A 144,179-nucleotide genomic window follows, 5' to 3' on the forward strand; every position below is an offset into this window, starting at 1 on the left:
ATTTTTGGTGGATTAGGACTCGACTTGTTTTTCTGTAATGAGCCCGAGCCGGTCCGGGTTTATGTATTTTCATTAGTGGAACAATTCATTTGGATTGTTTGGAACAGTCCGGCTTCCACCTATTAACGAAGCTCTCAACTAAAAAGAGGTGAAAAGACTATACCAACTCTGTCAAAAAAGATAAAGAATGAACCAAAATATAGTTGTGGGCAATAATAAATTAAACATAAATCCCATAAAAACCACCGCAGGTCAGTAACTTCATATACACTCTAAAAGAAGTCAATCTAACAGGTGGTATTACCTATAGGAATAGTTTGTTTTAGACAACACACAATAGCCTCTAAGCACTACATTTTTGTAAGTTAATTAAGACCAACAATAACATCGATAACAACAAAGTTAAGCCCAATAAAGGTTGCCAGGGACAACACCTAGCCTTTCCTTAATAGCACTTGATTCACTAAATTGTCTAAGTTGGTCCATGAAGAGCCATGTGGATCAGTTGCCTTTTCTGCTAGTTTCTTCAACTCCATGGCCTTGTTTTTCATTTTCTTACCCTTCTCTCCCACAAGCATCTCTTTGACAATCTTCTCGACATCGTCTCTCTTGGCATCCTTACTGATCTCCATGCCAATGCCCCATTCACTACAAGTATAGAAACAATTTGTTCGTTGTTCGCCGAATAAGGGACAACAGAGCATAGGCACTCCAGCAGACAGACTCTCAATGGTTGAATTCCACCCACTGTGTGTTAAAAACCCTCCAACTGATGGATGGTTAAGGACTTGCTCCTGTGGGCACCAACTTGTTATTAGACCTCTTTCCATAGTTTCAGCCACAAACTCGTGTGGAAAAATCGCCGATTCACCAGCTACCAAATCAGGTCTTATTACCCAAAAGAATGGAAGCTTGCTATTTGCAAGTCCCCAACCAAACTCAATAAGATGTTGTGCCGTGACAACCGCTAAACTGCCAAAATTCACATAAACAACAGAGTTTGGCGCCTTGGCGTTTAACCATTCGAGGCACTCTGTTTCTTCTTTCCGCAGACTATAACCCATAGGCTCCAAAGGGTCTTCTGGTATCTGATTGAGAAGCAACTGGAGAGGGCCAACAGCGTAAACATGTGGAAGCATAGATGACAAAGCATCCAAAACATCTGGCTCCAACGCATCAAAAGTATGAACAACAACTGCTGAAGCTTTATGAACTCCAACAGCTGCTTCCAAGGTGAAGTTAAACTTGATGTCATTGGGATTAGTAGTTTGAAAGGAAGCCGGAAGATCCCTTAAACGTATAGCTTTTACTCCTGGAATCCAATCTATGACCTTATCCAGAAAACCATTTGTGAAATAACTCTCATCTGCAACGCAACACTTAAATAAGTCTACGAAATTTCATTATTTGTTTAGGAACAACCAGTTCACCATAAAATCAAACAGTTGCTTCATTAGCATTTATATATCTGACCTTTGAGTGGTGCAAGTCCTTTTTCCACCAAAGTAGGGTATTGCTTACAGCCCATGAATCCGACCGCAGCCGAAGTGAAGAACACTGCGATAGGGAGTCCAAGTTCCTCAGCAGCTGTGATGGCAAAAGGCATGAAACCATCTGAAACAATGGAAGTCACTGGAGGACCAACACTGTTGTTGGAACTCGCCGCTTCATTGAGTTTCAAGAGGAGGTTACGAAATGGAGCCAAGAAATTTTTTCTCATGGAATCACATAGCGAAGGGATGTTTTGGGTTGTTGCATCAGCCTCTGAATCTGGAAGGCCATCTGGAATTGTTTGAAACCGAAAATCGGGGAAGTCATCAACAGAATTTGGTCCTAAAGATTTAAGAAAGCGCCTGTGGTTGAACTCCGTATTGACAAAAGTTACATGAAAACCTCTGTAGTGTAGGAGCTTTGCTAACTTGAGCATAGCCTTTATATGGCTTTGTAATGGAAGGGGAATGCATACAGCATGAGGCTTATTACAGACTACAATATTGGAACTCATTTCTTAGATTGTGTGGTTTTAACTCACACTGAAGTAGCACAAGTTTATATGTCTAACAACATTGTTGTGCAAGTCCGGCCGCCTTCTGACAGAGTTGTAGAAAGAGCCAAGGGTATGGAAATAAATAATGGGTGGCGTCAACGGAGTTTTGTCAAATATGTTAAGTCATCTTTGACTAAATGAGTTAAATATATTTTCGTTCAGAATTATAATCTTAAAAAAATAATTCAACTAAACAAAAATTTTAAGGTTGAGACTCAAAAATTATTTTTGAGTTAAAATAATTAAATTTAAGTTGAATATCAACCATGCCAACCACAACAATTTTCTTAATACAAAGGACATTTTCCCAATTACTGGACTACGATTTCTTTACCATGTTATTCAAGTAATAAGTAGGTCCACTTTGTCAACTCTCTCACCAAATTTTTATGTACTATAACTAGTATATGCCCACATGTGTTTGTTTGTTTGTTTTATTTTGTTTTTTTAATTGAAGGAAAGAGGAAGAGAGTGAGAGAGAACCGGGGAGAGAGGGAGAGAGATTTATTTTTTTATTTTTTTTATTTTGTAAATTAGAGATGATAAAATCACCTCTATGTGAGGTTTAAACAAAAACAACAAATTTTTTAGTTTTATGAAATTATGTTATTCTTCTTAACTTTATTGTTGTGATAAAAGACGAAATGTCTTTGTTGATAAAGAAAGTTTCATTAATATGTAGTTTATAATAGCTGGTTTCATGTTAAGAACATGCAAGCCATTTGCACATTGATAGGAGCATATTTATACGACTTAGTTAGCTTGTTTTCTTGCATTTAATTAGCTAAACTATGTTAATTATAGTGTTTAAAGTTATTTTCGTGCAATTTCAGGTTTTAGTGTCAAAGTATGCAAAAAGAAGCAATTTGGAGCATTCTAGAGCATTTTTGGGCCAAGATTGGATAGTGCAAGCATGGTGGCATGAGGATGGACGAATTTGAAAGGCTTGAATTCAGTTAGGGAGTTGCAAGGGGGCCTAAAAACCTGATTTCTAGAAGGCTACATTTCAGCCACATGCACTCCCATCCTTTAATCCATTGCAGCCACATGCACTCCTATCCTTTAATCCATTGCAGCCACATGCACTTCCATCCTTTCATCATTGCACCACAAATCAGCCACATGCACTTTGCCTTTTCATCATTGCACCACTGATTAATCATTGCACCACAAATCAGCCACATGCACTTTGCCTTTCATCATTGCACCACAAATCAGCCACATGCACTCCCATGCTCTCCCATTAATTATTTCAAGTCCATATCTGATTTCCCTAGGGTTCTAAGTGCCTATATATACTCATATTAACCCCTAGATCAGAGCACCACCTCTCATACACATTCATTCACGCCAGAAATTCATTCCCTCTCTCTAACACAGCCATACTTCACCATTCTTCATATTTTCTGCCCAAAAACACTCCTTGCCTTCCCCTACATCCATCCCTACCCTAAACACATCATTCTACATCTTCTATTCCTACCCATAAATTTAAAGAAAAATTAATGAAAATGGCTTGAAAACTTTGAGTTTTAACCATAAGGACAAAATAAAGGGTAAAGTGAATAGTACCAGGATTGACTTTTAGTGTAAAAATGTGATTTTTCTTTAAAATAACAATATCAAAAGCTTTTCGTTAAAGTTCCCTAAATTTAATTTATACTAGTATATACCTGCACACGAAGTGTGTGTGTGAAACTTTTTACTTTTATTTTTAAAATTGAAGAAGAGATGAAGAGAGTGAGAGAGAACGTGAGAGTGGAGAGAGAAGTTAAAAAAAAAAAAATTAGAAATGATAAAATCACCTGTGGGTGTAGGTGAGGTTTAACCAAAAAATAATAAAATTTGTTTTGTTAAAATTACGAACCTGTCCTTAGCTTTTTTGTTGTAATAGAAGATAAAAATGTCTTTTTACCTTCTTTTGATTGACAAAAAGAGTTTCATTAATATGTAGTATAGATTAGTCACTAATTGGAAACGATAATTAATAAATATGTTATTAAAACATGCATATTACTATTTCTTTGTCCTTATTTGGAGGGTAAAATATTCCCAAAAATGTTAATATAATTAAAATAGCTTGCGTGCTAGTAGTATGTGGAAGTGAAACTGTTGAATAAGAAAGTAAGTGAGAAGGTTGTTAACATTATTCTGGAGTTCTAGAAATAATTTCTATAAAGGGATATTGTCTTTCAATCTTTATATATTAACGGAATAAATGTTAAAAATATCAACCATTCAAACTACTAATGTGTATAATTTCATAGGCTTTTGTTAATCGTTTATGTAGCATGGGTAGAGCTTACATTTTGTATTTGAGGATACTAATGTGTGAAAATTAGAATGTTTTATCGCCTTATTGGAAATTAGAACCACACTTCAAAGTGCATAGACAATTTAGTAATACTACGTAAATTAATTTTTTAGACTAAATTTATGAATATTATAATGTGTCACAATTAGAAAAGAAACATGTTAATCAATACTTAAGTAATAATTTAATTATTAATAATCATGTCATATAGTAGCCTTTGCAATTAGTTCTACTGCTAAAAAAAATGGAGTTTTAACGAAAAACCTACAGTGATGTTCACTTTAACGAAAAATCACATTTTTACACCAAAAAGTCAATCATGATACTATTTACTTTACTCTTTATTTTGTCCTTATCATTAAAATTCAAAGTTTTTAAGCTCTTTTCATTAGCTTTTCTTAAAAAAAACGTGAAGATTGCATCCTATTAAACGGATGACGTGAAACTAGGCGTTGTTTTCCCTTCTCGCCGACTGGGTCCATTGGGCCGCGGTCCACCGAGAAATTCTTTTATAGCCGTTAGTACGAAAGAGCTACCTTACATTTAAACCGACGGCTCAGATTCACTCAATTCAAACTTCGATGCAATCAAAACACTACCCTCACAAATCCCTCCGATCCTATAAACAAACGGTCCCTTTCTCTCTCTCTAACTCTCTGAGATCTTCGTCTAAAATTCACAACCCTCTCTCTCTAGAACTCGCATTCTTGCTGTGATTCGATTCCATGGAAGGTACTCTCCTGAGTGTCCTCTCTCCCCAATTATTTCTTGTTTTTGATTTAATTTCTTGTTAAATCGTCGAGCGAGTGGTAATTCAGATCAAGAGGTGGAAATGTTCCCCAAAACTGCAAAAACTTCGTTCCAAATCATGACTCCAAGCCCTCTTCGACCTCTGAAGCAGGTTCTTTTTGTTTTATTTTATTCAATTTGCCCACTTTTTAATTTTTTGAATTACAAGAAAGTGTTGAATTTGAGGTTCGGATTCGATTATTACTGCTTCTTATAGTTTTAATTTTGTTTCCGGTCCAAGAAAATGTAGAATCGGGAAATTTTCTGACTCAATTTCATCCCTCTTTTCCTTGAGTTAAAACTTAAAACCCGATTACAACACGGTTGGACAGTGACGTAAGCGACAAGGTGGGTAATTTCTGAAATTCTTGGTTTTTTAATCTTTTATTTTCTTAAAGGAAATTGGGAAACTTTTCAACTAAACTGTTACATTGTGAATTTCAATTGAGTAGTTGAAGTCAGGCTCTGATTATATCATTATTTTCAGAATGTACTCCAGATATTGCTACCAAACCCGTCGAGTGAGATTCTGATTGTATTATTGGTGAGAGTATCACGTCGAACGGAACTCAACAAGGTTCTCCATGTCAGATGGTCCTTCCAGTTTTCCAGATGATCTCAACTGGCGTATCAGGTATATAAACCACGAATTTCTGTTCGTTTATTTTGTTTCATTTCCCCAATTCAATTTATGACTTTGATTACTTCGCCTTCGTGTTCCTGTAATGTCTTACAGGATAGATTTAAGGACCGGGAATCTTCAGGTGTTGAGATTGTGCTGGTATTATCACAACCCCATGGCGGTTGGACGGGACAAAGTGGTTATATGTGCAGGTAGACCTTCACCCCATCCGCTCTAAGTTTCATTCAAAGTGGTTCCGCTTCTGAAGTACAGAATTAATGCTTTCTGTGGTTATACATTTTCAGGCTGCTTTTCTAGAGCCAAGCAAATTTATAATCCTCTCTCCACACTCCACAGCTGCTGTGTTATGCGGGCAGAAGCAGATGACTGAGGTATCCTTACTGTTCTCGTTCACATTTCTCTGTTTGCTTTTGTTACATTTGTTATCGTTATATTTCAAGTATGCGTGTGCTTGTTTATTTGACTGTTCATATGAGATCATGTGGCTACTGGTAATGAAAACTTATATTCAGCTGAATATCGATGTACAAGTTTGGTTATGGCTGGACCAGCTGAATCGCTTTTGTCATTTTGCATGTTCAAAGTCAAACATGGGATTGAAGATGGATATTGTTCTGTGAACATATAACTTTGAAATCGGACAAGAACCTATTCTTGAGTCTTGATCTGCGCCAGATAAGGTGCTATCACTGCCTTGTTTACTAGTTTAACTCACAGTTTAGGTGTAAATAATTTGTTGCAACATCACCTAATGTAGTCGTCACCCCAGGGCCGATTTTATTTAGCCTCTAGGGTTCCTCACCAATAAGAATTTTGCTCTAGAGTTCAAACTTCTAAGTGTAGGTAGCAAATATATCTGAAAATGCTGCACGCTTTAATGATCTTGGGCCAAGCCATTTTACTTGAGGAAGTAAAGTTGTAAGGCGCATGTAGGTGGGAAGGTTTCTGTAGTAGATGATGTTGAGGTCACTTTCTATCTATGGACGTACATATCTATTTTTGTGTGAAAATGGTGACATATTCATAAATGCATGATAAGTGTAAACAAAGAAAACGAAATATGAGTTTGCTCTCAATCTAAATTTATATCATCTTATTTGACTACCAAAATTCGGGTAATTCTTTAATCCAGCATTGTGTTTTGTTACAATCACTTTGAGGAAGAAAGTGATTGGAAGCATTGTATATTCGTTCTGTTTTGAATCTTTTGAAAAATTCACTAAACGTTTTTGGTTTTGTTCTCATGCTTTAGGATTTGAAGAGAGAGCATATACTGCCATGTCTAATGAAGTCAAGCTCACTACGAATTTCTTTCCGGACCCTGCAATTCTAAACACCATTCAGCTGCTAAGTGAGCCTTTTGTTTTAATCACTCACAATTATTTCCTAACTTTCCTTCTCTATTTGATTGTAATTTGTTGTTTCTGGATATCCAAATGCAGAAGCTTCATTGGAATTGCCTTGGTATGCCTTCTGAAAACTCATTTTATAACTACTGCTTGCTGTGACTGTGCTTAGAAACGTGCATAAGAGTTAACTGCTAGATAAACAAGAGTAGGAATGATTTAGAGACTTAGCAATTCAATGATAGGCTAGGAACCCCATAAGTGTCTACTTCGACTGTCCTCTATGGGAAACTCGATAGCATTGAACTACTTAAATTATCTGCAATATGATAGTCTTAGAACTGCTGTGGTTGATGTGAATGAATGAATTGCTGCTGGATGCAGGATCCAGTTTTTATTTATTTGCCTTGCATGTCTTAGATGAAATAGGGCCGCCTTGTATGTCCTGATTGCAACCTACAAAAGCCCAAAGTTTTTCAATCAATAACCTGTTTTTATCAACTCAGTTTTTCACAATAGAAGTTTCTCCAAGCAAAAAATTTGATTTGAAAAGATAGGACTTTTATCCAACAAAACAAATGCTTTTTTGAATTAAAAATAGACTTAGGCAAACAAGAATTTTATTGCAAACAAGATTTTTTTTCATTAGTGTTAGAAAATTCGGCTACCTCCCAATAAAGCTTTAGTTAATTTCTATAACTAGAAGTCTAATGGTCAACTCGCTTGTTTCTTCAGAATCATTGACTTGTGTGTGACATCGTACGTAGGGTGACTCCAAATATGGTTTCAACTTGTGATCATTCACCTTGAATGTGGTACCACTTTACTCATTAATAATGTCAACAACCCTATAAGGATAAACCTTAGTAACCTAGTGTTGGCCGTTCCTGTCGGACTTCAACTTCTCTGGAAACAACTTCAACCTTGAATTAAACAATAACATTTTTTTAACTTGGTTGAAACTCTTTTCTAAATTTGATTGTCATGAAACCCCTTAGTTTTCTCCTTGTAGATATTTGCACTTTTATATTCTTCATTATGAATTTTGTCTAACTTGTTGAGTTGCAATTTACACCTATCACCAACAGAATCATAGGCAAAATTTAGCTATTTGATAGCCCAATACGCCTTATGCTCTAGCTCCGTAGGTAGATCATGTTTACCCATATATGAGCTGAAAGGGAGACATCCCAATCAGAGTTTTATACGTTGTTCTGTATGCCTAGAGAGCATCTTTTAATTTTAGATTCCAATCCTTGCAAGTGGTGTTGATTGTTTTCTCTAGGATCCGCCTTATCTCTCTGTTGGAGTCTTCAACCTGCCTAGATGTCTAAGGATGATATGCAGTGGCTACACAATGGGTGATCCCATGTTTTGCAAGGAGTGCAGCAAAAGGCTTATTTAAGAAATGCTTACATTCACCGTTGATTATAGCACTTGGAAAACACAAAAAAATCATACCTTGGAGGAAATTCAAGACCACTAACCCTTGCTATAGGTGTTGTAATTGCCTCGACTCACTTAGAAATGTATTCCACAGCCACAAGAATGTATTGGTTCTTATGGGACAATCACTGCCCCAAACATCAAATAATTCAACAACCAGAATACTTTATTTCGACATCTTATTCTGCTTAGACGCACACTCGTGGACAGGAATCACAAACTTGAAAAGTGAAGACCAAAACAACCCAATTTGCAAAATCTTAGTTCTTGTCCTCTTCGTGTGACATCCCACATCGCCCAGGGGAGTGATCCTTATATGTATATTCTCATCCCTACCTAGTACTAGGCCTTTTGGGAGCTCATTGGCTTCGGGTTCCATGAGAACTCCGAAGTTAAGCGAGTAGTGCGCGAGAGCATTCCCAGAATGGGTGACCCATTTGGAAGTTCTCGTGTGAGTTCCCAAAAGCAAAACCGTGAGGGCATGGTCGGGGCCCAAAGCGGACAATATCGTGCTACGGTGGTGGGGCGGGCTCGAGAAGTGGTCCCTTCTGGGCGGGGATGTGACATTTGGTATCAGAGCTTAACCCTGGCCGTGGTGTGCCTATGAGGACGTCGGGCCCCTAAGGGGGGTGGATTGTGACATCCCGTATTGCCCAAGGGAGTGATCATTATATGTATATTCCCATCCCTACCTAGCACAAGGCCTTTTAGGAGCTCACTAGCTTCGAGTTCCGTATGAACTCCAAAGTTAAGCGAGAAGGGGGCTAGAGCAATCCTATTATGGGTGACCCACTGGGAAGTTGCACGTGAGTTCCCAAAAACAAAGCCGTGAGGGAATGGTAAGCCCAAAGCGGACAATATCGTGCTACGCTGGTGGAGCTGGCTTGGGAATTGGTCCCGCCCGGGCCGGGATGTGACACTTTGGCCCAAAGTGTACTCCACATGCATATTGATGGGCAAACTTAAAAACATTTTCCAGCTCCTCTTTTGGAACACACCGTCGAATGGTCTGATATAATTATTGCATTAACGTTGGGCGCATTTAGGCCAATGGCCTAGGCTTGGAAAGACCTAAGAGCCCAAGGCTTAAAGGGTTCATAGAAGGCCACCTTGAACACTCGAGCCGCCTGATACAAAAAAAAAAAAAGTTGCCATCAATTGCATGGAACACGTGAGAAAACTAACAGCTTTATGGCAAAAGTCTCTAAGGGCAGAACTACTTAAGTGCCATGATAGGAGCATATTTATGCACCTTAGTTTAGCTTGTTCTTGTGCATTTAAAGTGTTTTTCCTTAGTAAAGTAGTATTTTAAGCTAGTTTTATGTATTTTCAGGTTTTAAGGGCAAAGTATGCAAAAGGATGCATTTTGGAGCCTTTTGGAGCAAATTAGAGCTTGGAATGGACATCATATGCTTGGAGCCAAGAGGATGGACGAAATTGAAGACTTGAAGATGATGTTTCCTACTTGAGCAAGGTTTCCTAGTTGAAGGAGGAAAGCCCCTAATGGAAATGGGTTCCCTAGTTGAATTAGGATTCCTAGAAGAATGAAGATTCCTACTCAAACAAGGTTTCCTACTTGAAGTAGGAAAGTCAAAATCCAAATGGTTTCAAGAGAAGCAACAAAGAAGTTTTCCAAGTCCAAGAAGGAAAAGGAGTCCAAGATGAAGAAGGAATGATGAAGACAAGGTTTCCTAATCCTAATAGGCAAAGTTTCCAAGTACAATGAGGAGTCCTTATCCATTTAGGGCACCTTATCCATTTAGGACACCCTATCCTATCCTTGCCACGTTTTATCCAATTCCCCTTAGTTTTAGGCTTTCTAGAAGCCCTAAACATTATCCCTAAGAAGGTGCTGCACCCTTATCTCTTTTTCCCTACAAATTTGGCACTTAAAGCATGATTTTAGGAACCTTATCTTATCTCCTACAAAGGTGGCGCCCAAACCCTTCTAGAAATCTGATTTCCCTTGCCTTGCAAGGCATTCTAGAAACCTTATCACCTTATCCCATACCTGCCGCACCTAGGAAGCATTATCCCTCTCTATTTCTGATTTCTAAGCCTATTTCCTAGTTGATTTGGGTTATTCAAGTCCATATCTGATTACCCTAGGGTTTTAAGTGCCTATATATATTCATATTAACCCCTAGATCAGAGGACGACCTCTCATACACATTCATTCATTCCATAAATTCGTCAAAACATCTCCACACACTTGCCGCAGCCACCAAACACCCCTTTCCTTAGTTTTAGGCCTTAGCCGCACCATCCCCTTCCCCTAAACACTACTACATCCCTCCATAACCATCCATCCATACACCTAAGGCCCTAAAACCTGTCCCTAGACCCTTGCCGCACCAAGGAGGAGGAGAAGGAAGCTCGGAAGTTCATGCAATTCAAGTTCGCGTCGCTGGAATTTCTAGGTGTTTCTTTTCCTTTGATTTCAATGTTTAAATTCAATTCTCTTTGTTTTGTGCGTATGAGGAACTAAACCCCCCCTTGGCTAGGGGGGGATTCGAAACACATGTTTATGCTTGCAATATGATTTGATTACTTCTAATTGCGTTTCATAAGTTGTGAATTCAATTTACTTATCTATGTGAATTACATTGATTTGTGTGTGTTGGTTGAGAGTGCACGCTTAATTTTCATGCATAAATTGGATGCTAGGATATAAGGAAATTTCACCTAATCGTTATGGAATTATATTCACAAGTAGTAAAGGTTGATGATCTCAATCGCGTTAAGTAAATTCTTGGCATAAGTTTCATGCAATCATAGTAACAAGTGCTTCGTCAATGCTTATGGTTTTCATAGAACTTAATGATTCTTGCTTGTATCTCTATTATGCAATCATGTAGGGGACTTGTGGGGAATGTTTTGGGTTGTCGTATGCAATCATCCAATTCAATAACGTTAGGAAAATCTGAGGGTTAATTAGTGCAATTCACGGTTAATCTGGGGCGTTGAGAATTCATGGTTTATTGAAAAGCAATTAGAAATCGTTTTGTGTGCAAGTATAACATGTGTGGAGATGAACCCCTTAGCTAGCCTCCATCTCATTCATTAAATCCAAATTCGTTTTAAAATCTGTTCGTTTTACAAAGTTTTAAGTTTTGTTTTCAAATTCGTCAAAATCAAAATCCCCCTTTACTTAGAGTGTCAAATTAGTTAGAAATCAATTTAGTTTGTGTTTTTAAGTGTCTTAGGTCAAGTTAAAACCAATTTTCGTCCAAAGTTGTGTCTAGTGTTCAAAACTGCCCAGATTGTGTTTTTAAGGCAGTTTTGAGTGTTTTGGGGCTGTTTTGAGTCTTTTGGTTTGTTTTTGTGTTTTAAAGTTTAGTTTTGCATTCTTTGAGTCTAGTATAGTGTTTTATATTGTGTTTCTACGTTTTTGAGTCAAATCCAAGTGATTAACAATCCCTCCTAATCCCCGGTCCAGAACGATCCCTACTTACATTCTTCACTACAATTGATAAAAAGAGGGTTTAATTTGTGTGCGTATAAATCTCGCATCAAATTTTGGCGCCGTTGCCGGGGATTAGCAACTTTGCTAATCCCTTGGATTGTTTATTTTCGTTTGTTTTATTTTAGATCAGATTCTTATGTTATTTTGTTTCTTGTTTTAGGTACTTGTTTATGACTCGGAGTTCTAATCCGGTTCACGAACATATTTTAGACTTTGACGACGATTTTGAGCGTGAGTTGAGACGTAAGAGGAAGAACCCGGAACCTAGTGAATCAAGTGCAAGTTCCGAGTCCGTTTCTGAATTTGAAGAAGAAGTGGAAGACATGGCAGCGGACAACCGAACAATCAAGGAGCTTTCCGCTTCGGGATTGGCCAATGCCGCACCCTTGTGCATTCAATACCCAAGGGCGGCTCAAGACAAGACTGCCGAGTTCGAATTGAAGTCAAGCCTGTTACATCACATTCCAAAGTACCATGGGCTATCCATGGAAGATCCGAACAAGCACTTGAAGGAGTTTGAAGTCGTTTGCTCAAGCATGACTCCGGTGAACGTGGATGAGAGCATCTTGAAGATGAAGGCCTTTCCCTTTTCTCTCCAAGAGAAAGCGAAAGATTGGTTGTACGAATTGGCACCCGGAACGGTCACATCATGGGAGAGCATGAAACGGGCTTTCTTGGAGAAGTTTTTCCCAACTTCTCGAGTCATCCTCCTACGAAAAAGGATAAGTGGAATCCAACAAGATGAAGGTGAATCCTTTCCTACTTATTATGAACGTTTTAAATCTCTTGTTGCTTCATGTCCACAGCATCAAATGAAGGAGGAACTACTTCTACAATACTTCTACGAGGGACTTCTACCTATTGAACGTCAAATGCTAGATGCCTCAGCGGGAGGAGCCTTGGTGGACAAGACCCCCACTGCTGCAAAGACTTTGATTGCTAATCGAGCATTGAACGCTCAACAATACGAAGGCGTTGGACAGAGGAGTACCCCACGGCAACACCAAGTTAATGAGGTAAGTGCCATAACCGAACTTCAAAATCAAATGGCTAACCTTACTACGTTGCTTTCTCAGGTGGTGGAAGGTCCAAAAGTCAAAACCGTAGCTTCTTGTGGCGTATGCTCCATGCAAGGACACCCTACGGACACGTGCCCACAATTGATCGAGAATGGAGGGTGGGAGACACTCAATGCCGTGGGATATGGCAACCAATACCAATCACGTGGTGATCCGTTTTCTAATACTTACAATCCCGGTTGGCGTGATCATCCGAATTTCAAATGGCGAGACCCCCAACAAGGTCAACAACAAAGCGGATTTAGGCAACAACCCCCGGGTTTCTATCAAAAGCCGTTGGCACCACCACAAGCCCAAGCACAACCTGCCCAAAGCAATGTAGGTAATTCAAGTGATAATGATAAGATTTTTCAATTACTTACTACTTTGACGCAGGAAGTCCAAAATCAAAACAAAGAGAGGCAAATGCAAGAGAAGAGGGTGGACAACTTAGAGAAACAAGTGGGACAAATTGCCGAGTTTATGGGGCAATTTCGTGAGCAAGGAAAGTTGCCAAGTTCAACGGTGGTCAATCCGAAAGGCGGATTCGAATCTGCAAAAGCGATGCATTTGCGAAGTGGAAAGCAAGTCGGATCTGACCTCAACCCATCCAAATCACGTTCCAATGAGGAGGACGAGTTGAGAATTGAAGAGGAGGAGCAAAGGCCACTCACGGCCAAGGTGGAACCAAATGGGCCGCATGTTCCAAGTGACCCCAAGTTGTCCAATTCATCCAATAAAGGTAAAAACGTGTCAAATTCGGTTCATACTAATGATTTTCCTGCGAATGTTCCTTTTCCTAGTAGGTTTAAGCAAACAAAGAAAGAAGAAGCGGAAAAGGACATTTTGGAGACGTTTCGGAAAGTTCAAGTCAATATCCCCCTTTTGGATGCAATCAAGCAAGTCCCGAGGTACGCCAAATTCTTGAAGGAACTTTGCACCAATAGGAGGAGGATTTCGACCAAGGAGGTGGTCAAAGTAGGTGAAAACGTCTCAGCCATCTTACAACGCAAGCTGCCCCCAAAATGCAAAGATCCGGGTAGTTTTACAATTCCGTGTGTTATTGGTAATTCTAGGTTTGAATCTGCCATGTTAGACCTAGGTGCATCTATAAATGTCATGCCATATTCAATTTATGCATCTATGAACCTAGGAGCGTTGAAAAACGATGGTGTGATTATACAATTAGCCGATAGATCTAATGCCTATCCAAAGGGAGTTTTGGAAGATGTGTTAGTGCAGGTTAATCATTTGATCTTCCCGGCGGACTTCTACATACTTGAGATGGATGAATCAGACCATGCCCCTTCATTGCCCATCCTCCTCGGAAGGCCATTCATGAAAACTGCTCGGACAAAGATTGACGTCTATAATGGCACGTTGACGATGGAATTTGATGGGGAAGTTATTAATTTTAATCTTTCTGATTCTATGAAGTACCCTAGTGAGAATCATTCATGTTTTGCTATTGATGTAATTGACTCTTTGTCGCAGGACTATTTTGACAAATTGAACAACGATGCACTTGAATTGGTCATTGCACAAGGCATGGACAAGCAAAACATGGAAGCCACAACCATGGGAACCCACGGCATGCATGATCATTCTTTTGCCGTGCCCCCTAATGATGAGGTCATTGAGATGGTGGCTGCCCTCGAGTCATTGCCAACACAATCGGGTAAGTATTCGGACCCTATTTTAAGTTCAGTTTCGGCTAATAAAATGCTTCCCTCAGTTGTGCAGCCACCTACACTTGAACTTAAGCCATTGCCTAGTCATTTGAAGTACGTTTTCTTGGGCGAGGATGACACGTTGCCCGTCATTATTTCATCCTCACTCACGGCACAAGAAGAGAGCAAATTGGTGCGAGTGCTTAAGGAGTACAAAACGGCAATTGGATGGACCTTGGCCGACATCAAGGGAATTAGCCCCACTACATGCATGCATCGCATACTTCTAGAGGAGGGGTCTAAAACGTCCCGAGAGGCTCAACGCCGTCTCAACCCTCCGATGATGGAAGTTGTGAAGAAGGAGGTAATCAAGCTCTTGGATTGTGGAGTAATCTATCCAATCTCGGATAGTAAGTGGGTCTCACCTGTTCAATGCGTTCCGAAGAAATCTGGGGTGACTGTGGTTGCAAATGCCGAAAATGAACTTGTTCCTCAACGCATTCAAACCGGTTGGAGGGTGTGCATCGATTATAGAAAGCTAAACGCCGCAACAAGGAAGGATCACTTCCCATTGCCATTCATCGACCAAATGCTTGAGAGGTTAGCCGGTTATGCTTTCTATTGTTTTCTCGATGGTTATTCTGGTTATAATCAAATTGTCATAACACCCGAAGATCAAGAAAAAACTACTTTTACATGCCCCTTCGGTACTTTTGCATATCGTCGCATGCCTTTTGGTTTATGTAATGCACCTGCTACATTTCAACGATGCATGATGAGCATATTTTCTGATTATGTTGAGAAAATCATTGAAGTGTTTATGGATGATTTTAGCGTGTTTGGTGATTCTTTTGATGGTTGTTTGCATAATCTTAGTTTAATCTTAAAACGTTGCGTTGAAACTAACCTTGTTCTTAATTGGGAAAAATGTCATTTCATGGTTAAACAAGGCATAGTTTTAGGTCATATAGTCTCTGAAAACGGTATTGAGGTTGATAAGTCGAAAATAGATCTTGTACGTCACTTACCCTCTCCAACTTCGGTTAGAGAGGTTCGTTCTTTTCTTGGCCATGCAGGTTTCTATCGTAGGTTTATCAAGGATTTCTCGAAGGTTGCACAACCTCTTTGCCGTCTCCTACAAAAAGACGTGACGTTTGAATTCACCAAGGAATGCACGGCATCATTCAACCAACTCAAGGAGTTGTTGACCACGGCACCCATTATTGTTCCCCCGGATTGGAGCCTCCCGTTCGAGCTTATGTGTGATGCGTCCGATTATGCTTTAGGGGCTGTTTTGGGACAAAGAAAGGACAAGAGGCCGCATGTCATCTATTATGCCTCACGGACGTTGAACGATGCCCAGTTGAACTACTCCACTACGGAAAAAGAACTTCTTGCCGTTGTCTTTGCTTTAGATAAATTTCGATCATATCTAATTGGTACTAAAGTAATTGTTTTCACTGATCATGCAGCTCTGAAGTACTTGTTCACTAAAAAGGAGGCCAAGCCACGACTAATTCGGTGGATGTTGCTACTTCAAGAGTTCGACATAGAGATTCGGGACAAGAAGGGAAGTGAAAACGTGGTGGCTGATCACCTAAGCCGAATGGTGCACAATGAAGAGGCCCTACCCATTGCCGAGACATTCCCCGATGAACAATTGCTGTCCATTAAGGTTAGTGCACCTTGGTATGCCGATATTGTTAATTTTTTGGTGTCAAAACGAATTCCAAGTGAGTTCACTAGACACCAACGTGATAAACTTAGGCATGATGCACGGTTTTATGTGTGGGATGATCCATACTTATGGAAATTTTGTCCTGATCAGATTATACGTCGTTGTGTGCATGATTCTGAATGTCATTCAATTTTGAGTTTTTGTCATACATATGCATGTGGAGGGCACTTTGGCACACAACGCACGGCCCTCAAAGTGTTACAATGTGGATTTTATTGGCCTAGTGTTTTTAAGGATGCTAGAACATTTTGCTTAACATGTGATAAATGTCAAAGAATAGGTGGTATTAGTGCAAGGGACCAAATGCCGCAGGTTTCTATCCTAAATGTTGAAATTTTTGATGTTTGGGGTATTGACTTTATGGGTCCCTTTCCATCATCATATGGTTTTACGTATATTTTGCTTGCGGTTGATTATGTGTCGAAGTGGGTGGAAGCAAAAGCCACCCGGACTAATGATTCTAAAGTGGTTGCAGATTTTATTAGAACTAACATTTTTGCAAGGTTTGGCATGCCACGAGTGATCATTAGTGATGGAGGGTCACACTTTTGCAATCGGACCATTGAAGCGTTATTGAGGAAATACCATGTCACCCATAAGGTTTCTACACCTTACCATCCTCAAACAAATGGCCAAGCTGAGGTTTCCAACCGAGAGATCAAGCAAATACTTGAGAAGACCGTTGGGCCAACAAGGAAGGATTGGAGCTTACGGTTAGATGATGCACTTTGGGCGTATCGTACGGCGTACAAAACCCCCATTGGGATGTCCCCCTTTCGACTTGTCTATGGCAAGGCGTGCCATCTTCCCGTTGAATTGGAGCACAAAGCACTTTGGGCCGTCAAGAAGTTTAACATGAACCTCGACGAAGCGGGAAGTCAAAGGAGATTGCAATTAAATGAGCTTGATGAGATAAGGCACGAGGCGTACGATAATGCAAGCATTTACAAGCAAAAGACCAAAGCTTTCCATGACAACATGATCCGTGGGAAATCATTCTCAATTGGGCAGAAAGTGCTATTGTTCAATTCCCGTTTACGTTTGTTTCCCGGTAAGTTACGTTCTAAGTGGATTGGACCATTTGTTATTACTAATGTTTTTGTTCATGGTGCAGTCCAAATCCAAAGCTTGAAAACAGGACACGAATTCAAGGTGAACGGGCATCGTTTGAAGCCCTATTATGACACCTTTGTGGAGCATGCCGTGGAAGAGCTTCCCTTGCATGCCGTGGGCCCTAGCAAGGAGTGAAGGAGATCTTCGTCCGGCTGTACGACGTTAAAGCAAGCGCTACTTGGGAGGCAACCCATGCATTCAACAAAGGAAGACCGAGAAAGCACTCCAATTCCAGATTTGCGTTCCTAAACTCTTCTCTTTGTTGTTGATTTTGTTTCTGCCATGTTAGGTTGTTAGATGTTGTTTTGTTTGTTTGTTTGTTATTTGTGTGAGTCTATGCTTGAAACATTGAGGACAATGTTTGATTTAAGTGTGGGGGGGTAACCAAAGTGTTTTGATGCAAATTCGTAGGGTTTTGTCACCCATAATTTCAAATGTTGTTTCTTGCTGTTTTTAGGTGTTTTTAGGCTGTTTTAGAGTGTTTTAGAGTGTGTTGACTTAAAAATCCGAAAAACCCATAAAAATTGAAAAAATTGTTTTGAAAACCCAAAAAGAGTTGTTTTTGTGTGTCTTAGGGTACCTTCCAACACAATGATGAGGATTCGGTTTGTAATTGCATGACTGTTAAAGAGAATGATTAACATGGATGGAAGTTTGATTTACTCTTTGTTTATGCTTAGTTGTGGTTATAACTTATGGCTTCACATGTAATCAAAAAGAAAAAAATAGTTTTTGTAACATGCTTGAAGGAAGGAACTCAAACAAATGCTACAACCTTGTGAGACTTGAGCCTAAACGTTTATTTGGAGAGTTCAAATCTGTGCATTCTTGTTTTCTAAAGTCGTTGCATGATCTCATTATTCTTTGCTTGGTTACTACTTAGAAGGCGTTTCATCATTTAGTTCCAAATACTAGAACTCATGCCAATTTCATTCAAAACATGTTATTGAATTGCATAACACATATTCAAGATGAAGTTAGTAGTTACCACCATAGCCAAAAAGCCATCAGTCCATGCATGTGTTTTTGTAGGTTTAAACCCCTTTGAGCCTTATTTAGCCTATTTTCATTGTTAGCCACATTATCCTCACCTAGCTTAGATTAGGACTTTCCATACCTTTGTTCTTAAAGGATAGTAAAGCACGACGTAGGGTGAACTCCTTTGGTCAATATATGGCAGGAAACGAGTGTGGGGGAAGATGATAGGGCACGGAAAAAGAAAGAAAAGAAAAGAAAAAAAAGAAGAAAAGAAGAGAAATTCGTAGAAAAATCAAAAGAAAATAGAAAAGTGTTGAAAAGAAAGAAAAAGAGTTGAAAAATAAGTGAGAATGAACTCACAAGTGTTGGTTGTTGAAGGAAGGGTCCAAAAGAGTGAATTTGACCCTAAATGTTGCATGAATCTTCCCTTGTGTGTACTAATTGATTTCGGCCATTTGAAGAGAGTTTAAGTGTCAAATTCATTACTTTGCTTACTATTGCTTTAAAGAACTTTTGTTTATCCTTTACCCTTCTTTGTTAGCCAATACCCCAAGCCCCGTTACAACCCTTGACTTTAATCTTGAGTGTTATGTGTTTCAATTTGTGGAGTTTAAAATTGGTACGAGCATATGGTGTCACTGGTTCTCGCATCTAAGTAGTAGCATTCCATTCATGAGATCATATTGATAAACATGCTATTTAACTCCGAAAAGTGCTTTCTTTGTCATACATATATGTGAGCATTCGTTTTCATATTTACATCTATCTTCTCACATATAACTAGTATAGGGTGTGTAGTCAGAAAATCTGTGTGAAAATATTGAGTGTGAAAATTGAGTGCATATCTAGTAAGGAATTGAGGAAATTCTCTAAGGCATGTTACTACATTCAAAATCATGTTTTAATTGGTTATTTGTGAACTAATGAGTAGTGACTATGATTAAGTAAATGCTTAAGCGTAAAGATGGCTAAAATCTGTGGGAATAATGATTTTTAACATGTCATGTGCATTGGAAATCCCTGAGGCGATTGTTGGAAGGTGTAGGTTGTGTTTTACTCGTTTTACTTCGTTTACTTACTTTGTTTCATTTTGTTTTGCTCGAGGACTAGCAAAAGCTAAGTGTGGGGGAATTTGATAGGAGCATATTTATGCACCTTAGTTTAGCTTGTTCTTGTGCATTTAAAGTGTTTTTCCTTAGTAAAGTAGTATTTTAAGCTAGTTTTATGTATTTTCAGGTTTTAAGGGCAAAGTATGCAAAAGGATGCATTTTGGAGCCTTTTGGAGCAAATTAGAGCTTGGAATGGACATCATATGCTTGGAGCCAAGAGGATGGACGAAATTGAAGACTTGAAGATGATGTTTCCTACTTGAGCAAGGTTTCCTAGTTGAAGGAGGAAAGCCCCTAATGGAAATGGGTTCCCTAGTTGAATTAGGATTCCTAGAAGAATGAAGATTCCTACTCAAACAAGGTTTCCTACTTGAAGTAGGAAAGTCAAAATCCAAATGGTTTCAAGAGAAGCAACAAAGAAGTTTTCCAAGTCCAAGAAGGAAAAGGAGTCCAAGATGAAGAAGGAATGATGAAGACAAGGTTTCCTAATCCTAATAGGCAAAGTTTCCAAGTACAATGAGGAGTCCTTATCCATTTAGGGCACCTTATCCATTTAGGACACCCTATCCTATCCTTGCCACGTTTTATCCAATTCCCCTTAGTTTTAGGCTTTCTAGAAGCCCTAAACATTATCCCTAAGAAGGTGCTGCACCCTTATCTCTTTTTCCCTACAAATTTGGCACTTAAAGCATGATTTTAGGAACCTTATCTTATCTCCTACAAAGGTGGCGCCCAAACCCTTCTAGAAATCTGATTTCCCTTGCCTTGCAAGGCATTCTAGAAACCTTATCACCTTATCCCATACCTGCCGCACCTAGGAAGCATTATCCCTCTCTATTTCTGATTTCTAAGCCTATTTCCTAGTTGATTTGGGTTATTCAAGTCCATATCTGATTACCCTAGGGTTTTAAGTGCCTATATATATTCATATTAACCCCTAGATCAGAGGACGACCTCTCATACACATTCATTCATTCCATAAATTCGTCAAAACATCTCCACACACTTGCCGCAGCCACCAAACACCCCTTTCCTTAGTTTTAGGCCTTAGCCGCACCATCCCCTTCCCCTAAACACTACTACATCCCTCCATAACCATCCATCCATACACCTAAGGCCCTAAAACCTGTCCCTAGACCCTTGCCGCACCAAGGAGGAGGAGAAGGAAGCTCGGAAGTTCATGCAATTCAAGTTCGCGTCGCTGGAATTTCTAGGTGTTTCTTTTCCTTTGATTTCAATGTTTAAATTCAATTCTCTTTGTTTTGTGCGTATGAGGAACTAAACCCCCCCTTGGCTAGGGGGGGATTCGAAACACATGTTTATGCTTGCAATATGATTTGATTACTTCTAATTGCGTTTCATAAGTTGTGAATTCAATTTACTTATCTATGTGAATTACATTGATTTGTGTGTGTTGGTTGAGAGTGCACGCTTAATTTTCATGCATAAATTGGATGCTAGGATATAAGGAAATTTCACCTAATCGTTATGGAATTATATTCACAAGTAGTAAAGGTTGATGATCTCAATCGCGTTAAGTAAATTCTTGGCATAAGTTTCATGCAATCATAGTAACAAGTGCTTCGTCAATGCTTATGGTTTTCATAGAACTTAATGATTCTTGCTTGTATCTCTATTATGCAATCATGTAGGGGACTTGTGGGGAATGTTTTGGGTTGTCGTATGCAATCATCCAATTCAATAACGTTAGGAAAATCTGAGGGTTAATTAGTGCAATTCACGGTTAATCTGGGGCGTTGAGAATTCATGGTTTATTGAAAAGCAATTAGAAATCGTTTTGTGTGCAAGTATAACATGTGTGGAGATGAACCCCTTAGCTAGCCTCCATCTCATTCATTAAATCCAAATTCGTTTTAAAATCTGTTCGTTTTACAAAGTTTTAAGTTTTGTTTTCAAATTCGTCCAAATCAAATCCCCCTTTACTTAGAGTGTCAAATTAGTTAGAAATCAATTTAGTTTGTGTTTTTAAGTGTCTTAGGTCAAGTTAAAACCAATTTTCGTCCAAAGTTGTGTCTAGTGTTCAAAACTGCCCAGATTGTGTGTTTTAAGGCAGTTTTGAGTGTTTTGGGGCTGTTTTGAGTCTTTTGGTTTGTTTTTGTGTTTTAAAGTTTAGTTTTGCATTCTTTGAGTCTAGTATAGTGTTTTATATTGTGTTTCTACGTTTTTGAGTCAAATCCAAGTGATTAACAATCCCTCCTAATCCCCGGTCCAGAACGATCCCTACTTACATTCTTCACTACAATTGATAAAAAGAGGGTTTAATTTGTGTGCGTATAAATCTCGCATCATGCCATTTGGACTATGCAGGGGCAGTGTAACCAAGGTCCAAGTGGGAAGCTCGGCTCACCTACCCTGGTTACAAAAACGTCATTTCATTGACGATAGCTTAGCCGTGGAAAGACGTTAGTGAGTTCGTACAACTTGTTGGCGCATTAAATGTCAATTTGAGAAGCTCCAAGATTAAGAAGCCTATATAAAGATATTATGACCTCATCCAATATCGGGGTTAGACGAGTAGGAGTCGAGCGTTATTTAGTCTTAAAGTGACATTATGTGCAATACAATGGATGTAACCAAATTTTGAGGAGCGAATCGCTTATATCTTCAAGTCTATTTCGTTTCATTCCATATCTTAAGCCCACCACGAGAGATTTAATTAAGTTTATTAACCTTACAATTTTGAGTGTTCAATCCTTTCTTTAGAAGAACAATTGTCAATCCAAAATTTCAATACTTATAGATAATGGACTGCAGTTCACCAGCTCTAAAGTTACGGACTGGTACAAGGAATTCGGCATTTGCCACCTCACTTTTACTTTGCAATACACACAAGGCAACGAGCAAGTTGAAGCTTTGTCACTGTCTTTGGGAAACACATACGATTTGGTTGTGTTTTCTACCTATCTATATTTGCTCCATAGTTTGTATACCACCAAGCAAGATGACCAGCAGTCTAGAGCCAACACGTCGAAGAAGAAGACGAGAAGAGATGACCAGGCTTGCCTCCTATGAGGAAAAGATGAATGACATACTTGCTGGTGTCGGAGAGATAAATGGGGTGGGGAACCTTCTCCACACGCAAAACACCTTACTTCAGAAAAAGCATGACGACCTCATAGAACAAATCAACAAAACTAACAAGAAAATCGACAACACATTTAAGGGAAAAGCTCATCCTTTCCCTAGGATGTCAACAAGAAGCTCAGAGAATAGGAGGACGCTTGGGACAAAGGGGCGTAAGTCGTCGAGCAAGAGCTGGGAGGCTCGACGGGAACTTCGATTGGCCCCCTCGATCTAAGAAACATCCTAAGAGAAGTTATGGGTAAAGAATTAAAAGCGTGTGGGATGCTTGGAGATATTAAACAATCGCTCAAACCAAAGAGCCTTGATTATTCTAAAGATAAAGAGTCACTTCCATTCTCCAATGACCTATCGACAAGCCGACGAGCAAGAACACTTGAGTGCTTAAGATGCGAAGCTACGAAGGGCTTACTGATGTGTATGACCATCTCAATGGGTTCATATATGCTACCAAGGGTTGAGAAAACAACACTACCAAATGCAGGCTATTTTTTACTATCATCAGGGGAGATGCTGCTAGGCTTGGGTTAAGCAAATAGCCCTATAGTCCATACAAATTTCTCGAGATTGAGATAAGTTTTCCTAGACACCTATATGATCATCTTAAGAGGCAGTACACACGGACTGACCTTGCCTTCGTGAAACAGGGTCTGGATGAATTCCTGAGCAATTATATATCCAAATTCAACAAAAAGTATACCAGATGCATAACATGTGATAAAGGTAATTTTTACGTTTATTTGACTCGGAATTCCTCCCTCCCCAGACCTTTAAGGATTTGCTCCATAAGCCAACTAGTTATTCCCGAGCCAAACAACTAAACAAGATGAGGATCTAGAGGCAGCAAGCACTAGAACCTAGAGGTAAGCAGGTTGAGAAAACAGAGAAAAGATGGTAGAATATCATAACGAAAAATGGTATAGAGACCCACAACCAGTCGTTAAGGCTACTCAAAGGAAAATGAGTGAGTTTTTTTGGAAGAACGATTGCCTTGAAAGAAGTTGCATTTTTATCATATACTAGTTAAATGGTGTAGAGGCATCACGTTGGTCGAGCCGTATCAAAGCGGTAGGAACATCAAAACTACTGATTGTAAATAGAGTCCTTACCTGAACTCTCTATGGGTGTAAATGGTTCGACATGGAGAGTTTGTTTCTACTTAGTATAAAAAGAGAAAGAAGTTTGTTGAAAAAACAAACGTTCCATATTGCTCCCCCTTACACTAAAAAGCTTGCACACACACATCTGCCTGACCACTAATTTCTTAGAAATTTAAACCAATCATCATTGTCATGACTAAGAATAATCCACGTCCTATAAAACACCCAAACCACTTAAAGGATAAAGGAAAACACACTTCATAAAAATATTTAAAATGACCCCTAAAAGGCCTTGTTCAACAAAAAGAAAAATTTATTACAAACTTAAAGTTTTTCGTTTTGCCACAAAACTCTTAAAAATTAAAAGCACAAAAATTATGTTGAGGGGATTAGTCTGCTTAAGTCGACTGCAGTTGTGATTGTTAGGCCAACAACCAAAGAGTCTACGGCTGGTCTGGACTGATTGACTGCTGCTACAGAGTCAACGGCCAAAGAAACTGTGACTGCTAAGTATGGAGTTATTAGGCCACTTGATTGGCAACAACACCCAACTGGTGAGACCGAAGAATAAGACTTCGCTCGGTAGGAGGGTCACTAGAGGGCTCAACTACTCACTTGGTGACACGCTCCGAGACTTTGGGAGTGGCAAACTCGATGATGGTTTCTTTAACTCTTATCTTTTTTCCTCCTCGTCTTGCTCAGAGTTATCATCTTCATCCTCGACATCCAAATCATAGTCATAATGATGGTTTCTCCACCTTATTGTAAAACTCCACATAGCCTTAGAAGTGAAGTTTGATTTACGCTATTTGCCAGGCGACGATTGAAGATAACTTTCTGTATCTCGATTGCCTGAAGTGTCTTTGTGGCAACTTCGATCACCTGCTTCCCCAGGTGCTCATTCCTTTACTCTAGCCAAGAACTCTTTTTTTACTGTTTTGATGGTCCTCCAAGTTATCAAGTCCAAGGGCTAGCTGTAGAAGCTAGTCTCCATAAGCGAACTTTCGGACCTTGAAGAAGTTCTAACCATCTGTCAAAGAAAAAAGAAAGAATGGATCTTGTAGGATCTCTAAGAAATTCTTTAATTTTGGTTGACTATTTTGCTTACGGACATGCTGCACTAGGACGAATTCGACCTTTCTTTTTCCTTTGGTTTTAGGGACATGAGCATCCACCATACCAATTGTCGTTGAGGGTAATGGATTGACGTCGACCGCCATATGTTTCTCCGGGAATTTTAACTTACCCTTCTCGATCCAATTTTGAATCGTGTCCCAGAACACAACGCAATTATTGGTAGCATGCTTGTTTGAATTATGGTACTTGCAATATATTTTGCCCTTCAATTCTTCGGCCTTAGAGATGTTGGAGGTCGAAGTTTGATGATCTTTGCTACCAACAACTGGTCAAAAATTGCATCGGCTTTGGTGATATCGAAAGTGTAAACTTTCGATGCTTTACTCATCTCCTCGGCGACCAAGCAGGTCTTGGCATCTTTGGGACTTACTTGAGCTAATAACTTGCAAACGTATGGTTTATTTATCACTATTTCAACAACATCCACACTGGCATACTGGGGGTCCTCGCTTTCGGCCAATGCGTAGCTGACTGTGGGATTCTTGTATAGTGTTCCCCGGGATGGGGGCTTTGATATTTTTTCCTCTCGGAGCAAATAATCATACTGCTCAACGTGTTGAGCAAGTTCGTACATATCTCGAATATGTTCCCCCAAAAATTTCTTTTTGTATTCCACGTACCTTGTTAAGTATTCCATCGATGATTCGTCTGAAGCTTGAGCCGTCCTAACCAGCGATGAAATAGACTTTTCCATCCCTGGGTGATAGAATTGTTCATGGAATTTCTGGACCAATTTTTCCCAACTCTAGACAGAGTTTGGTGGGAGATTAATGTACGAAGCAAAAAGTTGACCCTGTCAGTGAAAAGTTGAATAGATGTAGTTTATGGAAGTCATTATTGATGTCCCCACATTGCACCATGAACCGAGCCACATGTTCTAAAGAGGATAAGGGCGATTCTCCGGCAAACAGACTGAAGTCGGGGATCTTGAAGCTTTTAGGGTATTCGAACTTTTCCACATAAGCCGGGTACGGGTGGATGAATTTTGAGAACTTCGGCCCTTTTTTTTAAGGCCGGGTCGATCATTCTTTGGACCTCGGTCATATTGACGGATGCTGCTTCTACTCCTTGGTCAGCTCCGTTAGATCTACTGCTTGATCTGCGTCTTTTCTCTAAGTCAATTGGTTGTAGCCGAGTGGATCCTTTCTCGGCTTATAAGGGAACATTCGTAAAAGAAGGCTGCCGAGTCTGGTCTGTGTATTGCGTCTAGTAAATCATTCATTTTCTGGCCAATCGAGTGCTTGACCTATCGATATTGTTCATCAAGTCGTCTTCGAAGAAACAACCTAGTTGGCGGATCAGAACCCTCCCCACCATCTTCGTCGCAATCTTCCACTATTCCTTCAACAAAAATGCCTGCCGTTTGGTTGGGAATTTCTAGGTTGCGAGGTTTTCCGCCGAGACAAATTTCCTTCTCTCGGCGTGTCGCACTTGTATCCTCAGGTGGTGCAACAATGATCGGATTTTGTACCTGAGACAAATCTTGCCCAGGGCCTTGCACTGGTAAGTCAGTTGTTGACTTTCCCATGATTGTTTTCTTCTTTACGGACCGTGTCGAAATAGTCATGAACTTTGAAGGTCTAGCACAATGTCCCACAAAAATTACAAAGCCTACGTGGCGCACAAGCCAAGTAACTAATAAGCTAACTACGTCATTCGGTTGAATGCGGGGCGTGCCAACTCGATGGTCGAGCTTGGCCGATGAGTAAAATTTGTTAATGTTGCGTTAAGCACGTTGCTGACTTCTTTATCTTGCTACTGCGGCTGAGGAAGGAACAAATCTTGGTCTTTGGATTCTCGAGCCTAAAGACAAGGTTGCTAGTTCTGCTAAGTTCACAAATCGTCGATGCCAGATTCGGTCACAGTGATTATATTCGTAAGAGTATAAGCACGTCAAATCGACACTAGACTGTGCGGACACAAGTATTCAAAGATGATGTATGTCTTGATGGTGAATGTGGTTCGGCCGTCAGAATGCTGAATTCTGAAACTCACTTGTATGGTGAATGGTGAATGTATTACCTATCATAAAATCACTCGGCGTCCAGTACGCCGAATGTCGTAACTCGTAACATCTTACTTCGCCGAAAAGGCTAACAAGATGACCTTTGCCAATAAGGATTCGAAAACTTTTCTCGATCGAGACTTGGATAGGTCACTAGTCGGCCTCAACGCAGTGCTGTTTATCCAAATTGAAGGTGCTCCTCGGTCGGCTGATTCTATGGCAACAGTGCTGTTTATCCAAACGGAAGATGTGTCGGCGGGAAAAAGAAAATAAAAAATCTCAAGATGTTTGAGAGATTTTGCGCAGGGCAGTTGTGTGTTGAATTGGAGGTCATTGAATTGTTGCATAATGTCTTGTATTTATATTACTGAATCCTTCTTAAGATCAAGTCAAAATCATATCTGGATTGGGACTTCTTATTCTGTTCCAACTCTGCTTCGACAAATCCTACCCTCATTAGGACTTTGTACTCACCCTTTTTTGAGGCTTTATTCATTGTTAGTCGAGAATTCTAATTGCCCTAGGACTTCCACAACCCCTTCACTTATCCGAACTATTCCTTCTTGTGATAAGACTCGACCATCCTTACTGAATGACCCGGGGTCACCAAGCAGCCCATAGTATATTTGAAACAGCTTTGGGCCGAGCATGAACCTAAACTCGGCCCACCAATATTATTTTGGGCCTAAACAGATTCTGTTAGTGATAAACGTAAATTGCAATTCAACAAGCTAGACAAAATTCGTAATGAGGCATGTTGAAAGTGCTCCGATCTACAAGGAGAAAACTAAGGGGTTTCATGACAATCAAATTTATAAGAGTTTCAACCATGGCAAAAAGTGGTGTTGTTTAATTCAAGGTTTAAGTTGTTTCCAGAGTAAGTTGACCATCGGACTTCTACTACGTCTAACTATAGACATTAACTTGAAAAAATCCAACAAAAATACATTTTGCTTTCAGTTTTGCTTTCTTTCAATAATACTAGTTGAAAATCCTTGCTTGCAATAAAATTCTTGTTTGCCTAAGTGTGTTTTTAATTCGAAAAAGCATTTGTTTTGTTGGATAAAATTCTTATCTTTTCAAAGCAAATTTTTGCTTGGAGAAACTTCTATTGTGAAAAACTATGGTGATAAAAACAGGTTAACAAGTTATTGATTGGAAAACTTCGGCCTTTTGCAGGTTGCAATCAGGTCATACAAGGCAGAATGGATTGACGTCCTTTGTTTTTAGGGAGATGATCATCCACCATACCAATTGTTGTGAGGGGAATGGATTGACGTCGACTGCCATATGTTTCTCCGGGAATTTTAACTTACCCTTCTCGATCCAATTTGAATCGCGTCCCAGAACACAATGCAATTATTGGTAGCGTGCTTGTTTGAATTATGGTACTTGCAATATGTTTTGCCCTTCAATTTTTTGGCCTTAAGGTATTCAAACTTTTCCATATAAGCCAGGTACGGGTGGATGAATTTTGAGAACTTCGGCCCTTTTTTTAAGGCCGAGTCGATCATTCTTTGGACCTTGGTCATATTGACGGATACTGCTTCTACTCCCTGGTTAGGTCCGTTAGATCTACTGCTTGATCCACCTCTTTTCTCTAAGTCAATTGGTTGTAGCCGAGCGGATCCTTTCTCGACTTATAATGGAACATTCGTAAAAGAAGGCTGCCGAGGTTGGTCGACGTGGCCATCTTCGAAGCTGGTCTGTGTATTGCGTCTAGTAAATCATTCATTTTCTGGCCAATCGACTGCTCGACCTGTCGATATTGTTCATCAAGTCGTCTTCGAAGAAATGACCTAGTTGGCGGATCAGAACCCTTCCCACCATCTTCGTCACAATCTTCCACTATTCCTTCAATGAAAATGCCTACCGTTTGGTTGGGAATTTCTGGGTTGCGAGGCTGTCTGCCGAGACAAATTTCCTTCTCTTGGCGTGTTGCACTTGTATCCTCGGGTGGCGCAACAATGATCGGATTTTGTACCTGAGACAAATCTTGCCCAGGGCCTTGCATTAGTAAGTCAGTTGTTGACTATCCCATGATTGTTTTCTTCTTTACGGACCATGTCTCAATAGTCATGAACTCCGAAGGTCTAGCACAATGTCCCACTGGGTGTGCCAAAATTTGACCCTAAAAATTACAAAGCCTACGTAGCGCATAGATCAAGTAACTAATAAGCTAACTACGTCATTCGGTTGAATGCGGGGCGTGCCAACTTGACGGCCGAGCTTGGTCGAGAAGTAAAATTTGTTGATGTTGCGTTAAGCGCGTTGCTGACTTCTTTATCTTACGACTACGGCCGAGGAAGGAACAAATCTCGACCTTTGGATTCTCGAGCCTAAAGACAAGGCTGCTAGTTCTGCTAAGTTCATAAATCGTCGATGTCGGATTCGATCATAGTGATTATATTGGTAAGAGCATAAAAACGTCGAATCGACACCAGACTGTACGGACACAAGTATTCAAAGGTGATGTATGTCTTGATGGTGAATGTGGTTCGGCCGTCAGAATGTTGAACTCTGAAACTCATTGGTGAGTATCCAGTCATAAAATCACTCGGCGTCCAGTAGGCCGAATGTCGTAACTCGTAACACCTTACTTCGCCGAGAAGGCTAATAAGATGACCTCTGCCAATAAGGATTCGAAAACCCTTCTTGACCGAGACTTGGATAGGTAACCAGTCGGCCTCGACGCAGTGTTGTTTATCCAAATTGAAGGTGCTCCTCGGTCGGCTGATTCTATGGCAACAATGCTGTTTATCCAAATTGAAGGTGTTCATCGGTTACCTTCACAGTGCTGTTTATCCAAATTGAAGATGTTTCGGCGGGAAAAAGAAAATAAAAAATCTCAAGATGTTTGAGAGGTTTTGCACTGGGCAGTTGTGTGTTGAATTGGAGGTCATTCAATTGTTGCATAATGTCTTGTATTTATAATACCGAATCTTTCTTGAGATCGAGTCAAAATCATATTTGGATTGGGACTTCTTATTCCGTTCCAACTCTGCTTCGACAAATCCTACCCCCATTAGGACTTTGTGAGGGCTTATTCATTGTTGGTCGAGAGTCGTAATTGCCCTAAGACTTCCACATCCCCTTCGCTTATCCAAACTATTCCTTCTTGTGATACGACTCAACCATCCTTGCTGAATGACCCAGGGTCACCAAGCAGCCCATAGTATATTTGAAACAGCTTTGGGCCAAAACAAATTCTGCTAGTGATAAGCGTAAATTGCAATTCAACAAGCTAGACAAAATTCGTAATGAGGCATATTGAAAGTGCTCCGATCTACAAGGAGAAAACTGAGGGGTTTCATGACAATCAAATTTATAAAAGAGTTTCAACCAGGGCAAAAAGTGTTGTTGTTTAATTCAAGGTTTAAGTTGTTTCCAGAGAAGTTGAAATCCGGCTGGAACGAGCAACGTTGGGTTACTAAGAGGCTTATCCTCATGGGGTTATTGACATTATTAATGAGTAAAGTGGCAACACATTCAAAGTGAATGATCACAAGCTGAAACCATACTTGGGAGTCATCATACGATGTTGCACACGAGTCAATGACTCTGAATAAACTAGTGAGTTGACCATCAGACTTCTACTACGTCTAACTATTGATAGGAGCATATTTATGCACCTTAGTTTAGCTTGTTCTTGTGCATTTATAGTGTTTTTCCTTAGTAATAGTCTTTTAAGCTAGTAATGGACATCATATGCTTGGAGCAAATTAGAGCTTGGAATGGACATCATATGCTTGGAGCCAAGAGGATGGACAAAAATGAAGATTTGAAGAATGAAGATTCCTACTCAAACAAGGTTTCCTACTTGAAGTAGGAAAGTCAAAATCCAAATGGTTTCAAGAGAAGCAACAAAGAAGTTTTCCAAGTCCAAGAAGGAAAAGGAGTCCAAGATGAAGAAGGAATGATGAAGACAAGGTTTCCTAATCCTAATAGGCAAAGTTTCCAAGTACAATGAGGAGTCCTTATCCATTTAGGGCACCTTATCCATTTAGGACACCATATCCTATCCTTGCCGTGGGTTTTATCTAATTCCCCTTAGTTTTAGGGCTTTCTAGAAGCCCTAAACATTATCCCTAAGCTTTGCCGCACCCTTATCCCTTTTTCCCTACAAATTTGGCACTTAAAGCATGATTTTAGGAACCTTATCTTATCTCCTACAAAGGTGGCGCCCAAACCCTTCTAGAAATCTGATTTCCCTTGCCTTGCAAGGCATTCTAGAAACCTTATCACCTTATCCCATACCTGCCGCACCTAGGAAGCATTATCCCTCTCTATTTCTGATTTCTAAGCCTATTTCCTAGTTGATTTGGGTTATTCAAGTCCATATCTGATTACCCTAGGGTTTTTAGTGCCTATATATACTCATGTTAACCCCTAGATCAGATCACCACCTCTCATACACCTTCATTCACTCCATAAATTCGTCCAAACCTCTCCACACCCTTGCCGCAGCCACCAAACAGCTTTCTCCCTAGTTTTAGACCTTTGCCGCACCATCCCCTTCCCCTAAACACTACTACATCCCTCCATAACCATACATCCATACACCTAAGGCCCTAAAACCTGTCCCTAGACCCTTGCCACACCAAGGAGGAGGAGAAGGAAGCTCGGAAGTTCCTGCAATTCAAGTTCACGTCGCTGGAATTTCTAGGTGTTTCTTTTCCTTTGAATTCAATGTTTAATTTCAATTCTCTTTGTTTTGTGCGTATGAGGAACTAAACCCCTCTTGGCTAGGGGGGATTTGAAACACATGTTTATGCTTGCAATATGACTTGATTACTTCTAATTGCGTTTCATAAGTTGTGAATTCAATTTACTTATCTATGTGAATTACATTGATTTGTGTGTGTTGGTTGAGAGTGCACGCTTAATTATCATGCATAAATTGGATGCTAGGATATAAGGAAATTTCACCTAATCGTTATGGAATTATATTCACAAGTAGTAAAGGTTGATGATCTCAATCGCGTTAAGTAAATTCTTGGCATAAGTTTCATGCAATCATAGTAACAAGTGCTTCGTTTGTCGTATGCAATCATCCAATTCAATAACGTTAGGAAAATCTGAGGGTTAATTAGTGCAATTCACGGTTAATCTGGGGCGTTGAGAATTCATGGTTTATTGAAAAGCAATTAGAAATCGTTTTGTGTGCAAGTATAACATGTGTGGAGATGAACCCCTTAGCTAGCTTCCCATCCATTCATTAAATCCAAATTCGTTTAAAATCTGTTCGTTTTACAAAGTTTTAAGTTTTGTTTTCAAATTCGTCAAAATCAAAATCCCCCTTTACTTAGAGTGTCAAATTAGTTAGAAATCAAGTTAGTTTGTGTTTTTAAGTGTCTTAGGTCAAGTTAAAACCAATTTTCGTTTAAAGTTGTGTCTAGTGTTCAAAACTGCCCAGATTGTGTTTTTAAGGCAGTTTTGAGTGTTTTGGTGCTGTTTTGAGTCTTTTGGGTTGTTTTGGTGTTTTAAAGTTTAGTTTTGCATTCTTTGAGTCTAGTAAAGTGTTTTATATTGTGTTTCTACGTTTTTGAGTCAATTCCAAGTGATTAACAATCCCTCCTAATCCCCGGTCCAGAACGATCCCTACTTACATTCTTCACTACAATTGATAAAAAGAGGGTTTAATTTGTGTGCGTATAATTCTCACATCAACTATAGACATTAACTTGAAAAAATCCAACAAAAATACATTTTGTTGCTTTCTTTCAATAATTCTAGTTAAAATCCTTGCTTGCAATAAAATTCTTGTTTGCCTAAGTGTGTTTTTAATTCGAAAAAGCATTTGTTTTGTTGGATAAAATTCTTATCTTTTCAAAGCAAATTTTTGCTTGGAGAAACTTCTATTGTGAAAAACTGTGTTGATAAAAACAGGTTAACAGGTTATTGATTGGAAAACTTCGGCCTTTTGCAGGTTGCAATCAGGTCATACAAGGCGGCCCTCTTTCATCCAAGACGTGCAAGGCAAATAAAGAAAAAATGCGGCCCTATTTCATCTAAGATGTGCAAGGCAAATAAAGAAAAACTGGATCCTGCATCCAGCAACAATTCATTCATTCACATCAACCACAGGAGTTCTAAGACTATCATATTGCAAAAAATTTAAGCAGTTCAATGCAATCAAATTTCACGCAGAGGATAGTCAAAGCAGACAAGCAGCTATGGGTTCCTAGCCTATCATTGAATTGCTAAGTCTCTAAGATCATTCATAATCATGTTTATCTAGCAGTTAACTCCTATGCATGTTTCTAAGCATAGTCACAACAAGCAGCAGTTATAAAGTGAGTATTCAGAAGGCATACCAGGGCAATTCCGATGAAGCTTCTGCATTTGTATATCCAGAAACAACAAATTACAATTAAAAAGAGAAGGAAAGTTAGAAAATAATTGTGAGTAATTAAAACAAAAGGCTCACTTAGCAGCTGAATGGTGTTTAGAACTGCAGGGTCCGGAAAGGAATTTGTAATGAGCTTGACTTCTCTTCAAATCCTAAAGCATGAGAACAAAACCAAAAACGTTTAGTGAATTTGTCGAAATATTCAAAACAGAAAGAAAATACAAATGCTTCCAATCACCATTCTGAGCTTTTCCTCAAAGCGACGTTAACAAAACACAATGCTGGATTAAAGAATTACCTGAATTTTGATAGTCAAATCAGATGATATAAAGTTAGATTGTGGACAAGCACGACGCTCATATTTCTTTTTCTTTGTTTACACGTATCATGCAAGTATATGAATATGTCACTTTTTTCACACAAAAACAGGGTGTCATGTACGTCCATAAATAGACAATGACCTCAACATCATCTAATGAAGAAACATTCCCTCCAACATGCGCCTTGCAGCTTTGCTTCCTTAAGAAAAATGGCTTGGTCCAAGACCATTAAAGCGTGCGGCATTTTCGGATATATTTACTACTGTAAACATGAAAAATTCTCAACATTCATTTCACCGAAATTTTGATGTCTACAACTACTTACACTTAGAATAACCGTAGAGCAAAATTCTTATTGATGAGGAACCCTAGAGGCCAAAAAAATGGGCCCGGGGTGAAGACGATATTAGGTGATGTTGCAACAAATTATTTACACCTAAACTGTGAGTTAAACTAGTAAACAAGGCAGTGGTATGGCGCAGATCAAGACTCAAGAAAAGGTATTTGTCCAATTTCAAAGTTATATATTCAAAGAATAATATCCATCTTCAATCCCATGTTCGACTTTGAACATGCAAAATTACAAAAGGGATTCGGCCATAACCAAACTTGTACATCGACATTCAGCTGAATATAAGTTTTCATTACCAGTCGCCACATGATCTCATACGAACCGGATAGTCAAATAAACAAGTACACGCATACTTGAAATATAACGACAAATGTAACAAAAGCAAACTGAGAAATGTGAACGAGAACAGTAAGGATACCTCAGTCATCTGCTTCTGCCCGCATAACACAGCAGCTGTGGAGTGTGGAGAGAGGATTATAAATTTGCTTGGCTCTGGAAAAAGCAGCCTGAAAATGTATAACCACAGAAAGCATTAATTCTGTACTTCAGAAGCGGAACCACTTTGAATGAAACTTAGAGCGGATGGGGTGAAGGTCTACCTGCACATATAACCACTTTGTCCTGTCCAACCGCCATGGGGTTGTGATAATACCGGCACAATCTCAACACCTGAAGACTCCCAGTCCTTAAATCTATCCTGTAAGACATTACAGGAACACGAAGGCGAAGTAATCAAAGTCATAAATTGAATTGGGGAAATGAAAACAAAATAAACAAACAGAAATTCGTGGTTTATACATACCTGATACGCCAGTTGAGATCATCTGGAAAACTGGAAGGACCGTCTGACATGGAGAACCTTGTTGAGTTCCGTTCGGCGTGCTACTCTCACCAATAATATAATCAGAATCTCACTCGACGGGTTTGGTAGCAATATCTGGAGTACATTCTGAAAATAATAACATAATCAGAGCCTGACTTCAACTACTCACTTGAAATTCACAATGTAACAGTTTAGTTGAAAAGTTTCCCAGTTTCTTTCAGAAAATTAAAGATTAAAAAACTAAGAATTTCTGAAATTACCCACCTTTGCTCACGTCACCGTCCAACTGTATTGTAATCGGGTTTTAAGTTTTAACTCAAGAAAAAGAGGGTTGAAATTGAATCAGAAAATTTCCCGATTCTACATTTTCTTGGACGGGAAAACAAAATTAAAACTAGAAGAAGCAGTAATAATCGAATCCGAACCTCAAATTCAACACTTTCTTGTAATTCAAAAAATTAAAAAGTGGGGAAATTGAATAAAATAAAACAAAAAGAACCTGCTTCAGAGGTCGAAGAGGGCTTGGAGTCCTGACTCGCAACGAAGTCTTTCCAGTTTTTGGGGAACATTTCCACCGCTTGATCTGAATTAAAGCGGAAAAATTCGCTATTATTACGCCGCTCGCTCAACGATTTAACAAGAAATTAAATCAAAAACAAGAAATAATTGGGGAGAGAGAGAGAGAGAGGACAGTCAGGAGAGTACCTTCCATGGAATCGAGTCACTGCAAGAATGCGAGTTCTAGAGAGAGAGAGGGTTGTGAGTTTTAGGCGAAGATCTCTGAGAGCTAGAGAGAGAGGAGACCGTTTGTTTATAGGACCGGAGGGATTTGTGAGGATAGTGTTTTGATTGCATTGAAGTTTGAATTGAGTGAATCTGAGCCGTCGGTCTAAATGTAAGGGAGCTCTTTCTTTCTAACGGCTATAAAAAAATTTCTCGGTGGACCGCTTCGAAAATTGCCCAATAGGCCCAGTCGGTGGGAACGCAAAGCGACGCTTAATTTCACGTCGTTCGTTTTGATAATTTCTATCCACACATTTTATTTTATTTCTCACACACGTTTTGATAATTTCTGTCCGTTGATCTTCTTCAATTAATCCAATCCGACGTTCGAAAATTCAAAAGGTGTGTGAGAAGTAAAATGGGTGTGTGGATCTCACACCCCTAGAACTAATTGCAAAGGGTAATTTAGGAAGATCAGCTTTTAAACTAAATTTTTGTAATCATAGGACGTGATTATTGATAATTAAGTTATTACTTATGTATTGATTAACGTGTTTATTTTTTAATGGTCACACATTATATAATTTGTAAATTTAGGCTAAAAAATTGGTATTATTCAATTGCATATACAATTTGTAGTGTTGTTTTACTTTCCAATAAGGCGATAAAACGTTCTAATTTTCTCACAATATTAGTATCCTCAAATAAAAAACGTAAGCTCCACACATGCTACATAAACGATTCACGAAAGCCTACGAAATTATACACATTAGTAGTTTGAATGGTCAATATTTTTAACACTTTTTTGATTAATACATAAAGATTGAAAGGTCATATCCATTTAGGGAAATTATTTCCAGAACTTCAAGAGAATGTTAATAACCTTCTTACTTACTTTCATATTCAACATTTTCACTTTTACTTATGTCAAGTTTATTCTACTAGCACGCAATAAGGGGTTAATTATTTTCTTATTGACAAATATTTTAACATAATTAAAATAGAGCTTTGAATGCCACTAGAGCACACTTGACATTAAAAGAAATGAGAGAGTTGAACTGAAAAAATAAGTGAGAAGATTATTAGCATTTCTAAACTTTAGTAGTGCATTTTATAATTATTTCTAAAATGTATAAAATGTATAAATTCGCTTTGATTGATTTTCTTCTTAATTTCTATAAAGATCTTCACTCAATACTCAAGTCAATCACAAAAGCAATAAAAATAATATTTATCTAATATAAAATAAAATCTCTCCAACTTTTGTACAAGTAATGATGGTGTCAGTGGCGAGTTCATTGATGGCTTCCTCCACATCCCCATATTGCTTGTTTCACTTCTGCTCCCTTTCTTCTGTTTCACTTATGCTCCATTTCTTCTGTTTCACTTCTACTCCCTTTCTTCTTCTTCAGTATCCAACTCCTCATTCTTCACACATTTGCCCTTATCTTGTTCTCACTCTATGTTCAATGGCTACACTGCAATTTCACTCACCAAGTCTTCTTCAAGAATTCCTGCCAAGTTTAATAAGTTCCAAGGTCTGATTCCCTTGGGAATTCTTGAAGATGCCAGACCACCACCATCTCTAGAAGCCCTTGAAGAAGATGACAGGTGAATTTCTCTACAAGCGATATTTTACTTTAAACTAAGATGACAGGAAATTCCGGACAGTACTTCGTCGATCTCTGCATCGGCACTCCTCCACATCGCCTCTTTCTCGTTTTCGATACCGACAGCGATCTCGTTTGGCTCACCTGCTCCGCTTGCATCGATTGCTCCAACCGTGAACCTAGGAAAAGGACCCCTCTTGTTTTCCTAGCAACTGAGTCGCTTGTTCAGGAACAAATTCTCGTAATGCCTCATGGAATACACCCTGTCCCCGTCATCGAAAAGTTATCTTCGAATCAGAGGCAGCTCTTCGGACGCCGTTGTTTCGAATTCGACACCAAACTTCGATCTTTGTGTCAACGTGTTGGGGGTGTGCGAGGCCAGGTCTGCCCAGGTTGAGTTTTAAACTCGTTGGGAACTCAATGTTTTGAATCCCTTCGTTTTTATTTTTATTTTTTAATATCCACGTGTGTTGTCCATCCCGTATTTTATGGAATGAAGGGGTATTTCTGTATTTTTACTTTGTTTGGGTTTTATTTGTTTAAAATATTGCTTTGTGATGTTAAATGGTGTTCCCAAGGGGCCCAACCCCTGATTTTGGTCCCCCGGCCCCTTTTTTTCTTTCTTTCCCTCCTCATTTTCCCGTGCACTGTATCTTTTCTCTCTCTCTCTCACACCCTTCACCTTTGTCGACTCTCTCCGTTCCTCTCCGACGCATTCCCACACACACACCCACACTTACATACTCATACACAACCACCACCCCCTAGACCATCCTTTTCTCCCTCACCCCTCTCCCGATCACTCTCCCTCTCTTCTTGGCCTGCATTGGAGCACAATCAGTATGCTTGCACCTCATCGGAAAGTTTTCAACAGTGCAACTAAGGTAAGCCTCCTAAGATCCCTTTAGATCATGTTTTAGGTTAGTTTAGGGTGGTTTTGAGAACCTTGGTAACATTTGAACGTAGGAACAACTCGAGGAAGCATTCTTATATTTTCCGGCGAACCCCGTAAGTTGTAGGCCATTTTCCGGTCAACTTCGGCCACCATACACCTTGAAATTGGTACGAATCTCTTCCTTGTTCCTTGGGCTTCATTTTGGTATATTGCATGACCTATTTTGGTTACGTTTTGGGGTTGAATTGAGCTTGGAAAGCTCCGGCTTTCCTCGTCCTTGAAATCGGCCTGGAAACGGGCCAGGCTTAACCTAGAGACATTAACCCGACCTAATCCTTGGGCCAAGCTACCTGGCCCAATCTTGAGTCCAGCCCTTAAAGCCAAGTCCAAAACCTTTGTGGAACCCAACCCAAAACTAAAGTAAGCAACCCAAAACCTAGGCCTTTGGGCCATTGAACTCAGGCCCAAACCACGGGCCTTTAGCCCAACCCATTTCAGACCAAATGAAATATTCTCGTGCTGACTTTTTGTTAACTTTTTCGAAATTTACCCGGGACCCTTTTAAGAGTAATTCGACGTCTTGAATCTGTTTTTTATGTCCGTTTTCCCAAATTCAATCGTTTGAATAGAGTTTTGTTAATTGGACCCTTTATGTGCTTAGGTGTATTTATTGTGGCATTTCCGTCTTCGCTAGTTTGCGTGGCTCTTCGGTGGCGAAGTATCTGTGAGTGGACCCCTTCTAAAATGCATGTTTTAATAGTAGAAATGCATACATGAAAAGCATGATTTAATGGTTATGTTTTATGAGTAAATTAAATTTACATTTTATGATTATCATACTTTACTGAGAATATTTTGGAATACCATATTTTATCGAACTTACACTCTTTGTAGTATACATGATGGATGACTATATACTATATAGAGGTTTTGAGGTATATGATATATGTTTTATGGAAAGATTATATTCAATGGTTTTGTGCATATCTAGTGGTCACTGTTCTACCTACGGGCGATGATACTTATATTGCCTTTGGGCGGGCATGTGTAGGGCATTGTTCTGTGTGTATAGGAGATGATACTTATATTGCCTTCGGGCGGGCATGTGTAGGGCACTATTTTGTGCTTACGGAAGAAGGCACTTATATTGGCTTCGTCCAGGCATTGGTAGATCTCTTTAGCCGGAAGATACTTATATATGATACCACTAGTTAGCACACTATACAATATATGTTTCGTGAAAGGTTTTATGGCATGCTAGGGTTTTTAGAAAAACCTATTACATATTATGCTACTGAGTTTTCATAAAACTTTGGGGGTTAGTATGTTGATAACTGTTTTAGTATTATATATATATATATATCAATTTGGTTCACGTATGTTTGTTTCAGGATTTAAAATCGAGGCGTACAATCCGAGCGTCAAGGCACTTCCACATCGGCATCTTTGAGTCCTCTTGGTGTAGGACCCATTCTTCTATTCATTCAATTTTATATTCTTCCCTTTAGTGTTCTAGTTAGATTGTATGCTCTGAACACATTCCTCATTTGCATAATCATTGTATTTAAATTTATAAGTATTGTTTATAATTATTATTTCTCATGCATCCTAATATGGCTTCGTCACCTTTGAGTGTCGGCCAGCACGTACCTACCCTGATGTTCGGGGAATATCAGGGTCGGGTGTGTCAACGTGGGCCCTAGGTTGACACATGATGCCTAGTCATTGTCCACATGGAAGGCACGTTACAAGTTAACTGCTGTTTTAATAGAAAACTTAACAAATGCATGAAACTGTCTAAGAATTATCATTTTGGGTACTAGACTAGGATGAAAAAAGCTTGATGTATGAAATGTTGAAAACCTAGAAATTTTAGGGTAGTATTAACTAAGATTTACCCTAGTTTTTAATTTTTATTTTTAATGTCCACGTGGCACCCAATTATTGTCCACGTGGGTGCCACGTCATTAGTTAATAGAGGTTATGACGAAAAACTTAACGGATGTATGAAAGTATTCCAGAATTATGACTTTAGGTACCAAACTGGAATGAAAAAAAACTTGTACTTAACTCCTTGTTTGAATGTAGTTGACTACTCATATCTATTCGAGCTTGATGTGTTTTTTTTTTTTTTTTAATTGATAATTTGAGTGGTATTATGACTTGAAATGAGAAACATACAACACTTTTCTTTTTGAATGAGTGAAATGCTATTTACGATTCACGACTATTAACTGTCAGATTTGTTGGTGAGAGCTAGTAAATCGTTGCTACGATCTTCAAGGAACTTTGACCAAAATTTGAAGGTAGTTGAATGAAAGGCTGGTGGAAGTGCATAGCTTTGGGAGAAACAAAAGAATGAAGAAAGCTAAGCAATCTCACGAAATTTGATTTGTCTATAACATATATTTTTTAGTTTAATTTTTAATTTTTAATAATTTTTTAGTAAGGACGTATGTGTGTTCATTCAGACATTCCCAATTTTTATATATAGTTCGAGAAGTACCTTGTCGGCACAATGCTTTCTGCAAAGACAAACTCAAGGGGTTGTTCTTGTATTTACCTCCTTTTTCCAAGAATCTCCACTTCGAAACTCCCGCCAGCACCTGGAAGCAACACTACCACGGCGGACGGCCTCAATAGCCCCCGGCAGCTGAAGCAACCACAAGTCCCCTCTGATAGTGAACTCCATCAACGAGTACCTCTCACTGACTACAACGACATTATTATCGAGATCCTCTCAAGGCTCCCAGTCAAATCTTTACTCCAATTTCGGTGTGTATGCAAGTCATGGTGCGCTTTAATCTCCGATTCTCATTTGATACGAAGCACGTCAGCCACGCTGTACTCACATGCATCAACAACACCAGAAACTTCACCCTCCTTATCTGGTCCACGTGTATCCACTCCATTGTCCACGTCGCATTGGCGGATCAAGAGAGTGATGCTCATGTTCATGTCACAGGTAAAGAGCCTGATTTTCCAGTGAGGATCCCGGATATTGTTCTTACACGAATTGTGGGTTCCTGCAACGGCTTGATATGCCTAAATGTAAACTGCAACATAATTATCATATGGAACCCTTGTACTAGGCAATCCAAGGTATACCAAAACCTCTTTATTCAGGTTTCGGTTCGCTGTTTTATGGATTTGGTTATGATCCCACCGCGGATGATTACAAGGTAGTCCAAGGATCGTCTAAAACTACATGTGGTTCTAAAGAAGTCGTGATTCAAGTTTTCTCACTCAAATCTGATTCATGGAGGAAGAGTGCTGACGATGATCACATCAATTACTTTCAGTTGAACAGGCAGGGTTGCTTTTTAAACGGAGCTCTACATTGGGTAGAAGTTAATATGTTTGCTTCGCAAATTCTGTCTTTCGATTTAGCAGATGAGAAATTTAAGCATATGATGCCATTGCCCTACCTCGGCAACAAAAACTATGTCTTTGTGGGAGTTGGTGTTAGTAAAAATTGTCTATTTGTGTATTCTTACCCAATGGAGACGGATCTTCGGATATGGGTGATGAAGGAGTACGGAGTCGCAAAATCTTGGACTAAAGTGGTAAAAATTCCTTCGGATCAGATCCTACCTGAAGAGTGCAAGGAATCTTTCAAGCCTCTATGCATTTTAGAGAATGGTGAAGTTTTGTTGGACTACAAGCGAAACGTTTAGAAACATTGTTATCGGGATTCAGTCAGAAGTCACCGTTTACATGGAAACGTTAGTCTCGCCAGTTACCGGCAGGGGAACGGTCATCTGAATCAGATCCCCTCGCAATTGTTTCCTTCACATTTTAAGCATTGTAATGTAATATATGTTTGGTTTAATCTTCTACTTCCATACTGTTGATGGATTTTGTAATATTAAGTGTTTTCGACATGTGTATTTTGTCAAATTTTTCTTCCCTTGCATGATTGCCAAATATATTCCTTTGCACTATTAGTTGATTAATAATCATATGTTTGATTGCAAACAATTGTTTATTTCTAGATATAAAATGAAGCTTTCGGAACAATGCATGTGTACAACACTTAGTATTACGGGTAAGTGTTATTTTCATTCATTTATAATTAAGAGGTTTAGGTTCAAATTTTGTGAATGTTGAATCTGATACCAATTTATTTCTTTACCCCTTATCATAAATCTATCGTTATATCATTAGTGGTCTCTACATATGTCTAAATATGAGTTTAACCATTATTTACCATTTTCATTTTCCCCAAATTATTTTTTGACAAACAATATATAATGTACATTAAACTACAAAGAGAGAGATTTAAACACGGAACCTCAGGTGCAATGACAAATGCTTTAACCAGCTAAGCTACAAACCACTTACAAGTAGGATTGGCCATGGGCCACGTTTATTTTTGGTGGATCCGAACTCAAATTTTTTTATTAAATGAGTCCGAGCTAATCTGGTTTTATATATTTTTATTAGTGGAATTGGCTCATTTGGATTGTTGGATAGGGTCCGGCTCTTACCTATTAAAAATACCCTTTATCAACCAAAAAGAAGTGAAAAGACCAAATTAACACTACCAACAAAACTAAAAAAATAACCAAAATAAAAGTTGTGTGCAATATAAATAAAGAGTAATGCAAGGGAGACTAAAATTATAGACAAAATTTTGAAAACTAAATGACATGGAAGTTGATTGGATTATGACTTAAGAATTGATTAACATTCTCATTCTTATTGATGACGCATCATTTAGTTCGCAATTTTGTCTACAAATTTAGTCTTCACAACATCACCCATAAATTAAACTGAAGTCCCCTAAAAACCTCCCTAAGTCGATCTAAAATTTCCAGGAAACCAAACAAAAAACTAAAAGGTGGTATTGCCTATGAGGCAAGGGTCTGTATGGTCTGTTTAAGACAATACACAATAGCCTCTAAGCACTACATTTTTGTAAGTTAATTAAGACCAACAATAACATCGACAACAACAAAGTTAAGGCCAATAAAGGTTGCCAGGGACAACACCTAGCCTTTCCTTAATAGCACTTGATTCACGGACAACACCTAGCCTTTCCTTAATAGCACTTGATTCACTAAATTGTCTAAGTTGGTCCATGAAGAGCCATGTGGATCAGTTGCCTTTTCTGCTAGTTTCTTCAACTCCATGGCCTTGTTTTTCATTTTCTTACCCTTCTCTCCCACAAGCATCTCTTTGACAATCTTCTCGACATCGTCTCTCTTGGCATCCTTACTGATCTCCATGCCAATGCCCCATTCACTACAAGTATAGAAACAATTTGTTCGTTGTTCGCCGAATAAGGGACAACAGAGCATAGGCACTCCAGCAGACAGACTCTCAATGGTTGAATTCCACCCACTGTGTGTTAAAAACCCTCCAACTGATGGATGGTTAAGGACTTGCTCCTGTGGGCACCAACTTGTTATTAGACCTCTTTCCATAGTTTCAGCCACAAACTCGTGTGGAAAAATCGCCGATTCACCAGCTACCAAATCAGGTCTTATTACCCAAAAGAATGGAAGCTTGCTATTTGCAAGTCCCCAACCAAACTCAATAAGATGTTGCGGTGTGACAACCGCTAAACTGCCAAAATTCACATAAACAACATATTTGGTGCCTTGGCGTTTAACCATTTGAAGCACTCCGTTTCTTCTTTCCACGGATTACCCATAGCCTCCAAAGGGTCTTCTGGTACCTGATTGAGAAGCAACTGGAGATGAACAACAGCGTAAAAATGTGGAAGTATAGATGACAAAGCATCCAAAACATCTGGCTCCAATGCATCAAAAGTATGAACAACAACTGCTGAAGCTCTATGAACTGCAACAGCTGCTTCCAACATGAAGTTAAACTTGATGTCATTGGGATTAGTAGTTTGAAAGGCGATGGGAAGATCCCCTAAATGGATAGCTTTTACTCCTGGAATCCAATCTAAGACCTTACCCAGAAAACTATTTGTGAAGTAACTCTCATCTGCAATGCAACACATAAATATGTCAACAAAAAATTCATTATTTGTTTAGGCACAACCAATTCATCATAAAAATCAAACAGTTGCTTCATTAGCATTTATGTATTTGACCTTTGAGAGGTGCAAGTCCTTTTCCCACCAAAGTGGGGTATTGCTTACAGCCCAAGAATCCGACTGCAGACAAAGTAAAGAACACTGCGATAGGGAGTCCAAGTTCTTCAGCAGCTGTGATAGCAAAAGGCATGAAACCATCTGAAACAATGGAAGTCACTGGAGGACTAACACTACTGTAGGAAATCACCGCGTCATTGAGTTTTAAGAGGAGGTTGCGAAATGGAGCCAAGAAGTTTTTTCTCATGGAATCACATAGCAAAGAGAGGTTTAGGGATGTTGCATCAGTCTCTGAATCTGGAAGGCCATCTGGAATTGTTTCAAACTGACAATCGGGGAAGCCATCAAGGGAGTTTGGTCCTAAAGATTTAAGAAAGCACCTGTGGTTGAACTCCGTATTGACAAAAGTTACATGAAAACCTCTTTAGTGTAGGAGCTTTGCTAACTTGAGCATAGCCTTTATATGGCTTTGAAATGGAAGGGAAATGCATACAGCATGAGGCTTATTACAGACTATAATATTGGAATTCATATCTTAGATTCTGTGGTTTGAACTCACACTAATGCAGCACAAGTTTATAGGTCTAACAACATTTCTGTGCAAGATCCGGCTGCCATCTGACAATGAGTTGTAGAAAGAGACAAGGGTATAGAAATAAGTAATGGGACGGCTTCGGCAGGGTTTTGTTCCTTTTTCTACTTTCGTATAGGTTGAAATGGAACCTTTGCACAATAGCCTTGAATAACTCAATTTTATTTGCTCTCAAAGACCAACACATCAACAACAAAATTATGTTGTCCTCAATACTTGACCATGTCTCTTAATTGTCCTAAATGTCAAGATTTTAGAGTCACGTTAGCTGCTCACTACTAATTACACTGATATTGTCCCCACTTAACCACCTGCACAACGCGACATGTGTTAGGTCTTATCACAAAAGTCTCGGTGCTATTAGTAGTGAATCCATTTATTTATAAGTAGTCATATATTACGTCAAATTTTTTATGCATAATTGCATTCTTCAACGCTAGAACTCGATGAAGTAATTTCAGTCTGATACATGAAGTACCAAAGCTTGGAATCAAAATGATATGACCATAAAACCGAAAAGATAGGAAAATATTGAAATTAAATTGCAGGCCGGCCATTCTAAAAGTTTCAGAGAGCACCACAATTCGTGGTTTCTGGCATGGCCGCCAGTTTAAAATTGGTTCAGCAGGTCTAAACCCTAAAAACTAGAATCTTGAAGGATTTTACCATATTCCAACAGGTTTAGCTATTCTTTGTTAGACTGCCAGCCTATGTATTGGTGTCGACTAGTCCCTACTTTAATTTTGATTATTTTGCTAACACGTTTGTAACCAAGTTCAAATCCCCTTCTCCAGAAAAATATCATAACATAATTCTTCAACTTCATTGGAACAAAATAATTTTGATAAGCCTAAAATAATTCAAGAACCACGTACCATACAGCTGGCAGAGCTCATAAGACAATTTTAAAGAACAGACAAAAGCTAAAGCACGATGACGAGATCATTGAATATCGCCACGCACCCCCTGTTAGCATTGTTTAAACATGTATTTGTTACTTAATTGTATAATCTATACAGATTAACATGACTTAATGCATAATCTATACAAATTAACCAACTTAGTTGCGTAATCTATTCAAGTTACAGATCACTACAAAGTAATAAACAAAGAAACCGACGTGTACGTGAGTAGTTTTCATTGAAAATTGGGAAACTTATTGTATGCATGGTATTACGAACAAAAATCCTACTCTTACCAACAATTTGTACCATTTCTCTAATAGAGATGGGACCCACATGCATTGCCGGGCCTATCTCTATCAATGAAATAGTACAAATGATGATACAAATAAATGATAAGTGTAACGTTACTCTATTACGAAACACAGCCACGGTGATGCATGGTTCACCATTCATAATCAACTTAGAAGCTTACAAAAAGCTTAAGAACAATTCAATACGCGAGAGAGAGAGAGAGAGAGAGAGAGAGAGAGAGAGAGAGAGAGAGAGAGAGAGAGAAGAGAGAGAGAGAGAGAGAGAGAGAGGGATTTCTGTAAAGAATTGCTAATTCTCATTAACCCTTCTTCAAACCGTACAATTAGCTATTTATAGTAAATACGACTAATAACCACTAAGCTTACTATGTAAGCTACCTCTTGTACTAATAACATCTATCACCATATACAATTGCCACTTGGCATTCTTGATAACTATAGCTATTACACCCCCCCCCCCTCAAGCTTAACCTGGGGTTCCAAGTCTAAGATTGATACAATGCCGAACAAAAACAGGACTATGAAGTCCCTTGGTATATCAACTATTTGGTTTGTGGTAGAGACACATTGAACCAGCAAATCACCTTTTTATACTTTTTCCCGAACGAAATGAAAGTCAGTATCAAGATGTTTGATACGAGAGTGGAAAACCAGATTAGTACTGAATACCAAGGCTAAAATGTTATCACAATTAAGAATAGGAGCAGAGGGAAGATAAACATGAAGATCTCGTAGCATATTTCGAATCCACCAAACATCAACAACACAGTGAGCAAGGGCCTTATATTCAACCTTAGTGGAACTCCGAGAAACAGAGGATTGTTTCTTGGATTGCCAAGAAATAGGGTTGGAACCCAAATAAACTACATAACCTATAATGGAGTTGCGGGTGTTGATGTCGGCAGCCCAATCTGAATCGGAATAAGCAGATAAGCTAACATCAGAAGTAGCTTTGTATGTTAACCCACAGTGCAGAGTCCCTTGAAGATATCGTAGAATTCTCTTGACCAAGTGCATATAAAGATCAGTTGGATTCTGTATATATTGACAAACAATGCTCACTGAATGTGCTACATCAGGTCGCGTAAAAGTGAGGTACTGCAAAGCACCCATTATACTACGATAAAAAGTTGAGTCTGAGAGAGAAATGCCTTTAGAAGCAAGCAATTGAGTTAACATACAAAGTTTACAAGATTCCATCCCAGCCTTCAGAAGAAGCTCCTTAGTGTACTTTGATTGATGAACAAACAAATCACCATTTTGTTTGTATTGAATTTGCAGCCCTAAGAAATAAATCAAATGACCCATATGTTTCAATTCAAAAATTTTTGTGAAACTGTTAATGACTTGTTGAACTATCAAAACCAGTCATTATAATGTCATCTACGTATAACAATAGAATGACCACATGCATACCATCATGCTTGATAAACAAGATGGTATTAGATTATGAATTTGGAATGCCAAGCTTGAGGAGCTTGCTTGAGCCGATACAAAGACTTAACAAGTCTACAAACATAAGAAGGATTCTCAGAGCTAACAAACCCCTTAGGCTGCTGCATATAGAGCTTCTCTTGTAAATCACCATGAAGAAAGACATTAATGTCTAGTTGCCTAAGTTTCCATTTATGTCTTGTAGCTAAGGCTAGAATAAGTCTTACTGTGGAATGTCGTACAACCGGACTGAACGTCTCAGAATAGTCAATGCCATGTTCCTGTGTAAAACCTTGAGCCACCAATCTTGCTTTATAGCGAGCAATACTACCATTAGAATTCTTCTTGAGTTTGTAAACCCATTTACATCCGACAACAAATGGATTAACAGGAGGTGGAACCAAAATCCAAGTCTCTTGAGATTGTAAAGCATTATACTCTTCTTGCATGGCCTACTGCCAATGATTATCAGAAAAGGCAGTCTTGAAGTTCTTAGGTTCATTAATATCAGTGACTTGGGCTAGAAATGAATAACCAGCAAAAGAACAAGATTCTGAGTCCAGCTGCAATGACTTTAATTCTGGAAAAGAAGCCAAATATGTAGAATAATCCTGCCTAGATATGGCACCATTTTTTAATCTTGTTTGAATCAGAGAGGTATCAGAAAACACATTGGTGGGAAGAATATGTGATGAAGAAATAGGAAGTAATACCTAAAGTTGTGCAGGATGATGGACAGGTAACAAAGATGATTGATCCAGAGTAGGAAGAGTAGCACTACCATGAGTTGTTGAAGAAGATGTTTCAGATTCCGAAAGAGCAATACTAACAGTCGGAGTTGAAGAATTATAAACTGACTATAATGAACCACCTGGCATTCTTGTGTCACTATGTGATACTAGTACTGTATTTGTCTGATGTACTTGAGGAACAGAAACTGGAAGAGTAACCACTATAGCCTATAGGGGAAGACACTGGAGAGTTAGAAACCCCTGAAGATAATTGAGATGGAGTACACTGCATCATTGTGGCTGGAAAAATGGTCTCATCATGCACAACATGTCTAGAAATCAGTAATTTCTGAGTCTAAATATTATAGCAAATACAACCCTTATATCCAACTGAATAGCCAAGAAAAATGCATAAACTGGACCTTGGTTGAAGCTTATTAGTGTTATAAGGTCTGAGATAAGGAAAAGTAGCACTCCTAAAAGCTCTTAAATGTTGCAGCTAAGGTGGCTTGTGATACAAAGCAAAAAAAAGAGAATCCATATGTAAAGACTTAGTAGGTAACTGATTAATCAAATACACAGCATGAGCACAAGCATGAAACCAAAAGGACTAAGACAACCCTGCTGTAGTAAGCAAAGTAATTGTTGTTTCCACAATATGCTTATGCCTTCGTTCAACAGACCCATTATATTGTGGGGTATAAGGACAAGAAATTTGATGTACCATGCCTTTGGAAACCAAAAAATTCTTAAACTGTCGACTAAGATATTCACCACCTCCATCGGATTGAATACATTTAATAACAAAACCAAACTGAACAATTACAAAATTATAAAACTACACAAATACTTGAAAAACATCTAATTTATTGCATAGAGAAAAAATCCAGATGAATCTGGTACAATCATCCACAAAGGTTATATAGGATTTATGCCCTTCAATGGATTTGATTGGAGAAGGCCCCCATATGTCAGAATGTATTTTCTCAAAAGGTAACAAACACCTATCAGATTCAGTAGGAAATGAAAGCCTAGACATTTTTCCTTGAATACAATGAGAACACATTTTATGTACGTCATCAATTACATGAGAAATCTGAGACTTATTCAAAACAGAAGACAAGACTTCATTGGTATGATGGCCCAAACTCTAATGCCACAGTGAGGACTTGATATATTGCCCAAGATATGCTGAAACTGTATTGATTTGCACTAAAGAATTCATAGGTCTTGCAACTAGAATCTGAAACAACTCATGCGGCTTACTCTTGCCTCTATAAATGATCTCATTTGTTACCTTGTCATGCACATAAAACCACACATCATCACATATAAACCAACACTTATTATCCTTACATAATTGTTTGACAGACAACAAATCCTTAGTAATTTGAGGAACATGTAAAACATTAGTCAATTTCAATGTATGTGAAGAAATGTGTAGTAAAGTAGAACCAATGTGCTTTATAGGCAAACCTTGACCATTGCCTATTTTAATCATGTCAGAACCTTCAAAAGGAGTAGCTTGTGCAAGATTATGAATATCAGAGGTCATGTGATGCGAAGCCTCGATGTCAACCACCCAAACATCATTAGGAGAAGAAGAATTCACATGATGACCTTGCATAGCATGAAGAGATGCACTAGGCTAAGAAGAACCAGGAAATGAAATAAAAGATGATGAATAAGGAAACTCTTGATGAACTTGTAGTGAAGGAGGAGGAGGTGCTCCCTAATAAGCAAAATTCCCTCGATTATAACAATCCAATGCAATGTGTCCACATTTTCCATAGACTTGACATTCCTGCAAATGATCCTGATTTGAACTTAGATTTTTGTGATAATAGTTGGGAGCTGTATGACCTCTTCTCTGACATATCTGACATTTAGGTTGCATATTGAATCTAGTGTATGTGTTACCAGACCAAGACTACCGTCCTCCTTGTCGGTTATTAGAATTTGAATTTCTGCCTTTGTTGTAATACATATAACCACCTCTATGCTGTCCTCCAAAGTTATTTCTCTGAGTATTGAAAGGCCTAGGACCAGAATTATAAGTAGAAAAGGCATTACCAATGTAACCAAAACCATATCCATAAGAAGATGATTGCTGAGATGGATATGGTGGAGGTAATGGAAACTGAGATGAAAACTAAAGAGCCATGGAATTAGGAAGAAAAGAACTAGCAGAAATTGTGCCAACAGTAGCTGAAGACAACCCATCATTAGAATGAGATTGGGATGAAGAACCTGAACTCCTTCCAAATGTACAAGAAGAACCTTGCATGTAAAGAGTGCCATAGAGTGAGAAAGAGTGTTCCATACTGTCAATATCCTTTTCGGTGTTAAGAAGCTGAACACGAAATTCTTTTAGAGAAATAGATGTCTCCCTAGCAAGAATAACTGTTCTAATTATTGCGTACTCTCTTAGTAAACCAGCCAAGGCTGCAATGATCAAATCATTATCAGATATTGCCTCTCTAGCAGCAATGAGTTGATCTTTGATAGATTTAAGCCAAGAAAGAAACTTGTCAATAGAATCGGTTCCTTTTTGTAAAGTCTGAAACTCAGTTTTCAACATATTAATCCTCGATTTAGACATAGTAGCATATCGATCGTCAAGAACTGACGAAGCAGCATGAGCAGTTGTACAACCAAGTACATGATCAATAACATTATCTGTCAAAGTAGAAATCAAAAGACTAAGTAGTGCCAAATCAGTTTGTTCCTATTCCTGAAAAGCCACTATAATTTCTTTTGTAACACCTTATTGATAACAAATTTGGGAGGACAAACTGAAGTTCCATCAAAATGGTCAAACAACTTATAACCCCTGAGTACTAACCTGAACTGATATGCCTATTTGGAGTAATTTGTATCTCCTAGCCTAATTGTTAACATCCCCAAAATTCCTTCAATCTTGATTTGAGAATTAGTCATATTGAATTATCAAGAACAAGCACAGATCTTTAGCAATCAACATAGAAACAATATATTTGGGCAATTGGCCTTCACAAATATATCAAGAACACTAAACAAATTTCACCACAAATCTTGGCATCGGCCTTCACTAATATGGTATCAACTTTCACTTATATGGCATCAGCCTTTACTTATATTCTCAACAATCAATCACTACTATGGCATCGGCCTTAGCAACAACAAGTACAAAGAAACCCTAAAGAACTGAAAATTGCAAATCTGAAATCACCGACTGTGGCCAAAAAAAAAAAATAAATGCAAGAAGTACCCAAACATCAATAGAAACAGAACATATGCCAAACATCAATATATTTAACCCTATTCTTAGTATATTTTGGTTAATAATTTAGAAGAATTTTGATACTTTGAATTATATTTCCAATATAGGACTTTTGACTTCCTCTGGAGCAAAACATGGTCAAATGGATGAATTCTGGAGTAATTCCAATTGGAGGACATTCTTAAGTCACATAGCTTGGTTGTGTCAAAATAAAGGAGCAATGCGCAGTGCTGGAATAGTGACGTTCCGGGGCTTGAATTACATTTTTGGAGCCCAAGATGACCTCAGATGGGTTCATGGCCTTCTGGAGATGTGTTCAGAACGTCCTGATCCTTAAAACAAGCTATCTTGGGCCGGATTTGGAGGAGATTTGAGGCTAAAACGTGGCTGAACAGTTTTTGTGCAGCTTTTCCTAGTTTAATTAGAACTTTATTTTCTATTTTATTTTATTATTATTTAGTTTCTTAGTGGGAATAAAATACTTGAGTGTTAGGGTTTGTGCGCTAGTTTTAGAGAGATATTAAAAGGCTTTGGCCGGTTCTAGGTTTGGGGGAAGGCTTACTTTTATGCAACTTTGGAGACAGAGAGTAATTGCTAAGGTTCTTGGAGATTTTCTACTTTAAGGTGTTTTCATTCCTTTTATTCTTAATAATATTTTCTATGATTTCAATTATGAATATGCGTAATTAATTCCTTTTGCTAGGGTGAAGCCGTAAGCCTTAGCATAAATATGTGATTTTTATTTAATTGCTTATGATTGATTGCATGCATACTTTGAATTATTGATTACCGTGATTAAAACAATCTAATTGTCTTAATGCCTGATCACCATTAGGATCTTTAGAAAAGTAATTTGATGCAATTTTGATCGGAAGGTTCCCTGAAATTGATTATGACTTCTTGTGATTAATAATTGTAATTTCACTTAAGATGAACACCACGTCTTAAGGGTTGCATGGTTTTTCAAAGGGTTTTCATAAAGCATAATGAGTCTCTCATGTTCAGATTTAATCCGAACGTCCGGACGGGTTGCATGTTAGATATACGTTCTATGTTGGAAGTTCCAAGTAGAATATAAATTAGGAAAACCTAACCTTCAAAGTGGCATGTGTAGATCATAAGTAATTGGTAAAAATACATAGGATTGCTAGGTGATGGTGGAACCCTAGTTGCTTTCTTAATTTGATTTTTTCCAAAACAGTTTTCTTTCCCTTTCATCTTTAATATTACAGATTAGCTTTGTTTGTACCATACTTGACCAATCCTAAAACTACTAAGCACTGGTCAACAACATACCGTCAAGGACCCACAAGACTTTTCCTCCAACCAGGAGGCCAATCACAACACGACACATGTCGGTATCAGAGGCCAATCACAGCGCAACACGTGTCGATATCAGAGGCCAATCACAACACGACACGTATCAATGTCAGAACAAAGCTAGAAACTCTCTTCTATAAAAGGGGATCATTCTCCCACAATAATCCCTAATGTCATTTGTACTAAACTATTCACTAGAACTCACTAAAAGAGAGCTTGAACCTATGTATTTGTGTAAACCCTTCACAACTAATGAGAACTCCTCTATTCCGTGGACGTAGCCAATCTGGGTGAACCACGTACATCTTGTGTTGTTTGCTTCCCTATCTCTATTCATTTACATACTTATCCACACTAATGACCAAAGCAATTTAGTGAAGGTCACAAACTTGACACTTTCTGTTGTACCAAAGTCCTCGCCGATTTTGTGCATCAACAAGTTTATTTTTATTAATTAAATTCGTTTTAATTTAAGTAGTTTATAAAACCAATCATCTCAACTTTTTGCTTTACAATAATTAATTGGAATTTGGTTTGTTTTGAATTACTTAATAATCCCTGTAGAGAATGACGTTGCGAGAACCGTTTATACTACAACAACCTTGTCATTCTTGCAAGTAATATAGGAGTTTTAAACCCGTTTGCGTGTTTGGTAAAATCTCTATCATCTATCATTTGGTATCACGTCATATCTGTTAGTGCAAGAAGAAATTGAGCTTTGTGAGATGTGACTCACAGATTCTAACAACGAATAGAAGAATTGGCAGTACAAAAAATGACGAAGATGATGCAATAGAGAGAGAGAGAGAGAGAGAATGTAGAAGAGAATATGACTGCAAATGTTCTTCACACGTTCTTCATTCATCACACCGAGGTAGTGAGGAATATCACACTCCTCTTAACCGTTTACATTTATGATATTTGGCAGTATTCAAAATTACATTCAAGCAATCCTAACCATCCATCTTACACCAGATGAGATGAAGACACTTGTACATTTACTTACTTAAAGGCCTATGAGACTTAGATAAGAAAACATACAACCAATTTAGCAAATCATCCTAGCAATATAAGCTAGAAATATAACTGCCACATCAGATCACAATTTACTCACTAACAATATCATCTTTACTAAATTTGATGAAAACAGGTTAATCGCATTCTTATAGATAACATCGAATTTTTCTCTTTGCTGTATTCGATTCACCAAATTGTTTAAGTTTACGGATGAAGAACCGTGTGGACTAGTGGCTTCTTCTGCAAGTTTCTTCCACTCCATGGCCTTATTTCTCATTTCCGTAGCTTTCTCTCCCTCCATTAACTCTCTAACAAGCTTCTCCACTTCCTCTCTCTTCACATTCTTATCCATCTCCATACCAATGCCCCATTCTTTGCAAGTATAATGACAGTTTGTTTGCTGATCAGAATGGAATGGGCAGCATAACAGAGGCACTCCTGCAGATACACTCTCAATTGTTGAATTCCAACCGCTGTGTGTTAAAAACCCTCCAATCTATGGGTGGTTAAGTACTTGCTCTTGTGGGCACCAACTCGCTATTAGACTTCTTCCCTTAGTTTCATCCACAAACTCAGGTGGTAAAATTGCGGATTCACCGATGACCAAGTCAGGCCTAATTACCCAAAAGAAAGTAAGCTTGCTATTTGCAAGTCCCCAACCCATCTCCAGAAACTGCTCTGGTTTAACGAACGATGCGCTGCCAAAATTCACGTAAACAACAGAATTTGACGCCTTGGCGTTTAGCCATTTAAGGCACTCCGTTTCTTCTTTCCATAAGCTGTATCCCATAGGCTTCAAAGGGTCTTCTAGTATCTGATCGAGAAGCAATTGCAGAGGGCCAACCCCGTGAACATGTGGAAGTATGGATGAGAGAGCCGCCAAAACATCTTGTTCCAGTGCATCAAAAGTATGAACAACAACTGCTGAAGCTTTACGAGCTCTGTCCACTGCTTCTAAGATGTGTCTAAAGTAGACATCGTCGGGATTTGTAGTTTGAAAGACGGTTGGTAGGTCCTTTAGACGGATAGTTTTCATTCCTGGAATCCAATCTATTACCTTGTCCAGAAATCCATTTGTGAAATAACTCTCATCTAAAATATTCAAGTAAAGAAAAATGATCATTTGATTAGGACAAAAAATTAATAAATCTAGTTTAAACAATTGCTTCCATTATTTCTTCACCTTTGAGTGGTGCAAGTCCCTTTTTCACCAAAGCGGGTACTGCATAAACCCCATAAAGCTGCTTGCTGCAAAAGTAAAGAACAGTGCTATAGGAATGCCAAGTTTCTCAGCTGCAAGGGTTGTGAATGACATGAAACCATCTGAAACAAGGCAAGTCACTGGAGGATTAACATCATTGGACGTTAATGCAGTGTTGAGTTTTTCGATGAGGCTAAGAAACGGAGGTAAGATACTTTGGCTGATGAAATGAAAGAGCAAAATGATGTCTTCTGGGGTACGTTTATCCGAACTAATTGTATGACCATCTGGGATTGTTTCGTATCGAAAATCAGGCAAGCCATCAAGAGAGTTGGGTCCAAGGGATTTAAGAAATTGCTTGTGTATGTACTCCGTGTTGACAAAGGTTATATGAAAACCTCTATGGTGGAGGAGCTTTTCTAATTTAATCATTGGCTTTATATGACTTTGAAATGGAAGTGGAACACGTACGGCATGAGGCTTCTTGCCTTCTGCCATGGAGTTCATCTTGGGTTGTGTGGTTCGTCTAGTCCCTTTTATGGAATACGGTAGATTGTTGTACATAACACCGGCCGTTTGACAGTGAGTAGTGAGACGCCTGTAGGTTTATCTTGTCCCCGTACGTATGTGGTCGAGTTAAACTCAATTGTCAATTCTTTAGGTTTATCGTGTTTCAGTCTGTAAATGTGGTTGTATTTAACCGACAAGGCTCGATCGTCCTATTCTTACAGGGACAACGGGCTACACAGTTCATGTGATTTATTTTTGGGGCTTTTTGATCCATTTCCAAAAATATAAATGGTTTTTAGAAGTGAGTCTAATTATCTAATTATAATTTTTTATTTTTTATACTCTTTTTATATTTTCTAAATATATTAAAAATCAATTAAAATCTTCGGCTAAACCACACAATGAGTAATCTAATTTGGTATCGAATTCGTCATTTACTAGATTCGAATCTAAGACCTCTCACTTCCAAGCGAAGAGGAATACCACTAGACTATACTATTGAGTGGCCATTGAAGAGAGAATTATTGATAATAAGATAATTAAATTTAAGAAATTGGACTTATTTTAATAAATTGGACTATTCTCAAAAGATATCAAGTTTCTCTCTTTTTTTTTTTTTTTTTTTTTTTTTTTTTAAGGAAAACTAATGAAAATGGCTTGAAAACTTTGAGTTTTAATGATAAGGACAAAATAAAAGATAAGGTGAATAATACCAGGATTGACTTTTTAGTGTTAAAATGTGATTTTTTGTTAAACTGAATAGTATCGAGAGTTTTTCGTTAAAATTCCCAATTTTTTTTATTAGTTTGGAAAGGGCCTTGAGGGGAAGGGGTTCGTTCTAGTGGAGTCAGTTATTTCTAATTTCTCTTAGCAAAAGGGAGTGGCCTATACTCGTAGTTTCCCAAAAAAAAAAGGAGGTTACAGTTGTCCGAGATGTCTTTTAGACTTCTAAAACTGTATTTTAAATTTTGTAATAAAAATCAAATTTCTCGTTTGTTGTCCGATTAATGTCGTTTTGCTTTCATTGAATTTTTTAAGGCTTTGAGTTACCCACAGGGTGTTGTAATCAGGTTATTTAAGCCATTCATTGACTCCTATTGTGGTGATATTTCAATCTTACTCAAACAAATCCTTTGGGACTATTCTCAAAAATTGGTGGATTCCAAAATTTTGCCTTTAAATTACGCTTGGAATCCTTTAAACTTAGTACTGCGTCAGATATATATATATATATATATATATATATATATATATATATATATATATATATATATATATATATATATATCAGAGTTGGTTTTCCGTATATACCTATATACTGTGGTTTTTCCCAGAAAGTGATATGGAATGTTTATATGTTTTAAATGTCATGCATAGCATTTGCCTATTTATTTATGTATTAGTAGTTGCATATATGTATGTTTGGTACTACGGACGCACAGGTAAGTGCTAGGTAAGTTATAGTTGTAACGTAGTTATATGAGATATATAGAGAGCTCATAACTTGCAACCCCAGTGTTAGTGCTCCCACCCAGAGTAGGGCACAATCCTTCACGTGATGTTCACTTCCCGCACTACATGCTCATCTTGGATCCAAGTTAGGTGCACAGTCCTGTCGTACATACCACTTTAGGTGGTTTCGACTCGTAGGTGACCTGCGATAATTCGTCCAGTCTTCACGTGATCGTAGCACTTGAGTATATTTATTTACACCTAGTCCTGTCGTACAGACCACTTTAGGTGGTTCCGACTTGTTTGAAGGTATAGTTAGTGAGTTAGGGATTTGAGCTCTAGATTCAGCCGTACAGGTCACGTTAGGTGACTTCGGCTGACATGTTATTTGCATTGATTGACATTACTTGGGTTACTTACATTTTATTTGGAGGCATTCGACATGGCATATTTATGAGCATGTTTTCGATATATGTGTATATTCTATTTTCTAGGAAACTATACAGGTTTTATGGCGAGGGGTTATAACTTTTGATAATGAAATGATTTTGAAAAGCTTTGTTTTTGCCCACTCACACTTTCTGTTTTGCGCCCCTCTAGGTTCTAGTTGGTTTGCTCTTTTGGTGGCTTACGAGGAATCCACGGCATATTTGACAGATTATCATCAGTGTAGGACCACCTCTGGGTGTGTTTAGCTAGTGTTTGTTCCTCTGGACTGCAATAGGCTTTCTGTGCTCTGAATATTGTTTGTCACACTTACACTTGCACTTGTAAGTTTACTACATTGTTTAGTAGTTTGGTTTTTATTTATTCATACTTTTATTATCATATTTTTGCTTCCGCACTGTGCACATGGTTATGTCACCCTCACATGACAGCCAGCACGCCTTGATTTCGATCAGGGTGTGTCAAAAAAATCATAAACACATTAAAAATAAAAATATCAAGTAATTGAAAAATACCAAACACATTAAAAAAAATTATAATAATTAATTTACATGTGCAAAAAATATGAAAAAAATATGTAAATCATCTACGCTTTGAGATGGGTATACGATCGTTTCAATTTTTAAAACCATACAAACTCTCATGAATAGTATTTTTAAGGGAGTTCAAAATAAACAAAATTCATAATCATTAATGTATAAGTCTAAAAGATGTGAAAGCATAATAAACGTTCATAATTGCATCATCAATGCTTAGACGATGATTACATGGTCGTTTAGATTTTTAAAACCCTCTGAATCTCATGAACAATGTTTTTTATTTGAGTGCAAAATTAATAATAATTATTGTAGAAGTGTGAAAAATATAACCACTCGTAATGAAAAGCTTTACAACTTTTATGAAGGGGTCAACTCCGAAATTTAGTATGTATATACTAATTTAGTATTATGTTTTACATTTTTTTTGGGTCAAATTATGTTTTTCATTTTCATTTTTATTGATTTAAAATATATTTTTCTTAACGGGTAACGAGTCCGAACATATTATCTGATAATATTAACGGGTTGATTTCGGGTCAGGTCATATTACCCGTTTACTTTAACGGGTATTACATGACATGACCTGTTAAGTTATTGGGTATGACATGAAAACAACACTAACACAAAAAACATGACACGAATGCCAGGTGCCAACCATAACTCTGTGGTTAATATAAGGGACATTTTCTCAATTACTGGACCTACTGCAATTTCTCGTGGATATGATTGCTTTACCATGTTATTCAAGTAATAAGTAGGTCCACTTTGTCAACTCTCTCACCAATTTTTTTTGTATTATAACTAGTATATGCCCACATTTGTATGTTTGTTTGTTTGTTTTATTTTTTATTTTTTAATTGAAGGAAAGAGGAAGAGAGTGAGAGAGAACTGGGGAGAGAGAGAGAGAGATTTATTTTTTTATTTTTTTATTTTGTAAATTAGAAATGATAAAATCACCTCTAGGTGAGGTTTAAACAAAAACAACAAATTTATTAGTTTTATGAAATTATGTTATTTTTCTTAACTTTTTTGTTGTGATAAAAGACGAAAAGTCTTTTTACCTTTTTTTGGTTGATAAAGAGAGTTTCATTAATATGTAATTTATAATAGTTGGTTTCATGTTAAGAACATGCAAACCATTTGCACATCTCCACCTAAATGATTCCCCCACACTTGTCTACAAAACTTGACTTTATCTCTTCTATTCCTACCCATAAATTTAAAGAAAAATTAATGAAAATGGTTTGAAAACTTTGAGTTTTAACCATAAAGACAAAATAAAGGGTAAAGTGAATAGTACCAGGATTGACTTTTTAGTATAAAAATGTGGTTTTTTTTTAAAGTGAACAGTACCGAAAGCTTTTCGTTAAAGTTCCCTGAATTTAATTTATACTAGTATATTCCTACACACAAAGTGTTTGTGAAACTTTTTACTTTTATTGTTAAAATTGAAGAAAAGATGAAGAGAATGAGAGAGAACGTGAGAGTGGAGAGAGAGAAGTTAAAAAAAAAAAAATTAGAAATGATAAAAGCACATGTGTGTGTAGGTGAGGTTTAAGCAAAAAATAATAAAATTTGTTTTGTAAAATTATGTTACTGTCCTTAACTTTTTTGTTCTAATAAAAGATAAAAATGTTTTTTTACCCTCTTTTGATTAATAAAAAGAGTTTCATTAATATGTAGTATAGATTAGTCATTAATGGGAAACGATAATTAATCAATATGTTATTAAAACATGCATATTACTATTTCTTTGTCCTTATTTACAGGTAAAATATTCCCAAAAATGTTAATATAATTAAAACAGCTTGCGTGCTAGTAGAATGTACTTGACGTATGTAGAAGTGAAAATGTTGAATAAGAAAGTAAGTGAGAAGATTGTTAACATTATTCTGGAGTTCTAGAAATAATTTCTGTAAAGGGATATGGTCTTTCAATCTTTATGTATTAACCGAATAAATGTTAAAAATATCAACCATTCAAACTACTAATGTGTATAATTTCATAGGCTTTTGTTAATCGTTTATGTAGCATGGGTAGAGCTTACGTTTAGTATTTGAGGATACTAATGTGTGAAAATTAGAACGTTTTATCACCTTGTTGGAAATTAGAACCACACTTCAAAGTGCATATGCAATTTAGTAATACTACGTAAATTAATTTTTTAGACTAAATTTATAAATATTATAATGTGTCACAATTAAAAAATAAACACGTTAATTAATACTTAAAATAATAATTTAATTATCGATAATCACGTCATATAATAACCTTTGCAATTAGTTCTACTAGTAAAAAAACATGAAAGTTGCATCCTATTAAACGGACGACGTGAAACTAAGAGTTGTTCTTCTCACCGACTGGGTCCATTGGGCCGCGGTCCACCGAGAATTTTTTTTTTTTTTTTATAGCCGTTAGAAAGAAAGAACTGCCTTCCATTTAAACTGACGGCTCAGATTCACTCAATTCAAACCTCGATGCAATCAAAACACTACCCTCACAAATCCCTCCGATCCAATAAACAAACGGTCTCTTTCTCTCTCTCCAGCTCTCTGAGATCTTCGTCTAAAATTCACAACCCTCTGTCTCTAGAACTCGCATTCTTGCTGTGATTCGATTCCATGGAAGGTACTCTCCTGAGTGTCCTCTCTCCCCAATTATTTCTTGTTTTTTATTTAATTTCTTGTTAAACCGTCGAGCGAGTGGTGTAATAATCGCGAATTTTCCTCTTTAATTCAGATCAAGCGGTGGAAATGTTCCCCAAAACTGCAAAGACTTCGTTCCAAATCATGACTCCAAGCCCTCTTCGACCTCTGAAGCAGGTTCTTTTTGTTTTATTTTATTCAATTTGCCCACTTTTTAATTTTTTGAATTACAAGAATGTGTTGAATTTGAGGTTCGGATTCGATTATTACTGCTTCTTACAGTTTTAATTTTGTTTCCGGTCCAAGGAAATGTAGAATCGGGAAATTTTCTGACTCAATTTCATCCCTCTTTTTCTTGAGATAAAACTTAAAACCCGATTACAACACGGTTGGACAGTGACGTAAGCGACAAAGGTGGGTAATTTCTGAAATTCTTGGTTTTTTAATCTTTAATTTTCTCGAAGGAAATTGGGAAACTTTTCAACTAAACTGTTACATTGTGAATTTCAATTGAGTAGTTGAAGTCAGGCTCTGATTATATCATTATTTTCAGAATGTACTCCAGATATTGCTACCAAACCCGTCGAGTGAGATTCTGATTGTATTATTGGTGAGAGTATCACGTCGAACGGAACTCAACAAGGTTCTCCATGTCAGATGGTCCTTCCAGTTTTCCAGATGATCTCAACTGGCGTATCAGGTATATATAAACCACAAATTTCTGTTTGTTTATTTTGTTTCATTTCCCCAATTCAATTTATGACTTTGATTACTTCGCCTTCGTGTTCCTGTAATGTCTTACAGGATAGATTTAAGGACTGGGAATCTTCAGGTGTTGAGATTGTGCCGGTATTATCACAACCCCATCGCGGTTGGATGGGACAAAGTGGTTATATGTGTAGGTAGGCCTTCACCCCATCCGCTCTAAGTTTCATTCAAAGTGGTTCCGCTTCTGAAGTACAGAATTAATGCTTTCTGTGGTTATACATTTTCAGGCTGCTTTTCTAGAGCCAAGCAAATTTATAATCCTCTCTCCACAGCTGCTGTGTTATGCGGGCAGAAGCAGATGACTGAGGTATCCTTACTGTTCTCGTTCACATTTCTCTGTTTGCTTTTGTTACATTTGTTATCGTTATATTTCAAGTATGCGTGTGCTTGTTTATTTGACTGTTCATATGAGATCATGTGGCTACTGGTAATGAAAACTTATATTCAGCTGAATGTCGATGTACAAGTTTGGTTATGGCCGGACCGGCTGAATTGCTTTTGTCATTTTGCATGTTCAAAGTCAAACATGGGATTGAAGATAGATATTGTTCTGTGAACATATAACTTTGAAATCGAACAAGAACCTATTCTTGAGTCTTGATCTGCGCCAGACAAGGTGCTATCACTGCCTTGTTTACTAGTTTAACTCACAGTTTAGGTGTAAATAATTTGTTGCAACATCACCTAATGTAGTCTTCACCCCAGGGCCGATTTTATTTAGCCTCTAGGGTTCCTCACCAATAAGAATTTTGCTCTAGAGTTCAAACTTCTAAGTGTAGGTAGTAAATATATCTGAAAATGCTGCACGCTTTAATGATCTTGGGCCAAGCCATTTTACTTGAGGAAGTAAAGTTGTAAGGCGCATGTAGGAGGGAAGGTTTCTGTAGTAGATGATGTTGAGGTCACTTTCTATCTATGGACGTACATATCTATTTTTGTGTGAAAATGGTGACATATTCATAAATGCATGATAAGTGTAAACAAAGAAAACGAAATATGAGTTTGCTCTCAATCTAAATTTATATCATCTTATTTGACTACCAAAATTCGGGTAATTCTTTAATCCAGCATTATGTTTTGTTACAATCACTTTGAGGAAGAAAGTGATTGGAAGCATTGTATATTCGTTCTGTTTTGAATCTTTTGAAAAATTCACTAAACGTTTTTGGTTTTGTTCTCATGCTTTAGGATTTGAAGAGAGAGCATATACTGCCATGTCTAATGAAGTCAAGCTCACTACGAATTTCTTTCCGGACCCTGAAATTGCCCTGGTATGCCTTCTGAAAACTCATTTTATAACTACTGCTTGCTGTGACTGTGCTTAGAAACATGCATAAGAGTTAACTACTAGATAAACAAGAGTAGGAATGATTTAGAGACTTAGCAATTCAATGATAGGCTAGGAACCCCATAAGTGTCTACTTCGACTGTCCTCTATGGGAAACTCGATAACGTTGAACTACTTAAATTATCTGCAATATGATAGTCTTAGAACTGCTGTGGTTGATGTGAATGAATGAATTGCTGCTGGATGCAGGATCCAGTTTTTATTTATTTGCCTTGCACGTCTTAGATGAAATAGGGCCGCCTTGTATGTCCTGATTGCAACCTGCAAAAGCCCAAAGTTTTTCAATCAATAACCTGTTTTTATCAACTCAGTTTTTCACAATAGAAGTTTCTCCAAGCAAAAAATTTGATTTGAAAAGATAGGACTTTTATCCAACAAAACAAATGCTTTTTTGAATTAAAAATAGACTTAGGCAAACAAGAATTTTATTGCAAACAAGATTTTTTTTTCATTAGTGTTAGAAAATTCGGCTACCTCCCAATAAATGCTTTAGTTAATTTCTATAACTAGAAGTCTAATGGTCAACTCACTTGTTTCTTCAGAATCATTGACTTGTGTGTGACATCGTACGTAGGGTGACTCCAAATATGGTTTCAACTTGTGATCATTCACCTTGAATGTGGTACCACTTTACTCATTAATAATGTCAACAACCCTATAAGGATAAACCTTAGTAACCCAGTGTTGGCCGTTCCTGTCGGACTTCAACTTCTCTGGAAACAACTTCAACCTTGAATTAAACAATAACATTTTTTTAACTTGGTTGAAACTCTTTTCTAAATTTGATTGTCATGAAACCCCTTAGTTTTCTCCTTGTAGATATTTGCACTTTTATATTCTTCATTATGAATTTTGTCTAACTTGTTGAGTTGCAATTTACACCTATCACCAACAGAATCATAGGCAAAATTTAGCTATTTGATAGCCCAATACGCCTTATGCTCTAGCTCCATAGGTAGATCATGTTTACCCATATATGAGCTGAAAGGGAGACATCCCAATCAGAGTTTTATACGTTGTTCTGTATGCCTAGAGAGCATCTTTTAATTTTAGACTCCAGTCCTTGCAAGTGGTGTTGACTGTTTTCTCTAGGATCCGCCTTATCTCTCTGTTGGAGTCTTCAACCTGCCTAGATGTCTAAGGATGATATGCAGTGGCTACACAATGGGTGATCCCATATTTTGCAAGGAGTGCAGCAAAAGGCTTATTTAAGAAATGCTTACATTCACCGTTGATTATAGCACTTGGAAAACACAAAAAAATCATACCTTGGAGGAAATTCAAGACCACTAACCCTTGCTATAGGTGTTGTAATTGCCTCGACTCACTTAGAAATGTATTCCACAGCCACAAGAATGTATTGGTTCTTATGGGACAATGACTGCCCCAAACATCAAATAATTCAACAACCAGAATACTTTGTTTCGACATCTTATTCTGCTTAGACGCACACTCGTGGACAGGAATCACAAACTTGACACCAATTATTTGCATTCTTGAAAAGTGAAGACCAAAACAACTCAATTTGCAAAATCTTAGTTCTTGTCCTCTTCGTGTGACATCCCACATCGCCCAGGGGAGTGATCCTTATATGTATATTCTCATCCCTACCTAGTACGAGGCCTTTTGGGAGCTCATTGGCTTTGGGTTCCATGAGAACTCCGAAGTTAAGCGAGTAGTGCGCGAGAGCATTCTCAGGATGGGTGACCCATTTGGAAGTTCTCGTGTGAGTTCCCAAAAACAAAACCGTGAGGGCGTGGTCGGGGCCCAAAGCGGACAATATCGTGCTACGGTGGTGGGGCGGGCTCGAGAAGTGGTCCCTTCTGGGCCGGGATGTGACATTTGGTATCAGAGCTTAACCCTGGCCGTGGTGTGCCTATGAGGACGTCGGGCCCCTAAGGGGGGTGGATTGTGACATCCCACATCGCCCAAGGGAGTGATCCTTATATGTATATTCCCATCCCTACCTAGCACAGTGTTCCGTATGAACTCCAAAGTTAAGCAAGAAGGGGGCTAGAGCAATCCTATGATGGGTGACCCACTGGGAAGTTGCACGTGAGTTCCCAAAAACAAAATCGTGAGGGAATGGTAAGCCCAAAGCGGACAATATCGTGTTACGCTGGTGGAGCTGGCTTGGGAATTGGTCCCGCCCGGGCCGGGATGTGACACTTTGGCCCAAAGTGTACTCCACATGCATATTGATGGGCAAACTTAAAAACATTTTCCAGCTCCTCTTTTGGAACACACCGTCGAATGGTCTGATATAATTATTGCATTAACGTTGGGCGTGTTTAGGCCAATGGCCTAGGCTTGGAAAGACCTAAGAGCCCAAGGCTTAAAGGGTTCATAGAAGGCCACCTTGAACACTCGAGCCGCCTGATACAAAAAAAAAAAAAAAAAGTTGCCATCAATTGCACGGAACACGTGAGAAAACTAACAGCTTTATGGCAAAAGTCTCTAAGGGCAGAACTACTTAAGTGCCATTTGGACTATGCAGGGGCAGTGTAACCAAGGTCCAAGTGGGAAGCTCGGCTCACCTAGACCTAAAAAGCTCGGCTCACCTACCCTGGTTACAAAAACGTCATTTCATTGACGATAGCTTAGCCGTGGAAAGACGTTAGTGAGTTCGTACAACTTGTTGGCGCATTAAATGTCAATTTGAGAAGCTCCAAGATTAAGAAGCCTATATAAAGATATTACGACCTCATCCAATATCGGGGTTAGACGAGTAGGAGTCAAGCGCTATTTAGTCTTAAAGTGACATTATGTGCAATACAATGGATGTAATTGGAGGAGCGAATCGCTTATATCTTCGAGTCTATTTCGTTTCATTCCATATCTTAAGCCCACCACCAGAGATTTAATTAAGTTTATTAACCTTACAATTTTGAGTGTTCAATCCTTTCTTTAAAAGAACAATTGTCAATCCAAAATTTCAATACTTACAGATAATGGATTGCAGTTCACCAGCTCTAAAGTTACGGACTTTGCCACCTCACTTTTACTTTGCAATACACGCAAGGCAACGAGCAAGTTGAAGCTTTGTCATTGTCTTTGGGAAACACATACGATTTGGTTGTGTTTTCTACCTATCTATATTTGCTCCATAGTTTGTATACCACCAAGCAAGATGACCAGCAGTCTAGAGCCAACACGTCGAAGAAGAAGACGAGAAGAGATGACCAGGCTTGCCACCTGTGAGGAAAAGATGAATGACATACTTGCTGGTGTCGGAGAGATAAATGAGGTGGGGAACCTTCTCCACACGCAAAACACCTTACTTCAGAAAAAGCATGACGACCTCATAGAACAAATCAACAAAACTAACAAGAAAATCGACAGCACATTTAAGGGAAAAGCTCGTCCTTTCCCTAGGATGTCAACAAGAAGCTCAGAGAAGAGGAGGACGCTTGGGACAAAGGGGCGAAAGTCGTCGAGCAAGAGCTGGGAGGCTCGACGGGAACTTCGATTGGCCCCCTCGATCTAAGAAACATCCTAAGAGAAGTTATGGGTAAAGAATTAAAAGCGTGTGGGATGCTTGGAGATATTAAACAATCGTTCAAACCAAAGAACCTTGATTATTCTAAAGATAAAGAGTCACTTCCATTCTCCAATGACCTATCGACAAGCCGACGAGCAAGAACACTTGAGTGCTTAAGATGCGAAGCTACGAAGGGCTTACTGATGTGTATGACCATCTCAATGGGTTCATATATGCTACCAAGGGTTGAGAAAACAACACTACCAAATGCTGGCTATTTTTTACTATCATCAGGGAGATGCTGCTAGGGTTGGGTTAAGCAAATAGCCCTATAGTCCATACAAATTTCTCGAGATTGAGATAAGTTTTCCTAGACACCTATATGATCATCTTAAGAGGCAGTACACACGGACTGACCTTGCCTTCGTGAAACAGGGTCTGGATGAATTCCTGAGCAATTATATATCCAAATTCAACAAAAAGTATACCAGATGCATAACATGTGATAAAGGTAATTTTTACGTTTATTTGACTCGGAATTCCTCCCTCCCCAGACCTTTAAGGATTTGCTCCATAAGACAACTAGTTATTCCCGAGCCGAACAACTAAACAAGATGAGGATCCAGAGGCAGCAAGCACTCGAACCTAGAGGTAAGCAGGTTGAGAAAACAGAGAAAAGATGGTAGAATATCATAACGAAAAATGGTATAGAGACCCACAACCAGTCGTTAAGGCTACTCAAAGGAAAATGAGTGAGTTTTTTTGGAAGAACGATTGCCTTGAAAGAAGTTGCATTTTTATCATATACTAGTTAAATGGTGTAGAGGCATCACGTTGGTCGAGCCGTATCAAAGCGGTAGGAACATCAAAACTACTGATTGTAAATAGAGTCCTTACCTGAACTCTCTATGGGTGTAAATGGTTCGACATGGAGAGTTTGTTTCTACTTAGTATAAAAAGAGAAAGAAGTTTGTTGAAAAAACAAACTTTCCATATTGCTCCCCCTTACACTAAAAAGCTTGCACACACACATCTGCCTGACCACTAATTTCTTAGAAATTTAAACCAATCATCATTGTCATGACTAAGAATAATCCACGTCCTATAAAACACCCAAACCACTTAAAGGATAAAGGAAAACACACTTCATAAAAATATTTAAAATGACCCCTAAAAGGCCTTGTTCAACAAAAAGAAAAATTTATTACAAACTTAAAGTTTTTCGTTTTGCCACAAAACTCTTAAAAATTAAAAGCACAAAAATTATGTTGAGGGGATTAGTCTGCTTAAGTCGACTGCAGTTGTGATTGTTAGGCAAACAACCAAAGAGTCTACGGCTGGTCTGGACTGATTGACTGCTGCTACAGAGTCAACGGCCAAAGAAACTGTGACTGCTAAGTATGGAGTTATTAGGCCACTTGATTGGCAACAACACCCAACTGGTGAGACCGAAGAATAAGACTTCGCTCGGTAGGAGGGTCACTAGAGGGCTCAACTACTCACTTGGTGACACGCTCCGAGGCTTTGGGAGTGGCAAACTCGATGATGGTTTCTTTAACTCTTATCTTTTTTCCTCCTCGTCTTGCTCAGAGTTATCATCTTCATCCTCGACATCCAAATCATAGTCATAATGATGGTTTCTCCACCTTATTGTAAAACTCCACATAGCCTTAGAAGTGAAGTTTGATTTACGCTATTTGCCAGGCGACGATTGAAGATAACTTTCTGTATCTCGATTGCCTGAAGTTTCTTTGTGGCAGCTTCGATCACCTGCTTCCCCAGGTGCTCTTTCCTTTACTCTAGCCAAGAACTATTTTTTTACTGTTTTGATGGTCCTCCAAGTTATCAAGTCCAAGGGCTAGCTGTAGAAGCTAGTCTCCATAAGCGAACTTTCGGACCTTGAAGAAGTTCTAACCATCTGTCAAAGAAAAAAGAAAGAATGGATCTTGTAGGATCTCTAAGAAATTCTTTAATCTTGGTTGACTATTTTGCTTATGGACATGCTGCACTAGGACGAATTCGGCCTTTCTTTTTCCTTTGGTTTTAGGGAGATGAGCATCCACCATACCAATTGTCGTTGAGGGTAATTTATTGACATCGACCGCCATATGTTTCCCCAGGAATTTTAACTTACCCTTCTCGATCCAATTTTGAATCGTGTCCCAGAACACAACGCAATTATTGGTAGCATGCTTGTTTGAATTATGGTACTTGCAATATATTTGCCCTTCAATTCTTCGGCCTTAGAGATGTTGGAGGTCGAAGTTTGATGATCTTTGCTACCAACAACTGGTCAAAAATTGCATCGGCTTTGGTGATATCGAAAGTGTAAACTTTCGATGCTTTACTCATCTCCTCGGCGACCAAGCAGGTCTTGGCATCTTTGGGACTTACTTGAGCTAATAACTTGCAAACGTATGGTTTATTTATCACTATTTCAACCGCATCCACACTGGCATACTGGGGGTCCTCGCTTTCGGCCAATGCGTAGCTGACTGTGGGATTCTTGTATAGTGTTCCCCAGGATGGGGACTTTGATACTTTTTCCTCTCGGAGCAAATAATCATACTGCTCAACGTGTTGAGCAAGTTCGTACATATCTCGAATATGTTCCCCCAGAAATTTCTTTTTGTATTCCACGTACCTTGTTAAGTATTCCATCGATGATTCGTCTGAAGCTTGAGCCATCCTAACCAGCGATGAAATAGACTTTTCCATCCCTGGGTGATAGAATTGTTCATGGAATTTCTGGACCAATTTTTCCCAACTCTAGACAGAGTTTGGTGGGAGATTAATGTACCAAGCAAAAAGTTGACCCTGTCAGTGAAAAGTTGAATAGATGTAATTTATGGAAGTCACTATTGATGTCCCCACATTGCACCGTGAACCGAGCCACATGTTCTAAAGAGGATAAGGGCGATTCTCCGGCAAACAGATTGAAGTCGGGGATCTTGAAGCTTTTAGGGTATTCGAACTTTTCCACATAAGCCGGGTACGGGTGGATGAATTTTGAGAACTTCGGCCCTTTTTTTAAGGCTGGATCGATCATTCTTTGGACCTCGGTCATATTGACGGATGCTGCTTCTACTCCTTGGTCAGCTCCGTTAGATCTACTGCTTGATCTGCGTCTTTTCTCTAAGTCAATTGGTTGTAGCCGAGTGGATCCTTTCTCGGCTTATAATGGAACATTCGTAAAAGAAGGCTGCCGAGGTTAGCCGACGTGGCCATCTTTGAAGGCTTTACTGACCAATAGTTCAAGCATTCTGGTTTGTGTATTGCGTCTAGTAAATCATTCATTTTCTGGCCAATCGACTGCTCGACCTGTCGATATTGTTCATCAAGTCGTCTTCGAAGAAACAACCTAGTTGGCGGATCAGAACCCTCCCCACCATCTTCGTCGCAATCTTCCACTATTCCTTCAACGAAAATGCCTGTCGAGACAAATTTCCGCCGAGACAAATTTCCTTCTCTCGGCATGTCGCACTTGTATCCTCAGGTGGCGCAACAATGATCGGATTTTGTACCTGAGACAAATCTTGCCCAGGGCCTTGCACTGGTAAGTCAGTTGTTGACTTTCCCATGATTGTTTTCTTCTTTACGGACCGTGTCGAAATAGTCATGAACTTTGAAGGTCTAGCACAATGTCCCACTGGGCGTGCTTATGTTGACCCTAAAAATTACAAAGCCTACGTGGCGCACAGGCCAAGTAACTAATAAGCTAACTACGTCATTCGGTTGAATGCGGGGCGTGCCAACTCGATGGTCGAGCTTAGCCGATGAGTAAAATTTGTTAATGTTGTGTTAAGCACGTTGCTGACTTCTTTATCTTGCTACTGCGGCCGAGGAAGGAACAAATCTTGGTCTTTGGATTCTCGAGCCTAAAGACAAGGTTGCTAGTTCTGCTAAGTTCACAAATCGTCGATGCCAGATTCGGTCACAGTGATTATATTCGTAAGAGTATAAGCACGTCGAATCGACACTAGACTGTGCGGACACAAGTATTCAAAGATGATGTATGTCTTGATGGTGAATGTGGTTCGGCCGTCAGAATGCTGAATTCTGAAACTCACTTATATGGTGAATGGTGAATGGATTACCTATCATAAAATCACTCGGCGTCCAGTACGCCGAATGTCGTAACTCGTAACCCTTTACTTCGCCGAAAAGGCTAACAAGATGACCTCTGCCAATAAGGATTCGAAAACCTTTCTCGACCGAGACTTGGATAGGTCACTAGTCGGCCTCGACACAGTGCTGTTTATCCAAATTGAAGGTGCTCCTCGGTCGGCTGATTCTATGGCAACAGTGCTGTTTATCCAAACGGAAGATGTGTCGGCGGGAAAAAGAAAATAAAAAATCTTAAGATGTTTGAGAGATTTTGCGCAGGGCAGTTGTGTGTTGAATTGGAGGTCATTCAATTGTTGCATAATGTCTTGTATTTATATTACCGAATCCTTCTTGAGATCAAGTCAAAATCATATATGGATTGGGACTCGTCACAATCTTCCACTATTCCTTCAACGAAAATGCCTGCCGTTTGGTTGGGAATTTCTGGGTTGCGAGGCTGTCTGCCGAGACAAATTTCCTTCTCTTGGCGTGCCGCACTTGTATCCTCGGGTGGCGCAACAATGATCGAATTTTGTACCTGAGACAAATCTTGCCCAGGGCCTTGCATTAGTAAGTCAGTTGTTGACTATCCCATGATTGTTTTCTTCTTTACGGACCATGTCTCAATAGTCATGAACTCCGAAGGTCTAGCACAATGTCCCACTGGGCGTGCCAAAATGTTGACCCTAAAAATTACAAAGCCTACGTAGCGCATAGGCCAAGTAACTAATAAGCTAACTACGTCATTCGGTTGAATGCGGGGCGTGCCAACTCGACGGCCGAGCTTGGTCGAGGAGTAAAATTTGTTGATGTTGCGTTAAGCGCGTTGCTGACTTCTTTATCTTGCGACTACGACCGAGGAAGGAACAAATCTCGACCTTTGGATTCTCAAGCCTAAAGACAAGGCTGCTAGTTCTGCTAAGTTCATAAATCGTCGATGTCGGATTCGATCATAGTGATTATATTCGTAAGAGCATAAGAACGTCGAATCGACACCAGACTGTACGAACACAAGTATTCAAAGGTGATGTATGTCTTGATGGTGAATGTGGTTCGGCCGTCAGAATGCTGAACTCTGAAACTCACTTGTGAGTATCCAGTCATAAAATCACTCGGCGTCCAGTAGGTCGAATGTCGTAACTCGTAACACCTTACTTCGCCGAGAAGGCTAATAAGATGACCTCTGCCAATAAGGATTCGAAAACCCTTCTTGACCGAGACTTGGATAGGTAACCAGTCGGCCTCGACGCAGTGTTGTTTATCCAAATTGAAGGTGCTCCTCGGTCGGCTGATTCTACGGCAACAATGCTGTTTATCCAAACTGAAGGTGTTCACCAGTTACCTTCACAGTGCTGTTTATCCAAACTGAAGATGTGTCGGCGGGAAAAAGAAAATAAAAAATCTCAAGATGTTTTGAGAGGTTTTGCACTGGGCAGTTGTGTGTTGAATTGGAGGTCATTCAATTGTTGCATAATGTCTTGTATTTATAATACCGAATCTTTCTTGAGATCGAGTCAAAATCATATTTGGATTGGGACTTCTTATTCCGTTCCAACTCTGCTTCGACAAATCCTACCCCCATTAGGACTTTGTGAGGCCTTATTCATTGTTGGTCGAGAGTCCTAATTGCCCTAAGACTTCCACATCCCCTTCGCTTATCCGAACTATTCCTTCTTGTGATACGACTCAACCATCCTTGCTGAATGACCGAGGGTCACCAAGCAGCCTATAGTATATTTGAAACAGCTTTGGGCCACCAATATTATTTTGGGCCCAAACAAATTCTGCTAGTGATAAGCGTAAATTGCAATTTAACAAGCTAGACAAAATTCGTAATGAGGCATATTGAAAATGCTCCGATCTACAAGGAGAAAACTAAGGGGTTTCATGACAATCAAATTTATAAAAGAGTTTCAACCAGGGCAAAAAGTGTTGTTGTTTAATTCAAGGTTTAAGTTGTTTCCAGAGAAGTTGAAATCCGGCTGGAACGAGCAACATTGGGTTACTAAGAGGCTTATCCTCATGGGATTATTGACATTATTAATGAGTAAAGTGGCAACACATTCAAAGTGAATGATCACAAGCTGAAACCATACTTGGGAGTCATCATACGATGTTGCACACGAGTCAATGACTCTGAAGAAACTAGTGAGTTGACCATCAGACTTCTACTACGTCTAACTATAGACATTAACTTGAAAAAATCCAACAAAAATACATTTTGTTGCTTTCTTTCAATAATACTAGTTAAAATCCTTGCTTGCAATAAAATTCTTGTTTGCCTAAGCGTGTTTTTAATTCGAAAAAGCATTTGTTTTGTTGGATAAAATTCTTATCTTTTCAAAGCAAATTTTTGCTTGGAGAAACTTCTATTGTGAAAAACTGTGTTGATAAAAACAGGTTAACAGGTTATTGATTGGAAAACTTTGGCCTTTTGCAGGTTGCAATCAGGTCATACAAGGCGGCCCTCTTTCATCCAAGACGTGCAAGGCAAATAAAGAAAAACTGCGGCCCTATTTCATCTAAGATGTGCAAGGCAAATAAAGAAAAACTGGATCCTGCATCCAGCAACAATTCATTCATTCACATCAACCACAGGAGTTCTAAGACTATCATATTGCAAAAAATTTAAGCAATTCAATGCAATCAAATTCCACGCAGAGGACAGTCAAAGCAGACAAGCAGCTATGGGTTCCTAGCCTATCATTGAATTGCTAAGTCTCTAAGATCATTCATAATCATGTTTATCTAGCACTTAACTCTTATGCATGTTTCTAAGCATAGTCACAACAAGCAGCAGTTATAAAGTGAGTCTTCAGAAGGCATACCAGGGCAATTCCGATGAAGCTTCTGCATTTGTATATCCAGAAACAACAAATTACAATTAAAAAGAGAAGGAAAGTTAGAAAATAATTGTGAGTAATTAAAACAAAAGGCTCACTTAGCAGCTGAATGGTGTTTAGAACTGCAGGGTCCGGAAAGGAATTTGTAATGAGCTTGACTTCTCTTCAAATCCTAAAGCATGAGAACAAAACCAAAAACGTTTAGTGAATTTGTCGAAATATTCAAAACAGAAAGAAAATACAAATGCTTCCAATCACCATTCTGAGCTTTTCCTCAAAGCGACGTTAACAAAACACAATGCTGGATTAAAGAATTACCTGAATTTTGATAGTCAAATCAGATGATATAAAGTTAGATTGTGGACAAGCACGACGCTCATATTTCTTTTTCTTTGTTTACACGTATCATGCAAGTATATGAATATGTCACTTTTTTCACACAAAAACAGGGTGTCATGTACGTCCATAAATAGACAATGACCTCAACATCATCTAATGAAGAAACATTCCCTCCAACATGCGCCTTGCAGCTTTGCTTCCTTAAGAAAAATGGCTTGGTCCAAGACCATTAAAGCGTGCGGCATTTTCGGATATATTTACTACTGTAAACATGAAAAATTCTCAACATTCATTTCACCGAAATTTTGATGTCTACAACTACTTACACTTAGAATAACCGTAGAGCAAAATTCTTATTGATGAGGAACCCTAGAGGCCAAAAAAATGGGCCCGGGGTGAAGACGATATTAGGTGATGTTGCAACAAATTATTTACACCTAAACTGTGAGTTAAACTAGTAAACAAGGCAGTGGTATGGCGCAGATCAAGACTCAAGAAAAGGTATTTGTCCAATTTCAAAGTTATATATTCAAAGAATAATATCCATCTTCAATCCCATGTTCGACTTTGAACATGCAAAATTACAAAAGGGATTCGGCCATAACCAAACTTGTACATCGACATTCAGCTGAATATAAGTTTTCATTACCAGTCGCCACATGATCTCATACGAACCGGATAGTCAAATAAACAAGTACACGCATACTTGAAATATAACGACAAATGTAACAAAAGCAAACTGAGAAATGTGAACGAGAACAGTAAGGATACCTCAGTCATCTGCTTCTGCCCGCATAACACAGCAGCTGTGGAGTGTGGAGAGAGGATTATAAATTTGCTTGGCTCTGGAAAAAGCAGCCTGAAAATGTATAACCACAGAAAGCATTAATTCTGTACTTCAGAAGCGGAACCACTTTGAATGAAACTTAGAGCGGATGGGGTGAAGGTCTACCTGCACATATAACCACTTTGTCCTGTCCAACCGCCATGGGGTTGTGATAATACCGGCACAATCTCAACACCTGAAGACTCCCAGTCCTTAAATCTATCCTGTAAGACATTACAGGAACACGAAGGCGAAGTAATCAAAGTCATAAATTGAATTGGGGAAATGAAAACAAAATAAACAAACAGAAATTCGTGGTTTATACATACCTGATACGCCAGTTGAGATCATCTGGAAAACTGGAAGGACCGTCTGACATGGAGAACCTTGTTGAGTTCCGTTCGGCGTGCTACTCTCACCAATAATATAATCAGAATCTCACTCGACGGGTTTGGTAGCAATATCTGGAGTACATTCTGAAAATAATAACATAATCAGAGCCTGACTTCAACTACTCACTTGAAATTCACAATGTAACAGTTTAGTTGAAAAGTTTCCCAGTTTCTTTCAGAAAATTAAAGATTAAAAAACTAAGAATTTCTGAAATTACCCACCTTTGCTCACGTCACCGTCCAACTGTATTGTAATCGGGTTTTAAGTTTTAACTCAAGAAAAAGAGGGTTGAAATTGAATCAGAAAATTTCCCGATTCTACATTTTCTTGGACGGGAAAACAAAATTAAAACTAGAAGAAGCAGTAATAATCGAATCCGAACCTCAAATTCAACACTTTCTTGTAATTCAAAAAATTAAAAAGTGGGGAAATTGAATAAAATAAAACAAAAAGAACCTGCTTCAGAGGTCGAAGAGGGCTTGGAGTCCTGACTCGCAACGAAGTCTTTCCAGTTTTTGGGGAACATTTCCACCGCTTGATCTGAATTAAAGCGGAAAAATTCGCTATTATTACGCCGCTCGCTCAACGATTTAACAAGAAATTAAATCAAAAACAAGAAATAATTGGGGAGAGAGAGAGAGAGGACAGTCAGGAGAGTACCTTCCATGGAATCGAGTCACTGCAAGAATGCGAGTTCTAGAGAGAGAGAGGGTTGTGAGTTTTAGGCGAAGATCTCTGAGAGCTAGAGAGAGAGGAGACCGTTTGTTTATAGGACCGGAGGGATTTGTGAGGATAGTGTTTTGATTGCATTGAAGTTTGAATTGAGTGAATCTGAGCCGTCGGTCTAAATGTAAGGGAGCTCCTTCTTTCTAACGGCTATAAAAAAATTTCTCGGTGGACCGCTTCGAAATTGCCCAATAGGCCCAGTCGGTGAGAACGCAAAGCGACGCTTAATTTCACGTCGTTCGTTTAATAGGATGCAACATTTACATCGTTGACCAATAGAACTAGGGATGTGCTATCCACACATTTTATTTTATTTCTCACACACGTTTTGATAATTTCTGTCCGTTGATCTTCTTCAATTCATCCGATCCGACGTTCGAAAATTCAAAAGGTGTGTGAGAAGTAAAATGGGTGTGTGGATCTCACACCCCTAGAACTAATTGCAAAGGGTAATTTAGGAAGATCAGCTTTTAAACTAAATTTTTGTAATCATAGGACGTGATTATTGATAATTAAGTTATTACTTATTTATTGATTAACGTGTTTATTTTTTAATGGTCACACATTATATAATTTGTAAATTTAGGCTAAAAAATTGGTATTATTCAATTGCATATACAATTTGTAGTGTTGTTTTACTTTCCAATAAGGCGATAAAACGTTCTAATTTTCTCACAATATTATTATCCTCAAATAAAAAACGTAAGCTCCACACATGCTACATAAACGATTCACGAAAGCCTACGAAATTATACACATTAGTAGTTTGAATGGTCAATATTTTTAACACTTTTTGATTAATACATAAAGATTGAAAGGTCATATCCATTTAGGGAAATTATTTCCAGAACTTCAAGAGAATGTTAATAACCTTCTTACTTACTTTCGTATTCAACATTTTCACTTTTACTTATGTCAAGTTTATTCTACTAGCACGCAAGTTAAGGGGTTAATTATTTTCTTATTGACAAATATTTTAACATAATTAAAATAGAGCTTTGAATGCCACTAGAGCACACTTGACATTAAAAGAAATGAGAGAGTTGAACTGAAAAAATAAGTGAGAAGATTATTAGCATTTCTAAACTTTAGTAGTGCATTTTATAATTATTTCTAAAATGTATAAAATGTATAAAATCGCTTTGATTGATTTTCTTCTTAATTTCTATAAAGATCTTCACTCAATACTCAAGTCAATCACAAAAGCAATAAAAATAATATTTATCTAATATAAAATAAAATCTCTCCAACTTTTGTACAAGTAATGATGGTGTCAGTGAGTTCATTGATGGCTTCCTCCACATCCCCATATTGCTTGTTTCACTTCTACTCCCTTTCTTCTGTTTCACTTATGCTCCATTTCTTCTGTTTCACTTCTACTCCCTTTCTTCTTCTTCAGTATCCAACTCCTCATTCTTCACACATTTGCCCTTATCTTGTTCTCACTCTATGTTCAATGGCTACACTGCAATTTCACTCACCAAGTCTTCTTCAAGAATTCTTGCCAAGTTTAATAAGTTCCAAGGTCTGATTCCCTTGGGAATTCTTGAAGATGCCAGACCACCACCATCTCTAGAAGCCCTTGAAGAAGATGACAGGTGAATTTCTCTACAAGCGATATTTTACTTTAAACTAAGATGACAGGAAATTTCGGACAGTACTTCGTCGATCTCTGCATCGGCACTCCTCCACATCGCCTCTTTCTCGTTTTCGATACCGACAGCGATCTCGTTTGGCTCACCTGCTCCGCTTGCATCGATTGCTCCAACCGCGAACCTAGGAAAAGGACCCCTCTTGTTTTCCTAGCAACTGAGTCGCTTGTTCAGGAACAAATTCTCGTAATGCCTCATGGAATACACCCTGTCCCCGTCGTCGAAAAGTTATCTTCGAATCAGAGGCAGCTCTCCGGACACCGTTGTTTCGAATTCGACACCAAACTTCAATCTTTGTGGCAACGTGTTGGGGGTGTGCGAGGCCAGGTCTGCCCAGGTTGAGTTTTAAACTCGTTGGGAACTCAATGTTTTGAATCCCTTCATTTTTATTTTTATTTTTTAATATCCACGTGTGTTGTCCATCCCGTATTTTATGGAATGAAGGGGTATTTCTGTATTTTTACTTTGGTTGGGTTTTATTTGTTTAAAATATTGCTTTTTGATGTTAAATGGTGTGCCCAAGGGGCCCACCCCTGATTTTGGTCCCCCGGCCCCTTTTTTTCTTTCTTTCCCTCCTCATTTTCCCATGCACTGTATCTTTTCTCTCTCTCTCTCTCACACCCTTCACCTTTGTCGACTCTCTCCGTTCCTCTCCGACGCATTCCCACACACACACCCACACTTACATACTCATACACAACCACCACCCCCTAGACCATCCTTTTCTCCCTCACCCCTCTCCCGATCACTCTCCCTCTCTTCTTGGCCTGCACCAGAGCACAATCAGTATGCTTGCACCTCATCGGAAAGTTTTCAACAGTGCAACTAAGGTAAGCCTCCTAAGATCCCTTTAGATCATGTTTTAGGTTAGTTTAGGGTGGTTTTGAGAACCTTGGTAACATTTGAACGTAGGAACAACTCGAGGAAGCATTCTCTATATTTTCCGACGAACCCCATAAGTTGTAGGCAATTTTCCGGTCAACTTCGGCCACCATACACCTTGAAATTGGTACGAATCTCTTCCTTGTTCCTTGGGCTTCATTTTGGTATATTGCATGACCTGTTTTGGTTACGTTTTGGGGTTGAATTGAGCTTAGAAAGCTCCGGCTTTCCTCGTCCTTGAAATCGGCCTGGAAACGGGCCAGGCTTAACCTAGAGACATTAACCCGACCTAATCCTTGGGCCAAGCTACCTGGCCCAATCTTGAGTCCAGCCTTTAAAGCCAAGTCCAAAACCTTTGTGGAACCCAGCCCAAAACTAAAGTAAGCAACCCAAAACCTAGGCCTTTGGGCCATTGAACTCAAGCCCAAACCACGGGCCTTTAGCCCAACCCATTTCAGACCAAATGAAATATTCTCGTGCTGACTTTTTGTTGACTTTTTCGAAATTTACCCGGGACCCTTTTAAGGGTAATTCGACGTCTTGAATCTGTTTTTTATGTCCGTTTTCCCAAATTCAATCGTTTGAATGGAGTTTTGTTAATTGGACCCTTTATGTGCTTAGGTGTATTTATTGTGGCATTTCCGTCTTCGCTAGTTTGCGTGGCTCTTCAGTGGCGAAGTATCTGTGAGTGGACCCCTTCTAAAATGCATGTTTTAATAGTAGAAATGCATACATGAAAAGCATGATTTAATGGTTATGTTTTATGAGTAAATTAAATTTACATTTTATGATTATCATACTTTACTGAGAATATTTTGGAATACCATATTTTATTGAACTTACACTCTTTGTAGTATACATGATGGATGACTATATACTATATAGAGGTTTTGAGGTATATGATATATGTTTTATGGAAAGATTATATTCAATGGTTTTGTGCATATCTAGTGGTCACTGTTCTACCTACGGGCGATGATACTTATATTGCCTTTGGGCGGGCATGTGTAGGGCATTGTTCTGTGTGTATAGGAGATGATACTTATATTGCCTTCGGGCGGGCATGTGTAGGGCACTATTTTGTGCTTACGGAAGAAGGCACTTATATTGGCTTCGTCCGGGCATTGGTAGATGGCTTTAGCCGGAAGATACTTATATATGATACCACTAGTTAGCACACTATACGATATATGTTTCGTGAAAGGTTTTATGGCATGCTAGGGTTTTTAGAAAAACCTATTACATATTATGCTACTGAGTTTTCATAAAACTTTGGGGGTTAGTATGTTGATAACTGTTTTAGTTATATATATATATATATATATATATATATATATCAATTTGGTTCACGTATGTTTGTTTCAGGATTTAAAATCGAGGCGTACAATCCTCGCGTCAAGGCACTTCCACATCGGCATCTTTGAGTCCTCTTGGTGTAGGACCCATTCTTCTATTCATTCAATTTTATATTCTTCCCTTTAGTGTTCTAGTTAGATTGTATGCTCTGAACACATTCCTCATTTGCATAATCATTGTATTTAAATTTATAAGTATTGTTTATAATTATTATTTCTCATGCATCCTAATATGGCTTCGTCACCTTTGAGTGTCGGCCAGCACGTACCTACCCTGATGTTCGGGGAATATCAGGGTCGGGTGTGTCAACGTGGGCCCTAGGTTGATACATGACGCCTAGTCATTGTCCACATGGAAGGCACGTTACAAGTTAACTGCTGTTTTAATAGAAAACTTAACAAATGCATGAAACTATCTAAGAATTATCATTTTGGGTACTAGACTAGGATGAAAAAAGCTTGATGTATGAAATGTTGAAAACCTAGAAATTTTAGGGTAGTATTAACTAAGATTTACCCTAGTTTTTAATTTTTATTTTTAATGTCCACGTGGCACCCAATTATTGTCCACGTGGGTGCCACGTCATTAGTTAACGGAGGTTATGACGAAAAACTTAACGGATGTATGAAAGTATTCCAGAATTATGACTTTAGGTACCAAACTGGAATGAAAAAAAACTTGTACTTAACTCCTTGTTTGAATGTAGTTGACTACTCATATCTATTCGAGCTTGATGTGTGTTTTTTTTTTTTTTTTAATAGATAATTTGAGTGGTATTATGACTTGAAAGGAGAAACATACAACACTTTTCTTTTTGAATGAGTGAAATGCTATTTACGATTCACGACTATTAACTGTCAGATTTGTTGGTGAGAGCTAGTAAATCGTTGCTACGATCTTCAAGGAACTTTGACCAAAATTTGAAGGTAGTTGAATGAAAGGCTGGTGGAAGTGCATAGCTTTCGGAGAAACAAAAGAATGAAGAAAGCTAAGCAATCTCACGAAATTTGATTTGTCTATAACATATATTTTTTAGTTTAATTTTTAATTTTTAATAATTTTTTAGTAAGGACGTATGTGTGTTCATTCAGACATTCCCAATTTTTATATATAGTTCGAGAAGTACCTTGTCGGCACAATGCTTTCTGCAAAGACAAACTCAAGGGGTTGTTCTTGTATTTACCTCCTTTTTCCAAGAATCTCCACTTCGAAACTCCCGCCAGCACCTGGAAGCAACACTACCACGGCGGACGGCCTCAATAGCCCCCGGCAGCTGAAGCAACCACAAGTCCCCTCTGATAGTGAACTCCATCAACGAGTACCTCTCACTGACTACAACGACATTATTATCGAGATCCTCTCAAGGCTCCCAGTCAAATCTTTACTCCAATTTCGGTGTGTATGCAAGTCATGGTGCGCTTTAATCTCCGATTCTCATTTGATACGAAGCACGTCAGCCACGCTGTACTCACATGCATCAACAACACCAGAAACTTCACCCTCCTTATCTGGTCCACGTGTATCCACTCCATTGTCCACGTCGCATTGGCGGATCAAGAGAGTGATGCTCATGTTCATGTCACAGGTAAAGAGCCTGATTTTCCAGTGAGGATCCCGGATATTGTTCTTACACGAATTGTGGGTTCCTGCAACGGCTTGATATGCCTAAATGTAAACTGCAACATAATTATCATATGGAACCCTTGTACTAGGCAATCCAAGGTATACCAAAACCTCTTTATTCAGGTTTCGGTTCGCTGTTTTATGGATTTGGTTATGATCCCACCGCGGATGATTACAAGGTAGTCCAAGGATCGTCTAAAACTACATGTGGTTCTAAAGAAGTCGTGATTCAAGTTTTCTCACTCAAATCTGATTCATGGAGGAAGAGTGCTGACGATGATCACATCAATTACTTTCAGTTGAACAGGCAGGGTTGCTTTTTAAACGGAGCTCTACATTGGGTAGAAGTTAATATGTTTGCTTCGCAAATTCTGTCTTTCGATTTAGCAGATGAGAAATTTAAGCATATGTTGCCATTGCCCTACCTCGGCAACAAAAACTATGTCTTTGCGGGAGTTGGTGTTAGTAAAAATTGTCTATTTGTGTATTCTTACCCAATGGAGACGGATCGTCGGATATGGGTGATGAAGGAGTACGGAGTCGCAAAATCTTGGACTAAAGTGGTAAAAATTCCTTCGGATCAGATCCTACCTGAAGAGTGCAAGGAATCTTTCAAGCCTCTATGCATTTTAGAGAATGGTGAAGTTTTGTTGGACTACAAGCGAAACGTATTGGCGTTGTATGTATAATCCGGAGGGAAAGACGTTTAGAAACATTGTTATCGGGACTCAGTCGGAAGTCACCGTTTACATGGAAACGTTAGTCTCGCCAGTTACCGGCAGGGGAACGGTCATCTGAATCAGATCCCCTCGCAATTGTTTCCTTCACATTTTAAGCATTGTAATGTAATATATGTTTGGTTTAATCTTCTACTTCCATACTGTTGATGGATTTTGTAATATTAAGTGTTTTCGACATGTGTATTTTGTCAAATTTTTCTTCCCTTGCATGATTGCCAAATATATTCCTTTGCACTAGATAGTTGATTAATAATCATATGTTTGATGCAAACAATTGTGTATTTCTAGATATAAAATGAAGCTTTCGGAACAATGCATGTGTACAACACTTAGTATTACGGTAAGTGTTATTTTCATTCATTTATAATTAAGAGGTTTAGGTTCAAATTTTGTGAATGTTAAATCCGATACCAATTTATTTCTTTACCCCTTATCGTAAATCTATCGTTATATCATTAGTGGTCTCTACATATGTCTAACTATCAGTTTAACCATTATTTACCATTTTCATTTTCCCCAAATTATTTTTTGACAAACAATATATAATGTACATTAAACTACAAAAAGAGAGATTCAAACACGGAACCACAGGTGCAATGACAAATGCTCTAACCAGCTAAGCTACAAACCACTTACAAGTAGGGTTGGCCACGGGCCAGGTTTATTTTTGGTGTATCCGAACTCAAATTTTTTTACTAAATGAGTCCGAGCCAATCTGGGTTTATATATTTTTATTAGTGGAATTAGCTCATTTGGATTGTTGGATAGGGTCCGGCTCCTACCTATTAAAAATACCCTTTGTCAACCAAAAAGAAGTGAAAAGACCAACTAACACTACCAACAAAACTAAAAAAATAACCAAAATAAAAGTTGTGTGCAATATAATAAATAAAGAGTAATGCAAGGGAGACTAAAATTGTAGACAAAATTTTGAAAACTAAATGACATGGAAATTGATTGGATTATAATTTAAGCGTTGATTAACATGCTCATTCTTATTAGTGACACATCATTTAATTCGCAATTTGGTCTACTAATTTAGTCTCCACAACATCACCTATAAATTAAACTGAAGTCCCCTAAAAACCTCCCTAAGTCAATCTATAATTTCCAGCAAACCAAACAAAAAACTAAAAGGTGGTATTGCCTATGAGGCAAGGGTCTGTATGGTCTGTTTTAGACAATACACAATAGCCTCTAAGCACTACATTTTTTAAAGTTAATTAAGACCAACAATAACATCGACAACACCAAAGTTAAGGCCAATAAAGGTTGCCAGGGACAACACCTAGCCTTTCCTTAATAGCACTTGATTCACTAAATTGTCTAAGTTGGTCCATGAAGAACCAATTGGTTCAGTGGCCTTTTCTGCCAGTTTCTTCCACTGCATGGCCTTATTTTTCATTTTCTTACCCTTCTCTCCCACAATTATCTTTTTGACAATCTTCGCGACATTGTCTCTATTGGCATCCTTACTGATCTCCATGCCAATACCCCATTCATTACAAGTATAGAGCCAATTTGGTCGTTGCTTGCCAAATAAGGGACAACAGAGCATAGGCACTCCAGCAGACAGACTCTCAATGGTTGAATTCAAACCACTGTGTGTTAAAAACAGTCCAACTGATGGATGGTTGAGGACTTGCTCTTGTGGGCACCAACTTGTTATTAGACTTCTTTCCTTAGTTCCAGCCAAACTCGGGTGGAAAAATTGCCGATTCACCAACTACCAAATTGGATCCAATTACCCAAAAGAATGGCAGCTTGCTATTTGCAAGTCCCCAACCAAACTCAATAAGAAGTTGCGGTGTGACAACCGCTAAACTGCCAAAATTCACATAAACAACATATTTGGTGCCTTGGCGTTTAACCATTTGAAGCACTCCATTTCTTCTTTCCACGGATTACCCATAGCCTCCAAAGGGTCTTCTGGTATCTGATTGAGAAGAAACTGGAGAGGACCAACAGTGTAAACATGTGGAAGCATAGATGACAAAGCATCCAAAACATCTGGCTCCAATGCATCAAAAGTATGAACAACAACTGCTGAAGCTCTATGAACTGCAACAGCTGCTTCCAACATGAAGTTACACTTGATGTAATTGGGATTAGTAGTTTGAAAGGTGATGGGAAGATCCCCTAAACGGATAGCTTTTACTCCTGGATTCCAATCTAAGACCTTACCCAGAAAACCATTTGTGAAGTAACTCTCATCTGCAACGCATAAATATGTCAACAAAAAAATCATTATTTGTTTAGGCACAACCAATTCATCATAAAAATCAAACAGTTGCTTCATTAGCATTTATGTATTGACCTTTGGGAGGTGCAAGTCCTTTTCCCACCAAAGTGGGGTATTGCTTACAGCCCAAGAATCCGACTGCAGCCAAAGTAAAGAACACTGCGATAGGGAGTCCAAGTTCTTTAGCAGCTGTGATAGCAAAAGGCATGAAACCATCTGAAACAATGGAAGTCATTGGAGGACTAACACTACTGTAGGAAATCGCCGTGTCATTGAGTTTTAAGAGGAGGTTGCGAAATGGAGCCAAGAAGTTTTTTCTCATGGAATCACATAGCAAAGAGAGGTTTAGGGATGTTGCATCAGTCTCTGAATCTGGAAGGCCATCTGGAATTGTTTCAAACTGACAATCGGGGAAGCCATCAAGGGAGTTTGGTCCTAAAGATTTAAGAAAGTGCCTGTGGTTGAACTCCGTATTGACAAAAGTTACATGAAAACCTCTTTAGTGTAGGAGCTTTGCTAACTTGAGCATAGCCTTTATATGGCTTTGAAATGGAAGGGGAATGCATACAGCATGAGGCTTATTACAGACTATAATATTGGAATTCATATCTTAGATTCTGTGGTTTGAACTTACACTAATGTAGCACAAGTTTATAGGTCTAACAACATTTCTGTGCAAGATCCGGCTGCCATCTGACATTGAGTTGTAGAAAGAGACAAGGGTATAGAAATAAGTAATGGGACAGCTTCGGCAGGGTTTTGTTCCTTTTTCTACTTTCGTATAGGTTGAAATGGAACCTTTGCACAATAGCCTTGAATAACTCAATTTTATTTGCTCTCAAAGACCAACACATCAACAACAAAATTATGTTGTCCTCAATACTTGAGCATGTCTCTTAATTGTCCTAAATGTCAAGATTTTAGAGTCACATTAGTTGCTCACTACTAATTACACTGATATTGTCCCCACTTAACCATTTGCACCACTTAACCACTTACACAACGCGACATGTGTTAGGTCTTATCACAAAAGTCTCGGTGTTATTAGTAGTGAATCCATTTATTTATAAGTAGTCATATATTACGTCAAATTTTTTATGCATAATTGCATTCTTCAACGCTAGAACTCGATGAAGTAATTTCAGTCTGATACATGAAGTACCAAAGCTTGGAATCAAAATGATATGACCATAAAACCGAAAAGATAGGAAAATATTGAAATTAAATTGCAGGCCGGCCATTCTAAAAGTTTCAGAGAGCACCACAATTCGTGGTTTCTGGCATGGCCGCCAGTTTAAAATTGGTTCAGCAGGTCTAAACCCTAAAAACTAGAATCTTGAAGGATTTTACCATATTCCGACAGGTTTGCTATTCTTTGTTAGACTACCAGCCTATGTATTGGTGTCGACTAGTCCCTACTTTAATTTTGATGATTTTGCTAACACGTTTGTAACCAAGTTCAAATCCCCTTCTCCAGAAAAATATCATAACATAATTCTTCAGCTTCATTGGAGCAAAATAATTTTGATGAGCCTAAAATAATTCAAGAACCACGTACCATACAGCTGACAGAGCTCATAAGACAATTTTAAAGAACAGACAAAAGCTAAAGCACGATGATGAGATCATTGAATATCGCCACGCACCCCTTGTTAGCATTGTTTAAACATGTATTTGTTACTTAATTGTATAATCTATACAGATTAACATGACTTAATGCATAATCTATACAAATTAACTAACTTAGTTGCGTAATCTATTCAAGTTACAGATCACTACAAAGTAATAAACAAAGAAACCAACGTGTAAGTGAGTAGTTTTCATTGAAAATCGGGAAACTTATTGTATGCATGGTATTACGAACAAAAATCCTACTCTTACCACCAATTTGTACCATTTCTCTAATAGAGATGGGACCCATATGCATTGCCAGGCCTATCTCTATCAGTAATAGTACAAACGATGATACAAATAAATGATAAGTGTAGCGTTACTCTATTACGAAACACAGCCACGGTGATGCATGGTTCACCATTCATAATCAACTTAGAAGCTTACAGAAAGATTAAGAACAATTCAATGCGAGAGAGAGAGAGAGATTTCTGTAAAGAATTGCTAATTCTCATTAACCCCTCTTCGAACCGTAGAATTAGCTATTTATAGTAACTACAACTAATAACCACTAAGCTTACTATGTAAGCTACCTCTTGTACTAATAACATCTATCACCAGATACAATTGCCACCTGGCATTCTTGATAACTATAGCTATTACCCCCCCCCCCCCTTCAAGCTTAACCTGGGGTTCCAAGGTTAAGATTGATACAATGCCGAACAAAAACAGGACTATGAAGTCCCTTGGTAAGAATATTAGCTATTTGGTTTGTGGTAGAGACATATTGAACTAGCAAATCACCCTTTTATACTTTTTCCCGAACGAAATGAAAGTCAGTATCAAGATGTTTGATACGAGAGTGGAAAACCGGATTAGTACTGAATGCCAAGGCTGAAATGTTATCACAATTAAGAACAGGAGCAGATGGAAGATAAACATGAAGATCTCATAGCATATTTCGAATCCACCAAACATCAACAGCACAGTGAGCAAGGGCCTTATATTCAGCCTCAGTGGAACTCTGAGAAACAGAGGATTGTTTCTTGGATTGCCAAGAAATTGGATTGGAACCCAAATAAACTAGATAACATGTAATGGACTTGCAGGTGTTGATGTCGGCAGCCCAATCTGAATCAGAATAAGCAGATAAGCTAACATCAGAAGTAGCTTTGTATGTTAACCCACAGTGCAGAGTCCCTTGAAGATATCATAGAATTCTCTTGACCAAGTGCATATAAAGATCAGTTGGATTTTGCACATATTGACAAACAATGCTCACCGAATGTGCTATATCAGGTCGTGTAAAAGTGAGGTACTGCAAAGCACCCATTATACTACGATAAAAAGTTGAGTCTGAGAGAGAAATGCCCTTAGAAGCAAGCAATTGAGTTAACATACAAGGTTTACAAGATTTCATCCCAGCCTTCAGAAGAAGCTCTTTAATGTACTTTGATTGATGAACAAACAAATCACCATTTTGTTTGTATTGAATTTGCAGCCCTAAGAAATAAGTCAAAGGACCCATATCTTTCAATTCAAAAATTTTTGCGAGACTGTTAATGACTTCTTGAACTTAAGTATCATCAAAACCAGTCATTATAATGTCATCTACGTATAACAATAGAATGACCACATGCATAACATCATGCTTGATAAACAAGCTAGTATCAGATTGTGAATTTGGAATGCCAAGCTTGAGGAGCTTGCTTGAGCCCATACAAAGACTTAACAAGTCTGCAAACATAAGAAGGATTCTCAGAGCTAACAAACCCCATAGGCTGCTACATATAGACCTCCTTTTGTAAATCACCATGAAGAAAGGCATTAATGTCTAGTTGCCTAAGTTTCCATTTATGTCTTGTAGCTAAGGCTAGAATAAGCTTAATTGTGGAATGTCGTACAACCGGACTGAACGTCTCAGAATAGTCTATGCCATGTTCCTATGTAAAACCTTGAGCCACCAATCTTGCTTTATAGCGAGCAATACTACCATTAGAATTCTTCTTGAGTTTGTAAACCCATTTACATCCGACAACAGATCGATTAACAGGATGTGGAACCAAAATCCAAGTCCCTTGAGATTGTAAAGCATCATACTCTTCCTGCATGGCCTGCTGCCAATGACTATCAGGAGAGGCAGTCTTGAAGTTCTTAGGTTCATCAATATTAGTGACTTGGGCAAGAAATGAATAACTAGCAAAAGAACAAGATTCTGAGTCCAGCTGCAATGACTTTAATTCTGGAAAATAAGATAAATATGCAGAATAATCCTGCCTAGATATGGCACCAGTTTTCAATCTTGTTTGAATCAGAGAGGTATCAGAAGCCACATTGGTGGGAAGAATATGTGATGAAGAAATAGGAAGTAATACCTGAAGTTGTGCAGGATGATGGACAGGTAACAAAGATGATTGATCCAGAGTAGGAAGAGTAGCACTACCATGAGTTGTTGAAGAAGATGTTTCAGATTCTGAAAGAGCAGTACTAACAGTTGGAGTTGAAGAATTATAAACTGACTATAATGAACCACTTGGCATTCTTGTGTCACTGTGTGATACCAGTACTATATTTGTCTGATGTACTTGAGGAACAGAAATTGGAAGAGTAACCACTATAGGGGAAGACACTGGAGAGTTAGAAACCCCTGAAGATAACTGAGATGGAGTACACTGCATCCTTGTGGCTGGAAAAATGGTCTCATCATGCACAATATGTCTAGAAATCAATAATTTGTGAGTCTAAATATTATAGCAAATACAACCCTTATATCCAACTAAATATCCAAGAAAAATGCATAAATTGGACCTTGGTTGAAACTTATTAGTGTTATAAGGTCTGAGATAAGGAAAAATAGCAGTCCCAAAAACTCTTAAATATTGCAGCTAAGGTGGCTTGTGATACAAAGCAGAAAAAAGGAGAATCCATATGTAAAGACTTAGTAGGTAACCGATTAATCAAATACACAACATGAGCACAAGCATAAACCAAAAGGATTGAGACAACCCTGTTGTAGTAAGCAAAGTAATTGTTGTTTCCACAATATGCCTATGCCTTCGTTCAAAAAACCCATTATATTGTGGGGTATAAGGACAAGAAATTTGATGTACCATGCCTTTGGAAACCAAAAAATTCTTAAACTGTCGACTAAGATATTCACCACCTCCATCGGATTGAATACATTTAATAACAAAACCAAACTGAACAGTTACAAAATTATAAAACTACACAAATACTTGAAAAATATCTAATTTATTGCATAGAGGAAAAATCCAGATAAATCTGGTACAATCATCCACAAAGGTTACATAGTATTTATACCCTTCAATGGATTTGATTGGAGAAGGCGCCCATATGTCAGAATGTATTTTCTCAAAAGGTAACAAACACCTATTAGATTCAATAGGAAATGAAAGCCTAGACATTTTTCCTTGAATACAATGAGAACACATTTTATGTACGTCATCAATTACATGAGAAATCTGAGACTTATTCAAAATAAAAGACAAGACTTCATTGGTACGATGGCCCAACCTCTAATGCCACAGTGAAGACTTGATATATTGTCCAAGATATGCTAAAACTATACTGATCTGCACTAAAGAATTCATAGGTCTTGCAACTAGAATCTGAAACAACTCATGTGGCTTACTCTTGCCTCTGTAAATGATCTAATTTGTTACCTTGTCATGCACATAAAGCCACACATCATCACATATAAACTAGCACTTATTATCCTTACATAATTGTTTGACAGACAACAAATCCTTAGTAATTTGAGGAACATGTAAAACATTAGTCAATTTCAATGTATGTGAAGAAGTGTGTAGTAAAGTAGAACCAATGTGCTTTATAGGCAAACCTTGACCATTGCCTATTTTAATCATGTCAGAACCTTCAAAAGGAGTAGCTTGTGCAAGATTAAGAACATCAGAGGTCAAGTGATGCTAAGCCCCGGTGTCAACCACCTAAACATCATTAGGAGAAGAAGAATTCACATGCTGAGCTTACATAGCATGAAGAGATGCACTAGGCTAAGAAGAACCAGGAAATGAAGTAGAAGATGATGAATAAGGAAACTCTTGATGAACTTGTAGTGAAGGAGAAGAGGTGTTCCCTGATAAGCAAAATTCCCCCGATTATAACAATCCAATGCAATGTGTCCATGTTTTCCACATATTTGACATTCCTGCAAATGAACCTGATTTGAACTTGGATTTCGTGATAATAGTTGGGAGCTATATGACCTCTTCTCTGACATATCTGACATTCAGGTTGCATATTGAATCTAGTGTCTGTGTTACCAGGCCAAGACTGTCATCCTCCTTGTCGGTTATTAGAATTCGAATTTCTGCATTTGTTGTAATACCTATAACCACCTCTTTGCTGTCCTCCAAAGTTATTTCTCTGAGTATTGGAAGGCCTAGGACCAAAATTATAAGTAGAAGAGGCATTACCAGTGTAACCAAAACCATATCCATAAGAAGATGATTGCTGATATGGATCTGATGGAGGTAATGGAAACTGAAATGAAAACTGAAGAGGCATGGAATTAGAAGAAAAGAACCAGCAGAAATTGTGCCAACAGTAGCTGAAGACAACCCATCATTAGAATGAGATTGGGATGAAGAACCTGAACTCCCTCCAAATGTAGAAGAAGAACCTTGCATGTAAAGAGTGCTATAGAGTGAGAAAGAGTGTTCCATACTGTCAATATGCCTTTCGGTGTTAAGAAGCTGAACACGAAATTCTTTTAGAGAAATAGATGTCTCCCTAGCAAGAATAACTGTTCTAATTATTGCATACTCTCTTGGTAAACTAGCCAACGCTGCAATGATCAAATCATTATCAGATATTGCCTCTCTAGCAGCAATGAGTTGATCTTTGATAGATTTAAGCCGAGAAAGAAACTTGTCAATATAATCGGTTCCTTTTTGTAAAGTCTGAAACTCAGTTTTCAACATATTAATCCTCGATTTAGACACAGTAGCATATCGATCATCAAGAAATGACCAAGCAGCATGAGCAGTTGTACAACCAAGTACATGATCAATAACATCATCTATCAAAGTAGCAATCAAAAGACTAAGTAGTGCCAAATCAGTTTGTTCCCATTCCTGAAAAGCCACTATTATCAGTATTGATAACAAATTTGGGAGGACAAACTGAAGTTCCATCAAAATGGTCAAACAACATATAACCCCTAAGTACTAACCTGAACTGATATGCCTATTTGGAGTAATTTGTATCTCCTAGCCTAATTGTTAACATCCCTAAAATTCCTTCAATCTTGATTTGAGAATTAGTCATACTGAATTATCAAGAACAAGCACATATCTTTAGCAATCAACACAGAAACAATATATTTGGGCAATTGGCCTTCACAAATATATCAAGAACACTAAACAAATTTCACCACAAATCTTGGCATCAGCCTTCACTAATATGGTATCGACTTTCACTTATATGACATCGGCCTTTACTTATATTCTTAACAATCAATCACTACTATGGCATCGGCCTTAGCAACAACAAGTACAAAGAAACCCTAAAGAACTAAAAATTGCAGATCCGAAATCACCGACTGTCGAAAAAAAAAAATGCAAGAACTACCCTAAACATCAATAGAAACAGAACATATGCCAAATTTCCACAAAAGTAAAAAAAATAAAAAAAAAAAAAAAGATTCACAAGAAATTAACAGCTCAAGAACAAAGATCAAGATCCAAGAAACCTTACAACCCGCAATGAAATCAAGCGCCAGTCAATCAAGAACTCTACAATCCACAGGTGAATCGCAAGCTCTAGATACCATCATAATCAACTTAGAAGCTTACAGAAAGATCAAGAACAATTCAGTACGGAGAGAGAGAGAGAGAGAGAGAGAGAGAGAGAGAGAGAGAGATTTATGTAAAGAATTGCTAATTCTCATTAACCCCTCTGTGAACCATACAATTAGTTATTTATAGTAACTACGACTAATAACCGCTAAGCTTACTCTGTAAGCTACCTCTTGTACTAATAACATCTGTCACCACATACAATTGCCACCTGGCATTCTTGATAACTATAGCTATTAACCATCTCATCATATTGTATTAATTCATGACATAAACAATTAGTCTCGCAATTTGCAACTCAGCACATATAATACTTGATCCTATTCCCTTATCTAGCTGCCACGCAAAGGTAAGGGAGATTAGACAAACCACCTACACCTTTTATTTTTTGGTGAAGAGGAGGAGCACACCACCTCTTTTCGGTGAAGATGACTACCATTCTTTTCAGTTTCAATCATAAAGGAACTTTGTTTGCTGCTTCATATATTCTAGTGCTCTGGATGTTTAATCGTTAAATCTTATTTTTAAATATAAAAATCAGGATTTAATGGTAAAGACACTCAACCAGGTGATGAGAGCAGGGGGGATCTATTCAAGGGAAAGGGATCTTCTCCGGCTCCCTTTCCATCTGAGCCTACTGACCACACAATGTGAGCCCTTGAAATTTGAACCAACGGTTAAAAACAGGGGCGCCATTAAAAGTTATAATAACTTTAGTCGTTGAATTAAATTTTAAGGGCCCGTATTATGTGGTCAGTAGGCACAAATGAAAGGGATCAACGGTCTGGGGAGGTGATGGAGGCGAGCAGCGATGTGTAGGCTGGTTGATAGGAGTTTTACCACTTGCAAAAGTAGGGATAAAAACACTTAATATTCTTACAAGATTAAAAGGTAGTTGTCCAAATCTTAATTAATTATTTGAAACAAAATTTGAAAAAAGATTGATTTTGGAATTTAAAATAATGAAAAACGAATTTTATGAAAACAATTAGCAAAATCAACAAGAAAACAATTTAAAGTAAATCAATTCAAATGGAAACAGTTTATAAAGATAAAATGTAAAATTATATTTTGTCATCATCTTAACAATCCTATGTAATTTTATCAATTACTTATGAATTACACATGCAACTTTGAAAGTTAGGTTTTCTTTATGCACATGCTACTTGTAGCATTCAAGCTGAAGGTTAGGTTTTCCTTATGCATGTTCTACTTGTAGCCTTCAAGCTAGAACGTATATCAAACATGCAATCTGTTTGTGGCATTCAGATTAAAGGTATTCTGGTACTACAGATGTTTTAATCGTTAAATTTTTAATTAAAAATGTAAAAATCAGAATTTAATGATAAAAACATCCAACCAGGTGATGAGAGCATAGACGGATCTAATCACGGACACAGGTTGTCCCGGAACCCTCCAAAAGCCTGAAGAAGTGCCTACAAGGACCCTGAAGGACCACCTGACAGTTTGGGCAGCAGGTTAGGTGATGGAGGGGAGTGGCGACGTGCAGGCTGGTTGATACGATTTTTCCTACCTGCAAAAGTAGGAATAAAAATACTTATAATTCTTGTAAGATTACATGGTAGCTCTAGTAAGAATGCTCATGCAAGGTGGTTCTCACATGAATTATTTAAAACAATTTATGTAACAACAAATTAATTAATTATTTGAAACAAAGTTTGAAAAAGATTGATTTTGGAATTTAAAATAATAAAAATGAATTTTAATGAAAATTGTTGGAACCAAATTCGCGCACCACCATGAATGGTGGTTGTGCACAAACTCAAGTAACCTGCAAAATAGAAAACAACAGTGAGTAAGCCAATGGCTGGGAGGGGGTGTGCCGGCCAAAGGCTTTCCGATTGTCAAGTTAGTGAATGATTTTAGACTCAAGCAGTGGGCAAGATAATTCTAGTGTTTAGATTGCGTTACCCTTGATGGACCCTAAATGGGTGTATTTATATCGTGGAATAGAGACCTTTTAACGATAGAATCCTCATTCTAAGACGGAAGAATCCTAAAACTAAAATTGGTGAAGTGATTATGCTCGGGGGTCATAATAATACTTCAAATTACTTTGTATCCAAAGCAAAAGAAAATTTGCATAATGTCGTTGATGTTTCATATCAAGGCATGAAACAACTGTGATACAAAACATCTCGATTCGACATAAAACATTGTTGGCCTCCCCCTCATCATAGTTAAGTCACTTCTGTTTTCCTATGCCAGGAAAATAATTTTTATTTTCTTAACCATTCGTCTGTATTGGCCTACACTTAAGAAATAAGGGAGCAACAAGCGGTTATCTAAAGAAAAAAAAAATGCAATTTTAATGGCCAACCACTTTAGTTGGTAGGACTAGTTGGTTAATTCAGCCAATAGGCTCATGTTATTGTTTCGCCGAGTATCAATAAATTACATTCGGCTGCACAAGTTTATCCTCCAGAAAATAAAGGTGATGTGTTTGGTGATCAGCTAGAGAAAGGATTAATTTCCTTAACCATTCAACATGCAAACCGAAGCTCTAAGAAACTCTGGATGTTTTAACATTTAGATCCTTGTTTAAAATTATAAAAATCAAGATCTAATGGTAAAGACACCCAACACTGGGTGTTGGGAGTATAAATCCACATCGGGGAAATGAGAGACTTTGCATGTGATTATAAGTAATAGGGCTACTCCATATATTACCCATTTGGTTTTACGGTGGAACATCAACTTTCTTCATGGTAAGAGAGCAAATTGTCCCATGTGTGAAGCCCAAGGCCATACGCACTCCTCGTTGACCTATTTGTGTTATCTACGTGTTAGGCTTGAAAATGTGCAAAATGCAAGGGGCGTGTTCAGAGTATACATCTCACATCGGAAAATGACCTTATATGTGCTTATAAGTAATTAGGCTAATCTTTGTATTGTTAATTGGTTTTATGATAAAACCTTGTTAATTGGTTTTCATAAACAAATTGACAATATATGGAGTAGCTCAACTATTTATATGCACATGAAAAGTCCCTTCTTTCCTCAAGGTGAAATTCATGCTCTCAACTCTAGATACTGGCTAAACCTCATCTCTCTATATATACCAAGCATTTCAGCCTCCCCCTAGTGAATCACATGATAGTGGTTATGAAGAAACTAAAATGCTTCTATGAGTCTTCCCGGCTTCAGAAAAAGTGAATTGTCATAATGAAACCACCAGCTGTTCTCTTTTTAAAATTTGATGAAAACAGGTTAATTAATCGCATTCTTATGGATAACATCGAACTTTTCTCTTTGCTGTATTCGATTCACCAAATTGTTTAAGTTTACGGATGAAGAACCGTGTGGACTGGTGGCTTCTTCTGCAAGTTTCTTCCACTCCATGGCCTTATTTCTCATTTCCGTAGCTTTCTCTCCCTCCATTAACTCTCTAACAAGCTTCTCCACTTCCTCTCTCTTCACATTCTTATCCATCTCCATACCAATGCCCCATTCTTTGCAAGTATAATGACAGTTTGTTTGCTGATCAGAATGGAATGGGCAGCATAACAGAGGCACTCCTGCAGACACACTCTCAATTGTTGAATTCCAACCGCTGTGTGTTAAAAACCCTCCAATCGATGGGTGGTTAAGTACTTGCTCTTGTGGGCACCAACTCGCTATTAGACTTCTTCCCTTAGTTTCATCCACAAACTCAGGTGGTAAAATTGCGGATTCACCGATGACCAAGTCAGGCCTAATTACCCAAAAGAAAGTAAGCTTGCTATTTGCAAGTCCCCAACCAATCTCCAGAAACTGTTCTGGTGTAACGAACGATGCGCTGCCAAAATTCATGTAAACAACAGAATTTGACGCCTTGGCGTTTAGTCATTTAAGGCACTCTGTTTCTTCTTTCCATAAGCTGTATCCCATAGGCTTCAAAGGGTCTTCTAGTATCTGATCGAGAAGCAATTGCAGAGGGCCAACCGCGTAAACATGTGGAAGTATAGATGAGAGAGCCGCCAAAACATCTTTGTTCCAGTGCATCAAAAGTATGAACAACAACTGCTGAAGCTTTACGAGCTCTGTCCAGTGCTTCTAAGATGTGTCTAGAGTAGACATCGTCGGGATTTGTAGTTTGAAAGACGGTTGGTAGGTCCTTTAGACGGATAGTTTTCATTCCTGGAATCCAATCTATTACCTTGTCCAGAAATCCATTTGTGAAATAACTCTCATCTAAAATATTCAAGTAAAGAAAAATGATCATTTGATTAGGACAAAAAATTAATAAATCTACTTTAAACAATTGCTTCCATTATTTCTTCACCTTTGAGTGGCGCAAGTCCCTTTTTCACCAAAGCGGGGTACTGCATAAACCCCATAAAGCTGCTTGCTGCAAAAGTAAAGAACAGTGCTATACGAATGCCAAGTTTCTCAGCTGCAAGGGTCGTGAATGACATGAAACCATCTTAAACAAGGCAAGTCACTGGAGGATTAACATCATTGGACGTTAATGCAGTGTTGAGTTTTTCGATGAGGCTAAGAAACGGAGGTAAGATACTTTGGCTGATGAAATGAAAAAGCAAAATGATGTCTTCTGGGGTACGTTTATCCGAACTAATTGTATGACCATCGATACTTTGGCTGATGAAATGAAAAAGCAATATGATGTCTTCTGGGGTACGTTTATCCGAACTAATTGTATGACCATCTGGGATTGTTTCGTATCGAAAATCAGGCAAGCCATCAAGAGAATTGGGTCCAAGGGATTTAAGAAATTGCTTGTGGATGTACTCCGTGTTGACAAAGGTTATATGAAAACCTCTATGGTGGAGGAGCTTTGCTAATTTGAGCATTGCCTTTATATGACTTTGAAATGGAAGTGGAACACATACAGCATGAGGCTTCTTGCCTTCTGCCATGGAGTTCATCTTGGGTTGCGTGGTTCGTCTAGTCTGACCCTTTTATCGAATACGGTAGATTGTTGTACATAACACCGGCCGTTTGACAGTGAGTAGTGAGAAGCCTGTAGGTTTATCTTGTCCCCGTACGTATGTGCATGGTCGAGTTAAACTTAATTGTCAATTCTTTAGGTTTCTCGTGTTTTAGTCTGTACATGTGGTTGTATTTAACCGACAAGGCTCGATCGTCCTATTCTTACAGAAACAACGGGCTACACAGTTCATGTGATTTATTTTTGGGGCTTTTTGATCCATTTCCAAAATCGTAAATGGTTTTTAGAAGTGAGTTTAATTATCTAATTGTAATTTTTTATTTTTTATACTCTTTTTATATTTTCTAAATATATTAAAAATCAATTAAAATCTTTGGCTAAACCACACAATGAGTAATCTAATTTGGTATCAAATTCGCCATTCACTAGATTCGAATTTAAGACCTCTCACTTCCAAATGAAGAGGAATACCACCAGACCGTAATATTAAGTGGTCATTGAAGAGAGAATTATTGATAATAAGATAATTAAATTTAAGGAATTGGACTTATTTTAATAAATTGGACTATTCTCAAAAGATATCAAGTTTCTCTCTTTTTTTTTTTTTTCAAAAGAAAAACTAATGAAAATGGCTTGAAAACTTGGAGTTTTAATGATAATGACAAAATAAAGGGTAAAGTGAATAGTACCAAGATTGACTTCTTAGTGTTAAAATGTGATTTTTCGTTAAAATAAATAGTATCGGAAGCTTTTCGTTAAAATTCTCAATTTTTTTTATTAGTTTGGAAAGGGCCTTGAGGGGAAGGGGTTCGTTCTTGTGGAGTCAGTTATTTCTAATTTCTCTTAGCAAAAGGGAGTGGCCTATACTCGTAGTTTCGCAAAAAAAAAAAAACAAAAAAAAAAGGAGGTTACAGTTGTACGAGATGTCTTTTAGACTTCCAAAACTGCATTTTAAATTCTATAATAAAAATCAAACTTCTCGTTTGTTGTCCGATTAATGTTGTTTTGCTTTCATTTAATTTTTTAAGGCTTTGAGTTACCCACAGGGTGTTGTAATCAGGTTATTTAAGCCATTCATTGACTCCTATTATGGTGTTATTTCAATCTTACTTAAACAAATCCTTTGGGACTATTCTCAAAAATTGGTGGATTCCAAAATTTTGCCTTTAAATTACGCTTGGTATCCTTTAAACTTAGTACTGCGTCAGATTTATATATCAGAGTATAATAAGGTTCCATTCAAGCATATTCATATGGTATATATGCAAAGGATAAAATTCAAAGCTACGTACTTTCCAGTATAGGTCAAACCACTCGATTTGATTATGAGTCACCTTCACTTGTAAAGAACTCGCCCTCATGTTCATCTTAAAAAGCACTACGGTTGACAGGAATCTTGACAAGTTGTTAGACATAGGATTCAATCCGAAGAACCCAATATTCTTGGCCTTTAGTTGGAATCACAAGGGAACTAATACCATACAAAAGGATTACATGCATAGTTACTTGAAGGAAAAATTTTGCTATCGTAATCCCAAAGAGTTTGTTCGACTAATGATTGAAAAATCATTACAATAGGAGCCATCCACTGACTTGCATAACCTGATTACAACACTTTGTGGGTAACTCAAAGGCCTTACGATATTAAATGAAGGAAAAAAGACATTAATCGGACAACAAACGAAAAGTCTGATTTTTATTACAAAATTTAAAATGCAATTTTGGAAATCTAAAATTAATCATAGATCACTGGAAAGTAGTGAGTTAGAACCAAGACATCGTGCATTTTTTTTAGAAGGTATCATGTGTCTAAAACGGAGATCGGATGCCAAATTTGTAAATTCCCACTGCGTCCTTTTATGTTGTCAAATTTAAAACGCTTTTTTAAGACCCACTTGCTAATGTATTTCAACTATCCGAAATATCAATATTTTATATATTCCGTCAAAAATCATGTTTACCAAAAAACACCTAAATCTGAACTCATATGACCGTTGGAATAAGGATTTAAAGTTTCTTTGTAGAACCGTATTTGTCTATTTTCTTCACTACAAATGAATGTCTTAATGATTTTGAATTTATCTATTTTTTTGCAAGAATGATATATGAATTATGTTTTAGAAGGGGTTTAGATCGTTAAAATGCATCATAGAGTGGCCCTCACAAAAACTGTGTCAAAAGTCATGCAAAAAATGTAGTGCGACGAATCCATCCATTATAAATATAATCATCAGATTCCGCTCTTCTATAAAATTTGGGCTTTACAATGGTTACAATAATTTCAAAGCATTGTTCTTCCCATTGTATTTTAATCACGCACGCTATGCAATTTCAAAGCATTGTTCTTCAAAGCATTGTTCTTCCCGTTGTATTTTAATCACGCACGCTATGCAATTTCAAAGCATTGTTCTTCCCGTTGTAACAGTAGAGATTTTTACGGATACAGGATCTATCCTTTTCTTAATAGCACTTGATTCACCAAATTGTCCAAATTTCTAGTCGAAGAACCCTGTGGACCCGTAGCTTCTTCAGCAAGTTTCTTCCACTCCATTACCTTGTTTTTCATTTTCTTGCCCTTCTCCCCTTCCATTAACTCTCTAACAAGCTTCTCCACTTCATCTCTCTTCACATCATTATCAATCTCCATGCCGATCCCCCATTCATTGTAAGTATAGTAACAGTTGGTTGTCTGGTCGGCAAAGAAGGGCCAACAGAGCATAGGCACTCCTGCAGACAAGCTCTCAATGGTTGAATTCCAACCGCTGTGCGTCAAAAACCCGCCAACTGACGGATGGTTCAGGACTTGCTCTTGGGGGCACCAACTCACTAGTAAACCTCTTTCTTTGGTTTCAAACTCAAACTCTGGTGGAAAAATCGCTGATTCACCAATAACCAAATCAGGCCTAATTGCCCACAAGAAGGGAAGCTTACTATTTGCAAGTCCCCAACCAAACTCCAAAAGCTGTTGTGGTGTCAGGGATATTAAGCTGCCAAAATTCACATAAACAACTGAATTTCGTGCCTTGGTGTTTAACCATTCAAGGCACTCGGTTTCTTCTTTCCACATACTATATCCCATAGGCTTCAAATGGTCTTGTGGAAATTGATTGAGAAGCAATTGGAGAGGGCCAATGGAATAAACAGGTGGAGGTATAGATGACAGAGCACTCAAAACATCTGGCTCCAATGCATCAAAAGTATGAACAACAACTGCTGAAGCTTCATGAACTCTTTCAACTGCTTCCAAGGAGAATTTAAACACAAGGTCATTCGGATCTGTAACTCGAAAGCAAGTCGGGAGATCCCTCAAACGGATACCCTTCATTCCTGGAACCCAATCAATTACCATCTCCAAAAATCCATTTGTCAAGCAGCTCTTGTCTACAACACAACATCCAAGTAAAGGCAAATTAATCTCATCAAAAGTTTCTTTAATGATAAATTGGCAAAAGGACTATTTAGGGCCTCTATGGCACTGCTTGACAAAGCTAAATGCACTTTCTAACAACCAAAAGCACTTCCAACTATATTTCGAAGAAAAACTTAAAAGTGCTTATGATTATGTAGAAGGGTGTTCTGGACTCATGAATAAAACCACTTGGATTTTTAATAAATTTCGTACAAATTTATAATAGAAGCACTTAGGCAAAAAATCTTACAAGGAGAAGTGCTTCAGCTTCTCACCTTTCAAAGGTGCAAGTCCTTTTTCCACCAAAATAGGATATTGTTTAGAGCCCATGAAGCCGGCTGCAGCAAAAGGAAAGAAGACGGCAATAGGAATTCCAAGCTGTTTAGCAGCTGTGATGGTCGATGTCATAAAACCATCTGAAACCATACAAGTCACTGGGGGATTCCTGTCATTCAGTTTCTTGAGGAGGTTAAGCAACGGAGCCAAGAAATTCTTTCTGATGGACTCCTGAAGCAAAGGGAACTCTTGGCGGGTATCGTTATCTGAAAGGCCATCTGGGATTGTTTCATACCGAAAGTCAGGCAAGCCATCGAGGGAGCTGGGGCCAAGAGAGTTAAGAAAGCGCTTGTGGTTGTACTCTGTGTTAACAAAAGTAATGTGAAAGCCTTTGTGGTGGAGGAGCTTTGCAAGTTTTAGCATTGCCGTTACATGGCTTGGAAGTGGAAGCGGAGTACATACAGCATGAGGCTTATTGCCTACTACTTCTTTGGAACTAGTCATCACGTCACGGCCGGTCTTGAGTTTTTTGGTGCCTGAGGCGAACGGTCAAACTGTGCTGTTCTCAATACAAGAACAATATAATAAAAAGAAATATTCAAAGCACATATTCACAACCAAAGCACAAATTTAAAGCACAGATTCACAATCAAAGCACAAGTTACCTGAGGGGTTTTGCAGCAGCTCTGTGCTCTTCTCGTACTTGCGGATTTCACTGCGGCGTATTCACAAACACCTTACAATCACAATCCAGCAACATAAAACCATGTAGCTTAAAACACCCACAATTCAAATTACAAAACAAGAATAATCAATTACCCAATCTTAATTTATTTCAGTATTAGCCAGAATCAATACAAATTTTAAGATTAACTGGCAGTTAAATGCGAGTTTGATTACATACCCAAAAGTAATAGTTCCAGGACCGACGGGACCGTTGGGTCAGGGTGTGGGTGCACAGCCACTGGGTGGACGGTGCAGCCCGTTGAGTCTGGGTCTAGCCGTCTTGGCAGAGGTCATGTTAGCACTGAGCCAATGCTGACCCTCCATCTCATATTATATGTATATGTATATGCGTGTGTGTGTATTATATATATATATATATATATACGTATGTATATATATATATATATATATGTATGTATGTATGTATGCATGCGTGTGTGTATATGTGTATATATATATTATGTGTGTATTGTTTGTACACATATGTTTGGTATATACTTCAACTTTGTAGGATGATGATTCAGATAAACAATGGACCGTCGAGTTTGCTCTTTGTATTTTTGATGGTGATGGATCAATGTTAGAAAATATTAGAAATAACAATATAATTCCATAGATAATAATTATAAAGAAATTAACAACATCAATTATATTATGAGATTAATATAAACAATTAAAGAGAAATTTAGAAAAACTGACAAATTTGAAGATTGAGTTATGCATAAATGCAATATCCTAAAGACATGTTTTCGTCCCTACTTTTATGCTTGTAGTTTGGTAGGCATCTGTTTCCCAAGATTCAACAATCTATAATCCGAAGTCAAAACACTTCAATCTTCGAACTCTGGCAAACTTTATATATTCTGTACTCTCAAAACTCGACTCGAAATTTGACAAACAAAGAATGAGAGAAACAAAGTGGGAAAACCCTATTTCTCAAGAGTAAAAATTAACTTTAATTTTCTATTATTTAATACCAATGGGTTAATATAGAACCCAATCACTACTTATTATTAAAGAGATTTAACTTTTCATACATAAGTATACATTATCTCTCAAGGGAATGCACCTAAACAACATAACCTTTCTAAGAAATACGGTTAACACTATTTTTCATTCAATTATTAAAATTATATATTACAATATTTCACATTATAATATATGATATCCAACAATCCCCCACATGAATGAAAAATTAGAAGAATTTGAGAGTACAAGCAAACAAAAGATGCATCGAGATAGGTGTCTTTTGGACTTGAACCTACCCTAGAGAATACTTATCAGATTTACTTGGTGACGCAGTGGATATGGAATATTGAATTGTTCATTGCAACAGTAAACCGAGACAATAAGCAACACACATAACTAATCCTAATATATTACGGTTCATACGGTTATGTTTATTTTGTTCCTGAACAAATCCTAGATTCATGAGAGCTTTAGAGAATTTAGCCATCTCACACTCATAGAAGCGACCCATTTCTACTCTCACATAGGTGGCCGCTGATTAAGAATACTGTGCAATATTCCTCTTATTAATTTATAAGATATCATTGTCATTAAGTATAAATATACAACCTAAGACTTCTGCAGACAACACACTTCTTCCATCATAGGTATAAGGTATATAAGTGTGTTAACTTCTTTGTATCATGCCCAACCAGTTCTCGAATCAACTAAGTTATGTTTCCGCATGGCCGATTCATTAGTTATGTTGGCTTTAGCTTCATTCCCCTTGATGATCAACTTACTCTCTAATCAAACCTTTAATAATTGGTACCACTTAGGTTGACTATCTTTAATGGTCTACACAATCCATCTTATGAAAATATTTCATATATAGAGTAGTTGATTTACAATATCAAGTCCTCAACCGTATATGTTGGGACTTTAGTAAGTAATTTGCTGACACTTAGGCATACTTCCCCACACTTAAGGTATTAAGGAAGGTCTCTAACCTCTTCATACCTTAAAAATCATTTATAATAAGATATATGGTTTATTCTCTCTTTTATTGTGCAAATTACTCTTCACACTTAGACATTGTGCTTTGCTCAATTCGACAAACCATCACAATATTTACATAGAATTATCCTCTAAAATCTTTTGAAGCCAATATGCTTCCTCTCCAAATTGTGCAATGCACTTTTATTTGAGGTTTGGCTTATGTCATTGCATGTATATCCACCTAAGTATTTTGATTTCACATTATCAAAATCAATATCAAACATCATCAAAGCATTTAGTTCAGTGGATATACTTATTGTAAATTATAGTACATGATAATGTACTTTAAGTACCTTAAAACCATGACTAACACATCAAAATAGCCAACCTTGATTTTGCCTACTAAATAAGCCATATCTGATCTAGTGCTCTTCTGTAAGAAACCCCCATACTTCAAAGTCTTATTTAAGGAGTAATTGCCAATCATTCTAGGCTCTACCAATGTTCCATGCATCTCTGTAACTTATGGCACCACATTATAGGGCCTTGGTGCCTCACTAGCCATTATAAGAAAACCTCTTCTTGGCTTGCATCCTTGGGCAAAACCCCCATAATTCAATTGCTATTTTCTTTTTAAGACAAAGATAATTCATCCTAAATGAGTTTACACGCTAAGATTGGCCGATGGACAAACAGTGTAAAATTCATTGCCAAACATGACTAAATAATGAGCCATGGCAAAACTCTTTTTCATTGTCTTTTACCCCAATGTAATAAAAACCATGTACATGTGGTTCTTAGAAAAGGCATGGGTCAATCTGCTTTACAAACATAGTTAGGCCCCTCAATTATATCTTTGACCTTTGAACTTACCTATGGATATCGTCATACTCATTTCATTTCACATGTATTTGGATTTGATACATGCTACTATTGCCACATTCCATTCTGAAATTTACAGATCGTTCCCAGGCACGCATCATGAAAATTTTCACAACTCCCCTTACTGTAGGCCACAACCCTTAGTAAAAGAGTTACTTAGACTTTCACGTCTGCATATATGTCCTTCCTTTTCCTTAGAAATATCTTTGTTATGCAATTGTGGTGAACAAACTTTTCCGGAAAAATTTTCCAGAAATCGTGCAGGTTTCCCAACTGGCATGTCAAACACTTGGAAATTTGTCAAACACTCGGTCATTATTTGAAATTAAGAAATTTAACCATAAAGCATATGTCACAAGTCATGCAATTCATGCTTTCAAGGTAACTTGCCAACACACGTGGACGTACTCATGCATAAACATACCGGTAACTCAAATCACCCATACAAACTGGACGTACTCATGCATAAACTTCGAAGAGAGCTTTGGCAACGTATTAGTCTTCAAAGGTTTGGTAGAAGTTCTTCTAAATGCCAAAATTTTCGACCCTTATGCTTGTGGGAGGACCTTGTCTTTATAGGCTTCTCAAGGCTTGCCTTTGGGTGGATTTAGCTTTGATTTGTGTCCTAATTTGTCCATGAAAGAATTTAGGCATGTTTTGTGTCTTAATTTCAGCCACCTTTACTCCCTTGGCTGAAATTTATAGGCTTTGTTGCCTATTTTGTAAGTAATCTTCAGTTCTTGCTTGTTTTATGAAGATGCCTTAACTTTCTTTTCGATTTTAGGATCAATATGGATCCTTTTGCCGAATTTAAGGGAGTTTTCTCCCTTTGGCCAAATTTTGGGAATGTTTTATACTTCCCTTGCTTGATTTGTGCCACATGTCATTGATGACTTGTCCATTTGTAATGAGTCATATGCCACGTGGAACTTTGTGAGGCATCATTTGTATGCAACGAAATTTACATGTCTACAATGTGATGCATTTGCCCAAAAAGTTTTAATTTAATTTTTTTTTATCTTTTCAAGAGAAACAAGTGGTTGCATGGACACCGCTTTCCATTGATAATGCCAAAACATCATCTAACCCCAAGACTAAAATCACAGAGATTGAAGTCCTAATGGCATGAATTTTAGGCAAATCATCTTAACATAAATGGGCTAGGCTACATATTAAATACAACACTATATGTTGCCCAACTTGTTTAAAGTCGCAGATTGAATCAACATGCAAACACTGCTCATACGTATATAGATGAATATATTTGAGTTGTATCATGCATTTAGCAATACAATTTGAATGACAACATCAATTATACTAGTATGTTATTCATCAATAAGCAAATAAAATTCTGTCCCACGAAGACAATCCATAGAAAACCATAGTTTCTTCAAATTAGGGTTTGGGATAACGTTTAATGTTCTTAACATCTCTTTTTTACATTCATATTTACTATTCAACATTGCATAAAAAAATTTCGGTCTTTAGATTGTTGGAGTAATATTAGAAAATATGAGAAATAACAATATAATTTCAATGATAATAATCATAAAGAAATTAACAATAATTATATATGAGATTAATATAAACAACTAGAGAGAGAGAGAGAGAGAGAGTTAGAAAAACTAACAAATTTGGAGATTGAGGCTTGTATAAATGCAGTATCCTAAAGACAGAATTTCGTCCCTACTCTTGTTCTTGTAGCTTGTTAGGCATCCATCTCTCAGGATTCAACAATTTATAATCCGAAGTCAAGACACTTCAATCTTCGGACTCTGGCGAACTTTATATATTTCGTACTCTCAAGACACAACTCGAAATTTGACAAACAAAGAATAAGAGAAACAAAGTGGGGAAACCCTATTTCTCAAGAGTAAAAATTAACTTTAAATTTCTATCATTTAATACCATTGGTTTCATGGGTTTATATAGAACCCAACTACTACTTATTAAAAAGATGTAACATTTCATTTATAAGTATATATTATCTATCAAGGGAATGCACCTAAACAATATAACCTTTCTAAGAGATAATGTTAACACTAATTTTCATTCAATTGTTAAAATTATATGTTACAATATCTCACATTATAATATATAATTTTCAACTTGTGACACATGTGGTGACACTTTCGCTTTGTCGTCGATGCTCATTGTTGTAGCTTGTATTCATCTTAATTTTTTTTTAACAAACGGTATTCTCTATACTAAAATGTGGGGGAGGGAACTAATTAAGTCTCATACTGGACTAGATATAATAATGCAGTTCAAATTCGTCTTTGGTGATAATCAAACTTAAGACCTCTCGCTTACAAGTGAAGAGTAATACCACTAGACTATAGTACTAAGTGATATATTCATCCTAATTTTAAAACTAGCAAAATATGAAAGACCTGATGAGCATTATTATGTCTTATTTCTTTATTTAATCTTTTTTTTAGTACAACAATATATTTTACACTAAGGGGAGAGGAAGTTCAGCTAAGCCACACAATGGGCAATCTAATTTGATATCAAATTCGTCATCTACAAGATTTGAACCTAAGGCCTCTCACTTACAAGTGAAGAAGAATATCATCAAACTGTAGCACTGAGTGTTAATTTTCTTTTCTCTTTAAAAATGACTTAGAGCTCGTTTGGATGTGCTTTTAAAATGATCAAAAACGTTTTTGGTGAAAATGTTTTTAGAACTAATATTTGGAAAAAAATGCAAGTAAATTCTGGAAAAACGCTTAAATTGTTTCCTAGAAGAAGCACATAATTAGTGCTTCTTGCAGAAAGCACTTTAAATGTTTTTGGAATTCAAAAATATTTTCTCTAAATACGCTTTCGGTCATTTTAAAAGCACATCTAAACGAGCTCTTATTTTTCTCATTTTAAATTCCACCGTCTAATTCTTGGACACTTATCTTGTTCCCAATTGGATTGCTTTCTTAGTGTAGCATCTTTTTGTTCGCTGTACACGTGATACTTTCATTTCTCTTGGTCCACCTAACCCAAACGGACGCCCATCAAACCACCACCTCTTGGTCCACCTATCTCCTCTTCACCGCCATCTGGTACATCTCTATCCACCACTACCTAATCTCTAATTTCCAAATTAAATTTTTTGTGCATTTGATGAAAATTTTGAATTTTAAAACAGATTATAGTCAATGCTATGATAATTGGGATGCAATTTCTGATTTTTTTATATTAATTTGATCATGTGTTCATAATTCATATATAATTTTTTTAGCTTAATTAATTGACATAAAATTTTGTTTTTATCAACTGATATGTGCAGAAATTAAAACTATGGAATGATATTAAAAACAAATATCATCATCTTAATTTAGACAATTCTATTTCGGATAGTTCCACTCCAATCTTGGATTTTTCCAATCTGATGACAGATTATCCTCCTAATAGTTGAGATGAGATGTATATTGGTGAAACCTCTAGACCTACAAATCATACTTTTTTTTTTTGGAATATAAAACCTCATCGTGGACAAATTTAGTCTTTGTCGTTGTAATTGTATTTGTACCATGAATATGAATAAAAACTTAGTATTACAATATTTCTTTTTCTTTTTTTGTTTTGTTTTGCTTTTTAAACCTTGGCGGTGTGAGGGAAACTTATTGATATGAAAAAAGAGAGGTTACACCTAGTTAGGGAGGACATAAACCTTACCCATCATAGAGCAAGAAAATAAAATACAAGAAAAGAAGGGGAACATGGACATTACCTCTTTTGAAAAAGAATATACAAGAAAAAGAAGGGTTGGACATAAGACCAAACCTCTCTAAAATAAAACCTGAAAGGTAAGAACCTGCAAGACAAGCTGCAAAACAAAAAAGGGAATCCAAAAAGATTAGGTAAAAAAGAAAATCACATATCAAGAAGGGGAGACAAACCTGTAGGCTGGCATGCCCAAAAAAATTGAATACAGACAAGGATGAATGTGTATAGGAGGAGCGGCATGCCAAACAAGTGAAGACGAGAGAAGCCCTAAATTGGCTAATTTGTCAGCCACTGCATTCCTTCTCAAAATATATGAGGGCGACGGAATACCATGACATGTAATCTGGAATACAAATTTTCCAACGTCCCTAGAGCGACCAAGCAGGAAAAAAAGAACCAGAAGCAAAACAAGACATCACACTAGAAGAGTCACTTTCAACTTTCAAGCCATAAATTTTGCCAACCCTGCACATGAGCCAACTTTACAGCAAGGATGACAACATGAAGCTTTACATAGAAAGAAGTACGATGCCCCAAGCTCAATCAAAAACCACCAAGAAAATAACCCACAAAATCTCAGAAAACCCCATCACAAGCCCCCAAGACCCAGGTTACCTTTAGCAACGCAATTAGCATTTACCTTGACCCAAGAAAATGGAGGGGGATGCCAAAGAACATTGACTATAAAAAGAGTTTTACAAGAATTAGCTGAGATTCCAAGAGAGGCTAAAATGGAACGACAAAGGCGTGAAAATGAAGGAGGCATACTTTCAAATTTCACTTTATTACGCATCTTTAAAATAGCCATTAGTAAGAAAACTCCTGATGTTAGCCAAACATTGCGCAGATGTGTAGAAAAACGTTTTTTAACACAAAAGGAGGCTATAAATTCGGGAAGCGACGAGTAAGCGGAAGAATAGTACCAAATTGAGTCGCAAGACAACACCAAGAACGTTATGCAAATTCACAACTGAAAAAATAAGTGCTCAATAGATTCAAAATTCTTGTAACATAGTTGGCATATTGGAACTGGAGGAATACCTTGTCGCTAAAGTTGATCCTCAATTGGGAGCTTTTTGAAAAGAATCCTCCAAATTAAGCATATGGTATATAGTTTCTCAATGCTTTCCAACTAGAAATTATAGTTCTCTCTATTGCCAACTGAAAAAAATATAAGTTAATAACACAAATAGAATCGAAACTTGCAAGATTTCATGGTTGAAATAGTTGGGAGATAGAGAGAAAGATACATCAATTCGTGATGTTGGTGGAATGGAAAGAGACATCAATTCATGACTTTAAACAAAAGGGCAATTCTTGTGTAGGTTAAAATTCCAATTAAGATATAACGTATAGCAATTCGTGCTAAGGCCAACTCCAACCCATGGCCTAAAACCTATAATTTCCCTTCTATTCCACCCCACCACCCCCCCCCCCTCTCTTAAATCCATTCAAACCCAAATTCTAATTTGGACCTAAAACTTAAAACCTAAAAAAAAGCTAGATTTAGGTCAGGATTTAGGCCAAGATTAGTGGTGGAGCCCCCACCCAAATGGATGTGTCTCCCACTTATATGCCAATAAAATTGAGCCTAACAACTCTTTTGGTTGATCAACGGCTCACATTAACATGGGTTGTTGGTTATCCACTGGTCCACATTTAATTTAGTTAATATTTTTGTTTTATATTTATAAATTTATTGAATCCAACGACTGAGATCGAATATAATCAAATCTAACGGTAAAAAAAAAAAGATCCAACGGCCCAAATTTAAATTCAATGGTTAAAATAATTATAAAAAATTATTTAACTCAAAATTCACCCAAAAACTCTATATTTACCTATATAATTGTTGAAACATCCACACAAAACTCACTTTTCTCCTACAATTCTTCCAATTTTTCTTTCTACCATCTTCCAAAACCATGTGTCTTGTGTTTGTACATCTCTATCATGTGTTTCATATTCTTCTGTAATGTTTCATGAGTTTCATGTGTCGGTTTAGTGATTTTTTTAATGTTTATCGGAATTTAAATATTTTTAGGTTAAAATGTTCATAAAATTAATTTAGAATAGTCTACATAATTTTTTTTTAAAGTTAATTGAAAAAAAATTAGCCTAAATTCATCTTTAATAATTTGGGGCTAGAATTTTAGACCAAAAAAGTTGGAGCAGAAAAGCTATTTCTCGGTTAAAACCTAAATTTTTTGGGCTAAAACTTTTTGGTTTTAGGCCTAGGGTTGAAGATGGTCTAAAAGTTCCATAAATTAATTAATTTTCAAATCTAATTGGGTCTATGTTTATGAATAAAATTACCGCATAAAGGGAAATATAATGAGCAAAACAGGGTGAACCAAGTATGAAAAGTATGAACTGGAGTGCAAAGCTGAAAAAGAGATCAAAGAGAAAAGGGGAAATTAGCTTTTGGGTTTGGAGAATGAAGGAAATATGAATTGGAGTGCAAAGCTTACCATTACCGCGTCGACCAGCAAGATTGGGTTTGGAGATTGTTTCAAAACACTCAAGAGTGCAGAGAGAACGTGTTTGAACGAGAAAGATAGAGTGACTAAATGAGAGCAGTTCCACCGTGGTGTATTACCCAGTGGACTGGCGATGGAACAGGGCCAAATAGGCCGGGGGATAAGGTCCAACGTATGCCAGCCCAAGTGACAGGCCAGGCCCGAGCGACAGGCCCGGCAGGGATTGCCAGCCCGAGAGCCCGAAGGGAATGTGATGTGGGCTGACGTCAGGACGACGTCAGCCATAATATAAAATTAATATAAATATTAATATAAATTAATAATATAAAATTTAAAAAATGAAAACCCAGAACTCCGGCTCGCCAGAGTTCGTCGCCGATACACCCACAGAAAAATGGCAAAGACTAAACCCAAGGATTTCAACTCGAAACACATAAAAAACCAGATAATAACTCAAGCAATTGAAGTAGTGCAATAACCTCATCTGGGTTTGAGCAATGGAAGCTTGAAGCTCTCGGCTTCAATGGTGGATCACCCAAATGGTGCTCTAATGATGCATGCAAGGATATATTCGAGTTCCTCTCAACCAGGGGATTGAGATTTCAAAGTTTGTTTGTTTGATTTGCTTCAGTTTCGAAGAAGAAGAAGGATGAAAAGGAAAATGAAGGATATATGGATCGGAATCTGAGCTTATGCCTTGGCGTCGGTCCATTTTGTGATTCGTGTGTGTGTGTGTGTGTGTGAGAGAGAGAGAGGGCATAGGAAAAGGAAGAGTCGGTCCATTTTGTGATTCATACGAGAGAGAGAGAGAGAGAGAGAGAGAGAGAGAGAGAGAGAGAGAGAAGGAATAGGAAAAGGAAGAGTTTCTAGAAAAAAAATGAAAAGGAAGAGTGTTGTGGAAAAAAGTTGAAACGGAAGAGGAGTAGGAAAAAGGCAAAAGGAAAAAAAATTAAAAATTATTTTGTATTATTTTATAAATAAAAAAAATACTAATATTTTATTATCAATTGCCAAGGCTATTTAATGTAGGGGTGGAGATGCAAAGGGCGATTACTGTTCATTAAGGGCAATTACTGTTCATCAGGTGGATTGAATAGTGAATTGCCTGGGGGAAAGGCTCTCACGCTGGAGTTGCTCTGAGTTAGCTGGGAGCCTGAGATTGCTTTGTGTTTTTCTCCTATATTTCCACGCCAAACGACATCGTATTGCCCTTATAACACTTGGAAAAATTTTGCGTTTCAAAAACTTGGGCTGTCTGCTAGAAAGAGTTTTCTCGCTAAACACTTATGCAACCCAAATAAAAAAATTTCTCGGTGTAGGTGTAAATAAAGGCACCCTATTTAAAACTTTTTTGAAAATTATAGTGGGAGTGCTACAGCGAGAACCCATTTTCCTTGCTAAAAATTTTATTCAACGAGAAAACAATAATTTCCTCATTAATATTTTGAGGGGAAGGAATATAATTCCCGCTAAACCTAGGGTGAGAAGAACAATTTTTCCTCACTGGCATTATGTACATCAACAAAACAATTTTCTCGCCGATTTTTTTTTTCTCGTTTTTAAGAAATGTATGGAGACTAAATGACTTTTTGCAAGAACTCAAAATTTTCCTCGTTGAAAGCAACTCTACAGCGTAAAAGATAATTTTCTTGCTGAAACATTTCTCGCTAAAGGACCAATTTGTTGTAGTGAGATGGAATGAAAGGACACCAAACATAGTGGAAACCCAACTCTTAAATGAGAGGTCTTATGTTCAATTTTGTGAATAGTGAATTCGATACCAATTTATTTCTCTCTTGGTCTCTATGTATGTCTAAATATCAAATTAACCATTATTCACCATTTTCATTTTCCCCAATATTTGTTTTGACAAACAGTTGGATAATGTATATTAAACTACAGTCCGTTTCCTACTTATTAGCAAAACACTTTTTCTTTGTCAACTAAAAATTGGTGAAAAGACCAAATTAACCTTATCAACAAAACTAAAAAAATAACCAAAATAAAAGTTATGGGCAATATAATAAATTAAACACAAAATTAAACAAAATAACTAAAGAAATGCTTGAAGATGATTATATATCATGCTTGAAGATGGTTATATCAGATGGGGGTTTCTGAAGTCTTTGTTTGCCATTGCTTTATTTTCCAGTCGATTCATCTTGCCCCTGCTCCTCTCCGATTTCCTCTCAGGCTTCTCCTCCTACATTAACACGGCTATAAACCTCCTCGGGTCCGTAACTTCACCCACACTCTAAAAGAAGTCAATCTAAAATATCCAGCAAACCAAACAGAAACATCGACAACAACAAATTTAAAGGCTAATAAAGGTTGCAAGGGACAACACCTAGCCTTTCCTTAATAGCACTCGATTCACTAAATTGTCTAAGTTGGTCCATGAAGAACCATGTGGATCAGTTGCCTTTTCTGCTAGTTTCTTCCACTCCATGGCCTTATTTTTCATTTTCTTACCCTTCTCTCCCACAATCATCTCTTTGACAATCTTCTCGACATCGTCTCTCTTGGCATCCTTACTGATTTCCATGCCAATACCCCATTCATTACAAGTATAGAGACAATTTGTTGGTTGGTCGGCAAAGAAGGGACAACAGAGCATAGGCACTCCAGCAGACAGACTCTCAATGGTTGAATTCCAACCACTGTGTGTTAAAAACCCTCCAACTGATGGATGGTTAAGGACTTGCTCTTGTGGGCACCAACCTGTTATTAGACCTCTTTCCGTAGTTTCAGCCACAAACTCGGGTGGAAAAATCGCAGATTCACCAACTACCAGATTGGGTCTAATTACCCAAAAGAATGGAAGCTTGCTATTTGCAAGTCCCCATCCAAACTCAATAAGTTGTTGAGGCGTGACAACCGCTAAACTGCCAAAATTCACATAAACAACAGAATTTGTCGCCTTGCCGTTTAACCACTCGAGGCACTCCGTCTCTTCTTTCCACAGACTGTAACCCATAGAATCCAAAGGGTCTTCTGGTACCTGATTGAGAAGCAACTGGAGAGGGCCAACGGCATAAACATGTGGAAGCATAGATGACAAAGCATCCAAAACATCTGGCTCCAATGCATCAAAAGTATGAACAACAACTGCTGAAGCTTTATGAACTTCAACAGCTGCTTCCAAGATGAAGTTAAACCTGATGTCATCGGGATTAGTAGTTTGAAAGGAGGTTGGAAGATCCCTTAAACGGATAGCTTTTACTCCTGGAATCCAATCTAAGACCTTATCCAGAAAACCATTTGTGAAATAACTCCCATCTGCAATGCAACACTTAATAAGTCAACAAAAATTTCATAATTTGTTTAGGCACAACCAATTCATCATAAAATCAAACAGTTGCTTCATTAGCATTTATGTATGTGACCTTTGAGTGGTGCAAGTCCCTTTTCCACCAAAGTGGGGTATTGCTTATAGCCCATGAATCCGACCGCAGCCACAGTGAAGAACACTGCGATAGGGAGTCCAAGTTCTTCAGCAGCTGTGATGGCAAAAGGCATGAAACCATCTGAAACAATGGAAGTTACTGGAGGAATAACAATACTGTTATTGGAACTCTCCGTGTCATTGAGTTTTAAGAGGAGGTTACGAAATGGAGACAAGAATTTTTTTCTAATGGAATCACATAGCAAAGGGAGGTTTTGGGTTGTTGCATCAGTCTCTGAATCTGGAAGGCCATCCGGAATTGTTTCAAACTGAAAATTGGGGAAGCGATCAAGGGAATTTTGTCCTAAAGATTTAAGAAAGCGCCTGTGATTGAACTCCGTATTGACAAAAGTTACATGGAAACCTCTGTAGTGTAGGAGCTTTGCTAACTTGAGCATAGCCTTTATATGGCTTTGAAATGGAAGGGGAATGCATACAGCATGAGGCTTATTACAGACTACAATATTGGAGCTCATATCTTAGATTGTGTGGTTTGATCTCACAGTCACACTAATGTAGCACAAGTTTATAGGTCTACCAACATTTTTGTGCAAGTCCGGTCGCCATCTGACAATGAGTTGTAGAAAGAGACAAGGTTATTTACGGTGGCAAAGTCAGGAATTGCCTGGGAGAGACGCAACGAACAAATTAGTCAGCCTTGTTTCGACACATTGCTGCCTTCAGTAGCTGGGAAGAATGCATGAGAAAACAGAGATGATATAAATCGAAAACTTCATTAGTAGTTTTATCACTTAGCACTAAAGCAACATTATAAATTTGTAAATGAAGTTGTATGAACTACACTGCGTAGGTAAAATTGGAATGGAATTTTTTTTTGTAGATAAAAGAGAAACAACGATCCCCAACTCAGTATTCAAAATTCATGATACCATATCATATTAATTCATGAAGTAAACAATTAGTCTCGCAATTTGCAACTCAACACATATTCTACTTGATCCTAGTCCCTTATCCAGCTGCCACGCAAAGATGAGGGAGGTCAGACAGACCACCTGCACCTTTTTATTTTCTGGTGAACAGGAGGACTATACCACCTCTTTTTGGTGAAGAGGAGGACCACCACTCTTTTCAATTTCAATCACTGTTTCAAAAATCTCCATCTAGTGCTAGGCAGCAGATCATCGTTCTGATTATAAGAATCATCTTTGTGAGGATTTTAGGGATCCTCAAATCGTGACCATTAATCGTATATCGTGTGGTCAATTTTTCATCAGATAATATTTATATTTAATTTAAAATAATATATATTTAAAATAATTTCTAACCGTATAATTTATGATAAACGAACATAATTTAAAAATTTCCTGGTACTCACAAAAAGAAACCGGAGAAGATTTTCATTCCAAATTAATAAACCAAGAAACCGAAGTGCATGAGTAAGGTACACGTCACAAGTTTAGTTGCATACGAAACACAGCCACCTTGATGCGTGGTTCACCATCTCATCACATCTATTATATTAGTAGGCGAGATTTTACGAAAAACGTTCTTTATATTCCTTTATATTCATAGCATAAGAGAAATTACTATTTTTTTTTTCAATATCCCCTCGTTATTAGTTACTAACCCTAGTGATTGCACGGAACGTATTTGCACCATCACCATCTTCAAATAAAGTATTTTCTGCGGTAGCATCATGAATAGCGCATAACAGAGCAGCGCCCAACACCCTAGCAACTCCCATCATATGAGATGAAATATAACCAAGGTATATCTTTTTGATCAGAGGTTGAATCGATCATTAGAAGAAGAATTAGGCCAAAAATTAGGATACATTCTGGGAAAATAAAACTTTCATCGAAGAGAAGCAAATGAAAGGCTTTCATAAAAATTCTCGTGGAATCAAGAATGAAGTTTTCATTTTGTACATGTCAGAAATTTAATGGAATTCAAAAATTTTTATTATAAAGAATTCCATTTTTAAAAATTAAAATTAAAATTTTGAATTTATTAAATAACTTATTAATTTATAATATCTTTATATAAACTAAAATCTTTAGAATATATTAGAATTTAGAATATATTAGAATATAAAATATATTTATATAAACAATTAGTCTCGCAATTTACAACTCAACACGTACACTACTTGGTCTTATTCCCTTAGCCAGCTGCCACGCAAAATAAGGGTGATCAGACAGACCGCCCGTACCTTTTATTTTCTGGTGAAAATGAGGACCACACCGCCTCTTTTTGGTGAGTAGGAGGACCACCACTCTTTTCAGTTCAATCTGTTGGACCAATTTTGTATGCACTCGGCCAATTACCTTATTTTAATGGTATATTTCAGTAATTATAATCAAAATAGAAAAAAAATTAAATTGATGAAGAATTGAATTGAGATGAGCTAGAATGAGGGGAAATCAAAATTGAATTCCTATTAAAATTGTTTACTTAAATGTTCTGAAATGAGTAAGAATGAAACTGAATTCATAAAAATTATTTACTAATTCATATGAATTGGAATAAAAATCAATATGATTATTAAAATACTCTTATTCTTTTTTGTTTTATTTCTTCAATATATTTAATTTTTAATAATATTTTAATTTGTTTTATTTCATGCCCTTATTACAATTAAATTTGTATACAAATTTATTGTATTACCAATATTAAATATTTGCTTTTTGAAATAGAACACTCTTTTCTCTGTAAGGCCTGGTTTGGTATTGAGGTGATTCTGAAAAAAACTGGCATAAAAAAAAGCTGGGAGCTGTTTTTGTGTTTGGTAAACATTCAGCTTCAGCTTTTTTTCACAGTTTTGGGTGAAAAAAAGCCTGCAAAACCCAGCTTTGAAAAACCGGCTTTTTTCACATCTGTTTTACATAAAAGTTTATCAAACACTATAATACTGTTTTTTTCTTTTTCAAAAACACTTTTACAAAAAAGTTTATCAAACACTCTACTGCTTTATTTCACAGTTGTTTATTCCCACAGCACAGCCGAAGCAGCTTTTTTTCAAAGTACATCAATACCAAACCAGCCTTAAGTCTGCATGCCTTCTCTCCTGGCCATCACCTCCATCTTCCCCACGCACCCTACCCCATAGCCACCACCTCTTCTACTTGCGAAGTATTTCATGATTTCTGGGTTTTTTGAGTGATTGCTTCCACGGATTTGTGGGTTTGGATTTGCATTTGAATTGTTTATTTTATGGGTTTGGGTGGTTGATTCTTGAATCCGATTTGGCGTAGACGTGGTTGGGGTTCTTGAGTTGGGTTGGGAAGTGAAACACGGTCGCATAGGGAAGTGGAAACTGGAAAGTGACGTGTAGACGCATCAAGGCAGGGTGCGTAGGGAGCGGTGGGCTTGCTGGGTTGAGTGGCAGACTAGAATTTTTGAAAATAATTGTAGGGTCATAATAGGTAGAAAAAAATTTCATTTCTGGTTCTGTCACTCTTCCAGAATCCAAATGCCTCACCCATTTAATAAGGGACCCGACTTCTCTGCCCTTCCAGTTCTCATACACTCTCGTCCCCTTCCATTTGGGCTATGAGTTTGTTTGCATAGTGGTTTATTTGAGTTGTTAAAGAGTAAGTCTTGGTGTGAAAATGATTGTAATGTCCATTTTATTTTGAGATCCAAAGGCCATGAATAAAAAGTGTGTGGGCATATTGTCATTTTTGTTTTGGAAAGGGTAGGGTTGTTGTCGATGGAATTCAGGGATGTTGATGGATTCAGTGAGGGAAAAGAAAGAGGGAGGGATGCAGAGAGAGAAAAGAAAGAGGGAGGGATGGATTGCACAGAGAGAATGAGAAAGGAGGGACGGGTTGCAGAGAGAGAGAGAGAGAGAGAGATGGACGGATTGCAAGGAGAGAGAGAGATGGACGGATTGCAAAGAGAGAGAGAGAGACGGACGGATTGCAAGGAGAGAAAGAGGGGGCTAGATTGCAAAGAGAGAGGGAGAGAAAGAGGGACGGACGGATCACATAAAGAGAAAAAGAGGGGTGGGGCGCTGAATTAGGGTTGCTGTCGATGGAAATCAAGGTGTTGTGGGAATTCGGTGAGGGGAAGGGTTACAGAGAGAAATTGAACGGGGGCAAGTAAGGCCCATTCCTACAAAATTTCATCATGCTTTATCCACCCTATGCTTACATGTCCTGATTGAAAATATGAGAATACTTTCCAAATCTTCTGTGTAATGTTCGGTTAGGTTGGGCATCATGGTTTTTTGTTCTGAATGAGTTAGGGAATTCAGAATGTGTATTTATTTTATTTCTGTGTCATTTTCTCTTATTCTGAGTTCAGTTCTGGCATTGTTCCAAGGTCGATTGTCTTCTTCGGTTCTATTTGGTTATTAACTTTAACAACATATAGTATTTTTTAGTTTTATATGTATGCGTGTTTATTGTTGAGGATGATTGCGTTTTAATTTTGGACCCGACTTTTCTATCCTAGCAGTTCTCATACACTTTCATCTCTTTATATTTTGTGCGGTCATTATTAAGTCATGTTAACATTTTATATTGATTTTTTTATAGAGATAATAAGACAAAAAACAATAGTGATATAAAATGTTGACGTGGTTTAACCATAGCTGCACAAATAGAAGGGGATGTGAATGTATGAAAACTGGAAGGGCAGAGAAGCTAGGTCCTTAATTTTGAGCTTGAAGACAGAAAGAGATTCTTTTCAGATCTCTTCCACTGAGCTCATCAAACTAAATGATCCGAACTTTTAAAATTTGATCAACGGCTAAGGTTATTATAACTTGAAGGAATCTCTGTATCATTCAAGGCTGATAATGAATGAACTGAACTAGTGGATGACTGTTTCTATCATTTGGTATCACGGCATATCATCTTTACTAACTTTGATGAAAACAGGCTTAATTAATCGCATTCTTATGGATAACATCGAACTTTTCTGTTTGCCGTATTTGATTCACCAAATGGTTAAAGTTTACAGATGAAGAACCGTGTGGACTGGTGGCTTCTTCTGGAAGCCATCAAGCGAGTTGGGTCCAAGGGATTTAAGAAATTGCTTGTGGATGCACTCCGTGTTGACAAAGGTTATATGAAAACCTCTATGGTGGAGGAGCTTTGCTAATTTAAGCATTGCCCTTGTATGACGTTGAAATGGAAGCGGAACACATACAGCATGAGGCTTCTTGCCTTCTGCCATGGAATTCATCTTGGGTTGTGTGGTTCGTCTATTCTAACCCTTTTATCGAATACGGTGGATTGTTGAACTTAACACCGTTTGACAGTGAGTAGTAAGAAGCCTGCAGGTTTATCTTGTCCCCGTATGTGGTCGAGTTAAGCTCAATTGTCAATTCTTTAGGTTTATCGTGTTTCAGTCTGTAGATGTGGTTGTATTTAATTGGCAGGGCTCAACCGTGCTATTCTTACAGAGACAACGGGCTACACAGTTCATGTAATTTTATTTTTATTAATTTGGAAAGGGCTTGAGGGGATTATTGGGAGTTAGTTGTTTCTAATCTCTCTGAGCAGAAGGAAGCGGGCTATACTTGTAGTTGCCCCATAAAATAAGAGAAGGGTTACAGTTGTTCAATTACCAAAACCCTAATCAAGCACAAGAGTCGTATATTTTCAGAATCAAATCGGGTCGTTTGACCTATACTGGAAAGTACGTTGCTTTTGAATTTTATCCTTTGCATACATTACCATACGAATATGCTTGAATGGAACCTTATTATATTCTGAATATACATATCACGACTGCCGCAACACTAAGTTTAAAGGATTACAAGCGTAATTCTTTGATGGGAAAATTTTTTGAATCCACCAATTTTGAGAATAAAGGGTTTGCTTGATTAAGATTGAAAGATCACCACAATAGGAGTCAGTCAATGGCTTAAATAACCTCATCACAACACATTGTGGGCAACTCGAAGGCCTTAGGAAATTAAATGAAAGAAAAACGACATTAATCGGATGGCAAACGAAGTCCAATTTTTATTATATAATTTAAAATGCATTTTTGGAAGTTTAAACGGCCTCAGATGGCTAAAATCTGTCATAGTTCACAACAAAGCAGTAAGTTTGAACAAAGACGTTGTGCTCTTTTCTAGAAGGTATTATGCATCCAAAGCAGAGCATGGATGCCAAATCTGTAAATTCTCATTGGGACCTGTTGTTTTGTCAATTTTAAAGCGCTTCATTTTATTTACTTTTCTTCATAGAAATTCACCCAAATCTTGTCCTACATTAGTCACCTTCACTTGTAAAGAACTTGTCGTCGAGTTTATCTTAAAAAGAACTAGGGTTCACATGAATCTTGATAAGTAGCTAGACATAGGATTCAACCTGAAGAACACAATATTCTTGGTGTTTAGTTGGAATCACAAAGGAACTAAACCATACAAAACATTAGAACATGCAACTTGATAATCTAATCTCTTCTTGGTTGAATCTTCTTGCACTCCGCATGAACTTTATCACCTACAAACATGTCATTAATAATACTTTCAGATTGAACAATACGTTGATTTTCATGGATGTATTCTTGCGGAATTTTAACTCGCAAGATCTCGTCTTCCTCAATCTTATTCTCCTTTCTCATATTCTCGTCTTCTACGTTGGTCTTTTGAGGTTCATCTTCTTTTTTGTTCTTATTTGCGATCTTTTGTGGAATTTTTTCTTTGTGAATATCTTTTTCAACTTTGATAGGGTTGCCAATAGGTTCAATAACTTATTTTTTCTTCAATTGGCCCAACAATTATTTTTTTAAGAGCTTCTAAAATTTTCTTTGTTTGCTTTATCAATTTTTCACAATCTATTTGATTCAAAAATCCAACAGTAGAATCAAAAGCCTATTTACCACATTTGATTGTACGATCATCAACATTATCTTCTATCTTCTATCTATATACAAAGGGAGTATCCAAAATGGTGAAAATTCAAAATACCAATAAATTGCCCCTTAAGAATTAAAAAAAGGGTGATTTTGTATAAATCAATTAAAAGTTATGATATTAAGAATAGGTCAATCAAATTTATTGGAATTATAAATAGGTCAATGAGACTTTAAGATACATTAAAACATCTTAATCAAATTAAAATTACAAATGATGCCATTACCATTTAAAACGCCAAACCTTTTCCATCTCCTCCATTGTAAATTGTGCCTCCCACCACCTCCAACCTCCATTTTTCAGACACTCCAACGTAGTGTCTATTTCCTGTTCTGTGATTATGCATTTCAAATAGGTTTGTGCATTCAGACACTTCGTTGCATGTCTGTTTCTTGTTTTGTGATTGTGCATTCGGATTCAAATAGGTTTGTGGATTCAGAAACTGCAACTCAATGTCTATTTTTGGTTCTGTGGATTCAGGCAGTTCGTTGCAGTGTCTGTTTCCTGTTCTGTGATTGTGCATTGAGATTCAAATATGTTTGTGGATTTAGACACTGTAACGCAGTGTTTGTTTCTTGTTCTATGAATTCAGACACTTCACTGCAGTGTCTATTTCATATTCTATGCTTTTACGGCATTGAGGCGAAGAATCATTTGCTTCTTATATATAATGTAAGGAAAATAAAAGTTAACATTCATTTAGAATAGATTTTTTTTCCGTACATGTCAAATTATGATTTGTTTATAAACAAATTGACTCCTTATAAGTAACGACCCAACTTAATCCAACTACAAATATTCTTTTAAGAACATGAATATGGTGGAGTTTATATCCAACTCAAACACCTACTTTGTTTTTCTTTTCTTTTTTCTTTGTTTTTTCTTTTGTATCTTCTTGTATTGTAATCTCAAGCTTCAAATTCTGATTTGATTACAAGAACTTGACTTAGTGAAGAAATAGATTAATCGGAAATCATTTCTTGTTGTGGCCTATATTTAACTAAGAGGTGCGACATGGAGAGAAAGAGAGTAGAGAATAGACTTGAGGAATTGTGTGTTAACTCCCCAATCCTTGTGCCTTTATTTATAGTAATAAGAAGTAGAGAAACTTGCTCTCCAAGTAATACAAAGTCAATTAAGAAAGATCGTCTAGATCCCAAAGGATTCCTAATCTATCTCTACTTAGGATTTACACAATCACAATATGTATTAGAACATATGTCCCAACATTCCCCCTTGAGTGTGCAAATATTAAAGTAGATGACGCATCGGATCTTTAGGCAAATGTAGAAGCAGTTGATGAAGTCGTCTCGTCTAGTTGGCATAAGTAGCGAATGTGAGTCTCAAAACAAACGGAAGAATGCATGGGTGGTAAAACTCACAAAATCTTGCTATGGCAAAACCCAAGGTGGGACAAAAGCCCATAGTCAAAGGAGAAAAGTGGGTAGTTGCATTAAGTCAAAACTATACGTCTTTGGGACACAAATAGAATGTACACAAGGGTATAACCAATCCATGATGGGTGCCTCGTCAAAATTTAGTTAGGTAGCAAAAACCCAATGGGAAAAATGCACCTAAGCGTAGGGGAAAAAAGTACATTATGGTTAAGTAAGTATACTTCTGGATACTCCCCTTGAGTTTGACAGAACTTCCAAATGAAACTACAAGAATCGCAAATGAGAAAGTTATGCATACCAATTCCTCGAACAAGCTTATGGAAGATAGACTTTGGCAGTGACGTCATGTAGAGGGTGGTGAGGTTGTCTAGGATCAGACCGGTTGACTTTAATCTTTTGATGCTCATGCTGATGTAGAGATAATATGCTTGGCATTGACTTGTTGGATGTACCATGATCTGGTCGATACATACAGCATTGTCTCCATTGATTGTTATTAGGACTTAACGATAGATGAAAATCGCAAGGAGTTTGAATATGCTCAACAAGAATTCTCGACCATGTCTCACATGTTATGAGATATAGTGAGTCTTGGAATGATTAAAAGGTTTCGCAACAAAAAGTTTATCTGGTTGACCTCTAAGATATTGCGGTGTGATCTATTCTAAGATGTATATGGATAGATAAGCCCACATCTGTAGTAACAGAAGAACGTCTTTAACACCAATTTGGTGATGGCATGTAGGCGTAGTGCTGTTTTATGCCAAAAGATTATCAGCATATAAGATGTCCGATCTAGTGCATTAAGCTAAGTACAACAAACACCAATTATACTTAGATATGGTTGCCTCACATTCCAATATGGAACCTTAAACTCCATATCCTCCGTAAAGGTCTCATTTGCATTTAGCATACAAACGATCAAGCTATACTCGGACATAACACCTTTTGGGTCTAGTTTGACTGGTAGACCAGAATACCATTAGAACTAGCTCGAAACTTCAGGTCTAGGTAAAGTTGAGTTTTCCCGTGATCATTCATCTTAAAGTCCGATATCAGGTTCGAGTCAGTTTTCTTGACTCTAGCAATTTCAGATTTTGTACACGCAAGGGCATATATCCTTAACTGATCAGATATTCACTTAGACGGGTATACCAGATATGCCTGGATAATTCTGCTTCCTCAAAGTGAAGACCTCATCAGAATCGAGAGGGTGTTCTTATGGTCTAGAACTATTTGATCAGTACATGTAAGTCCCTCAGAAACTCCATATAACTATCGTTTTAAGATCCCTAAAGTCATCATATCGCACTATTTCATTCATATCATTTGTCATGGATTGATTCTTCTAGTTGACCAATCAGTTCTACGTTGACACTAATTAATGGAACACAGTTCGTTACATTTGCTTTTCATTTATGTTGGTAATAACCATATAAATAAAACATCATCTGTGATAATCTCATTCTAATTCCATATCTCATCCAAACTAATACATTGGACCAAGAACTTCAGGTCTCAATACTAATCCGGATTTAATCTCATGAGCTGGAAAGGATTGAGACAATGATTGAGGGGTGGATTCATCTGTGCCATGTTCCTCTGCTTTTGGGGAGGTGAATAATTCAAACCGAGTGATTTGCCATGATTTTGGCGCATGACAGATTGATTGGTTAGCCGCTAATGTACGAGGGTCGACCACATTAGTGGCGTTCTTACTTTTGGAGACGAAGGTCCATCGTACATTTGGTACATTCATCTTTGCAGGCACATTTGCAGTTGGTATATGTGATCTCGTCACTTTTGTTAGATCAGAGGAAGTGTCTGGTTATATTATAACGATCTAGATTGGGATCGAGATGGGACATAATGAGGACGTTCGCAAAATGAACGGTAAAGAGATTGCATGTCAAGGGTTCTAAGTAACAAATATTAGAAGGAGAATCATAAACGACATAGATTTTCATCTTTCTTTAAGGACCCATTTTTGTACGTAAGGGCGGCGTACATGGCACATAGACCGTACAACCAAAGATACGCATATGCGATATGTTGGGTTCGTATCTAGTAACCAACTAACGCGCTATTTATAAGGTTGGGTTAAGACGGGTCTCAAGTAAACCAACATGATTGCTTGCAATATTCCGTGGTCCCAAGCAGAGATTGCAAACTTCGTACATATGACCAACAATTGTGCAATCATTTGAAGGCGTTTAATGAATGCTTCTGCTAGGCCGTTCTGGGTATGAACATGGGGTATAGGATATTCAATTTCAAAACCCAACCGACATGCAATATCCATCGAAAGTTTTCGATGTAAATTCTCTAACTTATCTAATCGAATAAATTTGATTAAATAATCAAGGTGGTGATCCCTGAGCTTGTTAATATGAGCCACCAGTATGGAGAGGCAACTTGTGGACAACACTGTGTGACAAATGTGTAGAAGCATTAACCAATGCTATGAAGTGTCTAAATGGTCTGCAGGGTGGTTGAATCAATCTACCAATATTGTCCCCTTGAATCCTTTGTAGAAACGATAGAGGGTGCTAAAGCATGGTACGCTTCTAGGTATGATGTCTTTACTTCTGATAAGATGATACCCAAATCACAAATCATCCTAGATATCCCAATCGTACATCCATAGCGAAAATTCTTTGGGAATCTCAAGTTTCTGGTCAGCCACATAATGAGCCTGAATGGGTGTAATCCACTCGTTAAGCATTTCATCTTCTCTAGATTACACATTTGGGTGTATTCGTTGGAAGTGCAAAGGAATTTTACTCCATTTTCTACATTTGTTTCAATATGGTAATAGTTCTCTAGAATATCCTTAAAGCTCAAAAGAGTGTTCTTCAGGAGTGAAGTGAGTATAAGGTTTCCCACTATGGTAAAATTATTACCATTGGACAACATAGGGCAATGCCATGCCCCATACTCAGGTTGGATAAGCCTGAAAGGGTTGTCAAGGGATGATTAGATATGAAGTTAGTATAAAACGAGACATCTAACTTATCCACAAAACATACCTAAGCATGAGTTAATTGTATTAGTCACATGTGGTAATTTTCATTAATTAACTCTTATTTGAGAGTAATAGTGACATCCAAACACCAATCTTAAATCTGAGAACAAAATAAATTGTTCACAAAGTAAACCAAATATACAAAGGGGTTCGGCCAATAAGCCTTCTATGTCAAATTTTGCTTTTCCAAATGTGCTAGGTGAAGCAAAATTAGTCTCACGGATTGATTGCGGGAATGGTTCTCCTTAATAACATTGGTAGAGGTACTGAAAAGTGCATGACCAATGATTGATTCCATCAAAACGGAATTAGATTCTGCAAGGTTGAGGCTTGCGAATACTATTCCTTACTCTTGAAGTTTTAGGTCTTAGGTTCCAAAGATCATGTTTTGGACGTGATACCACCTCTTGGCAAAACCTGACCTATCATATGTTGTAAAGCAAACTTGAAATTAGATTATGAAAGCGAGACAGACCCAGACTTGGGTTCGATAGGCTCTAACTGAAGCTGGAGATGTGTGTTCTGTAGGACTCTGATGAAGCAGAGTAATACTGTTTGGTGTACCTTTGTTGAAGTATAGCATGCCCTTCGGTGCACCTCTGTCGAAGTAAAACATGCATGTCGGTGCATCCTTGTCGAAGCAGGGTACCACTACTTAGTAGACTTTAGCTAAAACTTAGTCTATATTGGTCGGTACCTCCCAGCCGAATTGCTGAGGTACCTTTCTCTCACAAATGTGGTAGTAATTAGATCTAAGAATTCGGTAAACTTCTGCATTCTATACTGCTACTTCAAAAGCAATTTAGATATAGAAGAACAAGAAATATTTTCTTCTAGTCAAAATTCAATCGAATATAAACTTCAGAATTGTACCTATTTCTATGCATAACTTCCTACGAATATAGTCAGAAGCGTATTCTAGAGAAGATGGAGCGTATCCCGATTGGTCTATATATTATGACCATACACCCTATAGAAAGCCACTATGTAGTTGGCCCTACATCTGGGACCACGCACAAAATTACCTTTGGCATGATTGTTTAGGACACTATGGACGAACATCAATGTGCCGTATTCTCAAATCATCACACGGGCATCCATTGACCCAAAGTTTAGGTTCGATTCAATGAATCGCATGTCAAACTTGCTTCATTGAAAAGCTTATTATTAAGCCTTCTTATGACAAGATTCGCTCAATGGGAAAGCTTATTATTAAGCTTTCCATAAAGGATTCAGGGGGGCATTTGTGGACCAATTCACCCTTCCTACAGATCATTTAGATTTTTTATGGTTTCGGCTTACCACCCTAATTATCCAATCAAATCTATTTGATTGGATAATGCTGGAGAATTCACATCTAAAACTTTTGATTACTATTGCATGTTAATTGGGGTTAAAGTTAAACATCCAGTACCCCATGTTCACACCACAACGGCCTGGCAAAGGCATTCATTAAGCACTTACAAATGATTGCTCGATTATTGGTCATACGTAGCAAGCTCTCGATCACTGGTTGGGGCTATGCAATATTGCATGCAGCCATGTTGGTCCGCTTGAGCCCTATTGCGAGCCAACCATATAGCATTATTCAGATGGTTACCGTATATGAACCCAACATATCACATCTACGCATTTTTGGTTGTGTGGTCTATGTGTCGATTTCGCTGCCCTTACATACAAAAATGGGGCCTTAGCGAATGATGGGAATCTATATCTAACATGATTCTCTTTTAAGCATTTGTTACTTAGAACCTTTGTCAAGCGATTTGTATACCGCTTGTTTCATAGATTGTCACTTCTATGAGACAGTCTTCCAGTCTTTAAGGGGAGATATGAACATTAACATTCCTGAAGAACGACACGAATTATCGTGGACGACTCCTACTTTGTCTCATTTAGATATCTGCACTGTTCAGTTTAAAACTGAAGTGCAGCACATATTAGATCTTCATAGTGTAGTTTAGAGCATGTTAGATGCTTGCACCGATTTAGCGCGAGTGACAAGATCACATAATCCAGCTGGGAATGTGCCTGTAAAGATGGATGTACCAAATGTACGACAAACTTCCTTCTTGGAGGATCGAGACACCACTTTGGCCAATCCATGTACATTAGCGGCTAGTCAATCATCTGCCCCAACACACAAGCATGGTGGACAATTTGGCTCAAAGGATTCATACCCCTAGAAGTGGATCACGGCACAGACCCCTGAAGAGCCGATCGTGAATCGAACTATCGCCTACTTATTCTATCCAACTCATGAGGAAATTCGAGATTACTGAAGCGCCCTTGAAGAGATGAATCCACCTCCCGAGAATCATGAGATTTCGATCCCTTATGCTAGCTTAGATGATGTTTGGTGTAGAAGTGAGATGATCATCAACAATGCATTAGCATATGCAGTAGTTATTGAGATCATGTTGAGCGATGACATTGAACCTTGTTCCGTTGATGAATGTCGACGTATAACTGATTGTTGCAGTATATGTCGATGACATAAATCTTATCGGAACTCCTAAAGAGCTCTAAAGAACTGACGCGTACCTGAAGTTAGAATTTGAGATGAAAGATCTAGGAAAGACTAGATACTGTCTCAGTCTCAAGATAGAGCGTCGTTAGGATGGAATCTTAGTACATCAATCGAATTATACACAAAAGGTGTTGCGCCGCTTTAACGAAGATAAGGCAAAGCTTTCGACTATCATATGGTCATTCGATCGCTAGATGCAAAACGAGATCCCTTCTGTGCGAAGGAGGATGATGAAGAGATTTTGGAGCCTGAAGTTCCTTATCTAAGTGCGATAGGTGCTTTATTGTACTTAGCTGAATGCACTAGACCCGACATCTCCTCTGTTGTTAATCTTTTGGCTAGAAATAGTAATGCACCAACACGCAAGAAATAGTAATGCACCAACATGCAGACACTGGACTGTTGTTGAAGACATTTTTCGCTACCTTAAGGGTACCATAGATCTGGGCTTGTTCTATTCCTACAAATCCTCGAGAGATGCCGCACCCCCTTATCTCGAGTTAATTCTACCTTAAGGGTACCACGGATCTGGGCTTGTTCAATTTCTACGAATCCTTGAAAGATGCCTCACCCCCTTATCTCAAGTTAATTCTCGCCTTGTTAGTTAAACGTCCTTGCCAAGCAGTAATTTTCACCTTCCCAGGGACGCAAACATTCCATAACTTCTTTCCATAACATCGTTTTGGGATTTTGCATGCCAGAACAGTCTGCTACTGCCCTGTGCATCTCCACCTCTCTTCTTGCCAAGTGATTGGCACTCTTAATGGTAAAGATATCATTTAGTTCATGATGCCATATTAATTTGTGGTCCATAGGTTTTAAGGCCTAGCAATTCCTGACACGACTCGATAACCCAACACGACACGACATGAAATTAACAAGTGTTCGGGTTGACATGATAACGAATCGGGTCATTATCGGGTAACCCGATGAGCACATGTTAAGATAACGGGTTGGTTCGAGTATACACGGGTAGCACGATACACGATAAGCAGAATATTAATTTAATAATTTTATAACCCTAAAAAATTACTATAATAATTATATATATATATATTAATTTAACAATTTTATTGTGACAGCCCGTCCTGAAATTTATCCTCGATAACGTGGAATGACGATTTTGCCCTTGGACGTTTGTTGGTGTTGTGGGTGATTTGTTTTTGCTTGGTGACTCAGCTGGACCACACACACACTCACACACACCAATCCCTTTCCCTGTTGACCCTTTCTCTCATCCCTCTCGGATTTTTCTTCTATTTCTGTACAACATGTACGGGCATCCCTCAAAACCCTTTCAAACATCACAGATCAAGGACGTGAATGGTATTTTTGGACTCTTTGCAAGCTCAGGAGTTGATCCATGCCTTTGGTTGGACATGAAACCTTTGGAAACCCGAGAACCAAGAACCTCGATTTTGAGCACTGTTCATGCACTCGTGATCGTGAAGTTTCTAGAAGTTTTTAAGCTTCTAGGGAGCTTTATAACATCTTCATGAAGCTCGAAGAAGAATTTTAAATTGTTTTGGACATTGGGAAGTTCAAGTTCAGCGAGTTGCAGGTTTGGCCAAAATATCGAAGGATTTTCCGGTAAGTTTCCATGGGTTTTAGGTTGTAAAAGTGGTAACATTTTGTTCTACTCATTGGAAGCTTCATTTTGGTACAAATGTCATGGAATTTGGTTTAGAAATGGAAAAGATAGGAAGTTTTAAAATTTTTCCAGAAACCGATGAAAATTCAAGTTGTAGACGGCGGCGTTGACAGCGGCGGACGACGGCTCCGTAAGGATTACTGGAGAAGACGAAGAATATTCCGTCAACTTTGATGGAATATACTAACGGCGTCAGGTATATATAACATTATATTCCATTTTGGACGGAATATTCCCTAACGCCGTTAGGGCTTTAGTCCATGTGCCAGGCACGTGCCTGTGCGTGGTTGGAAAATTTTTCTAAAAATATGAGGATGTTCGTGGTGTTGAGTAAGTCATGGTGGTATATTCAAATACCCCATTTGAGCATTGTATGAGAAGTTATTACCTAGTTTTGGTTATGTGCTTTAAATTAACGTTTTTATAGTTGTTTCGCATATAGGTAAGACCTATCCTCAGGACGAGTGCAGCCAATCGAGGCTTGGGGGCTACGACATTTCCACATATCAGTGAATGGGCTTTTGGTTTTTCGTATATACTTGTGATTTTTCCCAAAAAATCGATTTAAATGAATTTATGTTTGAAATGCCATGCCTAGTGATTTAGACTATGAATTGGTATGATATGTGTATATTGTGATTTGACGATGTGGACGCTCAGGTAAGTATCAGGTGAGTTGTAGATTGTTTATGTGAATTGTTGATTATGTGAGATGTATTGAGAGCTCATAAACCTGCACCCCAGTGTTAGTGTTCTCGCCTAGAGTTAGGGCACAGTCCTTCACATGATGATCACCTCCCGTACCATACACTTACCTTGGATCCAAGTTAGGTGCACATTCCTGTTTTACAGACCACTATAAGTGGTTCCGACTCGTAAGTGACCCGCGATTATTCGCGCAGTCTTCACGTGATCGTAGCACTTAAGCGTATTTATTTACACACAGTCCTGACGTACAGACCACTTTAGGTGGTTCTGACTCGTGTGCAGGTATAGTTGTTAAGATGTGGATTTGAGCTCTAGATTCAGCCGTATAGGTCACATTAGGTGACTTCGGCTGACATACCATTTGCATTGACTTATATCACCCGGCTTACTTATATTTTATGCTTAGATATTCAATATGGCATATTTGTGAATGTTGCTATTCTGAGCATGGTTGTGGTATATATATATATATATATATATATATATATATATATTTATACTTTATTTTTTGGGAAATTATACAGGTTTTACGGCGAGGGGTTAGAACTTTTGAGAAATTAAATGATTTTGAAAACCTTTGTTTTTGCCTATTCACACTTTTTGTTTTGCGCCCATCCAGGTTTTAGGTAGAAGTGCTTTGGTGGCTCACGAGGATCTTGACGGTGGTTCTGACAGAATAACACAAATGTAGGATCACCTTTGGGTGTTGTATAATTAGTATTCGTCCTGCTAGATTGCACTTAGGCTACTTATGCTCTGATTGTGTTTATCACACTTAATCTCGCATTAGCATGTTATCTTAGCTAGTACTGCTAGTAGTTTGGTTTTTATTTATTCGCATTTTTATTATTATTTATGCTTCCGCACTGTGCACATGGCTACGTCACCCTCACGTGACGGCCATCACACCTTGATTTTGGTCGGGGTGTGTCATTTATACCCCTAAAAACTATAATAATTATACCTCAAAATATTAACTATAATTATATATATATATATATATATATTAAATTTTATACCCCTAAAAACTATAATAATTAATATGCATCCGCCCTTTGAAGAAAAAGGGCAGGAAAAAGTGTTTTTTTTTTTTTTTTAAAGCGAGGGAAAAAAGAAAATTATAAGAAAAGGAAACAAAAAAGAGAGGGAAAGATGGGTGTAGTGGTATTTTGCTCGCTACTAGTAGGGCGGGTTTTTCCACCATGGTCTCTCAAGTGTGCACTTGTTAGGATAAGATCCGACAGCTATGTTCCTAACACTTGTACGTCATTTACCTCTCTCTTGCTACTAGTAGGGCGGGTTTTTCCACTGTGGTCTCTCAAGTGTGCACTTGTTAGGATAAGATCCTATAGCTGTGTTCCTAACACTTGTACGTCATTTACCTCTCTCTCTCCATTTTTTTCTTGAGAAATTTTTCATTGTAACGGGAACACAAATAGTACACCATGTGTTTTAATAGAAATGGTGAGAAATTTTATTTTTTAAGTTATTAACTTTTTATCACACATATCCCACTATTTTTATAATGACACGTGATGTACTACTCCATGTACCGGTCAATTATACGTACAAAATAAATAGATTTAATTCTACTTAATAAATATATATATATATATAAATAGTTATATACCATTGAACTAGATGAGATACGAATTATACGAAACTAATTTCAACAATCCAACCGTCAAACTTATTTGTATATGCTTCGAGATCGCATCAGCAAAATATTGCAAGAAACAAACATTCAGAGATCAAGTAACGGGACAAAACTTTTTGATGGTTATAAATGAAAATCACGATTTAACGGTTATTTTAACTTTGATTTTGATGATTTTTTTTACAGTTACATTCCTTGACCCTATATGAAAACAATGAATGAATTCGATATTCAATTTGAAATATTTACATTAATGGATACCACAAAATCTTATGTTATACTTAATGAAAGTATAAATAAACTCTAAGTGTTAGTGAATCTATTGTTTTGATGGGATACGCATCCTACGAAACTAATTTCAACGATCCAAACGTCAAACTTGTTTGTACATGCTTCGAGATCGCAGATGCTAAAAATCGCAAAAAACAAACATTCAGAGATCAAGTAACGTGACAAAACTTTTTTACAGTTATAAACGAAAAATCACGATTTAACAGTTATTTTAACTCCGATTTTGATGATTTTTTACCGCTACACTCCTTGACCCTATATGAAAACAATGAATGAACTCGATCTTCAATTTAAAATATTTACACTAGTGGATACCACAAAATCTTATGTTATACTTAATGAAAGTATAAATAAATTACAAGTGTTAGTGAATCTATCATTTTCATGAGATACGCATCCTACGAAACTAATTTCAACGATCCAAACCGTTAAACTTATTTGTATATGCTTCGAGATTGCATACGCCAAAAATCGCAAAAAACAAACATTCAGAGATCAAGTAATGGGACAAAACTTTTTGACGGCTATAAATGAAAAATGTGACAGCCCGTTCTGGAAATTTTAAAACGTACGTGTGAAAAGACGATTTTGCCCCTAGTGTGATTTTTCGTTGTGTGGTTGTTTTTGGGTTTTTGTTGGCACGCTTTGGGCCACACACATACTCTCCCACACCCTTTCCCCTATCTCTGCACCCTGTCCCGAGCTCCCTTTCCCTATCATTTCCATCCATTTTTGTACGGACACACACACAAACACACCAAATCATCACGGATCGAAGAAACAAAGTACATATCCATGCTTGTGAGGTTCGTAGGAGTCCAACCATACCCATTTCAGGTAAGGTTACCTTCGTTTTCACGTCGAACTCGAGATACCCGATTTTTGGCACTGTTCATGCACACGTAAATTCTCATGTTTTTGGGAATTTCAAGCTTGTAGGAAGCTTGGTGAGGTCCCTAGGAGGCTCGGGGTGGTTCGTTTGAAGGTTTTGGATGTCGGGATTGTGAGTTTCAAAATTGGCTGGAAATGGTGGAGTTTTCCAGGTGAGATTTTGTGGATTTTAGTACTTGAAAGTGGTATGAACTTGTTCCTCTCGTTGTAAGCTTCATTTTGGTACCAATTTTGTGAAATTTGGTTGAAAAACGAAGAAGATAGAACGATTTAAAGATTTCGCGGCGCCGGAGAAGACGACGGAATATTCTGTCAGTTTGGACGGAATATTCCTAACGCCGTCAGCGTGCCAAGCACGTGCCTGCGCGTGGCCGGCATGTGTGGCCGTGCCTTGGCCGGCGCGTGGGGGCGCGTGCGGCGGTGAAATTTTTTTCTAAAAATATGGGGATGTTCCTAAGGTTGAATAGATCACGTTGGTGTATTCATACACCCCATTTGAGTAATGTATGAGAAGTTATTTCATAAGGTTTGTTATGTGCTTTAAAAATTAACGTTTTTGTAGTTGTTTCGCATATAGGTGAGACCTATCCCGAGGACGAGCGTGGTCACTCGAGGCAAGGGGGTTACGACCCTTCTACTTACCAGTGAGTGGGCTTTTGGTTTTCCGTATATACCTATATACTTATACTTTTCCCAGAAATTGATTTTGAAACGTTTATTCGTTATATGCCATGCATTACATTGCTGTTTGTTATACATTGCTAGTTGCATATATATATATATATATATATATATATATATATACATATGTATGTTGGTGCTGTAGACGCGTAGGTAAGTGCCAGGTGAGTATGATTTACATTTATGTTCAGTAGTGATTCTAGATACATAGAGAGCTCATAACCTGCACCCCCGGTGTTAGTGCTCCCGCCCAGAGTAGGGCACAGTCCTTCACGTGATGTTCACCCCCCGCACCACACGCTCATCTTGGATCCAAGTTAGGTGCACAGTCCTGTCGTACAGACCACTTTAGGTGGTTCCGACTCGTAGGTGACCCGCGATTACTCGCCCAGCCTTCATGTGATCGTAGCACTTGAGCGTATTTATATATTACACCCAGGCCTGTCGTACAGACCACTTTAGGTGGTTCCGAGTCGTGTGCAGGTCTAGCTAGTGAGATGGAGATTTGAGCTCTATATTCAGTCGTACAGGTTACGTTAGGTGACTCTGGCTGACAAATTATATGACATTGATATGACATCACCTGAGCATTTGCATTTTGCTTTGAGGTTTTGGCATAGCATATTCCTGAGCATGACTTATATATATATATATATATATATATATTCTATTTTCTGGGAAGTATACAGGTTTTACGGTGAGGGGTTAGAACTTATTTATTAAATTGGTTTTCGACAAGCTTTGTTTTTGCCCACTCACGCTTTTGTTTTGCGCCCTTCCAGGTTCTAGTTGGCTAGCACATTTGGTGGCTTCCCTGAGGATTTCCTCGGCATATCTGACAGACCACCACCAGTGTAGGACCACCTTCGGGTGTGCTTTTGTTGTGTCGTTTCCTTTTGGACTGCTTTAGGCTTTTATGCTCTGAACTTAGGGTTCACACTTACGCTTGCACTTGTTGTATTTACTTTGTGTAAAGATAGTTTTTATTTATTCGTACTATGTATTATAATTTTATTTAGCTTTCGCACTGTGCACATGGTTACGTTACTCCCACGTGAAGGCCAGCATGCCCGGATCTCAATCGGGGTGTGTCAGTTTGGTGTCAGAGCCTAGGTTTGGCAGTCCTTTACTTTTGTGAGTATTCTAATGGTTTTGGTGTCTTCTGTCAAAATTATGCCACCTCGTCGGGAACCAAGTCGCTCTGCTGAGCCTAGTTTCCCCGATATTGCTCAGCTGGAGGAAGCTATTGCTACAGCTATTCATTCGGCGATTCGCCCTCCCCAGAGGACTCCTCTGGAGACTATGTATAATTTAAAGTTGGATAAGTTTAAAGGCAACGAGGGTCATGAGGGTGCAGAGCGATGGCTAGAGCATATTGAGAAGACTTTTCATGTTTTGCATAGTCAGGGGAATCTCCCTATCGAGAAGTGGGTTGGGACGACCTTGTGGTTTTTGGGTAAGGATTCTGCATCCTGGTGGGAATAGGAACTTTGTCGTTTGACTCCAGCTGAGAAGACTGATTGGGATGTTTTCAGTGAGTTGTTCAAGAGAAGATTTGTGCCTCCTAAGTATATTGACCGTAAGAAGCAGGAATTTACTGAGTTGAGACAGGGGAAGCTGACAGCGAATGAGTATTACCGGAGGTTCACTGATTTGTCTCGCTATCATCCTGAGGTTGCTGGTAATTCGACGAAAATGCTTCGCCGTTTCCATTTAGGCACTAGGAAGAAGTGGCGTTCGATGACGACCACTACCCATTATGATACTTACCAGGATTTTTATGAGATTCTGTTGAGAATTGAGGATTCAGAAAATATGCCGAGCGAGAGTGAAGAGGAAGAAAAAGACAGGAATCAGAAGAAAGATGATAAGGGTAAAGGCCAAGCGTCGCTCGGGCCTCGTCGGACTCAGAACTTCAAGAGGGGTGGCACTAGTTCGTGTTCTTCTAGCGGTGGTTTTAGCGCCACTGGTCAGGGACGTGGAGGTAGGTTCGCTGGTGGGGCTAGAGGCCAGAGACAAGGTGATGGTGGTAGAGGTAGGGCCCCACTTTGCCGCAGGTGTAATAATCGGCACTTTAGTGAGTGTAGGCGTGGTAGTAGCGGTTGTTTTACTTGTGGGCAGGTGGGACATCGGGCTGCGAATTGTCCCCAGAGTCAGCAGCAGAAGCCGCATCAGACTTTCTTGCCGCCACCTGCATCGATCCAGCAAATTCCTGGTCCTGGTAGTTATGGGCAGACGGGCCGCGGTGGTGCCTTTTACTATCAGGGCGATGCTGTTCCTTATGCCCCGAGACAGTATCAATACCCCAGGACCCATATTCTTAGGGTGGTTATCCTCCGTATTCTTGCGGCTATATGCCGTATCCTCTAGTTCCAGCAGGCGGTTTTCAGTGGTTTCAGGGAGGACAGATTTAGCAGGGAGCGATTGCTTCGAGTAGTGCAGGGTCTTCGAGGCAGTCTGGTCAGCCCAGTCAGGTGCGTGTGGAAAGACGATTTTGCCCCTAGTGTGATTTTTTGTTGTGTGGTTGTTTTTGGGTTTTTGTTGGCAAGTTTTGGGCCACACACACACTCTCCCACACCCCACACCCTTTCCCCTATCCCTGCACCCTGTCCCGAGCTCCCTTTCCCTCTCATTTCCATCAATTTTGTACGGACACACACACAAACACACCAAATCATCACAGATCGAAGAAACAAAGTACATATCCATGCTCGTGAGGTTCGTAGGAGTCCAACCATACCCATTTCAGGTAAGATTACCTTTGTTTTCACGTCGAACTCGAGATACCCGATTTTTGGCACTGTTCATGCACACGTAAATTCTCATGTTTTTGGGAATTTCAAGCTTGTAGGAAGCTTCGTGAGGTCCCTAGGAGTCTCAGGGTGGTTCGTTTGAAGGTTTTGGACGTCGGGATTGTGAGTTTCGAAGTTGGCCGGAAATGGTGGAGTTTTCCAGGTGAGATTTTGTGGATTTTAGCACTTGAAAGTGGTATGAACTTGTTCCTCTCGTTGTATACTTCATTTTGGTACCAATTTTGTGAAATTTGGTTGAAAAACGAAGAAGATAGGACTTTTTAAAGATTTCGCGATTTTCTGGCGCCGGAGCCTCGCCGGAGAAGACGACAGAATATTTCGTCAATTTGGATGGAATATTTCGTCAATTTGGATGGAATATTCCTAACGCCGTTGACGGAAACCGTTAAAGATAACGGAACATTCCTGACGGCGTTAACTGACGCCGTCAGCGTGCCAGGCACGTGCCTGCGCGTGTGGCCGTGCCTTGGCCAGCGCGTGGGGGCGCGTGCGGTGGTGAAATTTTTTTCTAAAAATATGGGGATGTTCCTGAAGTTGAATAGATCACGTTGGTGTATTCATACACCCCATTTGAGTAATGTATGAGAAGTTATTTCATAAGGTTTGTTATGTGCTTTAAAAATTAACGTTTTTGTAGTTGTTTTGCATATAGGTGATACCTATCCCGAGGACGAGCGTGGTCACTCGAGACAAGGGGGTTACGACCCTTCTACTTACCAGTGAGTGGGCTTTTGGTTTTCCGTATATACCTATATACTTATACTTTTCCTAGAAATTGATTTTGAAACGTTTATTCGTTATATGCCATGCATTACATTGCCGTTTGTTATACATTGCTAGTTGCATACACACACACACACACACACACACACACACACACACACACACACACACACACATATGTATGTTGGTGTTGTAGACGCATAGGTAAGTGCCAGGTGAGTATGATTTACATTTACGTTCAGTAGTGATTCTAGATACATAGAGAGCTCATAACCTGCACCCCCGGTGTTAGTGCTCCCGCCCAGAGTAGGGCACAGTCCTTCACGTGATGTTCACCTCCCGCACCACACGCTCATCTTGGATCCAAGTTAGGTGCACAGTCCTGTCGTATAGACCACTTTAGGTGGTTCCGACTCGTAGGTGACCCGCGATTACTCGCCCAGCCTTCATGTGATTGTAGCACTTGAACGTATTTATATATTACACCCAGGCCTGTCGTACAGACCACTTTAGGTGGTTCCGAGTCATGTGCAGGTCTAGCTAGTGAGATGGAGATTTAAGCTCTAGATTCAGTCGTACAGGTCACGTTAGGTGACTCCGGCTGATAGATTATATGATATTGATATGACATCACCTGAGCACTTGCATTTTACTTTGAGGTTTTGGCATAGCATATTCCTGAGCATGACTTATATATATATATATATATATATATATATATATTCTATTTTTTGGGAAGTATACAGGTTTTACTGCGAGGGGTTAGAACTTATTTATTAAATTGGTTTTCGACAAGCTTTGTTTTTGCCCACTCACGCTTTTGTTTTGCGCCTCTCCAGGTTCTAGTTGGCTAGCACATTTGGTGGCTTCCCTGAGGATTTCCCTGGCATATCTGACAGACCACCACCAGTGTAGGACCACCTTCGGGTGTGCTTTTGTTGTGTCGTTTCCTTTTGGACTGCTTTAGGCTTTTATGCCCTGAACTTAGGGTTCACACTTACGCTTGCACTTGTTGTATTTACTTTGTGTAAAGCTAGTTTTATTTATTCGTACTATTTATTATAATTGTATTTAGCTTCCGCACTGTGCACATGGTTACGTCACTCCCACGTGACGGCCAGCATGCTCAGATCTCAATCGGGGTGTGTCAAAAAATCACGATTTAACGGTTATTTTAACTCCGATTTTGATGATTTTTTACAGCTACACTTCTTGACCCTATATGAATACAATGAATGAACTCGATCTTCAATTTAAAATATTTACACTAGTGGATACTACAAAATCTTATGCTATATGAAAAGTGTTAGTGAATTTATATATTAAATTAATTTTAAAAAATTGGTGACCATTGGATTGGCTGAGATTTAATCTCAGCTGTCCATTGAGCATTAGGTTGGACTTTGGATCCTCTTCTCTTCTCAGACAGACTTCTCGAATCTCTCTTGCTCAGCTCTGCATCTCCCTCGCCTTCGCAAGTCGCAACCTTCCTCCTCATCCTCTTCCATGTAGCGGCCCTCTCTGTGAACTTCAACTCTGCATCTCCGTTCAAGGTTAGATCTGTATTTTGTATTTTGTAATGCCTGATTGTGATTGTGTGTAGCGGTTGTAGCCTCTCGGTCTCACTCTGTGAACTTCGCAATCTTCCTCCTCACCCTCTTTCAAGCATGAATGTCCTCAGATTTATTGTATGTTAGGGGATATGCTGCAGCAGCTTCCGTTAATCCATTTAAATTAATTAAAATTAACAATTTAACACCAACCCATTTCTTCTTCGTATCAAAAAACGACATGGGAATCATCGTCGTACTATGAACTCAACTCCATCGCCATGGCTGACTCGCTTCCCAGCTCGGTTTTTCTGACGAGCTTCCCAAAAAAAAAATAAAAAAAAATAAAAAAACTAACACAAACATTGTTTATTATGGGGGTGTAGGATTGTCGTTTTAATATTATACATGTGCATAACAACTGTAGTCATTATTATAAAGATTAATACAATGACGCCTCAGATTTATTGTGGTGAATTTATATTGAATTACATGAATTTCTCTTATTGTAGTCACTTTCCTGCTACTAGGAAATGAACAAATATTACATGAATTTCTCTTATTGCAGCACATATGCATGAATCAAAGTAGTTAAACGATTACAATTCAGCATGGGGGATTAGGTAGCTAGATTTAACGTGCACCAAGAGCATGTGTATTTTTTTAGGCTCTTATTTTTTAATGTAGATGTAGTACTTAAATGACAAATATATTTTAATGTTTTGAAGTAATATTTATGTGGCAATGTGTGTTATGTGCAAATTTAAGAAAGAATATATATTTTTCTTAACGGGTCATAACGGATCGGGTCACTTTACCTGTTGAGTAAAGTGACCCGACTTGTTAAGAACCCGTTAAGATAATAGGTGTGACACGACATGATCCGTTAAGATAACATGTGTTGCACAAAAACGACACGAATATTACTAACACGACCCGTTTGCCATGCCTACCTGAACATCTCCACCTCTCTTCTTGCCAAGTGATCGGCACTCTTGATGGTAAAGATATCGTTTAGTTCATGATGCCATATTAATTTGTGATCCATAGGTCTTAAGTCAGTTGGGTACGTTGTATAGCCTCACTCTCCTCGGGGGAAAATAAAGTACTAAGAAGTTCCATGTCCCAGTGGCGAGATCCTTCCAAAAATAATTTATACATCGTGTCCTCACCACACCAGTGTACTAGAGGTGGCGTGGTGATTTTGGAAAAGTTTTCTCGGGGCACCCAGTTGTCGCCCCATATTTTGATGGATGTACCATCCCCGTCTTGCCATCGCAGCTCTCTTAAGAGCATTCCCACCGTAGCATATTGCTCGGGGGACTGTCTCCAGAACAAAGGTCCGAGGGCCGGTGGATGGCGTCCAGCGTGAGGCAGGCCGGGGGACGGGGGAGGCCCGAGGGCCAGGCCCGTGAGGGATTGCCAGACCTTGAGCCCGAGGTGGGAGTGACGCAAGGCTGACGCCAGGGTGGCGTCAGCGTATTATTTTATTTTTTTTGTGTCAGGCGCGTGCACCCCACCCGCGCGTGGGGGCGCGTCCCGACACAATAATCAGAAAAAAAAAATGTTTTGTCAGTTACCGTTGGGAAGCCACGTGGCTTCCCACGGTACGTTAGATCCTAACGGTCACTTAATGTGGACCGTTAGATCTCAACGGTAAAAAAAAATAAAACTGTCAGATTTAATATCCACCGTTCGATCTGAGATCAACGGTGGATATTAAAATGCTTTAAAAATTAAAAAATAAATGAAATAATAGTTTAAAAAATCTGAAAAGTTACCGTTGTGACACGTGGCACAATCTAGAGCGTTGGAATTCAAATTTTTTTATATCCAACGGCAGAGATTAATCAATTGAATAAAAATTTAAAAAAAAATGTAAAAAATTCAAAAAAATATCTGAAAAATCTGAAAAAAATTGTAAAAAAAATTGTTTTTACTTTTCTATAAATACCTTCTCATTATCATCTACCTTCATAACAATTTCATATTTTCTCAACTACTTTCAATCACATTCCTTTCTTTGTCTCAAAGTTTGAATCCATTTTTTTTCAACAAAATGATCACTGGTGCAGGTACGAATTGGTCGCTTATTGAAGATGTTGCGTTGTGTACTAGCTGGGTTGAAGTTACTCATAGTTCGTTTACGGGTAATGAGATGCAATTGTGAGAAATGTGGAGTCTTATTCATACCAATTTTCTTGAGAAAATTGGTGGGAAAAGAACCAAAGAATCGATGTCCAGTCGTTGGAAATTACTTAGCCAATCGTTTAGTACGTGGAGAGACGCTTTGGCACAAGCTAGTAATAATATTCGAAGTGGGGAAAATTACTCGGATATGGTAACAAGATATTATTATTTATTGTTTGTATTCTTTATTTGTTACGTACAAAATTTATTATTTATTGTTACTTATTTGTTACATTATAATTATGTTGTTTGTATTATTAATTTGTTTGTTACATTATAATTATGTTATTGTTACTTATTTGTTACATTTATTTGTTACATTATAATTATGTTGTTTGTATTATTTATTTGTTACTTATTTTCATTAAAATTAATGTATAATATCACTTACATTAAGAAAAAAAATGTGTATATTTAAGGTTAAAATTATTTACTAAACTTGGAACTCTAGCCCCATGTTATGATTAACATGACATATATATATATATATATATTTGCTTGTTATGATTAACATGACATATATATATATATTTATTTATTTGTTAATTATTTTCATTATTTACTAAACTTGAAGCCTTCTTACTTATTTTCATTATCTTTGTTACTTATATATATATATATATATATATGTATATATTTGCTAGTTACTTAGTTTCATTATAATTATTTATTTGTATTATTTATTTGTTACTTATTTTTATTGTGTAGGAACTTCAAGCACAAGCTTGGTACGCTGCCAAAACCAAAAGCAAAAATAAATCATTCAACCGGTGGGAATGTTGGAATATTGTCAAAGATTGTCCTAAATTTAGAGTTGTGCCAGTTGGTCCAGAAGTGCACATAAACAGCACCCCTCTACACTCTACGCCCGATCATGAGAGAGCAGATGATGCAGAAGAAGTGCCCGAAACGCCCCTCCCTGAACAAGCGTCGGGTTCGACCCGTTTTCCAATTAGGCCTCAAGGTAAGAAGGCTTCAAAGAGAAAAGGGAGTGCTTCCAAGAACGATTATGCAAAGTTCATGGAAGAACTTACTCGCCAAGGTGAATTGACTTTGGCGAGGGAACTGGCGAAAGATGAGGCTGATAAGGCTGATAAGGCATCAAAAGCAGCAGCTGTTGAGAGAGAATTTTATGCTAATGAGAGAGAAAGAGAGCTACTTAGGCAAGAAAGGGAACATGTTAGAGAAGAAAGACGAGCTCAACAAGATCGTGAGATTATGAACATGTCTTTAGAAGGGAAGTCTCCAAATTCTAAATTTTTTTGGAAGTCAGAGAAAGCGGACGTGGTGCGAAGGAGGCGTGCAAGAGAAACAATAGCAAGCCAAGGTGGTTCTAGCACCGCAAGAGAAGATCATCCTAGCACCACAAATTGGTTAAGTGATGATGAATAGAGTACTTTTTGTAATCGGAGCCCATAATTTTCCAATCACTTTGGGTTGTAATTTATTATTTATTGTTTGTATTATTTATGTTGTTTCCATGTTCATGAATATTTATTCAAATTAATTTGGTAAGTTATTTATTCAAATTAATTTGGTAAGTTATTTATATTAAGAATTAATTTGGTAAGTTATTTATGTTGTTATAAGTCCATGCCCATGACCATCGTTCTAATTAAAAGTCCTTTACATAGATTACATATACTAAGAATTACATAAACATAAACATAAAAAAATTACATAAACATACTAAGAATTTGACGCTCCTCATCTTCTTCCCTCTCATTTCTTACCCCCTGGTGATTGAACATTGATTCTGATTGGTTAAACAAGTCTTCCTCTTCCTGATTCAATTCCCACATCATCCTTGAGGAAGAAGAAGAAGACATTGAAATAAAGAAACAGAAACTATGAATATTGAAACTGATTTTTGTGAATAAGGAAGCAGAAATTATGAATAATGATAGAGATCTTGAGAATTTTGGTGTGAGATTTGTGAAGATGGATGGTGGATTATATAGAGGATTCAGAAAGGATTAGGTTCTGCATAATGCCACGTGGCATGCCGTCATTCGTTAAAAATCTGATGGAAATCTATCATCCAAGATTGTTAACAGATTATGACACGTGGCATGCCGTCATTCGTTTAAAATCTGATGGAAATCTATCCTCAAAGATTGTGAACCGATTATGACACGTGGCGCGACGTGATTGGTTAATAATCTTATCAGAAATCTATATTATAATTATTTATTTTGTATTATTTAATAATACTTAGGATAATGACACGTGGCGCACCGACAACGATTAAAAATCTTATCCGATATTACATTTAAAATTATTTTGTATTAATTTTATAAATAAAAAAAATATTAATATTTTATTGCCTATTGCCAGGGCTATAGAAGTGTAACGGTGGAGATGCAAAATCTATTGCCAGGGCTACTTACTGTTCATTAAGGGCAATTACTGTTCATTAGGTGGATTGAATAGTGTATTGCCAGGGGGGAGGGCTCCAACGCTGGAGTTGCTCTAATAGTACAGGTCGAGCAACCGTGATGCTCCTCCAAGGACTTCAATAAAAAAAAATTTGACGTAGACAAAAGTCAAAGAACTTCAATAAAATTTTGAAGTCAATAAGGTTTCAGTCGAACAACATTGATGATTAAGGGTTGAATCTTAGTTTTTCCTTTTAAAAAAAAAATTAATGAAAAAAATTTCAAAACTTTGAATTTTAATTAAAAAAAACCATACATTAATTTTATTTAATGATAAGAACAAAAAAAGAAAAAAAATTTAGAAAAAACAATGAAAGCCCGTGCAACCCCAAACCCACTTGCCAACCCAAACCCATGTCAACATATGCCCAACAATCTTTTTAAAACCCAGAATTCCTCTGTTTGAAAACCGCAAATTTCATGGATAATATTTCAAATACAACACTACGGTCAAGCAAAGCACAAAAAACCTCGTCGGTTCTCTTTCTCCTTCTCTCTCTCTCTCTCTCTCCTAGACATTTTTGTTTTTCTTTTTTGTACGGAACCCAAATTATCGTGTTAGTACACGGCTTATGTGATTTTCCTTCCAAATTAAACGATTTTTCCGATTTCGTGGAAAGTTTAGAAAGAAAATCTGGGAAGGTTGTCATTGGTTAAAAAAAAAAAAAAAAAAAAAAAAAAATCAATTTCAGGCATTGACCTTTGAGAACGTCGGTTCTGATGAATCAATTCAATTAATTATATATTATTTTTTTTGTCAAGTTACTTGTTGTGGAGGAGCAAATGCATTAGAGGAGGTTATTCAGCACCATTATTAAAATTGAGAAGACGGGATTTTTGCAGAACGGAAGGAAACGAATTCTTCCAAACTAAGTAATTGGGGTAGAAAGCTAAGAGATTGAAGAGATTCTGAGAAATTTGATGAGAATTGAAGGAAGTTAGAATTGTTTATAAAATACGACCTAAGAACTAGACATTATATAAAAGGAAAATTTTATTTAAACCCATGTAACTTATTTCTACACCCAACTTAAATATTAAATGTTAATTATTTATTTTACTCTATTACATAATTACTATTAAGTACAAAATGAAATTAATAATAAAACTCAAATTTATCAATAAACTCAAACACTATACTTAAACCCTACGATCATTCTTTGTTTATCCTACTTCATTCTGACTAAAACCCTAATAGCTCTTATAGAGAAAAACAAGTTTTTTTGTGGATAGATGGTGATTTTGAAGTTTTGAATCTTTCAACCAAGGTACAACTCAATTTATACATTTTTTGTTCGTTTGATCTCAATTTTTTAGAGTTTAAAAGATGAGTATTTTGGCTTTACTTTTTTTTTTTTTTTTTTTTTCAATCAATCCTACATAGTTTGTTTATCTTTCTGCAATAGCAAATTGCTACACTAGCTCTCCCACTGTCCATCTGCACCCCAAAAAACCAAAAAGGACTTCCAGATATTGCAAGGACTTTGAAGGACAGAGCGTAGGAGTTCTGCACACCTGAAGAACTAACAGAGGATTTAAACGTTGCATTTCCAATACCATATGTGAAAAATTCCCGACTTGAGGATTTGAGAAATGAACAATAAGTGAGCAGCTACCAGTGTTATTCCAAGAACCAACGATCTG

The 144,179-nt window shown here is 37.9% G+C and overlaps 7 protein-coding genes and 3 pseudogenes across 34 annotated transcripts; 2 read left to right on the plus strand and 8 right to left on the minus strand.

Annotated features, from left to right (window-relative positions):
• Positions 1-210: 210 nt before the first annotated feature.
• On the minus strand, positions 211-2,109 carry LOC103966491 (7-deoxyloganetin glucosyltransferase-like). The gene is made up of 2 exons (XM_009379656.3): positions 1,474-2,109; positions 211-1,366 (listed from the first exon to the last, which is right to left on the minus strand). The coding sequence occupies exons 1-2, from the start codon at positions 2,003-2,005 to the stop codon at positions 435-437; spliced, it is 1,464 nt and encodes a 487-aa protein (XP_009377931.2). The 5' UTR covers positions 2,006-2,109; the 3' UTR covers positions 211-434.
• A 2,870-nt stretch (positions 2,110-4,979) lies between these two features.
• Positions 4,980-72,851, plus strand: LOC125475004. 8 transcript variants are annotated; one of them, XM_048579318.1, is made up of 8 exons: positions 60,418-60,555; positions 60,667-60,749; positions 60,879-60,986; positions 61,126-61,272; positions 61,377-61,474; positions 61,568-61,647; positions 62,529-62,611; positions 72,717-72,851. In XM_048579318.1, the coding sequence occupies exons 4-8, from the start codon at positions 61,223-61,225 to the stop codon at positions 72,772-72,774; spliced, it is 369 nt and encodes a 122-aa protein (XP_048435275.1). In that variant the 5' UTR covers positions 60,418-60,555; positions 60,667-60,749; positions 60,879-60,986; positions 61,126-61,222; the 3' UTR covers positions 72,775-72,851. The 8 variants fall into 8 exon arrangements, 7 of the variants coding, with proteins under 7 accessions (XP_048435278.1, XP_048435277.1, XP_048435274.1 ...); XM_048579319.1 differs by having other exon boundaries at positions 60,888-60,986; XM_048579317.1 differs by lacking the exons at positions 60,418-60,555; positions 60,667-60,749; positions 60,879-60,986; positions 61,126-61,272; positions 61,377-61,474 and adding exons at positions 4,984-5,262; positions 5,392-5,498; positions 5,638-5,784; positions 5,887-5,984.
• On the minus strand, positions 33,092-35,773 carry LOC125475003 (fruit protein pKIWI502-like). Of its 7 annotated transcripts, none has more exons than XR_007256353.1 (7): positions 35,614-35,773; positions 35,408-35,491; positions 34,888-35,034; positions 34,685-34,782; positions 33,824-34,591; positions 33,652-33,711; positions 33,092-33,565 (listed from the first exon to the last, which is right to left on the minus strand). XR_007256353.1 is itself a non-coding variant. In XM_048579315.1 (4 exons), the coding sequence occupies exons 1-4, from the start codon at positions 34,825-34,827 to the stop codon at positions 33,325-33,327; spliced, it is 381 nt and encodes a 126-aa protein (XP_048435272.1). In that variant the 5' UTR covers positions 34,828-34,881; the 3' UTR covers positions 33,092-33,324. The 7 variants fall into 7 exon arrangements, 1 of the variants encoding a protein (XP_048435272.1); XR_007256354.1 differs by having other exon boundaries at positions 33,092-33,400; positions 33,492-33,711; XR_007256356.1 differs by having other exon boundaries at positions 33,092-33,711; positions 34,504-34,591.
• On the minus strand, positions 42,959-46,017 carry LOC103966525 (annotated as a pseudogene).
• LOC125475002 lies at positions 62,544-75,475 on the minus strand. Of its 6 annotated transcripts, XM_048579314.1 has the most exons (8): positions 75,338-75,475; positions 75,134-75,217; positions 74,614-74,760; positions 74,411-74,508; positions 74,230-74,317; positions 73,218-73,291; positions 73,105-73,126; positions 62,546-62,949 (listed from the first exon to the last, which is right to left on the minus strand). In XM_048579314.1, the coding sequence occupies exons 4-8, from the start codon at positions 74,416-74,418 to the stop codon at positions 62,809-62,811; spliced, it is 333 nt and encodes a 110-aa protein (XP_048435271.1). In that variant the 5' UTR covers positions 74,419-74,508; positions 74,614-74,760; positions 75,134-75,217; positions 75,338-75,475; the 3' UTR covers positions 62,546-62,808. The 6 variants fall into 6 exon arrangements, 2 of the variants coding, with proteins under 2 accessions (XP_048435270.1, XP_048435271.1); XR_007256349.1 differs by lacking the exon at positions 62,546-62,949 and having other exon boundaries at positions 73,006-73,126; positions 73,218-73,437; positions 73,550-74,317; XR_007256347.1 differs by lacking the exons at positions 62,546-62,949; positions 73,105-73,126 and adding an exon at positions 73,378-73,437 and having other exon boundaries at positions 73,195-73,291; positions 73,550-74,317.
• A 4,956-nt stretch (positions 75,476-80,431) lies between these two features.
• LOC125474778 (F-box protein At3g07870-like) lies at positions 80,432-81,605 on the plus strand. The gene is made up of 2 exons (XM_048578756.1): positions 80,432-80,878; positions 81,006-81,605. The coding sequence occupies exons 1-2, from the start codon at positions 80,432-80,434 to the stop codon at positions 81,603-81,605; spliced, it is 1,047 nt and encodes a 348-aa protein (XP_048434713.1).
• Positions 81,606-82,944: 1,339 nt separating this feature from the next.
• On the minus strand, positions 82,945-85,666 carry LOC125475005 (annotated as a pseudogene).
• Positions 85,667-94,560: 8,894 nt separating this feature from the next.
• Positions 94,561-95,779, minus strand: LOC103966495 (annotated as a pseudogene).
• Positions 95,780-98,437: 2,658 nt separating this feature from the next.
• Positions 98,438-101,012, minus strand: LOC103966494 (7-deoxyloganetin glucosyltransferase-like). 10 transcript variants are annotated; one of them, XR_007256366.1, is made up of 5 exons: positions 100,851-101,012; positions 100,612-100,661; positions 99,946-100,482; positions 98,657-99,642; positions 98,438-98,591 (listed from the first exon to the last, which is right to left on the minus strand). XR_007256366.1 is itself a non-coding variant. In XM_048579324.1 (4 exons), exons 3-4 carry the CDS (start codon positions 100,448-100,450, stop codon positions 98,711-98,713), a joined length of 1,437 nt encoding a protein of 478 aa, XP_048435281.1. In that variant the 5' UTR covers positions 100,451-100,505; positions 100,612-100,682; positions 100,851-101,011; the 3' UTR covers positions 98,505-98,710. The 10 variants fall into 10 exon arrangements, 1 of the variants encoding a protein (XP_048435281.1); XR_007256363.1 differs by having other exon boundaries at positions 99,946-100,500; XR_007256359.1 differs by having other exon boundaries at positions 99,946-100,505.
• A 10,698-nt stretch (positions 101,013-111,710) lies between these two features.
• LOC103966493 (7-deoxyloganetin glucosyltransferase) lies at positions 111,711-114,142 on the minus strand. Its single transcript, XM_009379659.3, has 2 exons — positions 113,094-114,142; positions 111,711-112,986 (listed from the first exon to the last, which is right to left on the minus strand). Exons 1-2 carry the CDS (start codon positions 113,626-113,628, stop codon positions 112,055-112,057), a joined length of 1,467 nt encoding a protein of 488 aa, XP_009377934.1. The 5' UTR covers positions 113,629-114,142; the 3' UTR covers positions 111,711-112,054.
• Positions 114,143-144,179: the final 30,037 nt, after the last annotated feature.

This window comes from the organism of the source record quoted next, unplaced genomic scaffold (assembly GCF_019419815.1).
Source record: "Pyrus x bretschneideri cultivar Hongxiangsu unplaced genomic scaffold, Pyrus_bretschneideri_v1 Contig13, whole genome shotgun sequence".
NCBI lineage: Eukaryota > Viridiplantae > Streptophyta > Magnoliopsida > Rosales > Rosaceae > Pyrus > Pyrus x bretschneideri.

What these genes read in the sequence shown, in the direction of transcription:
- LOC103966491 (XM_009379656.3), bottom strand. Translation starts at nt 2,005, where the DNA reads ATGAGTTCCAATATTGTAGTCTGTAATAAGCCTCATGCTGTATGCATT. An exon ending in AGGACTTGCACCACTCAAAG is followed by an intron (nt 1,367 to 1,473) that starts GTCAGATATATA and finishes GTTGCGTTGCAG; the next exon opens with ATGAGAGTTATTTCACAAAT.
- LOC125475004 (XM_048579321.1), top strand. Translation starts at nt 5,735, where the DNA reads ATGTCAGATGGTCCTTCCAGTTTTCCAGATGATCTCAACTGGCGTATC. An exon ending in GATCTCAACTGGCGTATCAG is followed by an intron (nt 5,785 to 61,376) that starts GTATATAAACCA and finishes AATGTCTTACAG; the next exon opens with GATAGATTTAAGGACTGGGA. An exon ending in GGCAGAAGCAGATGACTGAG is followed by an intron (nt 61,648 to 62,528) that starts GTATCCTTACTG and finishes CTCATGCTTTAG; the next exon opens with GATTTGAAGAGAGAGCATAT.
- LOC125475003 (XM_048579315.1), bottom strand. Translation starts at nt 34,827, where the DNA reads ATGACTTTGATTACTTCGCCTTCGTGTTCCTGTAATGTCTTACAGGAT. An exon ending in CAAAGTGGTTATATGTGCAG is followed by an intron (nt 34,592 to 34,684) that starts GTAGACCTTCAC and finishes ATACATTTTCAG; the next exon opens with GCTGCTTTTTCCAGAGCCAA. An exon ending in AAACACCATTCAGCTGCTAA is followed by an intron (nt 33,401 to 33,491) that starts GTGAGCCTTTTG and finishes ATACAAATGCAG; the next exon opens with AAGCTTCATCGGAATTGCCC.
- LOC125475002 (XM_048579313.1), bottom strand. Translation starts at nt 74,553, where the DNA reads ATGACTTTGATTACTTCGCCTTCGTGTTCCTGTAATGTCTTACAGGAT. An exon ending in CAAAGTGGTTATATGTGCAG is followed by an intron (nt 74,318 to 74,410) that starts GTAGACCTTCAC and finishes ATACATTTTCAG; the next exon opens with GCTGCTTTTTCCAGAGCCAA. An exon ending in GGCAGAAGCAGATGACTGAG is followed by an intron (nt 73,292 to 74,229) that starts GTATCCTTACTG and finishes CTCATGCTTTAG; the next exon opens with GATTTGAAGAGAAGTCAAGC.
- LOC125474778 (XM_048578756.1), top strand. Translation starts at nt 80,432, where the DNA reads ATGCTTTCTGCAAAGACAAACTCAAGGGGTTGTTCTTGTATTTACCTC. An exon ending in TGCTCATGTTCATGTCACAG is followed by an intron (nt 80,879 to 81,005) that starts GTAAAGAGCCTG and finishes CCCTTGTACTAG; the next exon opens with GCAATCCAAGGTATACCAAA.
- LOC103966494 (XM_048579324.1), bottom strand. Translation starts at nt 100,450, where the DNA reads ATGACTAGTTCCAAAGAAGTAGTAGGCAATAAGCCTCATGCTGTATGT. An exon ending in AGGACTTGCACCTTTGAAAG is followed by an intron (nt 99,643 to 99,945) that starts GTGAGAAGCTGA and finishes GTTGTGTTGTAG; the next exon opens with ACAAGAGCTGCTTGACAAAT.
- LOC103966493 (XM_009379659.3), bottom strand. Translation starts at nt 113,628, where the DNA reads ATGAGCTCCAATATTGTAGTCTGTAATAAGCCTCATGCTGTATGCATT. An exon ending in GGGACTTGCACCACTCAAAG is followed by an intron (nt 112,987 to 113,093) that starts GTCACATACATA and finishes GTTGCATTGCAG; the next exon opens with ATGGGAGTTATTTCACAAAT.